At 46.9% G+C, this 144179-nt stretch overlaps 1 protein-coding gene across 1 annotated transcript; it reads left to right on the forward strand.

Annotated features, from left to right (window-relative positions):
* Nucleotides 1–39282: 39282 nt before the first annotated feature.
* Nucleotides 39283–42376, forward strand: BARX1 (BARX homeobox 1). Its single transcript, XM_061199360.1, has 4 exons — nucleotides 39283–39505; nucleotides 41240–41531; nucleotides 41614–41698; nucleotides 42095–42376. The coding sequence occupies exons 1-4, from the start codon at nucleotides 39283–39285 to the stop codon at nucleotides 42257–42259; spliced, it is 765 nt and encodes a 254-aa protein (XP_061055343.1). The 3' UTR covers nucleotides 42260–42376.
* Nucleotides 42377–144179: the final 101803 nt, after the last annotated feature.

Consider the following 144179-nt stretch of genomic DNA (forward strand, 5'->3'; position numbering starts at 1 on the left):
GTTGTTTTTCTGGGGTTTTATCTTGTTCCTTCATCTGGTACATAGCCCTCTGTCTTTTCATCTTGACTATCTTTCTGTGAATGTGGTTTTTGTTCCACAGGCCACAGGATTGTAGTTCGTCTTGTTTCTGCTGTCTGCCCTCTGGTGGATGAGGCTATCTAAGAGGCTTGTGCACGTTTCCTGATGGGAGGGACTGGTGGTGGGTAGAGCTGACTCTTGCTCTGGTTGGCAGAGCTCAGTAAAACTTTAATCTGCTTCTCTGATGATGGGTGGGGCTGGGTTCCCTCCCTGTTGGTTGTTTGGCCTGAGGAGACCCAACACTGGAGCCTACCTGGGGTCTTTGGTGGGGCTAATGGCAGACTCTGGGAGGGCTCACACCAAGGAGTACTTCCCAGAACTTCTACTACCAGTGTCCTTGTCCTCACGGTGAGACACAGCCATCCCCTGTCTCTGCAGGAGACCCTCCAACACTAGCCAGTAGGTCTGGCTCCTTCCCCTGGGTCCCGATGCACACACTACTTTGTGTGTGCCCTCCAAGTGTGTAGTCTCTGTTTCCCACAGTCCTGTTGAAGTCCTGCAATCAAATCCCCCTAGCCTTCAAAGTCTGATTCTCTAAGAATTCCTGCTCCTGTTGCCAGACCCCCAGGTTGGGAAGCCTGACATGGGGCTCAGAACCTTCATTCCAGTGGGTGGACTTCTGTGGTATAAGTGTTCTCCAGTTTGTGAGTCACCCACCCAGCAGTTATGGGATTTGATTTTACTGTGATTGCACCCCTCCTACCATCTCATTGTGGCTTCTTTTTCTTTGGATGTGAGGTCTTTTGTGATGAGTTCCAGTGTCTTCCTGTCAATGATTGTTCAGCAGTTAGTTGTGATTCCAGTGGTCTTGCAAGAAGAAGTGAGAGCACATCCTTCTACTCTGCCATCTTGAACAAATCTCTCCTAATTTCATACACTGAGCTGGACCATCAATTAAGGTATGAGCAATGAAATGGAATTTGTCCAATATCTGGAAAGATTGGGTCTTTTCACGACGTGGCTGGAACAACCACAGGCTTCCAAAGACTACTTTCCAAAGCAGTTCAGTCCTATTCTTGTTTAGCTTGAAATTCCAGTCTGAAATCTTGTCTCCTCTCAAAATATCTCTTTCTTTTTCTACAGTCCCTTTTCTGATGTCCTGGCCTTTTTCAGTAAAAGCAAATTCCAGATCCCTCTGTCAGTTGTGGATTGAAAGGAGGTTGATTAACCATTGACAGACATTGATTATTTAATTGATGCAATTGAAGGTTTATAATTTTTATAGATGTAGTTTTTTCTTCTTTTCAATCATTTTGAAAAGTTGCTTGGTCAACATGATAAGGGCCATGTAATGAGGACCAACCTAAATTGTATTTTTTAGAGTCAGTTCCTCATCTAAGGCTTCTAAAAAGGCAGAGTTAAGCAAAGGATCACCTTGGTGATTAGAGAATGATTCAGGTTTCATGTTGGAATATTGCTTAAAAGTTTTTTCAAACCTCTCATAATAATTCAGAATTGATTCATCTGCCCTTTACTTACACCATTGAATCTTTGTCCAGTCTATAGATTTTGGAAAAAGTTCTAGGTTAAGTCTGTGCAACCTGTTAGCTAAGTCCTTGCACTCAATTTGAGCCTCTGGACTATGCAAGTCAAAATTCTTTAAGTGGTGTTACCGTTCTGCTTTTTCTATCCATTCTTTTCCTTTACTTTCAGAAACTAATAGCTGTATCAATTGTTACAGATCTGAATATTTGGGCTTATGAGCTCAGATAATTAATCAAATTCCTTAGCAAATCCCAATGGGTCTTGACTAGGATCGGGAAATTCCTTAGTTGAAGCCTTTAAGTCCTGCTTAGGTCCAGGGTGTATATGTAAGCACTAAGGATAGTTTACCACTTCGTAGTGTTCTCCTTAATGGGAATTATAATTATTTCTGATTTTATGTCCTCCTTTACTGGAGGAGAAGGAGCAGGAGACAGAGAAAAACAGATGCCTGTCTGGACCAGGCAGTTCAGATAAAATAGGATGTGAGGGAGGAGCAGAAGTAGAGGCAGGCTCAGCACTAGCAGCCTTTTAAAATTCTGATATAGCTTTCAGCAATTTTTCTGTTGGTTTCTTTCAAAGAAGTTACTTTATCTTTTCCTCTTTTAGAAGCTTCTAAATAACCAATCAAAATAAGCATTCCATTCAGTTTGATCTTATAGCTGGCTTTCTCTAGCTGTGTATGAAAAAAAACCCAACAATACAATTTTTGAATGTCAAAAGAACCCCATCTTGACCATTTTAGGGTGAGATCTCCTTTAGTATGGTTTCTATAATTAAGTAAATAATTGCAAGTATAAACTCCATACATATTATACATGAACATGGCTGGGGTGTTAGTCAGACGTTGTCTATCTGGCACTTCTCTTTCTTCTGTTTGGGAGGATTTATTTGCTTTATTTCCCAATTTAAAGTTGGTTTGTTGGGATAAAATTACTATTGAAAACTGTATAGGGGGCCAGTGTGCTGTTTGTGAGCTTAACTCCTCTAGCTGTCACCCTAGAGTAGTTTCAGCTCTTTTATGTGTCTTGGTTTCTCTCTCTGGCAGTCTGCAACTGCCATGGGTGCTCAGAACACTGGATCACCAATTCTTATATGTGTGTCCCCAGATGAGTGACTTTCTTTCAATTAATGAGTGGGTTTCCTAATCGGACTGCTACATAGTATGAGGGCATGCTTCTACCACTCCTGTAAATTTCTCAGTTCCTGGAGAAAGCCTTAACTGGCCAGGAGGACCTGTTTCCCTTATCTTTGGAGATGAAAACACTCATATGGTATCTTTATTTTTATTCTGACAAACCCATTTAAAATAGCCAATTCAAGGAAAGTCACCCCGTCATCCCCTTAATCACCCAGTCCAGACCTTCTCAGTGTCTTTCAACTGAGCAAGCTCCCAGTGTTTTTCAACTGGGGAAGCCAGGTACTTCTTCTTGAACTTAAGTTCAAGGAAAACCTACTCTTAGATCAAGTTTACCAACCACTGAATAAAACTCCAGATCATTAACCAAGGCAGGAGATCCTAGACCAGGAGATACTTACCCAGTTGTTTGGACTTGCTGAGGAGATGGATGGACACAAAGGGGCTCTTGCTGGTACCAAGGCTCCAGATCCTTGTAGAGTTCAGGTGAAGGAGAGAAGTCTGCTCTTGGTCCCTTCATGGTTGCCAAAACTGTCAACTGAAAGAAAAATGCAGTGTTTGTTAGAGTTGTGAGTTAAGTCTTATTTAGCATCTTACTGAGGATTATAGCCCAGGATACAGCTTCTCATAAGCTCTGAGCAACTGCTCTGAAGAGGTGGTGGGGGATGCTAGTTTATACATGATTTTTTGGGCTAGGGAATACATGCAGTCAAGCATACATCTTGATAAAGGGTTACTGCTAGTTACAAAGAGCAAGTATCAAGTTAATGCTTATAGTGCTTTCCTATGTATGGGACGATGTAAGAAGCTGGGTTTATTAAAATTCTTCCTGAGATACATCTAACTATCTAAGGGGCTTATTGTAGAGTGCATCCTGTTATCTCCTTATTCTTTTCTGTCTGAAGCACAGGGTATACTGTCAGTCAGTGCAGTGGGTTAACCTTTGTAGACTTGGATGGTGAGCAAAATGCTCTTTGCTTCTCTTTTGTTTGCAAAATCAAGCTTAGGCAGGTCGGGAAGGTCCAGGTAAGTGGCATGAGCAGATGGCTCAGATTCCTTCAATGTCAACTGCTACTGCATTGTCTTCTGTCTCTTAGTGCCTGCCTTTTGCCTCCCATAATGTTCCTTACAACCAGTTGACTGAGGAGTAAAAATTTGAGTCTGGTTACCACCCTCATCCTTTGTGTGAGGACACAGTGAAAAGACAACTGTCTATGAGGCAGGCTGTCTATGAACCTGGAAGTAGGTCCCACCAGACACTGAATCTGCCAGTGCCTTGATCTTGGACTTTCGGCTTCCAGAACCATGAGAAATAAATGTCTGTTGTTTATAATCCACACAGTCTGTGATGTTTGGTTACAGCGGCCTAAACAGAGCGAGACAAGCTACCTCTCTGGGTTCCAGAGTGTGGTGACAGTTGTTTCCCTAACTGCCCAGTCTTGTCAAGAGTCCTGTATTGTCTCGCATCACTCACCAGCTCAGGCATGACATCTGTTTTCTGTCAGGGCCATCACAGAAAGAGCCAGGTATGTGTGCTATTTGGGTTTTAGTGTTAACTTTTAGGTGTGATAATGGGGGATCTGTTTAACGATGAAATGTTTTGACAGTTGTAACTTACTTTGAAACAGCTCTGCAAAGTAGATAGAGAGACAAAGCAAAGTATCAACAATTGTTGAACTGGGGTGGATAGGAATGGCCACTGTGCTAGTCTTTTCATTGTTCTATCTGTTTGAAAATTTTTGTAATGAAAAGAAAAAAAGAAATTGAGTCTGAGTCTCACCACAGTCGTGGTTTCCTGAATATGCCAAGCTCCTTCCTTCTGCCTCTGAACTTTGCCCAGACTGTTCCCTGGACCAGGAAAGGATTTTCCCTGTGTCTTCTCCTACTCATCCTTTGAGGACACCCCCTCTGGCTCCTTCAACACTCCCCCACCCTACCCGGTGTCTCCCCAAAACCTGGTTTGGATCATGTCACTCCAGATGCTGTCTGCCCAGCTGTGGACCCTACCCCACCTCCCTCTCCAGTCTTCCTCATGTCCTCCACCTCCTGCAACCCTGGCGCCTTCTCTCCCTCAAATCTGCAGGCTCTTTCCTTCCTGGGGCCTCCCTCCCTGCTGGGCCTTCTTCCCTGCAAGTCCACTTAGCTGGAGCCCATCAGGGATCTGCCACAGCATCGTTCCTCAGGGCAGCTGTCCCTGCCCCCCGGGCCTGAGGAAAGGCGCTGCTCTCCCCAGTGCCCTCCTAGGTTTACTTTTTTGCAGCACACACCACATCCTGTATGTGCATGTGTCTTTAGGTTTTACTTGTCTAATGTGCATATTTGCCATCTGACCATCACATCACAGAGGCAGGGCTGCACTTGGCTGTCTGCGGGTGTCCTCCCGACCTTCCTACAGGTCTGGCACCCTGAGTAGTTTTTGAGTAACTATGTGGAGAGATGAGCAAAGTGAAGTTTAGAGAGGTGAATGCACATGATCAAGGCTGTATAGTGCTGGTTATGGGCTGAATTGTGTCCAGCAAAGATATGCTGAACGCCTAACCCCAGGTACCTGTGAATGTGACTTTATTTGCTGTTTACAGATGATCAAGTTAAGATGAAGACATTAAAGTGAACCCCATCCAATGTGACTGATGTCCTTATAAGAAGAGAAAAATGCCCTGTGGAGACAGACACACACAGAGAAGGCCATGTAACTCGGGAAACAGAGGTTGGAGTTACACATTTGCAAGCCAGGGAACACTAAGGATTGCTAGCAACCACTAGAAGCCAAGAGGAATGCCTGGAACAGATTCTCCCCTAGATTTTCAGAGGCAATGCAGCCCTGTGGATACTTTGATTTTAGGTTTCTGGCCTCCAGAACTCTAAGAGACTAAATCTCTGCTCTTCTAAACCACTCAGTTTGTGGTACTTAGTTACACCAGCCCCAGGAAACCAATGCTGTGGTCATATCATTAATAAGTGATAGAGTTAGGATTAAAAAAAGACTAGTATCCCTATGAAATTTCTGTAATGCCACTTTCCTGCTCGGGTGATTTCAAGCAAGTTATGGCCCTTCTCTATGCCTCAGTTTCCTCATCTATAAAGTGTTATTAATAATACTAACAAAGCATTACTATTAAAACCTGCTTCATGGAGGTGAGGCTTCAATGAGGTGTCAGACATCTGATATTCGCTGGTGTGGGTCACCCCACAGTTCTGGTGGGGACAAGGGTGTGTGAACCTCTGGTGACTGGAAGAGCCACGATGAACCGCTGACTCAGAGCAAAGGCCATCTGACATCAGGAGAGAAATCTGGTGCAGCTGGAGGCAATGCCAAGAGAGAATTATGTCACAGAGCATCAGATAGCTGGGATGGAGTCTCAAGGTGAGCATGCAAGCAAAATAAAACCCAGGTGGATGTTTGAGGATACAGTTCTGTGAGCCACCAGGTCATGCCAGCCTAGCTGGGAGAGAGCAAGGAATGGCAGAGCTCCCTTGAATTGCTCTGTCCTGGCTGTCCCTGGTGACCCCGTGTCTCTGCTCTGACCATTGCCCACTTCAGAGGAGGTGGTGGTGTCTTTAGGCAGTAAGGCAAGAAGCTTACACAGCATCTGGCTGCCTTGATAGAGCTCCTGGACCTGGAACTATCCAGGTGCTGCTATTTTTCCCCCTCAGGGCTGCACAAGCCTCCCAGAGTGTTCTGTCACTCTGAGAGAGGCAGCAGCAGCTGGGAGCACCCTCAGAGTGCTGGGGCCAGAGGAAGGTCATCAACAGAATAGATTTATTTATTCTGTCTCCTTGGGGCAGAATGGAGACTGTGAGCTTGGGGTCCGGGGACAGACTTTGACTCAATACAAGGAAGAGATTTGATGACCAAACCTAAGAGAAGGTAGTGAGCCTTTGACACTGGAAGTACGCAAAAAGGGCTACATATCACCTTATTGCTGCAAGGGTGTATCCAGTGAGAGTAATGCAGATCAGTGTTCAGACCTGAGTGTGCATCCAAGTCACCAGGGGCTTGGTAAGACACAGGTTGCTGGGTATTTGGGGATGCGTAGCATCTTGGTCAGCTCAGGTTGCTAAAAGTACCACAACTTAAACAACAGAAGCTTATTTCTCAGAGTTCTGAGGCTGGAAGTCTGAGATCAGGGTGCCAGCATTGTCAGGTAAGGGCCCTTTTCTGGGATGCAGAATTCTTGTATCCTCACATGGCAGAAGGGGTGAAGGAGCTCTCTGGGATCTCTTTTATAAGGTCACTAATCCCATTCATGAAAGCTCCACTCTCATGACTTAATCACTCCTTAAAGGTCCCACCTCCTCATACCACCACATTGGGGGTTAGGTTTCAACATACGAATTTGGGGGAGGAATTCATACATTCAGTCCATAACACACAGTCTAGGGTGGGGCCTGAGAATTTGCATTTCTAACAAATTCTACACTTTGAGAACCCCTGGTAGATAATCTGGAGATTTGATAAATCCGGCAATAAATACCGCCCCCCCACACCAGTGACCACATATCACTTAAGAAATTCATTCTAAGATGAATGAATTTTATAGTGACACTTGCAACTCTCTGCTTACTGAAAACCAATAGGCCAGTCTGGGCCCTTGCATTTTTCACTGGCATCCAGACAAATGTGAGAAGGTAGGAGCCACAGACAAGAACACTGCCACACACCTGACTCAGCCCTGAGGCTTCCACAAGTTGGGAGAAGATGGCACCACCTCCTCCTGCCCTCATTATGGTCATGCAAGTGTGTGCCTTGCAGGTTTTTGGTCACTTTCACATTGAGAAAAGATTGTTTTCAGGTGTGATCAATCACAGGTATGAAAGCAACCATCAAAGTTATTTCTGTGTTAAAAGGAGATATCTGACGACCATGTGGAGTGGGACAGATTTTGACCTTCTGGACATATCAGCTGTTGGCTGAATTCAGCAGGCATTGCATTGATTTTTTCAAATAGATCAAATATGGAGCTATGACTTAAGAGAAATGGGCCATTGCCCCTTCAGCAAACCACCTGGAAGATGATGTGGTGCTGAGTCCAGCTCTAGCTGTTACCCTGTGCTGGTCTCCTGTTGCTGGTAACAAATTAATACAAACTTAGTGACCTAAAAGACTCACATTTACCATCTTATAGTTCTGAAGGTCCGAAGTGTGAAATCAATTTCTCAGGGCTAACATCAAGGTGTCAGCAGGGCTGGTTCCTTCTGGGACTCTGGGGGAAAATCTATTTCCTTGCCTCTTCCAGCTTCTAGAGGAAAGAATCACTCCAACTTCTGCCTCCATTGTCACATTGTTTCTTTGACTCTCTTGCCTCCATACTGTAAGGACTTTTGGAATTACATTGAGCCCACTTGGAAAATCCAGGAAAGTCTCACCTCAAGAGCCTCAACTCCACCACATCTGCAAAGTCTCTTTTGCCATGTAAGCTAACATAGTCACAGGCTCTGGAGATTAGGACAGGGACACCTTTGGAGGCAATTATTCTGCATACCATGCCCGGGAAGAATGCTGCCCCAACTGTGCTGCAGGACCACAGAGCAAGTGACCCCTAGCTGGGCGTTGAAGGCTGAGTAAGGACCTGCACTGAGGGTAAGAACAGGGACCCTGGAGGACAAGGGGCAGATTGGTGTCTGTTGCAGGACTGCTGTGTCAGGAGCTGTGCCTGGGGCCTTATACCCCTTTTTCTTTTCATTCTCCAAACACCCCAAGGAGATTCTCTTTTTGGAAGAGAAAACTGAGCCTCAAAAATGGTAAGTCAGGGGCTTCCCTGGTGGCGCAGTGGTTGAGAATCTGCCTGCTAATGCAGGGGACATGGGTTCGAGCCCTGGTCTGGGAAGATCCCACATGCCGTGGAGCAACTAGGCCCGTGAGCCACAACTACTGAGCCTGCGCGTCTGGAGCCTGTGCTCCACAACAAGAGAGGCCGCAATAGTGAGAGGCCTGCGCACTGCGATGAAGAGTGGCCCCCGCTTGCCACAACTAGAGAAAGCCCTCACACAGAAACGAAGAGCCAACACAGCCAAAAATAAAAATAAAAAAAAAAAAAAAAAAAAAAAAAAGCCAAACACATTTCTATTAAAAAAAAAAAAGGTAAGTCAATATGGAGGGTGGGAGGGAGACGCAAGAGGGAGGGGATATGGGGATATATGTATACATATAGCTGATTCACTTTGTTATACAGCAGAAACTAACACAACATTGCAAAGCAATTATACTCCAATAAAGATGTTTTAAAAAATGGTAAGTCACCTTCCAGGACTGAATCCAGGCTCATAAGATTTGCAAACTTGTGTTGTTTTTACAATACCATAGTGATAAATGGCATTGATGTAAGAATTTGGGTGGCAAGTGGTGTTGGTCTTAAGCATGTGTTATACATATATGAGAATTAAGAGAAAAAGGGAAAAAAAGTAACAGTATTATGGGCCACCCTTAGTGCCATGTAGGACACTGTCACGAGTCCTATCTTCACTGCTCATGAAAATCTGACTGGTGAGCACTGTCAGCCCCTGATCTGGATAAGAAGCTCAGGGATGTTGAGAAATGAGCAGATATGGAAGGTGAGGGCCTGGGTTCAGGTCTATCTGGTTGGCTGAGACTGGGTCGTGAGGAGTTTCTGTTTCATGCCAAGGACTTGGGACTTCATCCTGGGCACAGCGATGAGGTGCCATTGCTACTCCATAGCTCGGCTGTGAATTTGAGACAATTTAAAGAGGAATTCAAATTGGAGTGGAGCAGACTGGAGTGTGGTGGGAAGGCTGGAAGGCCGGGGGAGTGGCTACAGAAGTCATTCTGTGTATATGTGTGATGGTGGGGTTGGAAAGAGGGTCTGGTGTCAAGTGGACAGGGAGGGGTGGAAACAGTCATCTTGGGAGGGCTCCAAGGTTCTTGACTTAATGGCCAAGAGAGAGAATGGGAGAGAAAGTTTTGTTATATTTTAAGGGTGACATTCGTAGTTAATTTTTTTTCAAGATTGTAGAGATAAAAGAAAAGAAGCAAAAGTTTCTCCTTGACTTCCATTCCTCTCCAGTTCCACAGTTAAACTCTCCAGATGTAGCCCCTATTAAAATAGTTTCATCTCTGTACTTTCAGAAATTTTTCTCTGAAAAACAAGGATTTGGGGGGAAGAGAGGAAGGTTAGCCTAGACCCTTGAGTCTGAGGTGCTGTTGGACATCCAGGGGGAAGATACTAGAGGCAATGGAGAAAAGGGGTCTAGAGTTTAATAGAAGGATATGGACAGAAAATTTTTATGATATAATCTCAGAAAATTCATTTTCTGGAGACTGGATATGCTAGAAACTACCATTATAATGTTTTTTCCTGGATATTAATATTATAAGTTTTGTTCCTAAGCATATGGTACCATAGGTGACCACTTCCTTTTTTCAATAAGGTATTTGCACATGTCATGGTAGTAAATCTCTTCTGCTTGAAATTGCTTTAGTTTAAGGATGCTCCTGTCTGGCTTCGTTAAGGTGTATATCTACCCTAGCTATTTGGGTAGAGTTCCGTTCATGTTTATGATCTCAGTGTTCAGGGAATTAGAGTTAGATTTGACTAGAGGGAAGATTTTAGTTGAGTCGATTTCATCATTGGGCATAACCTCTTAGCCTCAAAAATGCTACTAAAAAGAAATCAGGGCTGAGTTTCATTTTCTGCCATGGTGAACCAGTTTGTTTCAAACTAACCCTCACAACTAAGAACAACTAGAAAATCTGGACAAAATCCAAAGACACATCTTTTGACAGAATTGCAGAGAGATAGGAAGCCCAGTTAGGGGAGCCTGACATCTGGTACATTTTCTCCTCAAGATATTTGACAGAAACAAATGCTGCTGCTGCAGAGGCTGAGAAGCTCAGTGAGACTATTGGTGGTTCCATGGGTCTGGGGGCAACAATTGTCAATCAAAGTTGGCCAAGGAAGGGAGGCCTATCCAACACCCAGGCTCCCAGCTTGGTCCCTGAAGGGTTACAGCCTAGGAGAAAGGGCAAATAGGAAGCAGATCAGCTCTCAAAAGTACAAAAGCCAGCTTTCAGTCAGCTCAGTCCTTTGTTCAAATAAGGTGGTCTGTCCCTTACTAACTGCCTGCCAGAAGTAAAAGTAAATCCTCTCTGCATGAGAAGGAATCCAAAGTCTCAAATTATCTCCATAATTTTTAAACCACAAATATCTGGCACACAACCAAATATAGGCAGGCATTAAAAAAGACAATAATTAACCAGAAAAATTAAGAGAAGCAAAATAAGACCAAAGACAGTCCTGCAGATGGCTCAGATACTGGGATTATCAGACATGGACTTTAAAATAATTGTTTCATATTTCATGTCTTTAGTACATCCAATAAGTAAATAGAGAATTTTTTTCAGAGAACTGGAAACTATTAAAAACAATCAAATGGAAATTCTGGAATTGAAAACTATGGTAACTGAAATTAAGAACTTAAAGGATGACTTGTACTTCTGTCCATGAAGGATTAAATGCTATGGGAATTGCCCTCTGGCCATAAAAATTAGAAAACTGGACAGGATATCTGAAACAACAGTTTTCAGACATTGGAAATCAGGTAGCACAGGACTGAGAAGCTGAAAGGAAACAAATGAGGTGAGCCCTACAATTACCCCAACTTACTGCCTGGAGCCAACTTCCAAGGAGTAATGCGGGACAGGACAGGAAAACCCAACAATACTCAGAAGTATTCTGAGTTCAAGAGATAGATATTGGGTTCTGAGGAAGTCAAAAGGTTGGAAGTTTCAGGACAGAATACAGAGAAGGATTGTGTCATAGGGAGAGTCCCAGGCATCTGCAGAAGGATCCTGTTGAATCTGTATTAGAGTACTTGTGCATGTTTGGGAGAAAACTCTCTCACACCAAGGAAAGAAATCCCAGAAAGTGGTAGACAGAACAATTCCTGGAGTTTAGATAAATCTGGGAATATTTTGTGTTCCCATAGGCCTCCTAATGCCTGGGGCATTGAGTAGCATGTTCACAAGGACCAGGCCTAGTAGCAGGACTGAATTTTCCCCAGAATAAGAGCTGCTCTGAAACACCCATAATAAGTCTTAAAATTAAACCTTAAAATGATCAAATTGATCTGAAAGTAACTTAACTGCTGCCAGAACAAAATACAACCCTCTTTAAAATAATGTAACAGTATCCAGCACTGAAAAGCACTGTAAAACTCACAATATGTAATATTCAAATACAAGTTACCAGGCAGGCAGAAAAGCAAGAAAACATGACCCATAACGAGGAGAAAAATCAGTCAGTAGAGATAGACTGAGAAATGACAGAGATAATGGAGTTAATAGATAAAAATATTAAAACAACTATAAATCTTATAACTATGTTTGAGGTAATGAAGAAAACTGTGAACATAATGAGGAAAGAAATAGAAGATATAAAACAGACCCAGGTGCATTTCAAGATGTACGTAAGTCAAATCATTATGCTGTACACCTTAAACGTGTACAGTGATGTACATCAATAAAACTGGAAGAGAAAAAAAAAGACCTAAGTGGAAGTTGTAAAGATGAAAAATATGATACTGAAATGAAAAATACACTAGATGGAATTAAAAGCAAATTAGATTCTGCAGAATAACAGATCAGTGAACTTGTAGCTGTAGCAATAGAAACTATCCAAAATAAAGCACACAGAGAAAAAAACAAGACTGAAAAAAAGAACAGAACTTTACTGAGTTGTGTTACAATACTGAGTGGTCTAATAGACTTGTAATTGGAGTCCTAAAAGGAGAGAAAAGGAAGAAAAATATCTAAAGAAGTGATACTTGAAAATTTCCAAATTTGAGGAGAAGTGTAAACCCAAATATCCATGAAGCTCAACAAAGCCCAAATAGAAGAATCATTTAAAAAAACATACCAAGGTACATGATTACCAAATTGTTGAAAACCAAAGATAAAGAGAAAATCTTATATAGCAGCTAGAGAAAAAAAGGCATATTACAAGAGCAAAGTAAGAATGACAATAAACTTCTGTTCAGAAACCGTGCAGGTCAGAAGACAATAAAGCAACATCTTTAAGTATTGAAAGAAAAAATGTACTACGTCACCTATGTGACGTTGCAACAGCCTGAGGTGCACCGTGCGTCTCTCCCAAAAGGCAAGAAAACCCCCACGTACCTGGGTAGGACAAAAGAAAAAAGAAAAAACAGAGACAAAAGAATAGGGATGCGACCTGCACCTCTGGGAGGGAGCTGTGAAGGAGGAAAAGTTTCCATACACTAGGAAAACCCTTCACTGGTGGAGATAGGGTGAGCGGGGGGAGCCATGGAGGAGAGTGCAGCAACAGGGGTGCAGAGGGCAAAGCGGAGAGCTTCCTGCACAGAGGATCAGTGCCGACCAGGACTCACCAGCCTGAGAGGTTTGTCTGCTCACCCACTGGGGCAGGTGGGGGCTGGGAGCTGAGGCTCAGGCTTCGGAGGTCAGATCGCAGGGAGAGGACTGGGGTTGGCTGCATGAACACAGCCTGAAGGGGGCTTGTGCACCACAGCTAGCCAGGAGGGAGTCCGAGAAAATGTCTGGACTTGTCTAAGAGGCAAGAGACCATTGTTTTGGGGTGCATGAGGAGAGGGGATTCCTTCCTTGACTGCCCACAGAAGGCAGAGCACCACCTAAACGAGCTCCAGAGATGGGTGTGAGCTGTGGCTATCAGCTTGGACCCCAGAAATGGGCATGAAAAGCTAACGCTGCTGCTGCAGCCACCAAGAATCCTGTGTGCAAGCACAGGTCACTATCCACAACCTCTGGGAGCCTGTGCAGCCCACCACTGCCAGGGTCCCGTGATCCAGGGACAACTTCCTCAGGAGGACACATGGCACACCTCAGGCTGTTGCAACGTCACGTACGTAGGTCTCTGCCACTGCAGGCTTTCTCTGCATTCCAATTATGACCACCATACTCCTCCCTCCCCACGGCCTGAATGAGCCAGAGCCTCCCAATCAGCTGCTGCTTTAACCCCATCCTGTCTGGGCAAAGAACAGATGCCTGAGGGCGACCTACATGCAGAGGTGGGGCCAAAACCAAAGCTGAACCCTGGAAATTGTGTGAACAAAGAAGAGAAAGAGAAATTTCTCCATGCAGCCTCAGGAACAGTGGATTAAATCCCCACAATCAACTTGATGTACCCTGTATCTGTGGAATACCTGAATAGACAATGAATCATCCCAAAATTGAGGTGGTGGACTTTGGGAGCAACTGTAGACTTGGGGTTTGCTTTCTGCAACTGATTTGTTTCTGATTTTTACGTTTATCTTAGTATGGTTTTTAGCACTTGTTATCATTTGGATTTGTTTATTGGTTTGGTTGCTCTCTTCTTTTTTATTATTAGTATTTAAAATTTTTTTCTTTCTTTTTTTCTCCCTTTTCTTCTGAGCTGTGTGGCTGACAGGGTCTTGGTGCTCCAGCATGGTGTCAGACCTGAGCCTCTGAAGTGGGAGAGGCGAGTTCAGGACATTGGACAACCAGAGACCATCCGGCGCCATGTAATATCAATCTGCGAGAGCTCTCCCAGAGATCTCCATCTCAACACTAAAACCCAGGTCCACCCGACGGCCAGCAGACCCCAGCACTGGACGCCCCATGCCAAACAACTAGCAAGACAGGAACACAACCCCACCCATTAGCAGAGAGGCTGCCTAAAACCATACTAAGTTCACAGACACCCCAAAACACACCACCAGATGCAGCCCTGCCCACCATAAAGACAAGATCCAGCCTCATCCACCAGAACACAGGCACCACTCCCCTCCACCAGGAAGCCTACACAAGCCAATGAACCAACCTCACGCACTGGAGGCAGACACCAAAAACAACGGGAACTACGAACCTGTGGCCTGTGAAAAGGAAACCCCAAACACAGTAAGTTAAACAAAATGAGAAGACAGAGAAATATGCAGCAGATGAAGGAGCAAGGTAAAAACCCACCAGACCAAACAAATGAAGAGGAAATAGGCAGTCTACCTGAAAAAGAATTCAGAGTAATGATAGCAAAGATGATCCAAAATCTTGGAAACAGAATGGAGAAAATACAAGAAATGTATAACCAGGACCTAGAAGAAGTAAAGAACAAACAAACAACGATGAACAACACAATAAATGAAATTAAAAATTCTCTAGAAGGAATCAATAGCAGAATAATTGAGGCAGAAAAACGGATAAGTGATTTGGAAGATAAAATAGGGGAAATAACTATTGCAGAGCAGAATAAAGAAAGAAGAATGAAAAGAATTGAGGACAGTCTAAGATCTCTGGGACAACATTAAACACACGAACATTTGAATTATAGGAGTTCCGGAAGAAGAAGAGAAAAAGGAAGGGTCTGAGAAAATATTTGAGGAGATTATAGTTGAAAACTTCCCTAACATGGGAAAGTAAACAGTCAATCAAGTCCAGGAAGCGCAGAGAGTCCCATACAGGATAAATCCAAGGAGAAACCCACCAAGACATATATTAATAAAACTATTGAAAATTAAATACAAAGAAAAAATGTTAAGAGCAGCAAGGGAAAAGCAACAAATAACATACACGGGAAACCCCATAAGGTTAACAGCTGATCTTTCAGCAGAAACTCTGCACACCAGAAGGGAGTGGCAGGACATATTTAAAGTGATGAAAGGGAAAAACCTACAACCAAGATTACTCTACCCAGCAAGGATCTCATTCCAATTCGACAGGGAAATTAAAAACTTTACAGACAAGCAAAAGTTAAGAGAATTCAGCACCACCAAACCAGCTTTACAACAAATGCTAAAGGAACTTCTCTAGGCAGGAAACACAAGAGAAGGAAAAGACCTACAATAACAAATCCAAAACAATATAAGAAAATGGTAATAGGAACATACATATTGATAATTACCTTAAATGTAAATGGATTAAATGCTCCAACCAAAAGACATAGACTGGATGAATGGATACAAAAACAAGACCCATACATATGCTGTCTACAAGAGACCGACTTCAGACCTAGGGACACATACAGACTGAAAGTGAGGGGATGGAAAAAGATATTCCATGCAAATGAAAATCAAAGGAAAGCTGGAGTAGCAATTTGCATATCAGACAAAATAGACTTTAAAATAAAGACTATTACAAGAGACAAAGAAGGACACTGCATATGATCAAGGGATCAAACCAAGAAGAAGATATAACAATTGTAAACATTTATACACCCAACATAGGAGCATCTCAATACATAAGGCAATTGCTAACAACCATAAAAGAGGAAATCGACAGTAACACAATATTAGTAACGGACTTTAACACCCCACTTTTACCAATGGACAGATCATCCAAAATGAAAATAAATAAGGAAACACAAACTTTAAATAACACATTAAACAAGATGGACTTAATTGATATTTATAGGACATTCCATCCAAAAACAACAGAATACATTTTATTCTCAAGTGCTCATGGAACATTCTCCAGGATAGACCATACCTTGGGTCACAAATCAAGCCTTGGTAAATTTAAGAAAATTGAAATCATATCAAGTATCTTTTCTACCACATGCTATAAGACTAGATACCAATTACAGGAAAAAAACTGTAAAATATTCAAACACATGGAGGCTAAACAATACACTACTAAATAACCAAGAGATCACTGAGCAAATCAAAGAAGAAATCAAAAAAACCTAGAAACAAATGACAATGAAAACACGAGGATCCAAAACCTGTGGGATGCAGCAAAAGCAGTTCTAAGAGGGAAGTTTATAGCAATACAATCCTACCTCAAGAAACAAGAAAAATCTCAAATAAACAGCCTAACTTACACCTAAACCAATTAGAGAAAGAAGAAGAACAATAAAAAAAAAACCCCCAAATTTAGCAGAAGGAAAGAAATCATGAAGATCAGATCAGAAACAAATGAAAAAGAAATGAAGGCAACAGTTGCAAAGATCAATAAAACTAAAATCTTGTTCTTTGAGAAGATAAACAAAACTGATAAACCATTAGCCAGACTCATCAAGCAAAAAAGGGAGAAGACTCAAATCTACAGAATTAGAAATGAAAAAGGAGAAGGAACAACTGACACTGCAGAAATACAAAGGATCATGAGAGACTACTAAAAGCAACTAAATGGCAATAAAATGGACAACCTGGAAGAAATGGACAAATTCTTATAAAAGCACAACCTTCCGAGACTGGACCAGGAAGAAATAGAAAATATAAACAGACCAATCACAAGCACTGAAATTGAAACTGTGATTAAAAATCTTCCAACAAACAAAAGCCCAGGACCACACGGCTTCACAGGTGAATTCTATCAAACATTTAGGGAAGAGCTAACACCCATCCTTCTCCAACTCTTGCAAAATATAGCAGAGGGAGGAACACTCCTAAACTAATTCTAGGAGGCCACCGTCACACTGATACCAAAATCAGACAAACATGTCACAAAAAAGAAAACTACAGGCCAATATCACTGATGAACATAGTTGCAAAAATCCTCAACAAAATACTAGCATACAGAATCCAACAGCACATTAAAATGATCATACACCAAGATCAAGTGGGGTTTATCCCAGGAATGCAAGGACTCTTCAGTATATACAAATCAATCAATGTGATACACCATATTAACAAAGTGAAGGATAAAAACCATATGATTATCTCAATAGATGCAGAAAAAGTTTTCAACAAAATTCAACACCCATTTATGATAAAAAATCTCCAGGAAGTAGGCATAGAGGGAACTTACCTCAACTTCATAAAGGCCATATATGACAAACCCACAGCCAACATCATTCTCAATGGTGAAAAACAAACCATTTCCTCTAAGATTAGGAACAAGACAAGGTTGCCCACTTTCACCACTATTATTCAACATAGTTTTGGAAGTTTTAGCCACAGCAGAGAAGAAAAAGAAATAAAAGGAATCCAAATCAGAAAAGAAGAAGTAAAACTGTCCCTGTTTGCAGATGACGTGAGAATACATATACATAGAGAATCCTAAATATGCTACCAGAAAACTACTAGAGCTAATCAATGAATTTAGTAAAGTAGCAGGATACAAAATTAATGCACAGAAATCTCTTGCATTCCTATACACTAATGATGAAAAATCTGAAAGAGAAATTAAGGAAACACTCCCATTTACCATTGCAACAAAAGGGATAAAATACCTAGTAATAAACCTACCTAAGGAGACAAAAGACCTGTATGCAGAAAACTATAAGACACTTAAGAAAGAAATCAAAGAGACACAAACAGATGGAGAGATATATCATGTTATTGGATTGGAAGAATCAACATTGTGAAAATGACTATAGTACCCAAAGCAATCTACAGATTCAATGCAATCCCTATCAAACTACCAATGGCATTTTTCACAGAACTAGAACAAAAATTTTCACAATTTGTTTAGAAACACAAAAGACCCCCCAAATAGCCAAAGCAATCTTGAGAAAGAAAAACAGAGCTTGAGGAATCAGGCTCCCTGACTTCAGACTATACTACAAAGCTACAGTAATCAGGACAGTATGGTACTGGCACAAAAATAGAAATATAGATCAATGGAACAGCATAGAAATCCCAGATGGTTTAACCCACACACAGATGGTTACCTTATCTTTGATAAAGGAGGCAAGCATATACAGTGGAGAAAAGACAGCCTCTTCAATAAGTGGTGCTGGGAAAACTGGACAGCTACATGTAAAAGAATGAAATTAGAACACTCCCTAACACCATACACAAAAATAAACTCAAAATGGATTGAAGATCTAAATGTAAGGCCAGACACTATAAAACTCTTAGAGAAAAACATAGGCAGAATACTCTATGACATAAATCACAGCAAGATTCTTTTTGACCCACCTCCTAGAGAAATGGAAATAAAAACAAAAATAAACAAATGGGACCTAATGAAACTTAAAAGCTTTTGCACAGCAAAGGAAACCATAAACAAGATGAAAAGACAACCCTCAGCATGGGAGAAAATATTTGCAAATGAAGCAATTAACAAAGGATTAATATCCAAAATATACAAGCAGCTCATGTAGCTCAATGTGAAAAAAACAAACAACTCAATCCAAAAATGGGCAGAAGACCCAAATAGACATTTCTCCAAAGAAGATGTACAGATTGCCAACAAACACATGAAAGGATGCTCAACATCACTAATCATTAGAGAAATGCAAATCAAAAGTACAATGAGGTATCACCTCACGCTAGTCAGAATGGCCATCATCAAAAAACTACAAACTATAAATGCTGGAGAGGGTGTGGAGAAAAGGGAACCCTCTTGCAGTGTGGGTGGGAATGTAAATTGATACAGCCACTATGGAGAACAGTATGGAGGTTCCTTAAAAACTAAAAATAGAACTACCATACGACCCAGCAATCCCACTACTGGGCATATACCCTGAGAAAACCATAATTCAAAAAGAGTCATGTACTACAATGTTCACTGCAGCACTATTTACAATAGCCAGGACATGGAAGCAACCTAAGTGTCCATCGACAGATGAATGGATGAGAAGATGTGGCCCATATATAGAATGGAATATTACTCAGCCATAAAAAGAAAGAAAATTGAGTTATTTGTAGTGAGGTGGATGGACCTAGAGTCTGTCATACAGAGTGAAGTAAGTCAGAAAGAGAAAAACAAATACCGAATGCTAACACATATATATGGAATCTAAAAAAAAAAAAAAAAGTTAGATGAACCTAGGGCCAGGACATGAGTAAAGGCGCAGACATAGAGAATGGACTTGAGGACATGGGGAGGGGGAAGGGTAAGTTGGGATGAAGTGAGAGGCTAGCATTGACATATATACACTACCAAATGTAAAATAGATAGCTAGTGGGAAGCAGCTGCATCACACAGGGAGATCAGCTCGGTGCTGTGTCACCACCTAGAATGGTAGGATAGGGAGGATGGGAGGGAGATACAAGAGGGAGGGGATATGGGAATATATGTATACATATAGCTGATTCACTTTGTTATATAGCAGAAACTAACACAACATTGTAAAGCAATTATACTCCAATAAAGATGTTAAAAAAAAAACAAGACCCAATTATGTGTTGTCTGTAAGAAATTCATTTAAATATAAAAACACAGATAGGCTCCTAGCCAGAGTAACTCTGCAGGAAAACTAAATAAAAAGCATCCAAATTGGAAATGAAGAAATAAATCTGTCACTATTTGCAGATAACATGACATTATATACAGTAAACCCTAAAGACTCCATCCAAAAATGATTAGAAGTAATAAATACATCTAGTAAGGTTGCAGGATACAAAATCTACATGCAGAAATCTGTTGCTTTTTATACACTAATAATGAACTAACAGAAAGAGAAATTAAGAAAAAAAATCCCATTTATAGTTTGCATGAAAAAGAATAAAATACATAGGAATAAATTTAACCAAGGAGGTGAAAGACTTGTATACTGAAAACTAAAAGACATTAAGGAAAGAAATTGAAGAAGACAAAAATAAATGGAAACATATTACATGCTCATGGATTGGAAGAATTAATAGTTTTTAAACGTCCACGCTACCCAAATAATCTACAGATTCAATGCAATCCCTATGAAAATTCCAATGGTGTCTTACAGAGAAATAGAACTAACAATCCTAAAACTTGTAAGGAACTACAAAAGACCAAGAAGATAAAGCTGATGTTAAAATGCTTCCTCATTTCAAACTGTATTACAAAGTTATAGTGATCAAAATAGTATGGTATTGGCATAAAAAACAGACACATACATATATAGAACAGAATAGAGAACCCAGGAATAAACTTATGCAAATATGGTCAATTGACTTATGAAAAAAGAACAAAGAACGTACTATGGGGAAAGGACAGTCTCTTCAATGGTGTTGGGAAAACTGCACAACCACATGCAAAACAATGAAACTGGACTACTATCTTACACTATACACAAAGTTAACTCAATGGATTAAATAACTGAATGTAAGACCTGAAACCATAAAACTCGTAGAAGAAAACACAGGCAGTAAGCTCCTTGACATTGGTCTTGGTGATGATTTTTTGGATTTGACACCAAAAGCAAAGGCAACAAAAGCATAAAATAAACTAGTGGGACTACATCAAACTAAAAAGCTTCTGCACAGCAAAGGAAACCATCAACAAAATGAATGGGAGAAAATATTTGCAAATCATGTGTCTGCTAAGCGGTTAATATCCAAAATATACAAAGAACACATACAACTCAATAACAACAAGAACAACAACAATACTCTAAAAAATATGATTAAAAAATGAGCAGAGAATCTGAATAGACATTCTTCCAAAGGAGACATACAGATGACCAACAGGTACATGAAAAGATTCTTAACATCACTGATCATTGGGGAAATGTAAATGTAAAACCATAATGAGATATCACCTCACACCTGTTAGAATGGATATCACCAAAAAGATGAGAGATAACAAATGCTGATGAAGAGGTGTTTTTCTCTTTCTGACTTACTTCACTCTGTATGACAGACTCTAGGTCCATCCATGTCTCTGCAAATGGCACAATTTCGTTCCTTCCTATGGCTGAGTAATATTCCATTGTATATATGTACCACGTCTTCTTTATCCATTCCTCTGTTGATGGACATTTAGGTTGCTTCCATGTTCTGGCTATTGTAAATAGTGCTGCAATGAACACTGGGGTGCATGTATCTTTTGGAATTATGGTTTTCTTTGGATATATGTCCAGGAGTGGGATTGCTGGGTCATATGGTAGTTCTATTTTTAGTTTTTTAAGGAACCTCCATACTGTTCTCCATAGTGTCGGTACCAATTTACATTCCCACCAACAGTGAGGAGGGTTCCCTTTTTCCACACCCTCTCCAGCATTTATTGTTTGTAGATTTTTTTTGATGATGGCCGTTTTGACCAGTGTGAGGTGATACCTCATCGTAGTTTTGATTTGCATTTCTCCAATAATTAGTGATGTTGAGCATCTTTTCATGTGTCTCTTGGCATCCATCCATTTTTTGATTGGGTTGTTTGATGTTTGATATTTTGGGATATTTGATTTTTTTTTTTGATATTGAGCTGTTTGTATATTTTGGAGATTAATCCCTGTCAGTTTCTTCATTTACAAATATTTTCTCCCATTCTGAGGGTTGTCTTTTTGTCTTCTTTATGGTTTCCTTTGCTGTACAAAACTTTTAAATTTAATCATGTCCCATTTGCTTATTTTTGTTTTTATTTTCATTACTCTAGGAGGTGGATCCAAAAAGATAATGCTGCAATTTATGTCAAAGTGTGTTCTGCCTATGTTTTCCTCTAAGAGTTTTATAGTGTCTGGCCTTACATTTAGGTCTTTAATCCATTTTGAGTTTATATTAAGGATTGTTCTAATTTCATTCTTTTACATGTAGCTGTCCAGTTTTCCCAGCACCACTTACTGAAGAGGCTGTCTTTCTTCCATCGTATATTTTTGCCTCCTTTGTCATAGATTAGTTGACCATATGTGCGTGGGTTTATCTCCGGACTTTCTATCCTGTTCCATTGATCTATATTTCTGGGGTTTTTTTTCCAGTACCATACTGTTTTGACGACTGTAGCTTTGTAGTATAGTCTGAAGTCAGGAAGCCTGATTCCTCCAGCTCCGTTTTTCTTTCTCAATATTGCTTTGACTATTTGGGCTCTTTTGTGTTTCCATACAAATTGCAAATTTTTTTGTTCTAATTCTATGAAAAATGTCATTGGTAATTTGATAGGGATTGCATTGAATCTGTAGATTGCTTTGGGGAGTATAGTCATTTTCACAATATTGATTCTTCCAGTCCAAGAACATGGTATATCTCTCTGTCTGTTTGTCATCCTTGATTTCTTTCATCAGTATCTTATAGTTTTCTGAGTACAAGTCTTTTGCCTCCTTAGGTAGTTTTATTCCTAGGTATTTTATTCTATTTGTTACAGTGGTAAATGGAAGGAATTGTTTCCTTAATTTCTCTTTCTGATTTTTCAAAGTAGCATAATTTTAAAAGAATAATATATTTCAGTTAAAATATATTCAAATTAAGGACGTTCCCTGGTGCACAGTGGTTAAGACTCCGCACTCCCAATTCAGGGGGCCCAGGTTTGATCCCTGGTCAGGGAACTAGATCCCACATGCATGTCGCAACTAAGAGTTCACATGCTACAACTAAGGAGCCCACGTGCCGCAACTAAGACCCAGCACAACCAAATAAATAAATATATATATATGAAAATATAAAAGATATTCAAGTTAAGTAAAATATTTCATGTACAAAATAAATTTGCATTCACAAATAAAACTATTATACCTTGCAATTTGCACTGTTTCATTGTTTTGTTTGGCTTTTGAGATTATTCTTTTCCACAGTTATTGTTTTAACTTTCTATTTTGCATTCTATTATAGACTCATAGTAAGTTGCACAGGTAATAGAGAAAGGTCCTGGTGTACCCCCCACCCTGCTCACCCCCAGTGACATCTTAGGTTAACTAACTATAGTTAATCAAAATCAAAAGCAGGAAATTGATGTCAGTACACATGTGTTGTTCTTCGCCATTTTACCACCTGTGTAGTAACCACCACCACATTCAGGATACAGAACTGTCACACCTTACACTTGGCTCTCTGTTTCATTGTTGTAAGGATTAAACACTAAAAAAAAAACCCAAACTCCCAGTGCTCTGGCAGAACAGCAGATTTGAAGGAGCCTGAGATCTGTATTTGTCTTCGCAGTCACCCTGCTTTCAGGATGGACATTGTCTTTACCACTGGTCTCAGGAATGTGTAATCCTACTGGGGCTGCAATCACCAATGGTCCCCAAAGCTCACAAACTCAAGATGTATGTCAGTCCCTACTGCCTAACTTCCAGTGCTCTGAATAACTTCCACGCAGACCACGGTGTTGGTGAAAAGGTAATAAGTGTGTGCTAGCCTGAAGCTCCCATATGTTCTGAAGACTCAATGATATCAGCAGCAGTTATTTAGAAACTGCTGAAAATGTGGGCAGGGAAGGAGAGTTTCATGACTGACATTGTTTAAAATAGTGGATGCATGGTGATAATAAAAAGCAGACCAACTTCTAGTCAGCTTTGTTATTGCTCTTAAATTCTCTGCAGAGAATGCATCACTTATGGCCTTGCCCGCTGCAGACCCTGCCTTGGCCCCAACCTTGGGATGCAGCCACTCAGGCCCCTCCCTTGGGCTTGGTAGCACCTTTGGCCCAGATTGAAGTTGATATTTCAGTCTGGACCTTTTACTTGGAGAGATGTTAAGCTTTTAAATTAAAGGTTCCAGAACAGGGCTGTTGCTTACAGTTGTGCAAGTTGTTTGCTGCACAAGGGTGCCCAGCTCAATGGTGAGTGAGGGGTTCAAACCCAGCTTGTTAGCATGACTGCTACAGCCATACCTACCTTCAGGAAGGGGTGTCTTTATGTAATTTGTATAAAGATGCTATATGGGCAGTGTTGTGGGGAGAACTGTGCCCACCAAAGAGATAGGTTGTAGTCCTAACTCCTGGGACCTGTGAATGTCACTTTATTTTGAAATAGGGTCTTCATAGGTGTGATTAGTTATGATAAGGTCAGGCTGGATTAAGGTGCAACATGAACCAAAGACTGGAAGCCTTATAAGGGAGATTTGGAGACACAGACACAGGAGGAAAAGACCTACAGACACACGGGAGGAAAAGACCATTTGACCACAGAGGCCAAGACTGGAGTGATGCAGCCAGAAGTCAAGGATTGTCAGCAGCCACAAGAAGTTGAAAAGAAGAGGAAGGATCCCCCCTGGAACCTTCAGAGGGAGTGTGGCCCTGCCAACACCTTGATTCTGGACTTCCAACCTCCAGAACTGAAAAAACAGATTTCTGTTGTTTTAAGCCAGCCAGTCTGTGGTGCCTTCTTATGGCAGCCACAGGAAACTCCTAAGGGCAGTGATGGCCCTGTTCTAGAATCCTCCTTTAAGTGTTTTTAAATATCAGAACTTTCCCCCATCTCCTTAGAAAACATAAAGTTCTTCGCACTGTGTTGGAGGTGAGGTTGGTGAACGTTGTTCTCAAGGATCTTAAAGGCCTGTGGCAAGAATTAAAAAAAAAAACATAATACATAAATAAATACCTGTTTCCTTGGGGGTTCTGTCCCACCCCAAGGGCCGGCTGAAGAAAGCTGGGAGCTGAGTTGTTGCTCTCGGAGATGCCAGCAGAGGGCGCGCGGGCTGCACGCAGGCAGGTCTTGCACACCTGTGCTCAGCTTGGGCCTGGAGCCTCTCGGGCTTTCTGGAAGCACAACGGGAGGCTGTGCTCGGAGCCCTGGGGCACTTTCCACAGCCCTCTCTTCCTTTCCTCGGAATTTCCACATGCCAACGTGGCTATCCTGGGGCAACCCCTGGTCTGTCACGCCCTCTGAGAAGCCACTCACCCCCCAAGGGCTCCCTCATTGTCCCAGGAATGGGGAACTGCCCAAAGTCATCAGGGGAGAAAGCTGAGGCTGGAGAGAAGGAAGGATTCACTTTAAGTCATCAATCCAGTCGGGGCGTCTGCATCTCCTCTCTCCTCACTCATCTTGGGAAGGTGACTGGCTTCACACCAAGTTCTGAAACCCAAGGCTGGGCCTGTGCAAGAGAGCTGGGGGCTGGGGGGCACTTGATAGAAGGCAGCCAGGGACTCCAGGCAGCGAAGGAGGCATCCTACAGACTGGGCCCCAGTTCCTGCTCTCAGCTCTGGACCTTGACTTGAGCTTCTTCAGGAAGATGTGTACATGCAAGGGGGCCTCGGGGGTGGGTGAAAACCACGCCAGCATCTTTACCTAGGACCACCTAGATGCATCTTTGCATTCAGGCCTCCAAGGCTGCTCTGAAATGCACACACGCAGCTCCAGCATCTCCTACCGTGACCTCCTCACTGGTCCTCTCAGAGCTTCACTCTGCATCTCTTATTCTGGGTATTGTTACATACGGGTTTCATCCCTGCCAACTGACCACTAAGTTCCCGCACCCAGGACCAGGCAGCCGCAGACTTTCTAGTGTAGGATTCAAACTTGATTGTGCCCTTACTAGCTTCCTTGCACAATTTCTATAATACCTCAAGCCTCAGTTTTCTGGTCAGAAAGATGGGGACAACACTGCTTAATGGCAAGGGGCTTAGGTGTATGGTAGTAGACACTCAAACGGGAACCACTAGTAAGGATTTTCTGAGCACTTAGAAGCATCTTATCATTCCAATTTTGTGAGCACTAACTCTGTTCTTGGTCTTCTGCTAAACACCTTGAAAGTATTATCTCATTTTATCCTCATGGTAATCCCAGAACGTGGGATTGCTACTGTCCCTGCTGGACAGATGGAAAAGCTAAAGCTCAGAGAGGTTTCAATGCTTGTCTCTCAAACTGGTGAAGGATGGAGCCAGAACTGGCAGGGAGATATAACTGGTCATGAAAATACACATGAATTGGTTTGTCACAGACTGTTGGACTAAGAGGGTGCTTGGAGATTGCTTTCACCCCTGTGACCATACCTCACAAAAGGAGAGACAGCCTGGGGATGCCATAGAGCAGGGGGCAGCCTAGAGGTAGGACCCAGGCTCTGAGCTTTGGCTGCCTGCAGTGCTCACCTCAGCCCTACTGGGCGTGTGGTAGGATTGTCCCAGCTCTGGCCGAGTTGTCAGGGAAAGTAACCAACAACACCTCCAAGCTGGACCACTTAATCACCAATTTGAAACTCTCCGGAATCCCCTCTTCCCCTCTGCCCCGTGGCCAGCAGTCCCCACACAGAGCTGCTCTATGGCCCAATAAGTGATGAACTCACAGCAGGAGCGGGCATAAGACTCCCAGGAGAGAGAGGCTTTTATTAGAGCCTGTCATGACTGATACATGTCCTTCCAATTCTGCCACCAACTGTGTGGCTTGGAGTGAGCCCCTCCACTCCTCAGCCTTGCATGGAGCGAGTGGGAGCTCCCCTTCATTCAGCACCTGCTATGGGCCAGGTGCTGAGAAAACCTGTGATGAGGAAGCTGGTCTGATTTTTATGTTATGATGGGAAACTGAGTCCCTGAGGGGTGAAGTGACAGTATTGATATAACTAAGCCTCCTCACCAGTGACATGGGGCACAGTTTGCTGGACTGCACAGCATTTACAAGGGATTCTGGCCCTTGAGATTGAAGGGGCCCCTGAGGAAACAGGGTGGCCAGACTGGGGGTGTGCAGCAGCGTGGAGAGGTCCTGGCCCTGTTGCCTTATCCTTCAGCAGGCGGGATGAGTGAATGGACTCCCTGTGACAAATGCAGGGTTGGGTGAAGCCTATAAGGAGGGGATCTGGCTGGACACTGGGAAGGGGGTGAGCAGTCCCTGGGCGTTGGGACAGAGGTGGCATCCCAGGCCCTCCCAACCCCTCCATCCTACCAGATGTTGGAGTTCTACAGGAACCAACATCACCCCAGTGACAAAGGCCTTAGGAAGGATATTTGGGCGTGACTCTGCTTTTCTGGAATGTTTAACTGGAACAAAGTCTTGGCCCAACTCGAGTGTGTCCTGGCGTCAGGAGCTCCAGCCCCACGCTGGGAGGTCAGCAGGGCCTGGAAAGTGGATTAGGCTTGTCGTCTCAAAGCCCTGGAGATGGCTGGCCTCGCTTTCCGGTGCTGTAAACTTTCAAGAACAACCACTCCTCACCCCAACCCAGCCGCACACCTCACACCCCCACCCCCACCCCACCCCACCGTCAGCAGCATCCACCTCAGGTGCTCCGGGTGGCCGTTGCTCCTCTGGCTGCTGCCCAGCAGGCCCAGTTCACTTTGGTGCCCGTCGGGGAACCATGCAGATGTTGAGTTGGGCCCTGACTGTCGGACACGTCTCTTTGACACATGGTTCAGGAGCCACTGTCTCCACCTTGTTGCAGTGCACCTGCCAAGGGGTCATGTTCATCTATGATAGATTTGGGTGAAACTCTGCTGGAGGCTGGTGCTTCCTGCCTGAAGGCTCAGGGCTCTTTCTGCGGCAAGCACACACAGCATCCAGATAGCTGCATGGCCGCAGAGCAGTCAGAACCTTCCTGATACTTCATTCATTCACTTCATTCATTCACATTCACTGACTGGGCCAGGCCCCGTGCCAGATCCCGCAGCTGACAGTCACTTCCTCCTGCCAGGGGCTATAATGGTCATGTCCGGGAGACAAGAGAAGCAAGTGGTAGAGGAAATCCGAGGCTGCAAGTGTCAGCGCTGGGGCAGCCCCACTCAGACTGGGGTCAGAAAGTCCCTGCAGGAATGGCCATCGGCAGCATCTGAAAGGGTGCAGAGTGCCCTCCTGGGAGGACTCACTGTGCAGGCTTCCTAAACTCCAATTCCTAAACTCTGTCAATTCTATTTAACAAACACTCACCTAGCACGTGCACATGCCAGGGCCAGCTGTGGGCTTTGTGAATATGCACATAGCTGGTCTTCACAATGTTATCCTCCTTTCTCAGTGAAAGAAACTGAAGCACAAAGAAGGCTCGTGCCCTAGGTCACTGAGCGAAATTCGAACCCAGATCTATACTGCCCCCGCTCACACCACCTCCATGATCATGTCATTTCCTCATGAATCACTTGTGCTACTATTTATCTGATTCTTTTCCCTTTAAGTGACGTTCCTCTCACTTACTCAATGTATTTAACATTTACTTAGATTCTAAAAACAAAAACAAAACAACCACCCAGCAGCACTTAGGAAAAGTGAAAAGTAGTTAACTGTAAAGATGAATCCAATTACAACACAACACTGTCCCTGCATATCCTGACACTGCTGCCTGCCTGTTGCTGCAGAGCTGAGGCTGGACTCATCCACTGAAAGGAGAGTGGCCAGAGTCTGTGAGCCCAGTGAAGCCATACCAGCAGCAAGGTGAGACTTGGGACTTAACAAAATCAGAAAGATGAAGAGAAAAGGAAAGGGAGGAACTTTCCCACTATGTGATACAGTGTTATTAGTGCTGTGTTCATTGCAGTTGTTCACAGAGTCTGTGCAATTCACCTGCTAGAAGTTAGCCAGCTCTGCCACTTGCCCACATACAGCCCTGCTTTCCTCTAACTTAGGGGGAGTGAGAAGAGGACACAAAGGACTAGAACAGGATTCAGCGGTGTATCAAGACTACACTGACAAGGGCTTGGCCAGTAGGAAGGTCTGGTCTCACAGGCCACAGGCAGAGGCTAGAACCCGTGACTGAAGTCACCGGGCGGGAGGGGAGGCCTCCTGAGGGCAATGCATTTACTGTGAGAGTGGGGCTGGGTGGGGCAGGGACTGAGACCTGGCCGCAGAGCAAACTCCAAACTGGGGGGTGGTGCCCCAGTGCACCAGATCAGGGGTTTGAGAATGGGGTCAAATTCCATGTGCTACCTCTTCTTGCCTCCCAGAGCCCAGGGGATGGGAGAAAGAGGAACTAGACACACACCTTCCCCCACCTTGCTCTCCCCTTCCCCCGGGTCTATGTGCACCGCTGGCCAGCTCTGCAGCATCAGAGAGGCTTAGGGGCAACTTTCCCTCTCTGGGTGGAGTCTTCCTTGGATTCACTCTTAATCACAGTGAGTGGGTAGTTGCAGGACACCAGGACACTGGCGAGGAGAATGATCTCCCTTTTTCTTCACCCCAGGTGAGGAAGTATCATGTAGGTCCTGCCCACACTGTGGCCAGTTGCCTGCCAAAGGGGCTTCCTTGGGGGTCAGCAGGCATGTGAGAACAGAGTCACATCGTGGTCCCTTGGCAGGTGTGGGACTCCCAACTTTGCTCCTGCATCACAGTAAAGGCCAAAGGTCCCAAAAGTGGTGTCCTGTCCTCATGTATTCTCTCTCCTGAGGCAGAAGTCAGGTTTGGCCCATGCACAACTCGCTTACTGGATTGGTTTCTACTGCTGCATAACAAGTTACTGCAAATGCAGTTGCTTAAAACAATGCACACGTTATCTCAGGGTATCTGTGGGTCACGAGTCCAGGCTGGGCTTAGCTGGGTCTTCTGCTCGGGGCCTCACAAAGTGGCAATCAGGGATGTGGTCTCATCTGGAGGCCCAGCTGAGGATGGGTCCACTTTGAAGCTCACTCTGGCTGTTGGCAGAATCTGCTTCCTTGCTCTCAGATCCTTGAGGCCACTCTGGGGTCCTGGCCGCATGGCTCCTCTGTAGGCCCCCTCACAATGTGGCAGCTGTCTTCAAGGCCTGCAGGAGAACTGCTCAGACCTCAGGGAGGTCTAAAAAGAGCCATCTAGTTAGGTCAGGTCCAGGATAATCTTCCTTTTGATCAGTTCAACACCAACCAGTTAGGGACCTTAATCACATTAGCAAAAACTCTTTTGCCATATAAGGTAACACAATCAGGGCAATGACAGTCTATCACACATTCAAAGGGAGGGCTTATATAGGGTGTGTACATACACCAGGGGGCAATCTTAGAATTTGGCCTGCCATATGTCCCTTACTCAAAACTTGGAGAAATTTTGCTCTAATCTGTAACAGAAACATAAAACAGCTAGACAGTAGATTTCCAAATTAAGGTATATTTTTAACATGAAGTATGCAGATAGGATATGTTTTCCTCTGTGGCCTCAACACGTTGCTTATCATCTGGGAAAGGGGCATATAGAACGTGATAGAACTTACCGACAACAGTCTCTTCAACCCCATTCAGTTCTATGAAAACAGAAGGAAACAAATAATTGGCAGGACTGCTGAACACAGTTGGCGGGGTTGGGGGGTTGTGCAGTGCACAACCAGGAAGTGCCATTCCCAGCTCAGTCGATGATACCCCCAGGAGTTATGTAGCCTGTAAATGGCAGTCTGGTTATGGGGTCACAATAGAGGTCCCCAGACCTGCTCCAGGTCTGCAGGCTGTCCCTAGGCACCAGGATGGTCTATAAGTGTAACTCCCTGGTGAGAACAAGCTGCTGCAGCACCATCAAATGCAAAACCATTTGGGAACAAACTTGTTTCTGGAACAAGCCTTTCAACCTCAAAGTGGGTGACTGCCCAGACATCCCAGAAGGGCTCAACCCCCACTCCAAGCTCAGCACTTGGGAGGGCTTTCCAGCCCTGGCAAATGTGCTCCTCTGCCTCCTTATACCTGCCTGCCACACCCAGATACCTACTCAGCTGCCCCTGCCGCAGCCTTCCCTGACTCCTCAGGTTCCCAGCAGCCTGTATTTCCCAAAGCCACCACAGTTGGTCACCCTCTGTCCTCTCTGCCCATATGCCCTCGTAGACAGCTGGGGTGGCCTGGGTTGGGGCTAGCACAGGGCTGGCCTGTGGAAGGGGCCCAGTACCTGGCTACCATGCCCACTGAATGGGGATGCCCTGCCTGCTGTGTGCACTCTGGTAGGAATGGGGTCTGCCTCTCAGGGCATCCCTGGTCAGCAGTCAGTGAGGTGTGTCTACACTGATGGCTGCTCCAGTTGATGATCTCCACCCAGCCCGGGTTCAGGGAGCAGGAGCAGCAACCTGGGGAGAGGCGAGAGATGTTGGGTCCAGATCTGGACGCTGTGAGCACGGTGTGTCTGTGGACACCTGACTGGAAGTGACCTTTGGCAGATGGTGTTAGTGGTTTAAACCTTAGTAGCAATCAGGGCTGGAGAGAAAATGGGGGTTAAGTCAGAAGGTAGAGGACCCCCCCTGACTCCCCCCACCAAAAGGTCACTGTGGTGCTATGGGTAGAGTGCTGGTTCAAATCCCAGCTCACCACTTGGGCAAATGAAGTTGCTCCACTGCATCTATTGTCTTACCTGTAAATTAAGGCTAAAAATACCCTCTTCCTAGAGTGAGATTAAATGAGATAATGTGGGGGGGCGGGTGTGACAATGCCCCCACAGAAGACATGCTCCTCAGGTGGTTCCTAGGGCTATTTCATGTCAGGGAGTACACAATGGAACCCGTAACTGGACTGAGAGACACCCCTTCTCAGCAGCAGGGGTCAGAAAATGTCCCCATGGACCTTAGGAGAAAGCGTGGAGTGTGGAGCTCCAGCCTGTCATGTCTTTGAAGGCCAGCTGTGGCTGGTGCTAAAGTAGCCAAACATTTAAAAACTGACACATGCTGCCAGTCACTGATTGGAACACTAACACCCTCCAGAAGCATGAGCTTACTGTGTCTGAGTCTGGAAGCTCCTCACCCCTCAAGGGGGTTTATGTCATGTCACCTGCCCTGGGAAGCCATCCACCTCCCCCCCACCTTGTTGTCACTTGTGAGCACATCTGTCTATCTCTCTCTATGGCTAAACTGCACTCCCTGAGGACATCTCTTCACTCCTCCTCAGCATCCAGCAAGAGTCTGGTACATAAAAGGGAGATAAAGCTCTGGGTTGCTTTTCCTTTTAAAGAGGAAAGGTGGGTCCAATTGAGCCTGGTTAGGACTCAATCTGACCAGCAGAGGGCGCAAGAGCCATTGAAGATGCAGAAGAAGGGGGTGAAGCCTCCACATGAACAAGATTTCCTGGAAATTCTTTTAGCAAGTAACACATTTATAATAGCTATTTTTCTGTCATATTCTTTCCCTTTGCCTATTCCTTGCAGGATTTGTCACTTGGCAGCTGCAAAGGCCTGCAAAGGCTCAGGGCTTGGGAAACTCCCAGAAAGTCAAGGCTGCAGCCCCCTTGTCCAATCCACATTTCAACAGCTGGAGAGGATTTAGCTGGAATTGAGAGGGGATGGGAAAGGACGGCCCTGGAGGGAGCACTCACACCCTTGATGGCCTTTGACCTTCCAGGGCTGCCAGCCAGGTCACTGGCCTCTCAGCAGCTGGGGTTCTCCAGAGGAATCAGCCTTTAGAGTCTGTTAGGGCTGCCACTGAAGAGAGTGAGTGTACTGCCACCAGGATTATGCAAGGAGCTGGAAAGTAGGGGTGAACAATTCCTACTCTAAAGACTATTGTGGTATTAAATGAGATGATGGTTGTAAAGCATCCAACTCAGTGTCCAAACATATTAGTATCAGGAAGATTTTAAATTGTTGAGAATTCTGACATGGGAGTAGGAAATGAACTTGATGATTTGTGTTTCTAAGGTCCCAATACTGCAAAACTAATGGGTGCTTTCATGGAAAAAAATTTAAAAATTTTTAAAAATAAGGTAACACTTCTGATATGGAAGTGCACATATTTGTGCAATCAGAAGAATTGAATCTAGACTAGGAATTGGTAACTATGGCCCACTGCCTGTTTTTGCATGGCCTATGAACTGAGAATGGTTTTCACATTTTTAAATGGTTGAACAAATAGAGATAAGAATAATATTTGTGACATAATGTTTTGTGAAAATTAGATGAAATTCAAGTTTTAGTGTCCATATAGAGCATGACGGACACAGAGCCACATTCATTCCTTTACATATTACCTATGGTGGCATTCATGCTGCAGGACAGAGTGGAGGTGCTGAACCAGAGCTATATGGACCACAAAGCCTAAAATATTTACTTACCTGGCCCCTTACAGAAAAAAATTTTCAACCCCTGATCTAGGCTGTTAAAACTGGCAAGAAGAAGTTCATCCAATTCACCCCCTCTTGTTTTTTCATTTTGTGAAACTGATGCTTAGACAGGGAATGGGTTTGCATCATGGGTTCCTTGTGTGCCCTGCATGGCATTTGGGCATTTGCAAGCAAGGCCTCTGTGCCCATTCCTGGCACTGAGGGGCATGTGCAAAATGATGCAGGAAGCACAGGTGTGTGTGGATGTGCACCAAGCTCCCGGACCCTTTATCTCACTCAGACCAGCAGGAGAAGAAGGACTGGACTGGAGCCCAGGGACCAGAGGCTGGGCCTGGCCTGGCATCTAAGGAATGAGGTGACTGTGGCTTCTCTGTGTCCCCTTTAGCCCCCCCTTGCCCCCTCTCCCCAGTACTCAGGGGGAGAAGGGACTTCTGTGTTAGGGAGAACAGATGCAAGTGTGAATTCCCTCTTGAAAGGGGCAATATGATCTGGCCTCACACCTGCTGTTGGAAGACACCCTGGAGAAGATGTGCCCCCCTCGCCTCGCTCGGGGGACAGGTCCAGGGCCTTTTGCCTCACCCAGCTTTGCCACCCAGTCTGCCCACCTGGCTGGGAGGAGACCGTGGCCCAGGTACATAGCCCACATAAGCCTCAGAGGGCTCTGCAACCAGCGCCTGGAGGTCCCTTGGTGAGTACAAGGTCCCTCCCCTTATTAGGAGGAAGATAGACTGGGACGTGGGCGTCCTTCTGACTAAAGGAAACAGGGAAAGGCAGAGCAAAGCAGCAGGGAAGAAGAGAACCAGAGCCCAACTGAAGACGGAGAAGCAGGCAGAGGAAGGCGAGTTAAAGAAGAAAGAGGGTAAACGGATGGAGGGAGGGAAGAGAGAAAGGAGAGCAAAGAAGGAAGGGAAAGAAAAAGAAAGAAAAGAAAAGCTCGAGCCCTTTTCATGAACCTTGCCCACCCGTCTGGCTGGAGGGACAGGTCTCCGTCATGGGGCCTCTCCTTTTCTGCAGTGTCGCCGAGGCCAGTCCCGCGGCTTCAGGAGGGCAGTGACCCGGGCTAGAGGACACCTGCCGTAATGGGGCGGCCAGCACTGACCCTCTCTCTCTCCGAAGGCCAGAAGGGCTTGGAGCCTGAACTGGGGTCCCTGACTGGCGCCCGAGTGGGAGTCGGACCCAGCCTCCTGGTCCTGGCACCCGTGTCCCCGGAGCACGGCGCCCTTGTCTCAGGGCACGTTCTGGAAGGACCCGCGCACGCCACCGGGAGAAGCCCGCGGGAGTTCCCCGGGCTGCCCACATACGGCCTCGGTATCCGCACGCAGCAGCTTCTGAGCAAGCCTTGTGGCCCCAGCGAGCCGAGGCACCCGCGGCCACTACTTCCGGGCCCTGGGTGTGGCCTCGGGTGCCGCTATTTCTCACGACTCTACTAGGAACCAAGGTAGCTGCTAGAGCCTCCCGGGCCAGGCTGAAATGCCTGGGAGTGGGGGTAGGGGTGTGGTGCAGAACGGCCCGGGGTCTGCGCTGTGACCAGCAGGATCGCTTTGGGTTTCTGGGGGCATCAAAAACCGGGTCCTAGCTACGTCAAGGCAATTACTACCTACCTATGGATCTATCTTTTAAAACTCACACTTCTAAAGAAAATCACACATTAAAAATTAGCTACAAAACAAAAATAAAGTAACTATTTCCAAAGGAACAAATTTGTAAATTACTTGAAGAGGGAGAATTTGAAAGGGAGAGGAATGTGTCTCAAGGTGCTGTCCCAAAACGCGCTTTGAGCTCCGAGCTCACAGGTGTTCGAAATGATTCAAAACGAAAAGTCCACACATGACTTCGAAATGTTCATAAAGGAAGGCGTCATTAGAGACCCATTTCGCCAACGAGAAAGTGATTGTGCGGTCACCGGGAGATGTGACTTGCGAGCGTGGAGACGGAGTAATTTTATAACCTCGAGATTTTCTGTTTTGAAGGCAAGACAGATGTCGGCAGTCTTGGATCCAGACACTGGGAGCAAGAACGGGCACGGGCCTCAGACCGAACGATGCGTTCCCGGCCGAGTGCAGGTGGCTTCCTTCTGGCATTGCCCACGGAGACCGAGCCGGTGCGCCCGCTTGAGAGCCACGGCCTCCAGCGCCAGCCTGCCCTGGGCCGGGGACAGTCAGAAGCGACAGCTTACAGACAGAAGCGAGTGGAGGATGACCTTCGTTCCGGGCGCTGACCGTGCGCGTCCTCAAAGAGGAGGTCCGGCACAGGGCGTGGGGAGCGGGGGCAGGGACAGCGAAGCTCTTCGGGGCTCGGTTTCCCGGTCTGTCAGCTGGGGGTAGGGGGAGGTGTAGGACTCCCCGTTGGCAGCTTCTGGGCGGTTGCACCCGGAGGTGAGCTGACCGGTCCAGAAGAAACCGCCCCTTGGTTCCCATCCCCAACTCTGCTTTGCCAAGTAGGATACAAACCCGCGACAACTGGGAGAGGGGACGAACGAAAAAGGGCCGGGGTTGGGTGGGTGCTGGAGAGGGAGCTGGGCCCAGAACACTCCAGGTAATGCAGAAGCACCCAGACCTTGGCCACCAACCTTGCCTAGGCCTGCCCACATCCGGACTCAGCTTCCCCATCTGTACAATGGTTCGGGGACCCCTTCGCCCAATCGGCTCCAGAAACCTACCCGGGAGGCGCCAGGGGAGGAGGAGGGCTTAGGTGGAGGAGGAGAAGTTCTGGAACCTGCATGCCTGGCCTGAGAGGGTTCGATCAAGGAGGGAGGTAACTCTCTCCCTCGCGTTGCCCCTCCAACGCGGCCGTGGGGTCTGAGGAGCAGAGCAGCGGTGGGGAGGGGCCTCACCCGGCGTCCGGGCGGCGCCGAGACCCCCCTGCCGCCCGAAGCCCCTCGCCGCCTGGCCGCCGGTGAGGGCGGCTGGCCGCGGGCGCTGAGGTCACCTTTTCCACTGCGCCCGCCGAGAGCGGACGGTTTCCGGGATTTTCGCGGCGGCAACGGCGGCTGGAGGCCCGGGCTGGGTCCCAGGAGTTGGGCACGGCGGCTGCGCCCCTGGGGTGGGGATTGCAAGGCTGGGACCGCGGGACAGGCCCCGAGGCCCCATCGCCCGGGGTGCGGGGGGGCTTTCCTTCTCTGGGCCTCTGTTCCCGCAGGGAGGAGGACCCCTCTCTCTGGGAATCCTTTCCCAGCCAACAATGCTGCAATTCCCGAGCAGAGGAGGCCCTGCTGCTGTTTTGAGCATTTTTTTGCCTAAAAGGGGTTTATCTGTAGGTCTGCTTTGGGATCACGCGGTGTACAGACAGCCCGGGATGGGGGGAGATCAGAGGCCTACCCACCAAGGGGAGGGCCTTGAGGGGTGATAGGGTGGACCCGGCTCTCTTAGCCCTTCGGACCTCCAATGCTCCAGGGCATTCCCCAAAAGGGCCCTGGGACCTCATTCCCAGTGGATGCCACTGCTCAGCCCTCAGCCTCAGCCACCCGGAACTATCCCAAGGAGCTGAGGGGAAGCACTCTGACCACTCAGCACCTGTGAAATAGGGTGGGGGCTGGACTGCACTGGTCTTCCAAAAATCTAGAGGTGAGGCCTCAATCCTGAAAATAACCTCCTACCCCTAAACCTGACCCAGGACTGGGGGCAAAATGGATTTGGTGAGAGCTGATCAATGTGATTCCCAAGTCCTCTGATCTGGGTCCTGAGCTCCCATCTGGAGGACCTGAGACCTTCAGGGAGGCAATTGTGTGGAGCAGAGATGGTTCAAAACCATGTGGCTTCAGTCAGGGGCCCAAATAGGAGGTGAAGGGATGGAGTGGGGTGGCTGGGCCTAACCCTCACAGCAGACTAAGCTATGCCCTCGGGAAGATGTGGAAGGGAGGAGGAGAAGGAGAAAGAGATGGCCAGTGGGCCCTACTGGGTGGAGGGAGGTGAGAGAAAAACGGGCCCCATACCAGATACACAGGGAGCAGTAGAAAACAAACCCTGCTCACTGTGGTCCCTGGGCCAGTACTTTCTTTTTCCCGGGCCTTAGTTTCACCATCTGAAAAAGTAGGTGGTTGGACTGGGTGACACCCAAGCACCTATCTAGGGAGGGGTCCCAGCTGGACTGCCCAGGGCTCCAGGAGACACTGGCTTTTCTCTGTTTGCCGGGTGGCTGCTGGGCCAACAGAGGTGGCACAGACCCACCCCTGTCTGTCTACCTCCCACTGGGATAGAGGCCTGCCTAGTATGGGATACCATCACTCTTAGTAGGTCCCACACTGTCCCCTTCTGAGGAGCTATGTGACTCACAAGATCACCCACACATGGAGGACCTGGAGGCCACCTTTCAGTTCTGATGATGGCCGGGAGGTTCAGAAAGGTGCAGCCCTGGCTGAAGTCACTCAACATCTAGGGGGAGAGGCAGCTGGGCTCTTAGAGACTCTGGTAAGACATTCTCTTTGTCCCTATGGACAATAAGTCTTGGGCATCTCCCAGTCCACACAGGGTCTGGGGCAGGTGCCAGGGTCTCACCACTAGCAGCTGGAGCTACAGAAGATGCACCATCTTGGGGTAGGGCAGGGCCATGGGTGTGGTAGATCCTATTTTTCAGAGGTGACCACTGAGGCCCCAGGCAGAGCTCACAAGAGAAGGAGAAGTGGCCCAGGACCCCAGCTGAGGGACTCCCGATGGGCAGGAGGAGAGGGGCAGGCACCCTCCCCAGTCTCCTGGGGACACCCATCCATCTCCACTGACACCCCACCCTCCTTGCCTGGACAAACTATATACTCCTCCCTAACAGACCCTGTGGAGCCCATGGGGACAGGGCCCCCCTCCCCAACACTAAGTCCTCACAGCTTCCCTGGAGCCAAGTGTCAGCATCTTCTCAGGGACAGGTAAGGAGATTGAGGTCCAGAATGGGGCAGTGGCTTGCCTCGAGTGGCATCGCCAAAGAGATAAACTCAGCGGAGAGTTGAGCTTTGGGATTGTTCACCCCACGACTTGGACTTATATTCCCCCAATGATGAAGAGAGGGAGCTAGCAAAGCCTCTGGCCTTCCTCAGTAACACTGGGGACTTTACAGTTCAGAGAAGGGGCAGGTCACACCAGAGTTTATCCCCAGACTCCCAGGGCACCCTGTGGCTTCTCACCCAGCTCCACCCAGTACTGGTTTTCTCTGATGCTCCAAAACTGCGAAAAGGCAAAGCTGCAGGCTTTCCTTGTCCTGGCATCCATCTCTTGCTAGAACTAGGGGAACACAACCCACTCCACAGCGTCTAGGGTTGTGTAGATGTGTCCAGATACCACTTGGTAATACAAGCAAATTTTGGCTGGAGAAATTTGCCTCTCAGGGCAGTTCAGGAGAAATGAGGCGGTACCTGGTAAACTGAGGCACAGGTGAGGCTACTACCCTGCGAGTTGCACCCGGCCCACTGCTGCACTCCTGCCCGGGCGCGGCCCTGCGTCCTGGCACGGAGGCTGAGCACCGCCACCCCCTTTCCAGCCGAGCTTCGGGGTCTCTGCCTCTCCTCCTCCCGATCTTTCCGGGGCTCCCTAAACCCTGCCCAGGCCGCTCGCCTTGATAGCTGTCCCATCTCTTTCTTAACTGCCCCCTCTTTCTGTCCTGCTTGCCTCTGTGCTCTCCGGCACGTCAGGGCCCGCTGACTCCCGCGCCTCTGTCGGTTGCTCTCTGCGCACTTCTCGGTGTCCCTGGCATCCTCACGTCACTGTCTCGCATCTTGTGTGGCCCTCGCTGTCTCGCTGTAGACCCTCTCTCACCTCTCTCTCGATCCCTCAGCTCCCATCCCCGGGGGTCTTGTCTCCCGAGCTCTCCGGCTCGATCCTTCTTGGGCGTGCGCTCCGCTGGGTCTCCCTCTGTCTGGGACGGTCGGCCCCTCTCCCGGCCCCCTCCCTCCTGCCATCCTCCCATCTCTGGCCCTCCCTCGGGCTCGGCCTGGGGGGTGGGGGGCGGCGACGCGGGGCGGGGCGGCCGGGCGGGGCGGGGCGGTGACGCGGGGCCGGCGGGGCTAGAGGCGCGGCAGAGTGGGGCGGGGGCGCAGTCCCGGGTCCGACCGGCCGAGCCCCGCGCGCCCCGCCCGCGCCCTGTGCCTCCGCCCGGCCGGCCGGCGGGGGAGGGGGCATGAACCGGCGCCCGCGCGCCGCCCGGATCTGCGGGCCGGCCTAGACCCCCGCGCGGGCCCCGCGCCCCAGCTGCTGCCGCCGCCAAGCCCCGGGGCGCCGCGATGCAGCGGCCGGGGGAGCCGGGCGCAGCGCGCTTCGGCCCGCCCGAGGGTTGCGCCGACCACCGGCCGCACCGCTACCGCAGCTTCATGATCGAGGAAATCCTCACTGAGCCTCCGGGGCCCAAGGGCGCCGCTCCAGCCGCCGCCGCCGCCGCCGCGGGCGAGCTGCTCAAGTTCGGCGTGCAGGCTCTGCTGGCGGCGCGGCCCTTCCACAGCCACCTGGGTACGTGAGGGGCCTGGGGCCACGGGGCGCTGGCCGGGCTCGGCGGGAGGAAGCGAGCCGCGGCGTCTCCCGGACGCAGCTCCGGGAACGCAGGCCCCCGACCGTTCCCTCCGCGCGCTCCCGGCGGGGAAGCAAAGGGGGCAGGCGCTGGGCCGCGCAGAAGCCAGGCCTCGTGCCCGTGGGCCAGGCCTGCCGGGAGGGCATTCGCTCTCTTCTTCACTGCGACCCTGCGGTTTCCAGCCCCGAGGAGTCCAGGCCCGGGGACCCGAGCCCTCATCCCCATCGTGGGCGCTGGACCAGACTGCTAATGTCAGACTTCGGGTCAAAGCGACCTCAGGCCGCGGGCGCCTGGGCCTTCCCACAGAGAGCTGGCTGGGAGTGGCCGCGGCTGCCCAAGCCGGGAAAGCCGGACCTTTGGGACAGAGGCCCGTGTCTCCGAGTGCTATGCTGGGGGCTGACGCTGGCCCGAGCCAGCCCGGAGCCTCCCAGAGCCCAGGGTCTCAGGCTGACGATGAACCGACCTGTGCTGTAGCACAGAGCCCCTTGGGCCTTGCCTGGGGACAAGAGGCTTATTTGTGAGCTGCTGCCCGAATGGCCCTTCTGCTCCAGGTCGGCTGCGCCTTGGCAGAGCTTGAACCAGCAACTCAGGCTTTTTCTGTCCCTTTCGGTTCTCTTCTTTCCTTGTCGGGGCCCTGCTTTGACCTGCCGTGCCCTCTCCACTGCACCCCTTCTTCTGGCCTTTCCGTGTCTCTCTCCAACCGGCCTCTCTCAGTGGGGTGGGTCTGCCCTTCCTTTCTCACCTTCCCCCAAGGATCCTTTCTCCCCTCTGGGCTCTCTCCTCATATTCACCCGCACATCTTGCCTGGGCCTTTCCCGACTCCATCGGGGCTAGCACTCACTGGTAGTGAGATACCTATCTGGGCAGGGAGCCCTCCTACATTCTAGCGTGACCTCAGCCCAGGGAGCCGACTTCCTCCACATCCAGTGACCCTCCAGCCAGTGCTCCGCCTGCCTGGGGGGCAGCAGGGCCAGTTTGTTCGTTTTGAGTCCAATCTCTGCTGCCCTTTGCCTCCAGCTGCACTGTTAATAATTCGTTTGAAGCGGGCAAAAAAAAAAATCGTTTAGGACTAATGAAAACTGAAACGTCTTCGTGGGGAAGAGTCTAAACGGAGAAAACAGGAAGAACAAATTTCCCATTTCTTGGGGTGCTTTGGAATTTCCGGGAAGCGCCCAACTTCACCCCTGCTGACAACCCGCTGTCTGCCCCTCAGAATTGGCTGTTTTGCCCTGCACAGAAGAGCAGATGTGCTTACTCCACTGAAACTTCCCCCCCACCCCCCGAATGCAGCAAAGCCTATTTAGTTGGGGCAAATGCTTATCTTCTTAACTGTGCCGTTTTTTCTTGGTTTCCCTTTTCCGTGACACAAACTCTATGTGTTTGGGAGCTTCGACCTTGTTCATTCAGAATCCTGAAATCTCAGAGCAGCTGGGGCCTGGGGAATGCCAGGCAGAACCCGGGTGGGGGAGGTCCCCTTCCCAGACTCTGGGGACCCTGGCGTCGAGGAGGCTCAGCCTAGGTGCCTGGCACAAATCTCTCACTTCCCAGCCAGCACGAAGGTTTTGTGTTGGGGTCACCGGCTGAGAGAGAGCTCTCGGCTAGGGCGCATGGTGCGAGGATCTCCAGGAGGAGGAGCAAGGCCCGAGCTCACCCGGCTCCCCACTCTCTCCCCGCAGCCGTGCTGAAGGCCGAGCAGGCGGCAGTGTTTAAGTTCCCGCTGGCGCCGCTTGGCTGCTCCGGGTTGGGCTCGGCGCTGCTTGCCGCGGGGCCTGGGTTGCCCGGCGCTGCCGGCGCGCCGCACCTGCCGCTCGAGCTACAGCTCCGCGGGAAGCTGGAGGCGCCTGGCGCCGGGGAGCCGGGCACCAAGGCCAAGAAGGGGCGTCGGAGCCGCACCGTGTTCACCGAGCTGCAGCTGATGGGCCTAGAGAAACGCTTCGAGAAGCAGAAGTACCTCTCCACGCCCGACAGGTAGCGCGGGGCCAGGCTAAGCCCAGCGGGTAGGGGGAGGGGGGCTGCTTGCCCTGCTGAGGGTGCACCCCGCTCTTTCCAGAATAGATCTCGCCGAGTCCCTGGGTCTGAGCCAGTTGCAGGTGAAGACGTGGTACCAGAATCGAAGGATGAAGTGGAAGAAAATAGTGAGTGTTTTTGTGGCATTCTGCGCCCTCTATTTGCGGCCGTGCCCCTGTAGCCTTCAAGAGCTGGTCCCCATGGAGACTTATGCCCAACCCTCCCGATTCCCTCGGTCCCTGGTGCCCAGAGGGACCCTCTCTGCTCTCTGTCCCACTGGGTGCCCTAGCCCAGCTCCTTTCGTGCTCCCTGAACCCTCAGGATTCCTGGAAGCCTTGAACCCCTCTGCCGGACCCTCTGGTCGCTTTTCCCTAGCAGCACTCAGACAAATGGCCGCCATTTCCCGGGGGCTAGGCGCGGCCTCGAATGGCCTCGTTGGGCTCTTCAGGCCCTGCCTGGGCACAGGGCGCGGGGGTCCCCGGCCCAGTCCCAGCTCACCGCGGTGCCGCCCGTCTCCCGCGCAGGTGCTGCAGGGCGGCGGCCTGGAGTCTCCCACCAAGCCCAAGGGGAGGCCCAAGAAGAACTCCATCCCCACGAGCGAACAGCTCACGGAGCAGGAGCGCGCCAAGGAGGCGGAGAAGCCGGCGGAGGCGCCGGGCGAGGCCGGCGACCGGAGCCACGAGGACTGAGCGCGGCAGAGGGTTCGGGCCCAGGGAACCCCAGCGCAGTACGCGGCCCCCATAACCCGCCGGAAGCCGCGAATCGGCCCTTCTGCGTCCACGCCGTTTGCTTTCTAAACTTTTTATTATTACCTTGAATGCGGACATTTAGGGGCCAAACAAGGAAGGACAGACCCTGAAGCCAAACCCGTGCGCTCGCGGGCCCTAGCCTGGAAACACGTCCAGCGCGGCGGAAGGTCGCCTCCTCTCGGAGCTCCCCGTCGCCAGGCGCTCAACGAGCATTCACGCCCCGATCCTATCCTGCACCCCCCACTCGCCTCGGGCCGGCCCCCCGGGCCCGGACGCCTCCAGGCACACACCCGCTTCCGCGCGTCGGGGGACCCCGCGGCCCGGCGCAGGCCACCACGGCCCGAGATGGCGCCCGGACAACCCGACGTCGCTGGGGCTCCTACCCCTCTCTTACGAAGACGGTGATTTTTTTCCAATAAAATATTTTATGACACAGCGGGACTTGATGGGGGGGGGTTTCTGAATCCACGACGTTGGCAGGGGGGCGCGGCGAGGTAAGAGGGACACGCGCAGTGTTTTCTGAAACATCCTTTCCCCGGGCTACGTGGACGCGAGCCGTGACCTGCTCCACCTGGCCCGGGCCGGGCACGCAGGCAGCTCGGTCGCTGCAGGATCCTAGGAATCGCTTCCACTCTGGGCATGAGGGCCACTCTGAACCTCCTCCCCTTCCTTCTCAGCCCAGGGCACTTCAGACGGTAGCAACCGGGCTACACAGGGGTCACCAGCCCGAGGCCACCTCGGCGGCGCTCACTCCGGAAGTTGTCCGGGGCTGAGAGCCGCCTCCTGTTGTTGGTTCAGTCTCCTGGGGCTTTAAGGACTAACTGCGAGGTCCTTGAGATTGTACCCGCCTGAGGCTTCCTGAGGCCTACGGGAAACCAAGGACTCGGGGTTTGCACAGAGGCCGGCCACCATCAGCAGCTCCAGCCTGCAGAGGCGCCTGCCTCCCTGAGTTTTCAAGTTTTCCACGGTATACACAGGAGGGAGGCATCTGGCAGCCGAGTACGGGCACCTGTGGGGGTACCTGACCGAGGCAGAGGGCCGAGGACTCCAAACTGCTCAAGGTCACGCAGGGTGCCCTTTCCAGGGTCGCGGCTTGGTGACACGTGTTTGCCCTCCCCCCCGCCCCCCCCACCCCCCCCCCCACACACACACACGGAAAGCCTCGGTTGCCTTCTGGTTGCCTCCTCTCTGGTCTAGTCTGGGCTGGGAGCTTCCATGTTGGTTCCTGTTTTTGTGCTTCCTAGGACTACCACCAGGGTATGGAAATGGAAAAATGGCCACTTTGCTGGTTAAAGCTTGGGGAGAGATGGAAACTTTGTCCTGCAGAGTTCCAAACAGGACGGAGATTTGAAACCAGGTCCTTGCAGGTGCAAATAAGAGGGAAAGAGAGTCAGGAACATTATGCTGAGATGCAGACTTTGCATTTCAGAATGTGAAAACCGTTATGGCCTCCACCTGCAGCGGCTGATGACTTCCTTTTTAAATCGCTGCTTGATCGCCCTTTCCTGAAACCTGCACTTGGATTACTGGTACCCGAGAATCTCAGGCCTTGGTTTAAGGCTGGGAGGAGTGAGAAAGAGGGTGTTTTCTGAGGGCAGCAGGCAATTCTCTGCAAGCCCCAGCCCTGCCAAGTCTTTGGAAAATAAGCTCCCTTTCTAGGCTCTTAACCTCGAAACAGCTCCCAGAATATTCACTTGCCACTGTCCCCTGAAGGGCCTGAGAAAACCTGCAGTCCGGAGGGAAGGAATGGACCATCAGTGTATGAGTGTACCTCCTAATCCCTTCCAGCCCTTAGGGTTACCCCCAGTTCTGCTCAATGTAGTGGTCCTGCTGTAACCTTCCTGACCAGGATCAGGCTAGCCAAGTCAGGTACACTACTGAGTTTAATCCTCTCCACCTCAAAGTGCGGCAGGGGTGGGAGTGAAAATTCGAGTTCTGTCCCTCCTGGGCCTGGGGGACAGAGATTCCAGCACAGCCTTTGTTAACTATGCAGAGTTGTGGAAGGAGGGTGGAAGAGGAGAGAGGAGGTGTAGTGACCCACACTCCTTCAGTCCATTCTGGGACCTCGTTCGGGGTCCTCAGGTTTTATTAAATCTGAGGAATGCAACCTCGGGCAGATTGCCTTGTGGTTCTATGGTGTTTCCCCAAGGCAGCCCCCTCACTGGACTGGAGGAAAGGGCCGTACAGCACTAGGGCTCTAAGAGGGAGGGAGAGAGGAAGGGCATACAGCGAATCCGGTGCCACAGCGTAAGGGCCCCAGTATTCCAGTGAGTACAACCCCTCCAGGCACAGCTGGGGAACCTGATGGGGGCACTGCTGTCACGAGGTCACCAGCCGGTCAGTGGGGGAGCTGGGCCCCAAACGAGGGGGTCCAGATTCCAGTGCGAGAAGGGGTGGGAGGGGTTTCTGTCACTGCCTGCGTTGCTGTGCTCCTCGGCGGACAGGGCGTGGGGTGACTGCAGCAGATCGAGACCCGGAGGCCCGGGAGAGGACCTGGCCGCGCGCTGGCCGCGTCCTGGCACCTCGGGGTTCCTTGCTTGGGTAATTCCTATGAGACCCGATGGAAGCTCAGGCCCGCTCCAGAAAAAACCGAAGGCTCGGAGGCAGAAGTTTTACTGCCCATCCCAAGACTTCCACCGCGGACCGTAGCCCGCAGAACCAGGACTCTAGGTGAAGAGCGGCAACCTATCCACGGACGATGATGCAGTCGCGCGGCCTGAGTGACACCCCACCCCGGCCACCCGGGCCACCCAGTGCGGAAGCCCCCTCCCTGCCTCATGGCAACCGCTCCCCTCACTCCAGGCCCGGGCCTTCGGGGAGGGACGGTCTTCTCGCTCCCTCCCCCTCTGCCGCACAAATCTCTTCTCCGCCCCAGCGTCCTGGGAAACAAAACCCGGAGACCACACCAGAGAGCAAAGGAGGTCGCGGCTGTGTCTCCGGAGCCCGGAGCCCGGGGCCCGAAGCCGGGGCTGGGAGAGGGCTCGGGTGTCTCGCGAGAGAAGTGGACCTGGAATGGAGGTGGACGGGGAACGCCCGTGGCGGCCAGGACCCCGTGAGCAGCACCCGGGATTAGCCAGACAGCAGCGCTCAGAGGCGAGAGCGAAGTTTGCGCTTCTGGGCTTTATGGGGTGGGGGTAGGGGCCTGGGCAAGAAGGGGGACTTTGGGGGAGGTTTGGCTGGAGAGCAGGCCGGAGATGGGGGATTGTGACCCCGATCCTGAGCAAGTCGTTCTCCTTGTCGGAAGCGGGAGCCTAGCTCTGTGCGGCGCTCAGCTCAGGCCAGGATCGCAGGAAGCGTTCAGGGGGAAGTGGGCCTCTCGCGGCTGGCCTGGGGTCCGCAGCCCGTTTCAGAGCCTCCGACTAGCCGCTGGTTTTGCGCGGAGCCGGCACCACCAGGATATGACAGGCGCAACCGGGCGAGGGCTCCCCATTCCCCCCTCTGCCGCCCCTCTTTTTAAAAACTAAAGTTTACTCGGGTTTACACCCTTTCCCTGTTCTGGATTCTCCTGGAGGGTCAGTGGTGAGAACCCATAGCATGGAAGAAAAGAAACAGAGACCCCAGGGCTACATTAACCTGGCCAGGTGCGAGGTTTGCGTCTCCTGGAGCCGGAGGGTGCTCTCTTACTGTACCTAAGGGGAAACCAGGGCCTGGAGCAGCGCCCAGCCGCCGCTCAACCTGGAGTAAGCAACACTCCCTAGGAACCTTCCTGGAGCTCCAGGGTCCGAGGAGAAACCAGGCATCCCCTCCGTCTTTGGTTGCCCCACTGCCTGATTTCGTTTCTACACTCAAGGGACCACCTGATCCCCCGAGCCTCTGCCCCCAAGACCTCTCCAGGCCCAGGTTTCTCAAGGGCTGCAACCAGGCTAAGAATGACCACAGAGGCCCCATAGGCCCCTCCAGTTCAGTCTGGCCCCAGACTTTCTGAGCTGAAAGAAACATCTCCAAAACCATCCTCCCAGCCCCACTTTAGGGAAGTAAGGAAGCCAGGACTTCTCACTCCTCATAGGTGGGCAGTGTGGAAAGGTGACAACAGCAACAGGGTCATGCATCTGAGTCAGCCTGGCTCTAGGCCAAGTTCTTCATTGGCCTTGGTCCCTAGGCCACTCCACATCCATGGTGCAGCAGAAGGTGGTCCTCCTGCCTTTGCAGGGGCCCCTCCCTTTTGTGACTTCAAAAGTTCCCTTTGTCCTAGTTCTCACATTGTATTACACTGCATCTCATTGACTTTAAGATGGCATCTTCCCATTTCTGAAATCTGGGTTCATATGACAGTTGGGGGGTGTATGTTCCAGGCACTGTGGGCCCTGTGTCTGCAGGATGTGACTGTCCCTAAGGAGGTGTCCTTGGCTGGACAGTGGAGGCCCCTCACCTCTCAGGCACCAACTCTCGATGGAGAAAGCCACAAAGTCTGGGGGGAGGAAGGGATCTTCCTCAAGGTGCAGGGAGACACAGGGCAACAGCATGGAGGGAACTCGGATCCACTCACCCACCAGGCAGAGGCTAAGGGGGACAGTGCTGTGGGTTGCAGGGTGGGGGATCAATTCATAGGTGGCTCTGACCTCGGAGAAGTTTTAGGAACACTCAGTCCATTGATTTACCTGATTGTTTCCTTTTAATGTAAACTCAGTAGTGATCTGTGATAGAAATTTATGCCTTATTAAGCCCAAAAGAGATCCTTGAGTAAGTATAGGATAAAAATTTTAGGTGCTAAAAAAACACTGGGTTATGTCTTCATTGGCAATGTTTTAAAATTTTCCCTTCTTAGTGTTTCAGGAAATAACGGTGTCTGACATCAGCGCTATCATGGACTGTCTGATATTAATCAAGCTCTTTCTTGGGCCATTCATTCATTTAACAAGCAGTAACTGAATGTGGTGGGGTTCTCAGGACTGGGACACAGGCCCTTCCCTCCTCATTGGTCCCGTTACAGCCTGGTAAGATAGGTGCCCTACTCCCATTCTGAAGATAAAGATAATGCTCAGAGATGTTAGGCAACTTGCCCAGGGACACACAGCTGTCAGCAGCAGTATTTGGATCTGATTTCAGCTCTGTGGGTCTCCACTGCCCCTTACCCATCAGCTTGCTATATTCTAGATGGTTTAGGGTCACCAATGGCCCCTGCCTGCCCAGAATGAGTCTCATCCATTTGTCTACCAAGTATCTATTAAACGCCTGCTGTGTGTCAGGCACTGTGCTAGTCATGGGGCACTCAGTCTCTGACGCAAGGAGCTCATGTTGGAAGCATAGACGCCACAATTAAATCTACAAGATGATTTCAGGAAGTAACAAATGCCTTGTAGAAAATAAAGCAGGTGATAGACAATTAGTGTGATGGCAGCTTTAGTCAGGGTGGTCAGGGAGAGTCTCTCTCAGGAGCTGACTCTTCAGTTGAGACCAGAATGACAAGAAGGAATGCCTACCTGGCAGTGGACATAGCAAGTGCAAAGGTTCTGAGGCAATTTGGAGCTTGACCTTAAAGACACAGAACAAGGTCAGAGTGGTGGGAACAAACGTGGAGAGGTGGGCAAAAGTAGTGCGTAAGGAGGTGAGAAGGTAGGTGTCGGTGCTGCCTGGAAGGCGGTGGGGAGGAGGTGGCATTCTGGTTCCTGCCAACGGCAGACCTCTGCCAGTTCAGCCCCTCTGAACTCCGGGCCACCAGAGCCCCGCGGCCGCTCCGCCTCCATCGGGCAATTTGCTTTTTTGTTCTTTTTCATAAGGATGCAATTTTCTGCGTGCTTTAAGGACATTAGAAGGGCGTTTGACTGACGCGCCATGCGAAACACATTAGCAAGGCTTGAGGCGCTGCGCACAGGAGGCGGCACCCGCGTGGGGAAGGGGCAGGTGGAGGCGGGAGCAAGCCCTGGGGACTGGCCTGGGGCAGGAGGTAGAAAGACAGAAACCAGGAGAGAGGAGAGACAAAAAAGAGAGAGTTGGAGAGATAGGAGATGCAATATTGGAGTACCAATGTAGAAGCGTTTGGGGGAGGGTGCAGAGAGAGAGAGAGAGAGAGGAGGTGGAGGGGGTAAAGAAACAGCTAAAGGGGAGTGAGGAGACTCAGTGGAGATGGAGAGAAACAGAGGAGAAAGGTGGGGAAAGGGGGCAGAAATGAGAGTTACAGACAGGAGATAATAAAAGGGAAGGAGGGCAAGGAAGGTGGTAGCAGGAATGGGGTTCTTCCTAGGGCACGCTGTCTCCCAGACCACCATGTGATCTTGAGCACAGGAGTGTTTTGCCTGGTAGACGGTGGGGAAAATGGAAAGCAGTCTAAAGTGCCTTTGCCTGCAGTTGACTTGCTGTATTTCAGCCTCTCAAACATGCCAAGCTCCTTCTTTCCTCAGGACCCTTGCTCATGCTATTCCTGGGCCTTGATGTTCTTCCCTGCACTCCCCTGCTGTGTGTCCTTTCTCTTCCTCCAGGTTGGGGCTCCCTTGTTATTTCCAGGGTGGCTTACTCTGACTGCCTTGCCTTGCTGGCTGGCACTCACCTCTGCTGTGATGCCCTGTGCATTTGCCTGGAGTCTGTCTTGGGGCATGGCTGTCTCAATCCTGGCATAGACTGACAGCCCCCAGCAGCAGCTCCTTTCCACCTGACATTCTCCTGAGCAACAGGAACACTGGATTTGCAGCCAGACAGACCTGGATTCAGACCTCCCGGTTCTTGCTGGGTTGGGTGTGCACTGCAGATGCTCAGAAAACTCCCAGAGCTAGGAGGATGCCAGGCTGGGCTCTTTGCCTTCCAGGGTCCCTACAGGGTACTTCTTTCCTGTGTGAACAGGGGCAGGTGGGCTGGGCATAAGCAGGGTGGGCTCTGGAGGGGTTTGACCTGGTCCTGGAGCTGGGCACCCTCCAGGTGTCTCCTGGGGGGATGTGGTGTGGGAGCTCATAGCAGCATCGTCCCCCAGCCTTGGAGCCCAGCTGGAACCCAGTGCCCTCCCTGAGCTTGTAAGTGTGCCACCACTGCCCCCACCATTTATGGAGCACCAACACTGGGCACTGCTTTGGTTAATTGTCATCAAGGTTAATCTTGAAGCCCTTCAAGTTGGAGACTACCAAGTCCATTTCACAGATGAGGAAACTGAAGCTCAGAAAAGAGATGACTTGCCTATACTTACATAGACAGAGCTGGGGTATAAATTCAGGCCAGAGCAACTTACTGTTTCAGCTCTGCATCCTCAACCCCAAGTAGATTCCTAAGAAGGTTTAGCTGAGAGCAATGGAGGCAGACTGGCTTGGTGGTTGAGGGCCATGCTAGCTTAGGTTCAAATCCCGACACACCACTCACTAGCTGTGTGACCTTGGGTGAGTTACCTGTCTTTTTTGTGCCTCAGTTTCCCTCTCTTTAAAATAGGGACCAATAATAAAACCTCATATCCTCCTTGAGGTGCCCGATCACTTAGCAAGCAGGATTTTCTCGCAAAGGATTTTAAAAATTATTTTGAGGGTATGACATGATGTTTGCGTGGTGTCTCAGGGGCTGATGGGAGTGACTCGGGTGTTGTCAAGGAAGCAGCCGCCACATGTGTCTTCGTGGCACTTATCATTGTGTGCAATTTTTGGAGCGGTTATCAGTTGATGGATTTCTGGCCAGCTGTCCCACTGGGAAGGCAGAGACTCTGCCTGTTCTGCTTATCCCTGCGCCCTCATTCCTGGGACAATGCCTGGGATGTGGTAGATGCACAAGAAACATCTATGGGCCAGAAGAGTGAATGCCACTTACAGGCTGGGAGATCCTGGGCCAAGTACTCCCGCCTCAACATGTGCTGAGGATGTGTGTGAAGATCTCATATGACAATGGTTAGCCTGGCCTTCGCTCCAGCAGGCTCTAGAATGCAAGGACTCTCCTCCCAGGGCCTTGTGGTGGTACACTGAGGCAGGGGCAGGGTGATTGTCAAGACCCTGGGTCTGGCCTTGGGGAGCTCTACTCGTTCAGGTGGCTGCTCGGAGCCTCAGGGCCTTGTCATTGTCAGGTTTACTGTTTAACAGCTCCCATCTGCCCGGGGCCAGGCCCAGAGCCCCCCAGCCAACCCATCCGTCCACCCTCTCCCCTCACCACCCTCTGCCTGACCTGTGGGTTCCACCATGTCTAGAACCTCTCACCTTCCGGAGCTCCCTCCCCTGCCTGTGGCACCATTTCTGCTCTTCCTCGGTTGGCCAACAGCAGATACTTCTCAGGCACAGCTTCTCCAGGGACCTCCCTGTTTAGGCTAGGCACCGGGCTATGCTCCCACATCCTCTGGGCTTGCCCTGAACCTGGACACTCACACACATCCCCTCCAGACTGTGGTCAGACTGTCAGGCCTGCAGTGAATGAATAAGTGAGTGAATGGATGAATGATGGCCCGGGCCTCACTTCCACCTGCAAGTGCTGGTTTCAGGCTGCTTGAGGGCTTTTGCTGCCACCAGAGCCCATCCTCACAGTAATTCACACACTATACCCCAACAAGTGGCTGCCAGGAGTTGGTGGGTAAGCATAGAATCTTACCCCCCAGTTGCCCCCAGTGGGAATTTGCTGGAAAACACCCTTTGTCAGCCATGTGGCATTTTGCCCTTTGTAATAGGAGTGCATGGGGTGAGCTCCATGGAGGACTGTCAGAGAAGGTTACCATCAAAGCAGCCCCACTGACAGCTCTGAGTTAATAAGGCTCTAGTAACATGTTATTTGAACAAGGGAATAATTGCTAAATAAGTTTAAGACAGTCAGATGTAATAGATGCTTTCTGAGGACTCATTCCAGCTCAGAGCTTCTGGATCTCTGATGCTGTTCATCCACTTTCAAGAACTTCTGGAATTCTCTGATGCTGTCTGCCCACCTTCAAGCAGCCACTGGCTTTGCTTCAACCCTGGTGTGTGAAGAGGAGGAGATGTGGAGGAGGGGGAGGAGGAGAAAGGGCAGGAGCAAGACGAGGGAGGAAGCAGGAGACAGAGAAGGGAGAGGAGAAAGCAGAGAAGTACATCAGTGTTGCCCTGATGTCCAGTCTGTGTGATGCCAGCAGCTGCTGTTCAGAAGCTTCTGGATTCCTGCCTGCACTTCCCGCTTGTCAAGGAGACCTTAGGCATTGTGTGAAACAAACTGGTAGAAGCCCTTCTAAAAAACGGGCATTGTGTTTCTTTGTAGTCATGGCCCTGTCCGATGGCCCAGCTGATGGAGGATGTGCAGGTCAAGAGGAGGGAGGGAGGGAGGACACAGAAACCACACCTTGGGGGTCTGTGGGAGAAAGCCCAGGCCTGGATGCTCTGAGCATGCACTGTTCATTCATTCATGCATTCTTGTCTTCATTCCCTCCTTTGATCCTGCAACAAAAAGTTATTTATGCCATTCGTACACCTATGTTCATAGCAGCATTGGTCACATTAGCCAAAGGTGGAAACAACCCACATATCCATTGATGGAGGAATGGATAAGCAAAATGTGGTCTATCCATACAATGGAATAGTATTCAGCCTTAAAACAAGGAAATTCTGACACGTTACAACATGGATGAACCTCGAGGACATTATGCTTACTGAAATAAGGTAGTTACAAAAAGACAAATTCTGTGTGATTCCACTCATGTGAGGTGCTTAGAGTAGTCAAAATCATACAGACAGAAAGTAGAATGGTGGGTGCCGGGGCGGGGAAGAGGGGAGAATGGAAAGTTATTGTTTGATATGTATAGAGTTTCAGTCTTACAAGATCAAAAGAGTAGTGGGGATGGACAGTGGTGATGGCTCAACAATAATGTGAATGTGTTTAATATCACTGAACTGTATGCTTAAAAATGGTGAATGGTACAAAAAGACACATGCACCCGAATGTCCATTGCAGCACTATTTACAATAGCCAGGTCATGGAAGCAACCTAAATGCCCATCAACAGACGAATGGATAAAGAAGATGTGGTACATATATACAATGGAATATTACTCAGCCATAAAAAGGAACGAAATTGAGTCATTTGTTGAGACGTGGATGGATCTAGAGACTGTCATACAGAGTGAAGTAAGTCAGAAAGAGAAAAACAAATATCGTATATTAACGCATGTATGTGGAACCTAGAAAAATGGTACAGATGAACCGGGTTGCAGGGCAGAAGTTGAGACACAGATGTAGAGAACAAACATATGGACACCAAGGGGGGAAAACTGCAGTGGGGTGGGGATGGTGGTGTGCCGAATTGGGCGATTGGGATTGACATGTATAAAGTGATGTGTATAAAATTGATGACTGATTGAAAAAAAAAAAAGGTGAATGGTAAATTTTACATTATGCGTATTTTAACACAATAAAAGAAAATCTTAAAAAGTCATGTGTTCTAGCTCTATCCACTGAACATTCCTTGAAACAATAAATCCAGTAGCAATGAACACATCTGGTGCCTTCACTGTGGACTCTCTTTTCCCACTAAAAGGAACCAGGGCTCTGTAAGAGAAATAGCTGGTCTATGTCTGGGGCAGGAAACAGGCAAGATGAGCTTGGAGTTTCTTGTTATAACAGATGGCAAGGAGGTGACTAAGGCTACTGGGTACATGTGAAAAGGACCTGGGGCCAAGGAGAAGAGCCCCCCGCTGGCCAATATGGGATAATTTGAGCAACAATAATAACTGCAATGATTTGAAACATATCAAATATTTGAAAAAAACTCAAGACCCAGGAAAACTCATTAGTTGCTTTTGGAGGGGACTAGGTGTTATGGACTCAATGTTTGTGTTCCTCTCAAATTTATATGTTGAAATCCTAACCCCCAAAGTGATGGGTTGGCCCCAGGGCAAGGAGCAGGGAGAGGCTGGGGCTCCGTTTTGCATGAGGCCCTGAGAAGCAGTCCTCGGAGCCCCCATGTGGTCGCCTTTCTCCTCAGGGGGCCTGGTGCCTGCAGAGAAGAGTTTTCTTCCAACATCAGCTGCCCGGGATGCCCATGACGGGCTGAGCGTCCTCTCACGAGAGGCGTGTGATGGGAAAGAGGCTGTAAGAGGACAGTGCGGCAAGTGGCGCTGCCTCTGAAGGCACCTCCAGCTCTTAGAGGCAGGGTTCTTCTCTCCAGTCTGTAAATGAGGAAACTGAAGCCAAGAACGAGCCAGTGAAATGGGAAGTGTCATTTCTGGGCCCCCAAACCACAGGGTCATCAGCTCTGACTGTGGTGTCTGTGCTGGTGCGTGAAGCGTGGAAAGTGAGGAGGACGCAGGCTCCGATGTTGATGGTGCTGTTTACTGTCTGGGTGCAAGCCTGGACTCAGTGTTCCCGTAGAGGGAGCGCTGACCTGCAAGGGGCACGGGGGAGTGTCCCATGCGTGTCTGTGCTCCTTCCCTGCCGGGGTCCCATGTCTGCAGGACAAGTCCCTGTTCACTGCTGTCTTCACCACAAAGTACTGTTTGTGATTTTTTAAAAAACACCCTCTCTGTGAGTGACTCATGCATTTAAAATTATTTTAATATATTTTACACACTTGTGTATAAATGGGGCCGTGTGTTTCTTCTTATTAAAGGAGTCTTATTTAGGCTGGTCATAATATGATCAGGAGGCTCTCTGCTGAGCCCGGGGTATTTATAGGGACTCAGAGTGGTAAATGTGTGGAGGGCAGCTCTGCCATGTGGGATTCTAGGGGTGCCTATGCCCAGTGGTCCTCTCTGGGGTGCTGCAGACCCCAGGGCCAGGGCGTGCAGGCTGCAACCTCCTGCACACAGCAGCTTGAGATGCCCACCTGGGGACCCCCAGGACCTGCTCCAAGACTCCAGGAAAGGCGTTGGTCAGGTAAGAAATGTTGTCAGGTCCTAGTCCACACAATAGGTGGGCATGGAGGGGCAGTGGACCCCAGGTCCTATCCTTGTGAAGCCAACTTCTGCACTTTTGAGAACCTGCAAAATGTCAGGTTATCGCTCTGGGGATGCAAATGTGGGTGAGAGCCAGCCTGCCTCCATCAGTGGGGACGTGGACGTGTGAGTGGAACCCACTTTCCTTCCTGCTCTCCTCAAGTTCCCTGGCCCCCTGAGACTCCCCCCACCTTCTCTCTGCTTCAGCCATGCTGGCCTCCCAGTTTTCTCTCCAACACCTGCCCCAGGGCCTTTGCCCGTGCTGTTCCTTCTTCTGGACTGCTCCTCCTCCAGACACTTACACAGCCAACTCTGTCCACTTCTCACAGATGCTCTCTTCTCTGCTGTCTTCTCAGTAAGCTCCCCACCACCCCGCCCATGCCAGCACCCCCAGCCTACTTCCTCCCCTTTCCCTGCTCCAGTGCTCTTAGCACATATCCCTAGAAATCGCATTATCCATTTTTTGGCTTTATCTTGTATATGTCTGTTTCCCCCTCCAGAATGAGATCTCTTTCATTCCTCCTGCTTCCTCAGCTCCAGAAGGGTGCCTGCACACGGTAGGTGTCTGATAAATATTTGCAGACCGACTGGACGGATGTGTTGATTGATTGAGTCTGGTCTCCTGGTGAATACATTGCCCACATTTTAATTTGGTATGCGTTAGGGGTGGAACCACTGGCCACAACTGCACGCAGGTTCAGCTCGGGTGGAAACTGCCAGCAGCTCTCCAAAGCGGCCGCACCGTCTCAACCTCCTTCTGTGGGGTTCAGGTTGCTCTAAGTCCTCCCTGCACTTGATGCTGTCAGTCTCTTTCATTTTACCTCATCTGTGCTGGGTGGTGGCAGCTCACTGGGATTTTAATTTGTATTATTGCCTTTCCCTATGTTTGTTGCCATGTAGATATGTTCTTTTGTGAAATGCTTATTCAATACTTCTGGTCAGTTTCCTGTGGGGGCTACATGTTTTTAATTTATTATTATTAAATTTAGGACACTGTACCTATTCTGGATAAAACTCTTGGTCATTGCATGGGTTGCAAAGAGAACCTAGTTCCCACGGTATGCCTAGTGCCCACCACACTCCCTCCCTTCCCGCCAGCTGGGAGCTGGGTATGTGTTGGGATGCTATTCCTCAGACTGCCCCCAGGGGAGGGGCCATAGGGTTACCAGGGGAACTAATAAAAATGTGCCTTACTGGACTTGCTTTCCCAAGGCCTCCTCTTTTTGTCATCCGAACTCCTGCTTCTATTCAGAGTCATTTTAGAGGGCACCTCCTCCAGGAAGACCTCCACACTCTTCCGAGGCTGAGGTGGGAGCCTCCCCAGTGCTCTTACAAGTCACTCTGTTGCATCATCGTTGTCTAATTGTCAGAGTATCCCTGGGTACGCAGGGCCTAATGCCCGCATTGCAGTAGTCGCTCAGTGTGTGATGTTTGAATGCTGAACGAAGCCATGAGTGTGAGTCTCAGAGCTGTGTCTTCCCCCACTTGCAAAGGGCTTTCTCATCACAGCCTGAGCTTTAGCTGACTGAGTCCTTGCTGTGTGCCTTTCTTACTTGCAGATCTGCTGCACGATGATTCACTTCATGCTTCTCTTTGAATCTATTTGCTTTTTTTAGGTTGGTTGGTTGGTTGGTTGCTAGATCTTTTCCTTTATTTTTTAAAAAATCATTTTCTTTTTTCCAATATCTTTTTTAAAAAGACTTTATTTTTTAGAGTAGTTTTAGGTTCACAGCAAAATTAAGCAGAAGGTCCAAAGATTTCTCATATGCTCCCGCCCTCATCTGCCATTATCAACATTCCCCACTAGAGTTGTACTAAGAAACCCGACAGGGAGTAGGTAACTAAGCTGACTCTCCATCCCTCCAATACCTTCGCTGTGTCATCAGGAGGCTCCTGCCACGCCCCAGGCACCTGCTGGACACTTTATAACTTTGTCACATCTCCAGCAACTGAAAAGGTGTTTCAGGTCCAGAGTGCCTCATAGGAAACCTTGTGCCAGATGGTTTCTGGCTTCAAGCTTTCAGGTATTGGGAGGCACATGCATGTACTATGTATGTGCATTATGTTCTCAAGCCCTCTGTCTGCTGAACAGAATGTGGGAATGATGATTCTGAGATGGTAAACTGTGCACAGATGGCCTTGTGCAAGGTCAGGACTGTCGCCAAATTGTTTTTTCACAAACTTACAGAAACAGCTCCCAGGTTTCTGGGTCTTCTAGATTTTAGAATTGGGGACTGTCTTCCTATTTCCTCCATTTCACAGATGAGGAAATAGAGATGCAGAGAAGTGAGTAGCCTGCCTGGCAAGGGGGTGGGGAAGCCAGGCCTCCAACCGGGTAGAATGGCTCTGGTGGCTTTCTGCCTGTGTGCCAGGTCATGGGCTTGTCCCAAACAAGGGACAAAAATTGTAGGACAAACCAGAGTGTCCTGCAGACACTTCTTCCTGAAGCCAGAGGAGCTGACTCAAGTGTGCAAGTGTTTTGGACTGACTCCAGAGCAAACTCAGAGTCTCCCACCTCAGCTGGATGATGGGCACTGCTTGGAAATTCTCCTGGGGGTCCTGGTCAGTCCTGTCCCTCATCTTCTATGGCAATGATATTTTGCCTTCCCCACCTGTGATAGAGTGATTTCACCCCTTCCTCTATCCCTGTACACATGCCCTTCTGGAATCTATCCCCCCCCTCCTTGGGTCCAGTACAATGTGATGGCATTAAAGGAGTGCCAGTTCTGAGCTTGGCCTGGGGTCCTTGCAAGCTCAGCTCTATGCTGGCTCCTGCCTTTGCCGTGAGGACAAGCTGAGATGGTGTGGGCCAGTGAGCCTGTGTTCAAGTGCTATGGTGCTGGTGGTCACTGCACCAGCATTCCTAAGTTACCTAGTGAAGGAGCCCGGCTCCTCCATAGACTTGTGAGCCATAAGCAGCTGCTGTGGTTCGAAGCCATTAAATTTTGGGGGGGCTTCTTATGCAGCAATAGCTAATTGATGCACCACTACTCAGGGGCCAGTCTGTCCCCACCTCATCCTCTCAGTGAAAACCCTGGCTTTCTACTGAAGTAGGAAAATCAAGCTCATCATCCTCCTTGGTGCCCCTATTTATGCCTGAACCCATCTTGCTTCTCCTTAGGGAGGGAAATGGAGTCTCCTCCTGCAAGAGCCAGGCTCCCCCTGAGGTCTGGGCCCCACTCCTGTCAGCTTCCCTGACCTCTTCCCCCAGGGTATCAGCTTCCTGGGGTTGGCAAAACAAAGCACCATGACTGGGGGTCCCGAAGAACAAAAATTTATTGCCTCTCAGTTCTGGAGGCTAGAAGTCCAAGATCAAAGTGTCAGTAGGATTGTTTTCTCCTGAGGGCTGTGAGGTAGAATCTGTTCCAGGCCTCTCTCCTAAGCTTTCAGTGGTTTGCTGGTGCTCCTTGGCTTGTAGAAGCACCATCCTGATCTCTGCCTTCATCTGCACATAGTGTCCTCCCTTTGTGTGTCTATGTCCAAATTTGCCCTTTTTATAAGGACACCAGTCATGGTGGATTAGGGCCCATCCTACTCCAATATGACCTCATCTCAACTAATGACATCTACAATGCCCCATTTCCAAATAAGTCACATTCTGATGTCAGGATGTTCATATGTCAGGACTTGAACATAGGAATTTGGGGGCACGCCTGCCATTGGGATGCAGTGAGTGCAGTGGTTGGGGACTTTGAGGTTGACAAAGCCAGAGGCCTATTGGCTCTGCTGGGCACCCAGTTCAGATGTGGAGCACTGAGGCCTCTGTGTGGTGGACATGCAAACACAAGTGCACTGCTGGGTTGTCGCCAGCCCTTAGAAAAGAGCATGCAGTAAACGCTCAATAAAGCACAACTCTCATGTCTTAAACTGTCACTCTGCTCCTACTACCTCTATCCTCTCCCTTCTTTATTGATGTGCAAGTCACTACTACCTGTAAACACCTCCTGCTGCCACCATGTAGGCCTCTCCCACTGCTTCCTGCATCTGGACCCTGTGGCACACTGATTTCAGTGCTCCCATGAGCCATGCCTCCCAGATTTCTCACCCTCCCACCCCACTCTGGGCTTGGCCATATGGATAACTGTGGGCCATAAGACATTAGCAAGCATGATACAAACAGAGGCTTTATACACACTTGCCCCATGGAGATTGGCTTCTTGGAGTGCTGGTTCTCCACACCCAGTGCCATGCTATGAGGAAGCCCAAGCAGCCACATGGAGAGGACACCTGGATGAGAACCAAGAAACCCTGGATGGCAACCCTAGGGAGCTCCTAACCAATGGCTAAAACAGACGGCCTGCTCTGTGGATGAGGCCATCTTAGAACTCCCAGCTGTCCCAGGACCCCAGTCAAACCCAAGTGAGGCAGGAGAAGTATCTAATGAACCCACAGAGTCATGAGAAAAATAAATTGTTATTTTAAGCTACTAAGTGTTGGCATGATTTGCTCCCCATCAGTAGGTAGCCAGAACACCCCCATTCACAGCTAAACTTCTCGAAAGAACTGTCCTCACCAGTTATCTCCAGTTCTCCACACCTTACACCTCCATGCCCTATGTCTACCTTCTCCCCATCACTCTGCCAACATTGTTCTCAGTAAGATCTCTTTTATGGCTTTAATCATGTCCCCCACAAAATCATATGTTGAAGCCCTGACCCGGAGCACCTCAGAATGTGACTGTATTTGGAGATGGGGCTTTTAAAGAGGTGATTAAGGTGAAATGAGTTCCCGCGTGTCCTCAGACACAGTGCCTGACACACAGTAGGTGCACAGGAAGGACCTGTGGAGCCTGGTGAGGGGATGAGGCCTTGACAATGAGGACTGAGTGGGCAGAGCAGGGTGGGGAGCCCCGGGTCCAGTGAGGACAAGTGATGGCCAAGGCGTGTGCAGGGGCCCTGGGGGACAGAGGGGTGCCCTGCTGCTTTCTCCTGGATCTCTCCTTCCTCCACCCCTGCCCCCGTCCCCGCTCCACACCTCTTCTTTCTCCACACTTTCAGAATCCTGGTAGGAAGCCCAGAGCTTTCCACCGTGGACTTGCAGCATCCAACCCTCCCCCAGCGCCAATGGTTTGGTCATTGTTCTCACAACCATGTCAGTATCGAACAAACAGATGTTTATAGTTAATCCCTAATTTTGCCATCAAAAAAATATACAATCTTGGGTAGAAACCGAAGAGGAAAGAATTTTTTAATTTACAGTGTCTCCCCACCGCCCCACTCCTGAAATTTGAAATTGCTGAACAGCCTCCAAATTCAATATTCAAAGTCAAACAAATCTATGTGTTCTCCAAAAGGAAGTATTGAATGTCTGACCAAGATGGAGGGGGACGAGAAAGTCAGGAGAGGGAGAAGCGCCCTGCTCGCCGGCAGTGCTTCCCAGAACGCCTCTTTTCCGGTGTTTGTTCGTTCTTTCTTCTTCTCGTGTTTTAATGAAAGAAATACCTCTGTGAGTTGGCCTTCCTTGGAGGAGCTGGCTGCAGGTCTCAGATGGCAGTCAGATTAACCAGATCCTGCCGTTGGGGGCTGGGCCTGGGGCCGGGTGCAGCCTGTGCTGTCCTGCAGGGGACAGAGCGGGGAGGAGATTCATGGCTGTTCTGCCATGAATCAGGTCTGTAGCGGGGAGCCCGACTTCAAGAGGTATCAGGAAGGGTTGATGCTAGAGGAGACCCTGGATCTGGGCCTGTAGGAGAAGCAGGCAGTCACCCAGCAGAGCCAGGACCAACAGTGTGACCCGCCTGGGGTGTCAGGGTGGAGCTGAGGTTGGGGGCATCTTTCAGGAGGAGCCGTGGGGTCTTGCTGCTCTTACTAACATGGCATGTCTAGATCTGACATTCTAGACCCTGCCCTGGAGCCTTCCCCACTCCTCAGCTGGAACGTGCCTTGTCCCCCCTCTACTCCCAAGGTCCAGTCTTTGGCATTTTGGGGCATGCCGCTGCATGGGGCTGCCCTCGGGTCGAAGTTTGTAGGTGGCAGCGTTCCCTTCATAGTGAGTCTTGTAGAAGATGGGGCAGCCTCCGTTTTATGGATGGGGAGGGTGAAATGAAGTGAGCTGCCACATTAACCCAGACTCTACTGGGTCGTGAGTGACAGAAAGAAACCCTCAATGGTTTGAACACAGAAGAGAATTTGCTAGCTCACATCACTGAGAAGTCCGGGGACTAAGGGGATGCAGGGAAGGGAACAGATGCCTTCAGCTGGGTGTCCCCTGCCCCACCCCTTTGCTCTGGCCCCCTGTCGTGGTGGGGCAAGCTGGTGGCAAGCTCCAGGCTGACTTTTTAGCCTGTCAGCCACCTTACAGAAATAATTGTCTTTTTCTAATAGCTCGAGTAAAGATGGGGCCACCTGTCCTGGAGTCCTGTGCTCATCTAGGTAACAATCACAGTGGTGGGTGGGGCCCAAGCTATGTCCTCATCCTGCATCCCAGGGCCTGGTTAGTCCCTCAGACCACATACATGGAGGGTGGGGTTCCCAAGGAAAATCAGAGGATATGCTTAAAGAAGGAAAGAGGAGGGAAGGGGCTGCTAACAGGTCCAATGCAGCTGCCAAACCCCGCCTCTCATAATGTGGGCACCAGGATTCAAACCTGAGTTCCAGGTGGGGTGTCACTGCCGAGAGGGCATTGCAGGATCCATTCTGTTCTACCCTTCCATGCCACCTCTACCAAATGACAAGCCAGCCTTCCCCGTGGGGGTCGCCAGGTCGGAATGGAGGAGTGGCCAGAAAGGTCCCCTGAGGAATTCATGCTGCTCAGGTAGGATCAGCGAGCACCGTCTGCCCAGCAGGGTTTTGGACAGGGAAACACTGTCGTTTTCCCATCAGAAGGTGGTTAGCAGGGCTACGTTGTGGCAGCTGAGCTTTGCTGACAAAATACTTTTTGGAGTCCTGAGGTTGCAGCTCATTTATTTGAGTTTCACTCAGCAGGTACTTGCTGAGCACCACTGCTGGAGACAGGACATGAGCTAGGGTGGGGATGTGGTGGGGAAGCGGCAACTATGGCCCATGGAAGATTGTGGAGCCATCTCTTCCTACAGTCCAAAGACATCGGGGGCTGGAGCAGAGCAAGCTAAACCACTGGCTGAATGGGTAAAGCATTTATGCTTTTCCTTCTACAAACATAAGTTCCTCCAACCAGTTTTTATTGAGCATGGTGACAAGTGTTAGGCAGTCAGCCCCCAGTCCCGTAGGGTTTGCAATCTGGGACATCCTCATGAGTGGAAGCTCCCGGGTTTCTAAGCCGAGCTCTGCTGCTGAGATCCCTTTTCCATGCTGGGGCCTCACCTTTGCCTTGCTGATGTCACCCTCCTGGCTTCAGGGCACTCCCCTGCTGGCGTTCCCACTGTGGGCATACAAGCTTCTCATCATGTGTGGCCCAGTTTAGAAAATGCCAGAATACTCAAACATAGCTTTCCTGAAGGCTGGAGCCACGCTGGCCAGGAGAACTTTCTTCAATGATGAAATGCGGCTGATGCCCCAGACCCTCCTCAAGTGACACTGACCTTGGTCCAGCACTCCCACCCACAGCGGCGGGAGGGCCAGAAGTCTCCCCGAGCAACAAGCCAGTACTGACCTCATGCCAGGCACCACTCTGGGGGCTTACCAGCCTGCAGAATTTGTGGGCCAGGGGTTAGCACAGTCATTTTGAAAAATAAACGGTATAAATGCACATTTAAGTAATTTATATTAAGTGTTAAGAACAGCAACTCTGGTACTATTACTCATACTCTTGAGGCCATGTAGCCTATATATCTGTTTGGGAAGCACCACAGGATGGCCACATTCCTTCCCAATGCGGCCACTGATGCTGTGGAAAGCTGTGAATGTTACAGAGCAAGGCTGAGTTGATTGACTTGTAGTTTGTCTAAATGGAAGGTCAGCAAACTTTTCTGTAAGGGTCATATTTTAGGCTTTGTAGGCTGCATATGGTCCCCGTTGCACCTCCCCACCTCCCCTCCTTCCCTCTCTCTGCCCTCCTCCTCCCCGTCCCTGTCCTCCTCCCTGCTTTCCCTCTCCTCCTCCCTGCTTTCCCTCTCCCTTCAGGAGCTGGTGTGCTGGCCGAGGGCTTGGACCTGTTCAGTGTGATCCAAGCCCATGGCTTGGCATCCATCCCTCATGTGCATTTTGCCAAAGGTCATGTGTCAGGTGCAGGCACTTAATTAGCAGGATTCCTGAGGCGCCAGCAATAGAGTCAGAGTTTGGGAGATGAGGTTGGCGATGGGCCTGAGGCTGGCTTGGGTGGATCTTTCTGTGGCCCTGCAGGGGGGATGTGGGCAGACTTTCTATCCAGAAAGACAGCAGCAGCGTAGAGTGTCTGAAAGTGGTGACGACAGGTGAGGGCTTGCTACCCAGGCCCAGAGGACGCCTCCACCTAGGGGTGGGCGTTAGCCCCAGTGTCCCCACGATGGAGAGACACCCCCTGTCCTGGCTCTTTACCCTGAGAGCTGCTGGGGGCTGGGTGGGGGTTAGAGGCCCCTGCGGTTCTCTTGTTTGGCACCCACCATGTGCAGTGGATGCCTCAGGACATGGGGACCTCAAGGGCACCTTGCGTGTAAGGGCACAGCAGCATCCATCCATCTCCACACAGCACGACGGCATCCATCCATCCAGCACAGACCCCAGGGCCCAGTAGGGGCCAGGGTGTTCGTCTGATTCTAGTCTCTGCCCCTCATGTACAAAGAGGGACTAGGGCAGTTCCTAAGGCCCCCCTGGCTACCCTCATCATCCCATGCCCCCCAAATATCTATCCCTCCTACGCTCCTCACCCCATTACTGGTCCCCTGTCCCTTGTCATGGCCGGGCAGTGGCCGGGCCTCGCCACCACATGCACCGGATGAGCCTAATTACCACGAAACCTAATTCTTCCAGGCTGCATGCTCCGGTCAGTGGGGACTCCTGCGTGTTTTCCTTGGCTGTCTTCTGACAAAAGGATTGGGGGAAAGAAAAGCAATGTGGGGAGGGCTGTGGACTGTGAGGGCCCTAGCCTGCCGCTCCACTCAGTAAAGCCCACCAGCACTCTGGTTTCTGGGGCTGGACCATCCTTTGCTGTGGGGTGGCCTGGGGCCCTACAGGGTTGCATCTACCCACCAGATGCCAGTAGTACCCCCTACCCTTGTTGCGATGTTGTAAAGCGTCCAGCTGACTCAGAGGTCTGAAGGGCTAGGGGAGACAGACCTGCACAGACCCGAGGGATGGTGGCATGTGCCAAAGGACCAGGTAGCTCAGAGCAGGGAGGTGATCTCCCACTTGGTGGGGGAGAAACTGGCCAGGCGGGAGGTGTGAGGGGAAGTGTGAGGTGACAAGAAGAATGAGCCCAGCCCCTCTGTGGGCTGGGGTCTCCACAGTGAGTGTGTACAGTCCAGGGCCAGCAGGGGCTGGGTGCAAACAGAACTACTAAAGATGGGAGAAAGAAAGGAAGCATGGCTCCCGAGGGAGGCTGGGGGGCCCTCTCTGCATCGCCGTCACACAGGTCCAGAGGGTGGGGATTCCACATCTTGAAGGATGAGGGGCTGCGTTCCTCTGCTTTGGGGATGTTACAACACAGCGTCACGGTGCAGGCTTCCTGAGGGGGTTTGTGGTGATGCTGCGAGGTGGGAGGGTGCTCCGGGTTGGGTTCCCGCAAGGCCAGGCAAACCTGGGGCAGCGTATCCCTCCTAGGTCATTACCCTCAGAGCAGCCCTGGGGGAAGGGGTGCTATTATCCTCCGCCATACAGGTGAGAAACTGAGGCACAGGGTGGCAATAACTTGCCCAGGGACTCGCAGCCTGAAAATGGCAGGAGCAGGATGGGCAAATCACTCCTACCTAAGTAAGCCTACATATGGGGGGTGGGGTCTCCAAATTCATTTCCTGATGGCCTGCTGAGCAAAAGTAATTTGGAGCCAAGTGCTCTAGGTGAGGGTGTCCTTTGGAATGCAGAACTGATTTGGGCTTTTGAAAGTTCAGTGGGAGTTGAGGTGAGAGAGATGTTAGCTCAGTGGGGCAGGGGTTGGGGCAGGGGCGGTGTGTGGGGAGGGGGGATGGGGTCCACACAGAGGCTGGAAGGTGGGAGTAAGGTGGTGGCCAGAAACCCAGGCCCTGGAGCCTGTGGTGTAGCTCCATTGACGCTACCTGTCACAGGGGAGGAGGGTGATGGAGATGTCATCATTGGCCCGTGGCTGTGGAATCCTCCTACTGTGTGAAGGCTGTTCCCAGAATCCAGCCCTCTGGGGTCTCCGTCTCCTGGAGGGTGAAAGCTGTTGACTCCTCTGGCAGGTCAGGAGGCAGAGGTGGGGAAGCGGGCGGTGTTCCGGCAGGGCTGTGCTGCCCTCAGTGGTCCTTTCCATGGAGCTAGGTGGATGCCCTTGGCTGCCTGCCTGACTTCTGGGGCCCAGAAGAGCAGAGGCTTCTGGTACTTTGTGGCACAGCCAAGACCACCTCCCAGAATCACCCATCCACACGAAGCATCCCCTGGTTCCTAGCACACTCAGAGGCCCAGCCGTGTAGTGCTGGGGCGGTGGCTAGAAGCCAAACCTCCCCACTGGACAGCTGCTCTGGCTGCTGCCTCTGTGCTCAGGAGTTTCTGTCAAGGATTCCTCTGCCTGGGGGTCTGGGCAATTATAGTGCAGGTGCACACACACACATGCCACTCACATACACATGCATACATTCATTCTCTCACATGCACGCGTGCTCACACACTAGCACACGTCTTACACACACTCATATACACTTGCACACATGCACACACACATATACACTCATGCTTACACACACACTCACATGCTCACACCCCCTTGCACACACAAATGCATGCCCTCCAGAGCTTACAGGAGGAGGGCTGTCAGGTGGAGGAGGACAGCATTTGGTGTCACCCGCTCTGAGGTTAAAGTCTGCTCACATTGGGCCAGCAGAGGTCCCAGGCTCCCTGGGACCAGCATCAGCATCAGAGGGTGGAATGTGTAGCTGACCAGCCCAGGAGGTCTGCTTGCAGGTACAGCTGGGTCTAGCAACTTCACCACATCTTCACCTTCTCTGCTGGCTTCTCAGGGTGTCCCCCTTGTGGAATCAGGCTGGTGTGGACACCCAGGGAAACTTCGAGTCCCACAGCTGTCAGAGGAGCAGCACTTTTCCTACTGGCTCCAGCCGAGGCTCCCAGACAGCTCCGACTGCTAGACATGAGCCAGCTCAGCATTTTGGTGGGCAGGAGTGCATTTGTACCCCTGCATCAGGATAGGGGCTGCCTTCCAGAATCAGATGGACTGAGGAAGGCGCAGGTCCCCAAGGGAAAAAGAGGACACAATACCAGGACGCCATTCTGTGGGGAAAGTGTCCTCTGTCCCTGTGCACCCTACAGAGTGGCCAGTGAAACCCATTCTACAGAGGAGATAACTGAGGCTTAGAGGGGCAGAGTGTCTTGTCCAAGGTCACTGAGCTGGGCAGTGAGAGCAATGGTGAGCCATGGGGGGCCTTGAGCAGGAGGACACCATGGGCCAGGGTGGAGGATGAAGGAGGAGGTGGGAGCAGGGGAGACAGGGTGAGCAGTTGGAGGGCCTGATGTGGAAAGCACAGGAGCAAGGCCTGTGGTGGGTGGGGCCTGGGTGGGGCAGGGCCCATGGTACACAGGGAACTTGGGACCACCCTCAGAGTCTCCATGCTAACGGAGCACAGATCTGGACTGCCGGCCAGAAACGGTGATGAGGCCCTGCAGCAGCTCATCTACAGGTGGGTGACCCCAGCCCTGCCTTCCAATCTTGTGGTGACTTAGTTTCCTCATGGATCTGGCCCAATCTCCCTGGCACGGGGGCTGGCAGTTGTTTATTGAATGACCCCAGCGCCCCAAAATGGTTTGTATAATGTAGAGCAAGAAATAGATATCACTTCTTCAGATGGGGGCAGGGGTCTCTCTAGTTGTAGTATAGGTGACACCCCCTCTCAGCTTGTGAGCTAGCGCAATTCTTTTTGTGCAGTCTGAGACTGTGTCTTTGTTTTCGTTATCAATTCCTCATTTCAGCTTGCTCTTGATACATCATGGAATGAACTCCATTGTTGCTGAGCGCTGAGTTCTGGTTCTTCACACTTGGGTAGTTCTGCCCCTAATGCTGACACTAGCCAAGGCTTGTCCCTATCTGTGCTCTCCAAGGCTGCCTTTGTCCCTAGATATTTGAGATGTTTTCTTCACCCCTCTCTACCTGTTATAGGGGCCTGAAATGCCACCATGCTTTTGGTTTCTTCTTTGGAAGTCCCTATTAAAAACATGAATGTTCTCTGAGCAGGAGATGGCCTGAATTAGGTCAGTTTTTCCCAAACTTTAGTCATGTGGGCGTCACAGCCTACATGCCTCAGGATCTTATGCATTTAATATCATTCTTGCAGTGGGCCCGCCCTTGTTGTTTGTACTGTGCAGTGCCCAAAGAAGCCGTAACTGCACAGTGATGTCTGTGTGCTGGTTACATCTCTCTAACCTGTGATCCTAGTGTGCTGCCTTCCCCGCCTCCACCCGCGGGCTGTGGAGCTCTGCACGGGCCCTGTGGAGGGAGGGCATGGGCTGACTCCTTTCGTGGTCTCAATGCTTCACCCTCCTTTACAATTCCTCCTAGAAAGAGGTGAGAGCCCACGCCTGGTACTTGGGCCAGTGGGAGTGGGTTGAGGCAATGGTGGCCCCTTTCGGGGCATAGGCCCTGAAAGTGCACATTCCCTCTTGTATGTCTGACACTGTTGCAGATGAACGTGCCCCGTTGGCCATGCACATGCCTGCTCTTCCAGGAGATGAGATGACCACGCCCAGCTGAGCAGCCCATCCTCAGCCACATTGCCTCCAGGCCACAGGCGTGTGGGGTAAGCCCATGCTTTTGTTGTATGAGCTCCTGTGGTTGTTATGCCATGTCACTGCAGCCACAGCTGACCCATACAGGGTGAGTGCCAGGCCTCAGGTCCTGAGGGGCTCTGCATAGGGATGGTCCAGGAAGGGACATACAAGGCCACTCCCACAGCAGGCAGCTCCAAGGCTGCATGTTCCCTTGTGGTTGGTAATGCTGGAGGTGGGACCCCTGGGCTCCAGCCCCACCTTGGTCATAGACTTGCTGGTGGTTTTAAGCTGGATCTCACCCTCTCTGGCCCAGCTTTCTCACCTGGAATCCTCCACATGGAGGTTGGACTCGGTCTCTGACATCAGGTCACACTGATCTGCTCTTGCTCTATCCAGCAGCCTCTGGTCCACTTGACTATGTGTGACATCTCTGGGTGGTGCCCCCAAGCCACACAGCAGAGAGTAGTAGTTCTTGCTGATGGGTTTAATTATGGCCCCATACTTGAGCTGTCTCCAAATAATAGTGTTAATCAATTTCCACTGAGGCATTCTGTGTGCCCAGGGCTACAGCACTTCACGTGGATTACATCCCCAAGGCAGGTTCATTGTGGTCCCACTGTGTGGATGGAAAGACTGAGCCCAGAGGGGCTAAATGACTCAACAAAGCTTGAACCAGGGAGGTGATGCCTGTCCAGTCCCAAAGTCTTTGCCCTTATCACCCCGGAATGTCTGGGGCATAGTAGGGGTGCTCTAAACCCTCAGTGGCCCTCTTTTAGCCTCCTAGGGCTGCCACAATAAAGCCACAACACAGATGTGGGCTTAAATGACAGAAAGTTATTCTTCCACTGTTCTGGAGGTCAGAAGTCTGAGATCAAGGTGTTGGAAGGGCTGGTTCCTTCCACAGCAGCAAGGAAGAATCTGGTCCGGGGCTCTCCCCTAAACTTCATGGTTTGCTGGCAGTCTTTGGTGATCCTTGGCTTGCAGATGCATCACCCCAATCTCTGCCTTCATCTTCACATGGTGTTCTCCCCATGTGTGTGTCCATGTTCGAACTTTCCCTTTTTATAAGGATACCAGTCATACTTCAGTATGACCTCATCTTGATTAACTACCTCTGCAATATCCCTGTTTCCAAATAAAGTCACATTCTGAGGTACTAAGGGTTAAGACTTCAGTATATGAATTTTGGGGGGACACAATTCAACCCATAACAGGCCCCCAGCATGGATATTGGTGTTGCAGCTACAGCCCTGGCTAGGTTTTGGCCACTAGGGGAATGGTGGGACCGCTTGGTGGGGTACCCACCCATCTCCCTTAGGAATCCGTGTCTGCAGAGAGCTGAGCCTTGGGTATTTCTTTCAGGGAGAAAGGAAGGGACAGGGCTGTGTGGGGTGTCACCACTTTGCCAGAGAAGGGAAAGCAGTTGTTTACATGCATGCTCTCCTGGAATGGCCCCCAGAACTGCAGGTACTGCAGGTACCTGGGGCAGGTACTGAATGGGAGGGTACAGAGGCGGGGGCCTGTCCTCGATGGCACGTCAGCATGTACATTTTGATTGAGGACCATGAAAAAGAATTGCAAAAACGATTTCAAAAAATTTTTATTAAAAATAGCTCCAAACCTTAAAAAACAGGACCTACCAGGTAGGCGGGGTGAGGAGCCAGTGAACTAATGGATGGAGACACCACTGGCCTGGCCTCCGCTCGTGGTGCTGCTATTATTAGCTACCGGCCCGTGCTGGCCTCTGAGGTGGCTCCAGGCTCGGCAGCCTTGGCTGAGCAGAGGTGGACCAGGTCTTTCCAACCTTGCCCAGGGGAGCCCTCGGAGCCAGCATGGCCTGGCTTGGCCTGACGTCGATGAACGTAGAGGATAGGCCAATTGAGGGGGCCTCCTGATGGGCCGGCCCCACTCCTGCTGGAGGCTCCTGTGGCCTCTGGACAGGTGTGAGAGCTCATAGGCCTCCAGCCTTCACACAGCCTTTTCCGGCCCTGCCAGCCCCGCTGCCAGGCCAGGCAGCCCTCGGGCCTTGGCAGCCCTGCGAAACCTCCAGCTGGGCGGATGATGGATGGGGCCGCGTCAGCACTGGCCTGAGAGTGGATTTTGTGTGTGTGTGACATTTATTTACTGTCCGTATAAACACTAACACCTATGAAGCATGATTCCCATGTGATAGCTTGGCTGAAGGCAGCTCTTAAATACATAAATTATGCACACCTCACTAATGAAGGACCTGACAGCCGGGAAGTTCTATTTACCGCGGGCCGAGTTTCCATACAAAACCCGGGCACCAGTGAGCCAGGATTTGCCCACGATCACAGTCCTGCCTGTTCAGACTCCGACTCATTTCTTTCTTCTTTTAAAAAAAAATCTCTCCTCTGTCTTCTTTTTTTATCCCCCCCTTTGCAGGGTTTGACATAAAACCGAAGTTGATGTGTAACTTCGCTGCCTGGAGCACATGTGGGGAGCCAGCCCATCTGGCGCGGGCTCCGCTGACGGGCGTGTGTGAGAACAATATGTGGTTTGACAAATTTCAAGGCAGGCTTATGAAAAAATAACAGTGGCGCAGCCGTTGCGGTGAATGCCTGTCCACCTGCGGGCGCGGGCAGGGGTGCCAGGCCCATGAGTCAGGGTGCCCGGTGGGGGATTAGGAGGCCCGTGTAAATCACCGTTGTCCTGCACATGTTGACACAGCAGCGTCATTGTTCCTGAGACCTGTCTCCACCCTCAGGGTGTGGCTGTCCTTGAGGGAACACATCCTCCCTCAGGGAGCCTTGAGACGCTCCAGGCAGGGTGGACCTCCGGCCCCACATCTCTGGAGACTCAGTCTTCTCAAGTGAGAAATGGGTGCCTGTGGTGGACCCCTGGCTTCAGCTGAGCTCCAGCAGCAGAGCCCTTCTTGTGTGCCCAGCCTTGTGAGGCTGTTGGGAGAGTCATGGGGCTCTGGCCTCCAGGCAGTCTTGTCCTGAAGAGTCCGGCTGGTCACCTTGGGCACATTCCAGGGCTGCCATATACTGTGTGGCCTCAGGGATCTCTTACCCTTTCTGTTCCTCGATCTCTCCACCTGAAAAGTGGAGGTGGTGACAACACCTGCCTCTGAGAGGTGCTGTGAGCAAGCACTTCACCCATGGAGCCAGACCCAGAGTGGCTAGGATATCTGCGAGGGGCTTCTGGGTGCTTCTTGTGGGGCTAGGGCTCTGCCAAGAGGGAGGCAGGGGGAGGCTGTAGCCTCTGTATGACTGGCCTCTGTGGTGGCTGTGCGATGGCCTCTGAGGGTGTGTGTGTGTGTGTGTGTGTGTGGCGGGGGTGCTCCGGTACCTGGCGCTGGCTGACCCTGTCTTTATGGACAGCATCAGCCATCCTCAGCATCCTAGGAGGGGGCATGGATGGTCCCCGCAGCATTGGGATCCCCAGTCACACCAGCGCGAGCTGATTGCTCTACCCTCCTTGCCTGGGCCACAGCTTGTGGACACATCTTCTTTGGCACATTCCACCAGCCATGTCTGGGCCTCCCAACCAGAGTGGGGCTCGGTCTGACTCTGTCTGGGTCTCTGGCCTTCATATACAGAAAGGGCTCAGTAAATGTCACAGGACAGGTAGGAGGCAGGAGGTGCGATGTGAGCAGATGTGTGGATGTAGGAGTTATGGGCACCTCCCTTGCCTCCAGTGGGATGGAGCTGCCTTGCCGGGGTGGGGGCTCCCCTCCCTGAAGGGCATTGTTCCCCCACACCCTGCTGCCAGGCCCACAAGGACTTTGCAGGGCTGGATAGTGGTTACCCCTACCCTAGACCCTGTTCCTGAAACGGCACACCTAGAGGGCTACAGCTCCTCCCCACTCTGCCACTTACTGCTGGGAAAGTCGCTTCATTTTCTGGAGTCCCGGTCTCATCCTCTATCCAGTGGGGGTAGTAAAGCCCACACAGAGGCCTGCTGCACCCAGGGCAGATCTGAGAGGCTATGGGCCCACAGCGTGTGGGTGTGGTCGTAGCTCTCAGGATGCTGGCCTTATCTGCAAAGTTATGGAGGGCTTCCTGGAGGAGTGGATGGCTGTGGTGGGCCAACAGCGGTATACTTGCCTGTAGGGGAGTTTGAAGACGACGCCAAGGCTCAGGCTGGGGAAGGGATGTAAATTGCCAAGATCACAGGAGTGAGACAGGAAGCGAGGTCACCCAGCCCTGTTCTGAGCAGCCCAGGCTGCTGGGACATTGGCTCAGGGGCCCACGGAGTGGGGCCACGTGCCGCCAGCTTTATTAAATTCATATTTCCACCTCTGTCCTACACAAATATCTGTATTTACCATCAACTTCGGCAGTATTTATTTTCTAAAGTAGTTCTGTTTAAACAAGGAGTTTCTCTCTTAAATTCATCGACTCCAATTTCCTGTGGACCCTGGCCCTCCACAGAGCTGACATTAATCATTTGCATGACTGCAGGTTATGTGGCCATAAGGCCTCGGGCAGGCGGCATCCATGGCGCTGGGCTTTGCCGTGGCTTTCCCTGACTCTTCAAATTAGGGTAGGGGGATTGAACACTGGGTGCCCCACCCTGTCCAACTCTTCACTGTGCCCGTCACACCTCAAGGTAACCAGAGGTGGAGTGTGGCTGGGTGGGGTGGGGCAGGGTGGAGGGGCCAGCACAGCAGTTCCTGGCTCCCACCCTGGCTAAGTGATTCCTTTGGGAATCCTGGCTTGGACCTTGGGCATCAGGATCTAGACCCCAGCTGGCTGTCTGCATCCAATGCTGGCCCCATCATGGACAGTCTTGGCGCCTCAGTTTGCTCATCTGTGAAATGAGACACTACACATCCCTCCTGCCTGGCTTGGACTGAGTTAATACACATGAAGTACTGAGGATGGCCATGGGCCATGCCTTCTGTTGTTGATGATGTTTGGTGACGTTCTGTGACCAGCAGGATCCTCAGGCACTGGGCTAGCCCACAGCAGGTGCTCCATGGGTGTCGCTCCTGTCCCCTACCCAGTGGTGTTCCCTGGACAAGTCTTCCTGCTGAGTAAGATGCTCTGGTCTCAGCCTCCCTAGGGGAAGGGCGTGTGCACGCACTGCAGAAGTCCTGCACTGCCTGCTGGGGCCTGAGCCCTGAGGTCCTCTGGAATCCTAGAGTGTGAGGGGCAGCCTCGGGCCATGTGGCCACCCTGCCCCACTCCAGCTGGGTGACCATGCTGGCCTGTTTGTTTCCATTGAGCACCTCTATGCAGTGACTCAAATTTGTGTTGTGGGCTATGACAGCCCGGGGAGCTTGGCTGCCTGTAGCAGCAGGGAGGGGATGACCTGGAAGGTTATCAGGTGAGGGGAGGCTCAAGTGTTGGGTTTGGAAAAGATAGTAACTGGGTCAGCCCCAGGAGACTGATGGTAAGGACGTCAGCAACAACTACCTGGGCTAAGGCTTTGTGAGCCCTCACGGTGTGCCAGGCACCGTGCTATCGGATCATCTTATCAGCCCTGATTAGCCTATTGTACAGATGGGGAAACCAAGGCACAGAGCCAGTGAGCAGTTTGTGAGTGGGGAAGCTGGGATTCCACAGCCTGAATTTGGACACAGGTGGCTGGCTCTGCTCCTGTCAGCTGCACAAAGTCCTCAGCTGTGGACGCCTTAGGAAGAGGATGTCAGAGCTCTGTTTCCTGGTGGGATTTCGGGGAAGATGAGCCTCTGACTGCATGCCTAACTCTCGATAGCAGGAAGGCAGGCACTGGAGAGTGATTCAAGACGATCATCTCCAAGGGATTTGGAAAGGAACCCGGGTGTTATTTTCAGAACCAGGTGCTATGGACTCTGGCTGGCCCAGTCTCCCCCATGTCCATTGAAAGGGCTAAATAATACCTGAAAGTCAGCAGTCCTATCCAAGCCGCTTACTTTGAAGACAAGGGAAACTGAGGTCCAGAGAAGGGATGGAAGTTGAACCAAACCTCCCACTCACCTGTGCCCCCTACCCCCAAAACTTCTCTTTAAGGCACCAAGTGCAGTGGCTATTTCTCAGTTTGCATTCCCCTTCCTCATCTCTATGGTCATAGCTCCAAAGATTAGTGGAGACCTATATCAGTTAGATATTGCCATGTAACAAGCCACCCCAAGACCCAGTGGTTTAAAACAACAACAATAATTTAATAGCTCCAGATTCTGCAGTTTGGGTGGGGTGGGGCAGCTCATCTCTGCTCCATGTGGCATTGGCTAGCCCACCCAATCATTCCAAGGTGGTCCTGTTCACAGCCTGGTGCCTGGGTGGGGGGATGGGGCTGTCTGCCAATCTCTCCATGCTTTCTCCTCTCCAGAGCCCCTCTCTCCACAGAGCTTCTTGTCTTGCCAGGGCTCAGGAAGGCTTCTGGTCCTAGTGATCTAGGAGGCAGGAGCACTCTGAAAGGGAACGTTTTCCAGGAAGTGGACATGGGAACAACAAGGCCCCAGGAGGCCCAACCTGCAGGGATGAGGTCCCTCCCCTCGCCTTCCATTGGTCAAAGCAAGTCATGAGGCGAGTCCAGGTGTGAGGGGAGGGGAAATGCCATCACTCTTCAGGGAGGAGTAGTTGTGGGGACAGAGAGGAAGAATCCTCAGCTTGTCTCTGCAGACAGTGTATGTGGCCCACAGGTCACTTAAGCAACTGTCCTGTTGGTGACACAATTGGGGAAAGCCTATGAAGGAAGGCAAGGACAAGGTCAAGTCTAGGTTTGACATGGGTCTTTGGGGCCAGCATGAGGGTGGGCTAGAGTGGGGAGAAGCAGAGGCACTTCTATGGACTGAATCCTGCTCCCCAAATCCACATGTTGAAGCCCACCCTCCAGTGTGACTATATTAGAGACGGAGCCTGTGAGGAGGTGATTCAGGTTCAATGAGGTCATAAGGATGGTCCCTGATTCCATAGGACTGGTGTCCTTATAGGAAGAGCTCTCTCTCTCTCTGCCATGTGAGGATGCAGCGAGAAGGTGGCTGTCCACAAGCCAGGAAGAGAGTCCTCACCAGATCCTTGATCCTGGACTTCCAGCCTCCAGAACTATGAAGAAGAAATGTCTGTAGTTTAAGCCCCTAGCCTGTGGTGTTCTGTTACAGTGGCCCAAGCTGCCTGAGACAGGGACCAAGAAGGTGTGTTCTTGTGTGGGGGCTCCTTCCTCAGCCAGCATCATCCCTGACACCATCATGTGGGACATGTTTGTTGGTTTTTGGCCCCCACAGCATCTGGGGATCCTGCCCTCCTCCTCTTTGGCCCCCGTGTTCCTGCCCCAGGGGTGGAGACAGTGACCTCAGCCCATGGTGCTCAGCAGCTTCATACTGGTCATGGTGGCTGGGTGGGTGGTCACGTGCCTGGTCTGGCCACAGGGCCGGACCCTCAGAGTCCTTGCCCAGGCAGCTGGGAAGGCATCTGAGGGCAGACGCCCAGTGGGAAAACCAGCATGCCACCCTCGGGGCAAGGGGAAGGGAAAGTGCATCCTGAAAAAATTCATTTGAGCCCTGGGTCCAGCCAGGGCTCTAGCCACTTCCTCGGGCCCTTTGTGCCTGAGCCAGTTTGTATCCTCATCACCAGCCTCTCTGTTCTGGTTGTCCTCACCAGTGTGTCTGTTTTTCAGTGAATATTATCTAAGTTCACCCTCAGAATAATCACATCTGCAACATAGACAGTGCTGTGGTCCCCATTTATAGATGGGGGCTGATGTGACAAAGTGCCACACACACTAGGGAGCTTAAACAACAGACAATTATCCTCTCCCTGTTCTAGAGGCTGGAAATCAAGAAGTCACAGGCCTGAGAGGAGGACCTTCAAGATGGCAGAGCAGTAAGATGTGGAGATCACCCTCTGCCCCACAAATACATCAAAAATATATCTATATTTGGAACAACTCCTACAGAACACCTACTGAATGCTGGTGGTAGACCTCAGACTTCCCAAAGGGAAGAAGCTTCCCACATACCTGGCCATGTGGCTGACAAGGGTCTTGGTGCTCAGGCCGGGTGTTAGGCCTGAGCATCTGAGGTGGGAGAGCCGCGTTCAGGACATTGCTCCACCAGAGACCTCCTGGCCCCATGTAATATCAATTAGCGAGAGCTCTCCCAGAGATCTCCCTCTCAATGCTAAGACCCAGCTCCACCCAACGACCAGCAAGCTCCAGTTCTGGACACCCCATGCCAAACAATTAGCAAGACAGGAAAACAACCCCACCCATTAGCAGAGAGGCTGCCTAAAATCATAATAAGTTCACAGACACCCCAAAACACACCACCAGACACCATCCTCCTCACCAGAAAGACAAGATCCAGCCTCATCCACCAGAACACAGGCACCAGTCTCCTCCATCAGGAAGCATACACAACCCACTGAACCAACCTTACTCACTGGGGGCAGGTACCCAAAACAATGGGAACTATGAACCTGCAGCCTGCAAAAAGGAGACCCCAAACACAGTAAGTTAAGCAAAATGAGAAGACAGAGAAACACGCAGCAGATGAAGGAGCAAGGGAAAAACCCACCAGACGAAACAAATGAAGAGGAAATAGGCAGTCTACCTGAAAAAGAATTCAGAGTAAGGATAGTAAAGATGATCCAAAATCTTGGAAATAGAATGGAGAAAATACAAGAAATGTTTAACAAAGACTTAGAAGAACTGAAGAGCAAACAAACAATGATGAACAACACAAAAAATGAAATTAAAAATTCTCTAGAAGGAATCAATAGCAGAATAACTGAGGCAGAAGAATGGATAAGTGACCTAGAAGATAAAATAGTGGAAATAACTACCGCAGAGCAGAATAAAGAAAAAAGAATGAAAAAAGGACAGTCTCAGATACCTCTGGAACAACATGAAATGCACCAACATTCAAATTATAGGGGTCCCAGAAGAGGAAGAGAAAAGGAAAGGGACTGAGCAAATATTTGAAGAGATTATAGTTGAAAACATCCCTAATATAGGACAGGAAACAGTCAATCAAGTCCAGGGAGTGCAGAGAGTCCCATACAAGATAAATCCAAGGAGAAACATACCAAGACACATATTAATCAAACTATCAAAAATTAAATACAAAGAAAAAATATTAAAAGTAGCAAGGGAAAAACAACAAATAACATACAAGGGAATCCCCATAAGGTTAACAACTGATCTCTCAGCAGAAACTCTGAAAGCCAGAAGGGAGTGACAGGACATATTTAAAGTGATGAAAGGGAAAAACCTACAACCAAAACTACTCTACTCAGCAAGGATTTCATTCAGATTTGACGGAGAAATTAAAACCTTTACAGACAATCAAAAGTTAACAGAATTCAGCACCACCAAACCAGCTTTACAACAAATGCTAAAGAAACTGCTCTAGGCAGGAAACACAGGAGAAGGAAAAGACCTACAAAAACAAACCCAACACAATTAAGAAAATGGTAGTAGGAACATACATATCAATAACTGCCTTAAATGTAAATGGATTAAATGCTCCAACCAAAAGACATAGACTGGCTGAATGGATACAAAAGCAAGACCTGTAAATATGCTGTCTACAAGAGACCCACTTCAGACCTAGGGACACATACAGACTGAAAGTGAAGGGATGGAAAAAGATATTCCATGCAAATGGAAATCAAAGGAAAGCTGGAGTAGCAATTTGCATATCAGACAAAATAGACTTTAAAATAAAGACTATTACAAGAGACAAAGAAGGACACCACATAATGCTCAAGGTATCAATCCAAGAAGAATATATAACAAATGTAAACATTTATACACCCAACATAGGAGCATCTCAATACATAAGGCAATTGCTAACAGCCATAAAAAGGGAAATTGACAGTAACACAAAAATAGTAGGGGACTTTAACACCCCACTTTCACCAATGGACAGATCAACCAAAATGAAAATAAATAAGGAAACACAAGCTCTAAATGACACATTAAACAAGATGGACTTAATTGATATTTATAGGACGTTCCATCCCAAAACAACAGAATACACTTTCTTCTCAAGTGCTCGTGGAACATTCTCCAGAATAGATCATATCTTGGGTCACAAAACAAGCCTTGGTAAATTTAAGAAAATTGAAATCGTATCAAGTATCTTTTCCAACCACAACCCTATGAGACTAGATATCAATTACAGGAAAAATACTGTAAAAAATACAAACACATTGAGGCTAAACAATATGGTACTAAATAACCAAGAAATCACTGAAGAAATCAAAGAGGAAATCAAAAAATACCTAGAAACAAATGACAATGAAAACACAATGACCCAAAACCTATGGGATGCAGCAAAAGCAGTTCTAAGAGGGAAGTTTATAGCAATACAGTCCTACCTCAAGAAACAAGACACATCTCAAATAAACAACATAACCTTACACCTAAAGCAATTAGAGAAAGAAGAACAAAAAAATCCCAAAGTTAGCGAAAGGAAAGAAATCATAAAGGTCAGATAAGAAATAAATGAAAAAGAAATGAAGGAAACAATAGCAAAGATCAATAAAACTAAAAGCTGGTTCTTTGAGAAGATAAACAAAATTGATAAACCATTAGCCAGACTCATCAAGAAAAAAAGGGAGAAGAATCAAATCAACAGAATTAGAAATGAAAAAGGAGAAGTAGAAACTGACACAGCAGAAATACAAAGGATCATGAGAGACTACTACAAGCAACTCTATGCCAATAAATTGGACAACCTGGAGGAAATGGACAAATTCTTAGAAAAGCACAACCTTCTGAGACTGAACCAGGAAGAAAGAGAAAATATAAACAGAGCAGTCAAAAGCACTGAAATGGAAACTGTGATTAAAAATCTTCCAACAAACAAAAGCCCAGGACCAGATGGCTTCACAGGGAAATTCTGTCAAACATTTAGAGAAGAGCTAACACCTATCCTTCTCAAACTCCTCCAAAATATAGCAGAGGGAGGAACACTTCCCAACTCATTCTACGAGACCACCATCACCCTGATACTAAAACCAGACAAAGATGTCACAAAGAAATAAAACTACAGGCCAATATCACTGATGAACATAGATGCAAAAATCCTCAACAAAATACTAGCAAACAGAATCCAGCAGCACATTAAAAAGATCATACACCATGATCAAGTGTGGTTTATCCCAGGAATGCAAGGATTCTTCATCCACGCAAATCAATCAATGTGATACACCATATTAACAAATTGAAGGAGAAAAACCATATGATCATCTCAATAGATGCAGAAAAAGCTTTTGACAAAATTCAACACCCATTTATGATAAAAACCCTCCAGAAAGGAGGCATAGAGGGAACCTACTGCAAAATAATAGAGGCCATATATGACAAACCCACAGCCAACCTCGTTCTCAATGGTAAAAATCTGAAACCATTTCCTCTAAGATCAGGAACAAGACAAGGTTGCCCACTCTCACCACTATTTTTTTTTTTTTTTTTTTTTAGACTTTTTGTGTCATGCTATGGAACTTGAACTTTATCTCATTGGTAATTTTTCAGCAGGGGAATAGCATAAGCAGAGTTGTGTTTTTATTTATTTATTTATTGTTGGCCGTGTTGGGTCTTCGTTTTCTATGCGAGGGCTTCCTCTAGTTGCAGCGAGCTGGGGCCACTCTTCATCGCGGTGTGGGGGCCTCTCACTGTCGCGGCCTCTCCCGTGGCGGAGCACAGGCTCCAGACGCGCAGGCTCAGTAGCTGTGGCTCACGGCCCAGCCGCTCTGCGGCATGTGGGATCCTCCCAGACCAGGGCTCGATTGAACCCGTGTCCCCTGCCTTGGCAGGCAGACTCTCAACCACTGCGTCACCAGGGAAGCCCCTCTCACCACTATTATTCAACATAGTTTTGGAAGGTTTAGTCACAGCAATCAGAGAAGAAATAGAAATAAAAGGACTCCAAATCAGAAAAGAAGAAGTAAAACTGTCCCTGTTTGCAGATGACAGGATACTATACATAGAGAATCCTAAAGATGCTACCAGAAAAGTACTAGAGCTAATCAATGAATTTGGTAAAGTAGCAGGATACAAAATTAATGCACAGAAATCTCTTGCATTCCTATACACTAAAGATGAAAAATCTGAAAGAGAAATTAAGGAAACACTCCCATTTACTATTGCAACTAAAAGAATAAAATACCTAGGAATAAACCTACCTTAGGAGACAAAAGACCTGTATGCAGAAAACTATAAGGCACTGATAAAAGAAATCAAAGATGACACAAACAGATGGGGAGATATATCATGTTCTTGGATTGGAAGAATCAAAATTGTGAAAATGACTATACTATCCAAAGCAATCTCCAGGTTCAATGCGATCCCTATCAAACTACCAATGGCATTTTCCCCAGAACTAAAACAAAAAATTTCACAATTTGTATGGAAACACAAAGACCCAGAATAGCCAAAGCAATCTTGAGAAAGAAAAACAGAGCTGGAGGAATCAGGCTTCCTGACTTCAGACTATACTACAAAGCTACAGTAATCAAGACAGTATGGTACTGGCACAAAAACAGGAATATATGTATCAGTGGAACAGGATAGAAAGCCCAGAGATAAACCCACTCACCTATGGTCACCTTATTTTTGATAAAGGAGGCAAGAATATACAATGGAGAAAAGACAACCTCTTCAATAAGTGGTGCTGGGAAAACTGGACAGCTACATGTAAAAGAATGAAATTAGAACACTCCCTAACACCATACACAAAAATAAACTCAAAATGGATTAAGGACTTAAATGTAAGTCCAGACACTATCAAACTCTTAGGGGAAAACATACGCAGAACACTCTATGACATAAATCACAGCAAGACCCTTTTTGACCCACCTCCTAGATAAATGGAAATAAAAACAAAAATAAACAAATGGGACCTAATGAAACTTAAAAGCTTTTGCACAGCAAAGGAAACCATAAACAAGATGAAAAGACAACCTTCAGAATGAGACAAAATATTTGCAAATGAAGTAACTGACAAAGGATTAATCTCCAAAATATACAAGCAGCTCATGCAGCTCAATATCCAAAAACAAACAACTCAATCCAAAAATGAGCAGGAGACCTAAACAGACATTTCTCCAAAGAAGATATACAGATTGCCAACAAACACATGAAAGAGTGCTCAACATCATTAATCATTAGAGAAATGCAAATCAAAACTACAATGAGATATCATCTCACACCGGTCACAATGGCCATCATCAAAAAATCTAGAAACAATAAATGCTAGAGAGGGTGTGGAGAAAAGGGAACCCTCTTGCACCATTGGTGAGAATGTAAATTGATACAGCCACTGTGGAGAACAGTATGGAGGTTCCTTAAAAAACTAAAAATAGAACTACCATACGATCCAGCAATCCTACTACTGGGCATATACTCTGAGAAAACCATAATTCAAAAAGAGTCATGTACCACAATGTTCATTGCAGCACTATTTACAATAGCCAGGACATGGAAGCAACTTAAGTGTCCATCGACAGATGAATGGATAAAGAAGATGTGGCCCATATATACAATGGAATGTTACTCAGTCATAAAAAGAAACGAAATTGAGTTATTTATAGTGAGGTGGATGGACCTAGAGTCTGTCATGTAGAGTGAAGTAAGTCAGAAAGAGAAAAACAAATACCGTATGCTAACACGTATATATGGCGTCTAAAAAAAAAAAAAGGTTCTGAAGAACCTAGGGGCAGGACAGGAATAAAGATGCAGATGTAGAGAATGGACTTGAGGACACGGGCAGGGGGAAGGGTAAGCTGGGACAAAGTGAGAGAGTGGCATGGACATATATACACTACCAAACGTAAAATAGATAGCTAGTGGGAAGCAGCTGCATAGCACAGGGAGATCAGCTCTGTGCTTTGTGACCACCTAGAGGGTGTGATAGGGAGGGTGGGAGAGAGACGGAAGAGGGAGGGGATATGGGGATATATGTATACGTATAGCTGATTCACTTCGTTGTACAGCAGCAACTAACACAACAATGTAAAGCAATTATACTCCAATAAAGATGTTAAAAAAAAAAAAAAGATGTCACAGCCCTGAGCTCCCTCTGATGGCTCCAGGGGAGGGTTCTTCCTACCTCTTCCAGCTGCTGGGGGCTACAGGTCTCCCTGGGCTTGTGGCTGCATGACTCCAATTTCTGCCTCCATAGTCTCATGACCACTTCCTTCACATGCCTCTGTGTCCTCATCTCCTCTCCTTATAAGGACACCAATTATTGGATTTGGGGCCCACCTTACTCTAGTATTACCTCATGTTAACTAATCACATATGCGAAGACCTTACTTCTTAATAAGATCGTGTTCCTAGGCTCCAGATGGACATGACTTCTGGAGGACACTATTTTACCCACTATGGAGACTGAGCCCAGAAATGGCCCTCTCCAGCCACACAGACTGGGCAGCAGATCTGGAATTCACACTGGGCCTGTGGATGCCCCACCTGCTCTGCCCTCACAGGAAACTTCCATCTTCCCCTCTTGGGGTTACTGAAAACCAAACGGCAGGTGGCTCTTGGTGGATCTGGCCCCCAGTTACCTTTTTGACTCTGAGCTGTCAACACTGTGGCGTAGAATAATGTAGGGGCATCCGAGGGGCGCTGTGGGAGTAGGAGAGTGGCTGCCCTGGCTCCACATCTGGTGAGGACACTGCTCCTCTTACCATACTTGTCCCCGGGCCACAATAGATATGGCCTTTGGGGCAGGGGGTGTGTAGGCAAGGAGTAGGCAGAGTGGACATCTCCAGTGGACATCTCCCTGGAACTTGGCGGCAGAGTGGGCTGGGCCATGGGGACACCTGGCTCTCAAGCCAGCATTGAAGCCCACAGCAGTGAGAACACTTGCAATTTAACCTCTTGGCAAATTTCAAGTATACACTGCAGTATTGTTAACTGTAGTCACTATGCCATGCATTAGATCCTCAGAACTTATTTGTCTTATAACTGAACCTTTGTACCACTCAGCCTTTTCTCTTCTCTTAGATTATTTGTTTGAGGGCAGCATTCAAGTACATGAGTAAAACGTCTAGACATTCTCTCTCTAAAAAAATGAAAACCTTACAAGTTAGATTTATGGCCCAACGAATGGCCATGCTCCTCTGATCCCCTGTCCCACCTCCACAGGTGTCCACCTTTACCTGTTTGAGGAATGTTCTTTTGGCCATTTAAACATACCTTTATTTATATTCATGTGTATATGTAGAAAACACTTAGTACTGCTTTATGGTGCTTAATCTTTTTGTTGATATTTTCAAATCGACAGAATAGTATGAAGAGCCTGTGTACCCATTGCACAGCTCCACCAATCTCTCATGGCCACTCTTGGCGCCTCCATATCCCCTCCCCCAACAAATTATTCTAAGCAAATCCCAGGCACCACCGTCTCATTTGCAATCATCTCAGTATGTTGCTGTCTCCCCGAGGTAGGTGTCCTTTTCCCTTTAACAACACCATTCCATCAGCACACTTAACAAAATTAGCGGTCATTCCTTAATATCATCTAATGCCCCATCAGTCTTCAAATTTCCCCGATTGTTCAAAAAATGTCTTCCTGCAATTAGTTTGTTTGACTCGGGATTTGCTGGGCTGTCAAAGGCCTCCACGGGATCATGTTTCCACACTTCACTGTGCAGGTTGCTTCCTCTACTCCCCATTGCGTCTCAGAGATCCATCCTGTCCAAACCTGCAGAAAACCTCAGAGGGCTTCCTAATTTATTTAGTCACACCTCTATTGATGAAGGCACATTTAGGCTGGTCTGGGGTTTTGCTACAAAAACAAGGCTGCAATTAACATTCTTGTCTTGTTCTTTCTGTGCCCTCTGAGTGTTTTTCTAGGGACAATGGCTGGCTCTTGGGCAAACCATTTCCCCTCTCTGAGCCTTGGTTTCCCTTCAGTGAAGGGTGGAAATGCCTACATTCTCTCAGCATAGATATTCAGGGTGAATCCCTGAAATAACCCACCATGAGCCCTCATTTTTCTCTGTGAAGGGAGAGGAGGTGTTTTGCCCCAACTTGGAAGCACTGTTACAGCACGTCCCAGACACACGGGCTCAGTGGCCAGGATCTGAGGGTCTGATGAGGCTCCTTTCCATTGCTGGGCTGTTTGCTATCCCAGCCTCTCCTGGCTGACTCCCTCAGGGTCTGTACTGGTTTTCCATGGCTGCCATAGGAAAGCATCACAACTGGGGAGCTGAAGCACCACAACTGAAGTGTATCTTCTCCCAGTTTTGGAGGCCAGAATTCTGAAATAAGGCTATCAGCAGGGCTACATTCCCTCTGGAGGCTCTTGTGAGGATCATTCTTGCCTCTTCCAGTTTCTGGTGGCCCCAGTCATCCCTTGGATTGTGGCCTCATCACTCCAACCTCTGCCTCTGTTGTCATGTGGCCTTTCCCTGTGTGTGTGTGTCTGTGTCCTCACCTCTTCTTATAAGGACACCAGTCATTGGATTTAGGGCCCACCAGGATAATCCAGGATGATATCATCTCAAGATCCTTAACTCATTAACCTGCCAAGACCCTATTTTCAAGTAAGGTCATGCTCAGAAGTACCAGGCAGATGTGACATTTGGAGGGACACCATTCAACCTTTACATGGTGTATACCCTGGAGTCGCAGTGAACTTTGGCCTCATCCACTAGAGAATCTGGGAGCTGCTTGGGAAGTTTGAGCAGCCTCAGGGAAGGACACATGCTCCTCCCAGGCAGGAGCCCTTCAAGCCCTGCCTGTACTGTATTCATTTTCTAAGCTGCACAAGGAGCTGCCATACACTTAGTGATCACAACAACAGACTGATGATTTCATGGTCTCCGTAGTTGGGAGCCCAGGAGTGGCCTAGCTGGCGCCTCTGTTCCGGGTCTCCAAGCTGACATCTTTCTGTTGTGCAGGGCTACAGTCTCATCTGGGGCTCAGGTTTTTTCCAAGCTCCCTGTGGTTGGCAGAATTCAGGTCCATGCAGCTGTGGGATGAAGCTGTCTGCTGGGAACTGCTCTCACTCCTGGAGGCCACCCAGTAGCCATGTGGCCCCCAGCAACAGTTCACACCATGGCCATCTGCACCTTCCCAGGCCTTCAGAAGGGCATCTTTCTGATGCTTCACCTTCTTTTAAAGCCCTCCCCACAATTAGGTCAGGCCCACCCCATGTCAGTCTGATCAGTAACCCATTCCTGTGTCCTGTCACAGTCACAGGATGGGACTCTGGGGTAGGCCCTGGGCCATCTCAGGATCCTGCTCACCATACTGCCCAAGAGGAGGGGGTGGTGGAGCTTCAGCAGTGAGGGCTGAGTGGGAGTGGGAGGATAGTCAGGGGTGCAGGAGCTGGGAGGGGGTGGCCAAAGAGGTGATATTGCCTGTTCCAAAGAAGTCGCAGAAGGGGGCCAACAAGGGTGTCTCCTCAAATGCCCACAGATGTGCCCTGAGAGTCCACTTCACCCACTGGCCAGGTTCGGGAGAGTGATGCCATCTGCAAAAGAAATCACTGCCCTCCTCGTCTGTCCCTCCGCACAGTTATGCTCTGACTGGGCAGCTGGTGAGCAGGAGGGAAACGCACTTTAGTCCCTGCAGGGAGATGGAGCTTTACAGATCAAGTTCAGAGCTTTCATTGTCCTGCAGGATGGAACACTCTAATCTCTGAACTATCTCCATCCTTAAAAGACAGACCAGGAGTTATGGGACACACTCAGGTGTGGTGAGAAAATTCCACATGTTCACCAAACCCATTTTGTTTCCCCATCACATGAGGGGAGTGCCTTTCCCTGCCCACTTCGCAATCCCAGCGCTGGGTGACGGGTTCTAGCTGCTATAAGTTGGGCAGGGGAAATGTGTGCCTTTCCTGGCTTGACTACCAAACCTCCTGCACCCTTTATCTTTTATCATCTCTTGGCCCTTGCATAGCACCCAGTCAAGGATGCTGAGGCCCTTGAGATGGTGGAGTCACCATGTGGAATGAGGCTGGCTCCCCAGTCACCATGTGGAAGGTTGGATCCCCATTCACCATGTGGAAGGAGGCTGGATCCCCAGTCATCACATGAATAAGGGAAGGAAATCTCAGCAGAGTCATGAGGAGGGTCCCAGAAGCCACTGGAGACAAGGCCCCGTGGGTCGAAGGGCTGGTAGGAGGGACATCGCCAGGCCAGTGTATACAGCCCCCAGGGCAGCCCCCGCCTCCTCTACCTCCCTGTGCTGGGGCTCAGTTGTGCCCCTGCAAGAGGTGGGGAATTGCAGGAATGAGTTGACTGAGTGTGACCACAGGAGGTTAAGAGACATGTCTGGGATTTCCTGGGCTGGTAGGAGATCAGTGGGGGACAGCAAAGTTGTTTCAGGGGTGGGGAAAGTGAGGCTCAGGGAGGCCTGTGGCAGCCCCAACTCTGAGCTCACAGGATGGCAGGCCCCCTACACTGCTGAGTCTTGCCGTGGAGCCCTGGTAATCCAATGAAGCCAGGGCTGCTCCCCCGGAGAACGTGTCCATGCCCAGTTCTGCAGCCATTTCGAGGAATCGATGGAGCCTTGGACACAGATGCCCCAGCTGTTTTGTTTTCACTCATGGGTTTGTAACTGTGAGCCCAGTAGTGCACTTCCCTTAAACAAGGCTCTGGAAACTTCCAGGACTTTCAAAATTCTTGACCTCATGGAACACAAGTCATCTGCAGGACAGGATTATACCCAAGGCCTGTAGGGGAGGGGAGTCCTGAGTTTCCACATTGTCTCCCGCAGCCCCCTGCCCACCTGGGCGGGGGAAACAGACACTCTCCAGGACGGCCCCTCGCCTGCCCCCACCTGCCACATTCTTTTCCCATGACATCATCCGGCGCAGGCAGGTGGCAACCCAAAGCCCTGATGGCAGGCGGACAAAGGGCAGGGATTAGGACTGAATGACAGGCCCGACAGCGCCTTGGGTGAATCCTTACTGGGGCTGCCTCTGCCCTGAGCGAGTGGGAAGGACCTGGCCCCAAGGTGCAGTAATAGCTGGGTGTCTGTCATCACTCCCTCCCAGGGTGGCCCCAGGCCTCTTGGAACCCTCACATCACCCTCCACCTGGCTGCCTCCAACCATCCTGCTACCTGTGCCAAAGTTGCCCAGCTGGGAACCCGCAAGGCCAGGACCTGAAGCCAGGGCTGTAACCCCAAGTGCACACTTCCCTGGCACCAACCTGCTGCCCCTGATTTCTTCTGGAGGTCCCCTGAGCAGGCAGTGCCTGTCTCCATTTTGCAGATGAGCAAACTGAGGCAGCCTGCCGCTAGGTGCTCATGATGCCTGTTGAATGGAGGCTGGAGATTGGGGCATCACTGTGAGGTCCTGGCTGGGGAGGGCTTTGGGCTGTCCCATCGGGTGGTGCCCCTGAGTGTCCATCCAGCTCTGGGGGTTATGTCCTTCCAAGGAGATGGGGGCAAAGACCAGAAGCCCAGATGGCCCTTTCAGCATCTGAGTCTTGCCTGTAATAGGGAGAGAAGCTTCCTGGCTCCAGTGGGCTGGAAGGGAGGTCAACCCCTGAGACCAGCTGCTGCATTTGGGGCCTCAAACTTGTGACAGCAGCGATGCTCCTGCCCATCCTGCCCAGACCCCAAAGCTCCTTGGATCTGTGTCCCTTTGTAAAGGGGGTGACCATTCCTATCTCGCTGGGCTGGGGTAGAGACAACCAGTGGCTGTGGACACAGGGCACTGAGGCAAAGGGGTGCTTGGCAAGGTGACACCTGCCCACCTCGCCCTGGATCCTCTTGTTCCTTTCCTTCTCTCCACTGGTCCTTCTTCCCGCACCCCTCTTGTCTCCTCGTTTTCCTTCTCTTCCCTATCACCCCATTTCCCCACAGCCATTCTCCTGAAATGACTCCAGTCTTGGACTCATAATCTCTCAAAGATGAGCAGCCTCCCAGAGCTGCTTGGTGGCTGAGCACCACTGCCGATGGTAAGCCTTTCTTGTGGGTCTCCAGGGATCCCAAGCTGGGCTCAGTCATGAGGGAGTGGCCGAGCTGGAGTCCAGGAGCAGGCATGGTGGGTACAGGCACGTCCTCCCAGGAGCCACACTACAGCCCGGGCCCCGCACGGTCATCAGGACCCTGGCTCCTTCCCCACTGAGGCTCTGCCCACCTCTGGTCCCTCCATCTCTCTTCTTAGCTGCTGATGAGACAGATGGGGTAAGTGGTGGAGCCATGGAAGGCCTGGGATAGTGTCCTTCAGGCACATGGCCAGCCTCTCTCCCACTGGGAGGGGAATGATTCTTTATGCAGCACAGAAAGTGAATACAGAGGTTATCCTAAACAAGCCTGCTCCTGGCCAAACTGCCGGGTGACCACAGATGCCTCAGCAGGTCCAGCCAAGGTCAGTTGAGACTGGGAGAACTGGCTGACCAGTAGACTCATGAGCAAAAGTAAACACTTGCTGATTTAGACCATCAAGTTCTGGGTACTTTGTTATGCAGCGAGAGCTGACTTACATGGTTGTCAACACCCACCTACAAGCCAAGAGGGAAGGCCTGAGAAATGCAGCATAGGTTGCTCTGGGGGCTTCGAATGTTGTGGGGTAGGGGGTCAGGAAGCTTCAGGGGGCATGCCTGACCTGAGCAAGTAGGGAAGGAAGGAAGGGCATTTCTGGCAGAGGAATGAGCACAGGGCAGAGAGGAGGAGAGCATGAGCCTTCAGGATCAGGAGTGGAGGGTGAGGCTACTGGGTGGACAGGGGCAGGACCCCGAGGGCCTTGGGTGACTTGTCTGGAGAGCAGCAGTTTGAGCAGCGCAGGGACAAGGCTGTGGGGTCTGGTGGATGCCGTGGAAGCTGGAGTTGAAGGGGATACAGTGGAGCAGAGGGACCAGTCAAAGGAATTAGGGTGCTCATCCTGAGAGCCTCCTCTCCAGGGACCCTGGGAAACATCAGTGGTAAACTGAGGCAGAGTGCTGAGGGCAGATGGGGGTGGAAGAGGGAGGGGAGGCCGTGACTGAAGAGGGAGGAGGGCTTGGGAAGCAAGGGACACACCCAAGGTCCCCAGTCTGGGCCAATGGGACCCCTGCCCAATCTGGGCTGAGATTTCTGGGAGGGAGGGGACTCCCTCGGGGGTCCTGGCTGAGAGGTCCCTGCATCCAGATTGAACATGCCAAGCCAGGAACCTCCCAGGAGAGCTGTAATATGGAATCACAGCTCATCACTCCCTGGGCTGTTGGGAAACTCACAGTCCCAAATAGGCTCACAGGCAAAAGCCCCTATGACCATTTCACAGTCAGGGAGATTGAGGTTCAGACAGGTGGGGTAACCTGCCTAATATCAAACAGATGGCCCAGAAGGGAAGGGCTCTGATTGGAGGTTGCCTGTCCCTGAGGGCTGGGGGTTGAGACTGTTGTGACTCTGCCTCAAGGTGGCTTCATGTGAGGAGGGGAAGCTGGAGCCCACAACCCACTCCTCCTCTTCCCATCCTGGCTCCACCCTGAGTGGCAGGAGCTGGGGAAGTGATGTTATGACTTGGAAAGCATTAGACCACACGAGAAACCAATTTTTGCCTCCACTTATGTAAAATAAAATAAAATAACCCCAAAGCATTTGAAGTTCTGCCCGCCTTGGCCGCCTTCCCTGGGGGCTGGCTTGGAACCACTTCAGACTTGGGTCCTCAGAACGCCCTTTCCCTGTGTGCCCCAGACCCCAGCCTGACTCTGGCAGGCCCCTCAGTCCTGCCAGGCTACTGACAAACCCAGCCCCAGACACAGAAACAGGGCAGGCCTGAGAACACAGACTCTTGCTCAGGATATTAGAACAACCGACCCTTACAGCCTCAGGAAGTTCATAGTCCTTTAGAATTTAAGGTCCCTCCCGTCTAAGAGGGGCTCTCCCCTGCAGTGCCCCAGTGAGCATGTTCTGTTCTATCTGGAGACTGGGGTGTCAGGGCCCCGAGTCAGGTGGGGAGTGAGATGTCCTGACTAGGTCCTGCTTCTGCTATCTCGTCTTCTGTGAGCTCTGGGCCCTGGTCCTGTGCCCAAGGAGACCCTCCTCTCCCGTCAGCCTCATTGGCTTTCTTTGGGTGCTATGTAGACCCCATCAGCCCCCTTCTGGCCTGGGGAAGGTCAGGAGCCAAGGGCTTGTCTTGCTTTGGCAGTGCAGGCAGCTCCCATGCAGGCAACCATGACCACAGTGCTTTTTGAGATGCAATTTTCAGCTCTCATCTGTGTGTCTTTGCTTTCCCGCCCCCAGACTTCTCTCTCCTACCTCTCCTTCCTCTTCCTCCCATCTGCCTTCCCCCTTGTTATGGGCTGAATTGTGTCCTCAAGAATGCATATGTTAAAATCTTAACATACCCCAGTATCCCAGAATGTGACTGTATTTGGAGGTGATTAAGGTAAAATGAGGCTGTTAGGGTGGGCTCTAATCCAATACGACTGGTGTCTTTATAAGAATAGATCAGAACACAGAAACACCCAAAGGGAAGACCATGTGAGGACACAAGGAGAAGGTGGCCGTCTTCAAGCCAAGGAGAAAGGCCTCAAGGGAAAACAACCCTGCCTACAGACCTGTTGTTTAGGCCGCCAGTCTGTGGTGCTTTGTTATACAGCCCCAGGAAACAAATTCTCTATCAGCCTTCTGCAGGGATAAAGCTGCTCTGGATCTGATCCACCCTTATTCTGATCTTGCCTGAGGCCATCTGATGGATTACAAGGTTTACTAGGCATTGCTCCTCAAAGGCATCTCAAACTCACCTTCTAGGTTTGGGTTCACAAGCAGTTAGTTTTCTATGTCATCCAGGCTCGACTTTCTGGGCACTCTCTACTCCTTTTCTGTTCTGATAGAAATCTGGCCAGTTCTGTCCTGAGCGCCTTTCTTTTCTGTAACCACTGCACAAGCACAGCAAGTTGCAACCCCACACACCACTAACATCTGCTCTTCCCACCTCTTATCCCAAAGCCACTCATTCAAAGTTCTACTTGCAGCTGTAATCATGTGGGTCACCATCCTTCCAGCATCTGATATGGATTTCACCCCGCCTCCTGCCCAACCCCGGCACTAACACCACCACACCAGTGTCACGTATTCTGTTGTTTTCTTTCAATCACCTACCCATTTCTGGTACCAATACTTGGCATGAGTCAGGATAAGCTAGGTTCTTCTGTAAAAACAAATGACTCGATTTTCAGGCTTAGCACCCCAAAGGCTTGCTTCTCATGCCTGCCCCATCTCGCACACAGGTCAGTTGGGGCCCTGCATCCCACAAGTCCCACAGGGCTCCAGGCTGATGGCAGCTTCACCATCTTGCAGTGACACCTGTGGCCCCTTGGGCACCACATACTGAAGAAGAAAGAGCTGGGAAGTGGAAGACTGACTTCTCTGCTCCAGCCTGGAAGTGACATTCGCCACTCTGCCCACAGGCCACAGGCCAAAACTAGTCCCACAGAATTGCCTAGTTGCAAAAAGACTGTGAATGTGGAGCGTTTGATGAACTCAAGCCATTTTGTGTGGAAAATCAGAGAGATACAGAGGCAGGAGACCTTTGGGACACAGATGTAGCCTGCCTCCACTCTGCACCTGCCCCCTGTGTAACACCATCCCTTTGCAGCTCACCTCAGCTTCCTGGGTATTGTTCCTGGTGGTTGGGAGTCTCAGCTCTGGATCTAGTCCAGAACAAAAGGGAAAACCAAAGACCCCCACAGGGTCTGCTTTCTGAAGCCCTGGGTTGCCCACCTACCACTGAGTTCACAAGGGTCCTGCCTTAGAACAGGAGGCAAGAGCCTCTGTGGGGGAGGGGAGGTGGGTCTGCAGGGCCTTTTGTCCTCTCCACACCACCCGCCCCCTGCCAACAGAGTTTTGACCAGCTCTGCATTTCTTGAGGGACTGCCATGGGGCTGGGGCTGGAGTTGTGGGTCTACATGTCTCTCTTGCCCCTTATGACCTCGCTCTGCAGAAGGAAAGTTTTCCTGATATGTGCTCTGATGGCCTAATTAGGTGCCCTGTGCATGTTCTCACCAGGTCCAGCCTTCGAGGCTGGCTATGAGGACTTCTTTGATAGATGAGGACTGGGGAGAGGCCAAGGGGTTGGCTCAGGTCACAGTCAGCTCCATAGGCCAGTTCCAGCCTAGAGCCCCCCTGCTAAGAGGAGCCATGCCCCCTCTCCAAACTTGGCCCACTTCCTGGCTCCTCCCTCCAGGATCTTGTATTGTTTCAGACCCTGTGCTTGTTCTGTTCTCTCAGAGCCCTCAAACCATGGAAGACAGAGCCACTGGCAGTCACAGCACCATGAGGGCAGAAGCTGGGGCTTCTGGGTGGGCCCCTGGAAGACTTCCTGGAGGAGATGATGGTGGGTCCAACCAGAAGATGAGCAGGAGGGACCCTGCATAGGGATGGGGCAGGTGAGAGAAAATTCCTCGTGGAGGAAGGAGGAGGGGCAAAGGAGCTTCCTGGGAGAGGGACCCTTGCATATTGGTAGATGGCTCTTCCCACCCATGGCCGTGACATCCCCTCCCACCAAGTCCCCTGGGACACTGAGCTGTCCCCACCCTAGGTGGCCCTCTCAGCCCCAGATTCACCTGCCATTCCTTTGCCTCCTGCCCCCTTTGGGTCTCTTGCCCCCCCGCTCAAGGAACTGCAGCTTCCTGTTCCACCCCTCTAGGCACCTGCCAGGGCTGGGACTTCAGCCCAGCCCCCCATTGCCCCTCCATCCCAGCCCCCACCTGAATAGGAGAGAATCACCCACCCCTCACCTCCACAGGCCTCCCCCAGGCTGCGGAAACAGCCTATTACACCTGGTACCGATAATGGCTCCTCAATTGAATTAAGAGAGTTCATGGGAAGCCTAGGCATGAAATCTGTTTCCGTGAAAGTCCAAATTTGGGACAGTGGTAAGAATAGGGGGTGGGGAGGGGACTGTGGATCCACCAAAGAAAACACCCCTGTGCATTTGTTTCCAATTCCCCTTCCATCACGCTTACTCCCTCCCTGCTCTCCCAAGGACCTTGGGCGTGGGGCCAGACGCTGCGTTTGTAATTCTCTTTCATTAATGGGTAATTTCCCCTCGAGTGGAGGCAAGGAGGAGGAGAGAGCCCTGTTGGGGAGGCAAGGCAGCATGTGACGCTCCAGCCTGGAGCCTCTCAGATCGGGTGGGCGTAGCCAGGTCACCTCTTGGCTTCCTGCCACCAGGATCCCCATGGACAGATGAGAAAGCCGAGGTCTGAGTGGGCTCTGGTTTGTCGACTCATGCTCAGTGGGTAGCCAGGGCCAGGCATCCTCTGAGTTCTGTGCTGTCAACAATATCACAGAACAAGAGGGCATGGGAGAGAGGGATCAAGAGCCCAGAAAATGTGGAAAATGGTCAGATTCCCAAACTACCGGCCCTGGAGACTGATAACCATTCTGTTGGTGTGAGTGGGAGAATAGAGTGGAAGCCCTGGGAAGGAATCCTGGCCCACCTCAAGAGGCTTTGGGAAGCTGGCTTGCCCATGCCGAGCCTCCGTTTCTCTACCTGAACGTGGAGGTGTTTCGCAGAGGGGATCTGTGCCTTGCCTGAGTGGATCAGACCACCATCAGGCTCCTGTCACTCTGGGATGCCAATATTTTAGGTTCTGGGACATCTTTCACTGCCCACTCTCTCACCACCCCTGAATCCCACTCACAGCTTTGTGACCATCATCTCCAAATATGCCCAGGAAATGGACAGCTCCGCACGCAGTCCCTTGGTGGGTGTTGTGCGATGTAAACAAGGCCAGTGTCTGGGACTGAAGAGACAGCTCCTGAGATGGGAGCAGGTGGAGGGAAGCCCCATGGGAAAGGCAGGAAGGAGCACAGGTTTTGGAACTCATAGCCTCTCTATCCCTGTAGTGACTATTTGGGGTGGGGGGGTGTGGGGAGGACTAGGCTGAGCCCAGTCTCCTCCATTTCCTCCCCAGTACGAGGGCCCAGTCTCTCACCCTGCGTAGGCCTATTTTAGAAAACAAGTGGGGACTGTGGACCCTCTGCCCACAGACAAGTGCCCCACCTGCCCATCACCAGTCTGGCCTGCTGTTTCTTCAGCTCCTGAGCCCCAGACAGAACCCTGGTCGGAGGCACATGGGACATATCCGGGAAGCTATTAAACCCAGGGTCTGGCCCAACATAGCTCAACTCCGTTCCCAGTGTGGCCCAGGTGTGGCTCCAGACAGAGGAACCGGGTTCAGAGCCCCAAGCTCTCCCTTGGCCGAGCTGCCCTTGCAGTGGCTGGAAGAACCAGGGCTTGCTGGGGGACACTTCGGGACCTGCAGGGGCTGCCCTGAAGTGAGCCAGAGTGTTCGGGAGCAGGCTTCTCCCAGGCCAGCCTTGATAGACGGAGTGTGACTAAAGGGCAAAATGTGAGGCTAATGGAAAGCAAACACCAAGGGATGCATAGCCCACACGGTGTTTTCTCAGCAGCTTGCTGCATGGCCTGTGCTGTTCGGCCAAGGGCTGTGGCTGTGTCAATCACTCAGCGCTGTTTGTCTAACCTCGCCAAGTGTGTTTCTCTTTATTAGCAGAACACAGATAGGGAAGGAGATCTCCCCACAGATGCTGGGCTGCAAGAATGCACCCTCCCAGAAGAGTGGAGGGCAGCGGGAGGGGCCTACAGCCCTAAGGACCCTGCCACAGTCTAGAGCTGCTCTAGAAACCCCACTCTGCTGAGCACTCACCTGACCAGGCTCTGGGAAGGGTACTCTACAGGTGCTCTCTCTGAAGCCTGCAGACCCCCAAGGGGGCCTGTCATTCTGACCATTTTACAAACACAATGCTGAGCTCAGCTGACAAGGTGGGCCATCCAGAAACACACAGCCAAGAAGGGGTGGTGAGTGCTGAGGTTGCCACTGATTTCTGCCTTTTAACCAAAATCAGCATTCTGTTCCCATTGCCAGTGGGTTGACCCTGGCCTGGGTCAGCTGCCTCCTTGATCATTCTAGATGCATCCCAAAGGCCTCTGTGCCCTCAGATCTTTCTTTCCTTGTGCTAGAATAGGACCAGCAAACTTCTGTTAAGTGCCACTCACAGTCACAGTGCCATGAAAGTGGGGGACTTCCTGGAGGAGGTGAAGGTGGCTACAACCAGAGGATGAGCAGGAGGGGCCCTACATAGGGATGGGGTGGGTGGGAGAGAATTCCTCAAGGAGTAAGGCTTTAGATAGCTGACTTTCTTGGTCTCTCCACCTGCACATGGAGGTGTTTCACAGAGGGGATTTGAGACTTCCTTGAGTGAATACTCTCTGTCACAACTACTTGATACTACTTTTGCAGTTTGAAAGCAGCCATATGCAACTGTAAACAAAGGGGTATGGCTGTGTCCCTGTAAAACTGTTTCTAAAAATGTGCGGTGGGTCAGACTTACAGACTCTAGTGCTAGGTTGATTGCAAAACGTTCTTTAGGCCTTCCTGTATATACACCATCTACTGTGTGCCATTCAGCTCCTCCCATCAAGAGGTGGAGTCAGCGCCCCATCTGGTGAATCTGACCTGGTCTCTCCACTTGCTTGGTCAACAGAACAAGGTGGAGCCAACAGAGTGTTGGATCCAAGCCTAAGACTTAGAGCCTGGCACACTTCCCCCTCTCAGCGGTAAAGTGTCATTCTCCTCACATCATATCAAAGGTACACACTGCCTACATGACTTAATGTTGGCCTTGATCACCTGGCTGAGGTATCATTTGTCAAGTGTCTCTGCTGTAAAGTTACTCTTTTTCCCCTTTTCCGTACCATGCTCTTTTGAAGGAAGCCACTTAATACATCTCACACCTAAGGAGTGGAGAGTTCTGCTTCCATCCTTGAGGGTGGAGTATCTACATAAGTTATTTGGAATTCTTCTGCATGGGAGATTTGAATCTTCTCCCCCATTTATTAATTTGTTCAGTCATTTATTTATATTAGTATGATCCCTTGGATATTTATTTTATACTTTGGGTTATAAGCCAGTACTACTTTATTTTGTTGCTCAAATTATTCCATCTTTGGTCACTGGGAGTTCTTTCAGTTGGTTCCTGTGCACCTTTGAAACACCTCCATCAATGTGTTTCTGTGTGTGTGTTTTGAGCACTTCCTTATTTTCTGCAACTGCAAGATGCTCCAGGTACATCTTGTATATTTCCTCCCCACACTTAGAATCACCGATTACTCCAAGGAGCCCTGATTTCTCTTATTGGAGAATGGCAGTAGAAACCAAGATCTTGGTGCTGGGTGTGCTCATTGCTACTGGTGTATCATTTCTTTTAGGCCCTCTCAGTTAATAGAGCAAAAAAAAGATGTGTTTATAGTAACTTGTATATACACACATATCTATAAATATTTCTATATAGAACCATCTGTATCTATATTAGCTAAACATGAGTTCATACTGATGGCTCCCAATCAAATCCATCACAACATGGATTGTTATAGCTGCCTCTTCTTGCTTATCTATAAACTCCCACCCATAAGTGAGACAGCTGGCACCACCATTCACAAGCCATTTACTTAATTAATACATACTTGATTTTCTGTTTTTAAAATTATGGCCATCCTAGTAAGTGTGAAGTGGTATTTCCACATTGTGGTTTTGATTTATTTGTATTTCCCTAATGTCTAATAAAGTTGAACATCTTTTCATGTACTTATTGGCCATTTTAATATCTTCTTGGATAAGAGTCCTTTGCCCATTACTTAATTGAGATGTCTTTTTGTTGTTGAGTTGTAAGGGGTTCTTTATATGTTCTGGGTATTAAACCATTATCAGATATATGAGTTGCAATATTTTCTCCCATTGTGTAGGCCATCTTTTCACTTTCTTGATAATGTTCTTTGATACACAAAGTTTTTAATTTTTTTGAAGTCCAATTTATCTATTTATTCTTTTGTTATTCATGCTTTTGGTGTCACATCTAGGAAATCATTGCTAAATCAAAGATCATGAAGATTTATTCCCATGTTTTCTTCTATGAGTATTATGGTTTTAGCTCTTATATTCAAGTCATTGATCCATTTTAGTTAATTTTTACATATGATGTGAGGTAGGGCTCCAACTTCACTCTTTTGCCTGTAGAAATCCAGTTGTCTCAGCACCATCTGCTGAAGAGACTATTATTTTCTCAAGAATGGACTAAGCACTCTTATAAAAAATCAACTGGCCATAGGTGTATAGGTTTATTTCTGGACTCTAAATTCTATTCCATTTGTATGTACATCTATCCTTATGTCAGTACCACACTATTGTGATTACTGTAGATTTGTAGTAAGTTTTGAAATTGGAAACTGTGAGTCCTTCAAATTGTTCTTCATTTTCAAGATTGTTTTAGATATTCATGGCCCCTTGCTATTACATGTGAAATTGAGGTTCAGATTTTCCATTTCTGCAAAAATACTGTGGAATTTTCATAGGGATTGTGTTGAATCGGTAGATCTTTTGGGTAGTATTAAAAATATTGTCTTCCTATCCATGAACATGGGACATTTCCCCATTTATTTAGGTCTTTAATTTATTTCAGCAATGTTTTGTAGTTTTCAGTGTACAAGTCTTTTACTTCTTTGGTTAAATTTATTTCAGGTATTTTATTCTTTTATATGCTATCATAAATTGAATTGCTTTCTTAATTTCATTTTGGATTGTTCATTCCTTGTGTTGTAAACACAACTGATTTTCATGTATTGATCTTGTAACTTGTAAATTTTATGAATTTTTCAACTTGTTTTAGTAGCTTATGGATTCTTTGGGATTTTCTAGATATAGGATCATGTCATCTGAAAATAGACATAGTTTTACATCTGTTTTTCTACTTTGAATGCCTTTTAATTTCTTTTTCTTGTCTAATTGCTCTGGCTAGTCCAGTGAAGTGTTGGATAGCAGTGATGAAAGTGGGCTTCCTTGTCTTGTTCTCAATCTTAGGGGGAGCATTTTCAGATTTTCACCATTGAATATGATGTTTGCTGTGTTTTTTTCATAAATGGCATTTATTGTGTTAAAGAAGTTCCCTTCTCTTTGGAGTTCTATGAGTATTTTTATCATGAAAGGATGTTGGATTTTGTCAAATGCCTTTTCTGTGTCAGTTGAGATGATCATGTGGTTTTATTCCTTCTTTCTATTTTTTTAAATTGGATTTTTTAATTAGTTACCTATTTTATACGTATTAGTATATATATGTCAATCCCAATCTCCCAGTTCATCCCACCACCCCCACCCCCCGCCACGTTCCCCCCTTGGTGTCCATATGTTTGTTCTCCACATCTGCGTCTCTATTTCTGCCTTGCAAACCAGTTCATCTATACCATTTTTCTAGATTCCACATATATGCGTTAATATGCGATATTTGTTTTTCTCTTTCTGACTTACTGAACTCTGTATGACAGTCTCTAGGCCCATCCACATCTCTACAAATGACCCAATTTCATTTTTTTTATGGCTGAGTAATACTCCATTGCATATATGTACCACATCTTCTTTATCTATTCGTCTGTTGGTGGATATTTAGGTTGCTTCCATGACCTGGCTATTGTAAATAGTGCTGCAATGAATATTGGGGTGCATGTTTCTTTTTGAATTATGGCTTTCTCAGGGTATATGCCCAGTAGTGGGATTGCTGGGTCATATGGTAATTCTATTTTTAGTTTTTTTAAGGAACCTCCATACTGTTTTCCATGGTGGCTGTATCAATTTACATTCCCACCATCAGTGCAAGAGGGTCCCCATTTCTCCACACCCTCTCCAGCATTTGCTGTCTGTAGATTTTCTGATGATGCCCATTCTAACTGGTATGAGGTGATACCTCATTGTAGTTTTGATTTACATTTCTCTAATAATTAGTGATGTTGAGCAACTTTTCATGTGCCTCTTGGCCATCTGTATGTCTTCTTTGGAGAGATGGCTATTTAGGTTTTCTACCCATTTTTTGATTGGGTTGCTGGTTTTTTAATGTTGAGCTGCATGAGCTGTTTATATAATTTGGAGATTAATCCTTTGTCCGTTGATTCGTTTGCAAATATTTTCTCCCATTCTGAGGGTTGTCTTTTCATCTTGTTTATACTTTCCTTTGCTGTGCAAAAGCTTTTAAGTTTCATTAAGTCCCATTTGTTTATTTTTGTTTTTATTTTTATTACTCTAGGAGATGGGTCAAAAAAGATCTTGCTGTGATTTATGTCAAACTGTGTTCTGCCTATGTTTTCCTCTAAGAGTTTTATAGTGTCCAGTCTTACATTTAGGTCTCTAATCCATTTTTTTTTCTTTTTTCTTTTTTTTTTCACACACACTGTATTTTATTTTTACAAGAGATAAATAGACTGACACCAAGCCTTGTACATGGATGACCACAACAAAAGCAACAATGATTGCAATTACCAAACATGAAACACACTCATACTATGTCATAATATTGACATTCAGTCCAGTAATCCTCCACTGTAACAGCTCCTTTACTTTGCAGTGAAAATTGATTTGTATATTCTTTGCCTCTGAGTCCTTGTGGGATTTTTGCTTTTTTTAAAATTCAAACAGAAAGTCACAAAAATTATACTCATCCTCATCAGTTCACTCAGTCCCATGTAATTAATTTTTTTTTTCATTTTGATCTTTTGTTAGCACTTCTATGAGCTCATCAGTTTTTCATTAGAGTTCTGAAAATGCTTATACATTCAGTTCAGCATAGTACAGTCAGGTACCAGAAACCTGTACTTGTCAGAGTCTTTTCCATGAATTTCCTGAAGATGAAACCCTTTTATAGGAACACATTTACGAAAGAATCAGAGTACACCCAGACCTGTCTGTAAATGACAAAAGACTTAAAAATGACCACGGTTAAAGATTTGATGAAAGTTCATAATAATGCAGTTGACAAGAAAATTAGTTATTTCTGAGATATACATTTTAAAGTAATAACTAGGATTATGACTTATAACATTATACCAGAACATATAAGAGTTTTAGAAATTTCATGTAATGTCTGAAACATTTATATTAATGTATTTCCATACAAATAACCCAATGAAAGTTTACTATTAGTTGTTTTGTTTGTTTGTTTATACTGCAGGTTCTTATTAGTCATCAATTTTATACACATCAGTATATACATGTCAATCCCAATCGCCCAATTCAGCACACCACCATCCCCACCCCACCACTGTTTTTCCCCCTTGGTGTCCATATGTCTGTTCTCTACATCTGTGTCTCAACTTCTGCCCTGCAAACTGGCTCATCTGTATCATTTTTCTAGGTTCCACATACATGCATTAATATACGATATTTGTTTTTCTCTTTCTGACTTACTTCACTCTGTATGACAGTCTCTAGATCCATCCACGTCTCAACAAATGACTCAATTTCGTTCCTTTTTATGGCTGAGTAATATTCCATTGTATATATGTACCACAACTTCTTTATCCATTCGTCTGTTGATGGGCATTTAGGTTGCTTCCATGACCTGGCTATTGTAAATAGTGCTGCAATGAACATTTGGGTGCATGTGTCTTTTTGAATTATGGTTTTCTCTGGGTATATGCCCAATAGTGGGATTGCTGGGTCATATGGTAATTCTATTTTTAGTTTTTTAAGGAACCTCCATATTGTTCTCCATAGTGGCTGTATCAATTTACATTCCCACCAACAGTGCAAGAGGGTTCCCTTTTCTCCACACCCTCTCCAGCATTTGTTGTTTGTAGATTTTCTGATGATGCCCATTCTAACTGGTGTGAGGTGATACCTCATTGTAGTTTTGATTTGCATTTCTCTAATAATTAGTGATGTTGAGCATCTTTTCATGTGCTTCGTGGCCGTCTGTATGTCTTCTTTGGAGAAATGTCTATTTAGGTGTTCTGCCCATTTTTGGATTGGGGTGTTTGCTTCTTTAATATTGAGCTGAATGAGCTGTTTATATATTTTGGAGATCAATCCTTTGTCCGTTGATTCGTTTGCAAATATTTTCTCCCATTCTGAGGGTTGTCTTTTCGTCTTTTTTATGGTTTCCTTTGCTGTGCAAAAGCTTTGAAGTTTCATTAGGTTCCATTGTTTATTTTTGTTTTTATTTCCATTACTCTAGGAGGTGGATCAAAAAAGATCTTGCTGTGATTTATGTCAAAGAGTGTTCTTCCTATGTTTTCCTCTAAGAGTTTTATAGTGTCCGGTCTTACATTTAGGTCTCTAATCCATTTTGAGTTTATTTTTGTGTATGGTGTTAGGGAGTATTCTAATTTCATTCTTTTACATGTAGCTGTCCAGTTTTCCCAGCACCACTTATTGAAGAGACTGTCTTTTCTCCATTGTATATCTTTGCCTCCTTTGTCATAGATTAGTTGACCATAGGTGCGTGGGTTTATCTCTGGGCTTTCTATCTTGTTCCATTGATCTATGTTTCTGTTTTTGTGCCAGTACCATATTGTCTTGATGACTGTAGCTTTGTAGTATAGTCTGAAGTCAGGGAGTCTGATTCCTCCAGCTCCATTTTTTTCCCTCAAGACTGCTTTGGCTATTCGGGGTCTTTTGTGTCTCCATACAAATTTTAAGATGATTTGTTCTAGCTCCGTAAAAAATGCCATTGGTAATTTGATAGGGATTGCATTGAATCTGTAGATTGCTTTGGGTAGTATAGTCATTTTCACAATAGTGATTCTTCCAATCAGTGTCTTATAGTTTTCTGAGTACAGGTCTTTTACCTCCTTAAGTAGGTTTATTTCTAAGTATTTTATTCTTTTTGTTGCAATGGTGAATGGGATTGTTTCCTTAGTTTCTCTTTCTGATCTTTCATTGCTAGTCTATAGGAATGCAAGAGATTTCTGTGCATTAATTTTGTATCATGCAACTTTGCCAATATCATTGATGAGTTCTAATAGTTTTCTGGTAGCATCTTTAGGGTTTTCTATGTGTAGTATCATGTCATCTGCAAACAGTGACAGTTTCACTTCTTTTCCAATTTGTATTCCTTTTATTTCTTTTTCTTCTCTGATTGCTGTGGCTAGGACTTCCGAAACTATGTTGAATAATAGTGGTGAGAGAGGACATCCTTGTCTTGTTCCTGATCTTAGAAGAAATGCTTTCAGTTTTTCACCATTGAGAATGATGTTTGCTGTGGGTTTGTCGTATATGGCCTTTATTGTGTTGAGGTAGGTTCCCTCTGTGCCCACTTTCTGGAGAGTTTTTATCATAAATGGGTGTTGAATTTTGTCAAAAGCTTTTTCTGCATCTATTGAGATGATCATATGGTTTTTATTATTCAATTTGTTAATATAAGTTACCACATTGATTGATTTGCGTATATTGAAGAATCCTTGCATCCCTGGGATAAATTCCACTTGATCATGGTGTATGATCCATTTAATGTGTTGTTGGATTCTGTTTGCTAGTGTTTTCTTGAGGAGTTTTGCATCTATATTCACCAGTGATATTGGTCTGTAATTTTCTTTTTTTGTAGTATCTCTGTCTGGTTTTGGTATCAGGGTGATGGTGGCCTCATAGAGTGAGCTTGGAAGTGTTACTTCCTCTGCAATTTTTTGGAATAATTTCAGAAGAATGGGTGTTAGCTCTTCTCTAAATCTTTGATAGTATTCACCTGTGAAGCCATCTGGTCCTGTTTGTTGGAAGAATTTTAATCACAGTTTCAATTTCAGTGCCTGTGATTGGTCTGTTCATATTTTCTATTTCTTCCTGGTTCTGTCGTGGAAGGTTATACCTTTATAAGAATTTGTCCATTTCTTCCAGGTTGTCCACTTTATTGGCATAGAGTTGCTTGTAGTAGTCTCTTAGGATGTTTTGTATTTCTGTGGTGTCTGTTGTAACTTCTTCTTTTTCATTTCTAATTCTATTGATTTGAGTCTTCTCCCTTTTTTTCTTGATGTGTCTGGCTAAAGGTTTATCAGTTTTGTTTATCTTCTCAAAGAACCAGCTTTTAGTTTCATTGATCTTTGCTATTGTTTTCTTTGTTTCTATTTCATTTATTTCTGCTCTGATCTTTATGATTTCTTTCCTTCTACTAACTTTGGGTTTTGTTTGTTCTTCTTTCTGTAGTTCCTTTTGGTGTAAGGTTAGATTGTTTATTTGAGATTTTTCTTATTTCTTGAGGTAGGATTGTATTGCTATAAACTTCCCTCTTAGAACTTCTTTTGCTGCATCCCATAGGTTTTGGATCGTGGTGTTTTTGTTGTCATTTGTCTCTAAGTATTTTTTGATTTTCTCTTTGATTTGTTCAGTGATCTCTTGGTTATTTAGTAACATATTGTTTAGCTTCCATGTGTTTGTGTTTTTTACTTTTTTTCCCCCTTGTAATTGATTTCTAATCTCATAGCATTGTGGTCAGAAAATATGCTTGACATGATTTCAATTTTCTTAAATTTACTGAGCCTTGATTTGTGACCCAAGATGTGATCTATCCTGGAGAATGTTCCGTGTGCACTTGAGAAGAAAGTGTAATCAGCTGTTTTCAGATGGAATGTCCTATAAATATCAATTAAATCTATCTGGTCTATTGTGTCATTTAAAGCTTCTGTTTCCTTATTTATTTTCATTTTGGATGATCTGTCCATTGGTGTAAGTGAGGTGTTAAAGTGCCCCCACTATTTTTGTGTTACTGTCAATTTCCTCTTTTATAGCCATTAGCATCTGCCTTATGTATTGTGGTACTCCTATGTTGGGTGCATATATATTTATAATTGCTATATCTTCTTCTTGGATTGATTCCCTTGATCATTTTGTAGTGTCCTTCCTTGTCTCTTGTAACATTCTTTATTTTAAAGTCTATTTTATCTGATATGAGTATTGCTACTCCAGCTTTCTTTCTATTTCCATTTGCATGGAATATCTTTTTCCATCCCCTCACTTTCAGTCTGTATGTGTGCCTAGGTCTGAAGTGGGTCTCTTTTAGACAGCATATATATGGGTCTTGGTTTTGTATCCATTCAGTGAGCCTGTGTCTTTTCATTGGAGCATTTATTCCATTCACAGTTAAGGTAAATATCGATGTGTATGCTCCTATTACCATTTTCTTAATTGTTTTGGCTTTGTTTCTGTAGGTCCTTTTCTTCTCTTGTGTTTCCCACTTAGAGAAGTTCCTTTAGCATTTGTTGTAGAGCTGGTTTGGTGGTGCTAAATTCTCTTAGCTTTTGTTTGTCTGTAAATCTTTTGATTTCTCCATCGAATCTGAATAAGATCCTTGCCTGGTAGAGTAATCTTGGTTGTAGGTTCTTCCCTTTCATCACTTTAAGTATATCATGCCACTCCCTTCTGGCTTGCAGAGTTTCTGCTGAGAAATCAGCTGTTAACCTTATGGGAGTTCCCTTGTATGTTATTTGTCATTTTTCTCTTGTTGCTTTTTTTTTTTTTTTTTAATTTTTTTTTTAAATTTATTTATTTATTTTTGGCTGTGTTGGGTCTTCGTTTCTGTGCGAGGGCTTTCTCTAGTTGCGGCGAGCGGGGGCCACTCTTCATCGCGGTGCGCGGGCCTCTCACTATCGCGGCCTCTCTTGTTGCGGAGCACAGGCTCCAGACGCGCAGGCTCAGTAGTTGTGGCTCACGGGCCCAGCTGCTCCGCGGCATGTGGGATCCTCCCAGACCAGGGCTCGAACCCGTGTCCCCTGCATTGGCAGGCAGATTCTCAACCACTGCGCCACCAGGGAAGCCCTCTTGTTGCTTTTAATAATTTTTCTTTGTCTTTAATTTTTGTCAGTTTGATTACTATGTGCCTTGGCGTGTTTCTCCTTGGGATTATCCTGCCTGGGACTGTCTCTGCTTCCTGGACTTGAGTGGCTATTTCTTTTCCCATGTCAGGGAATTTTTTGCCTACAATCTTTTCAAATATTTTCTCAGGTCCTTTCTCTCTCTCTTCTCCTTCTGGGACCCCTATAATGCGAATGTTGTTATGTTTAATGTTGTCCTAGGGGTCTCTTAGGCTGTCTTCATTTCTTTTCATTCTTTTTTCTTTATTCTGTTCCACGGCAGTGAATTCCACCATTCTGTCTTCCTGGTCACTTATCCATTCTTCTGCCTCAGTTATTCTGCTATTGATTCCTTCTAGTGTATTTTTCATTCAGTTATTATATTGTTCATCTCTGTTTGTTTGTTCTTTAATTCTTCTAGGTCTTTGTTAATCATTTCTTGCATCTTCTCAATCTTTGCCTCCTTTTTTTTCCAAGGTCCTGGATCATCTTCACTGTCATTATTCCGAATTCTTTTTCTGGATGTTTGCCTATCTCTACTTCATTTAGTTATTTTTCTGGGGTTTTATCTTGTTCCTTCATCTGGTACATAGTCCTCTGCCTTTTCATTTTGTCTAACTTTCTGTGAATGTGGTTTTCATTCCACAGGCTGCAGAATTGTAATTCTTCTTGCTTCTGCTGTCTGCCCTCTGGTGGATGAGGCTGTCTAAGAGGCTTGTGCAAGCTTCCTGATGGGAGGGACTGGTGGTGGGTAGCACTGGGTGTTGCTCTGGGGCACAGAGCTCAGTAAAACTTTAATCTGCTTGTCTGCTGATGGGTGGGGCTGAGTTCCCTCCCTGTTGGTTGTTTGGCCTGAGGCGACACAACACAGGAGCCCACAGGCTCCTTGGTGGGGCTAATGGCGGACTCTGGGAGGGCTCTCGCCAAGGAGTACTTCCCAGAACTTCTGCTGCCAGTGTCCTTGTCTCCGTGGTTAGCCACAGCCACCCTCCACCTCTGCAGGAGACCCTCCAGCACTAGCAGGTAGGTCCAGTTCAGTCTCCCATGGGGTCACTGCTCCCTCCCCTGGGTTCTGATGCACACACTACTTTGTGTGTGCCCTCCAAGAATGGAGTCTCCACTTCCCCCAGTCCTGTCGAAGTCCTGCAGCCAAATCCCATTGGCCTTCAAAGTGTGATTCTCTAGGAATTCCTCCTCCTCTTGCCAGACTCCCAGGTTGGGAAGCCTGATGTGGGGCTCAGAACCTTTACTCCAGTGAGTGGACCTCTGGTATAAGTGTTCTCCAGTTTGTGGGTCACCCACCCAGCAGTTATGGGATTTGATTTTATTGTGATTGTGCCCCTCCTACCGTCTCATTGTGGCTTCTCCCCTGTCCTTTGATGTGGGGCACCTTTTTTGGTGAGTTCCAGTGTCCTCCTGTAAATGATTGTTCAGCAGTTAGTTGTGATTCTGGTGCTCTCACAAGAGGGAGTGAATGCAGTACTCTGCCATCTTGAACCCTATTCCTTCCTTCTATTAATGTGATGTATTACACTGATTGATTTTTTTATGTTGGACCAACTTTGCATTTATAGGATAAATTTCACTTAATCTATAATTTGGTGTATAATCTTTTAAATATTCTGTTTAAATATTCTGTTTGGATATTTAGCTTGCTTGTTGTTATGGAATGAATGTTTGCATACTCCTCTCCCCCAAATTAATATGCTGAAGTCCTAACCTCCAGTGTGATAGTATTTGGAGGTAAAGTCTTTGGGAGGTAGTCAGGTTTAGATGAGGTTGAGGGTGGAACACTCATGATGTGATCAGTGCCCTTATAAACAAAAGGAAGCACCCTCTCACTCTCTCTTTCTTCTCTCTTTTTCTCTCCATACACATGCACTGAAGAAAGCCCATGTGAACACATAGTGGGAAGTGGCTATCTGCAAGCCATGGAAAGGTTCCTTACCAGATCCTGCCATGCTGGTACCCTGCCCTTGGACTTCCAGCCGCCATAACCGTGAGGAAAAAAATGTCTGTTTTTGAAGCCACCCAGTCTATGGTATTTTGTTGTAGCAGCCTGAGAAGACTAAGACATTAGTATTTTGCTGAGGATATTTACATCCATATTCATAAGGGACATAGTCTGTAATTTTCTTTTCTCATGATGTCTTACCTAGCATTGGTGTTAGGATAATAATAGATTATAGAAGGAGTTAGGAAGTGTTCACTCCTCTTCTTTTTTTTGGGAAGAGTTTGAGAAGAATTGGTGTTAAATCTTCTTTGAATGTTTGCTAGAATTCACTAGTGAAGCTATGTGGTTCTGAACTTTTCTCTGTTGGGAAGTTTTAAATTACTGATTTAATATCCTTAATAGCTAAAGGTCTGCTCAAATTTTCTATTTCTTTTTGAGTCAGTTTTGTTAATTTCTAGAAATTTGTCCATTTTATCTAGGTTATCTAATTTCTTCATGCAAAGTAGTTCATAGTGTTCCCTTACAAAATCTTATTTTGTAGGGTTGGTAGTAATGCCCCCACTTTGATATTTTTATTTTAGTTATATGAATTGACTCTCTTTTGTTCCTTGTCAGTCTGCTTAAATTTTGCTAATTTTGATCTTTTCAAAAAATTAATATATTAGTCTACTCAGGCTGCCATAACAAATACCACAAACTACATGGCTTAAACAACAGACATTTCTGCTTCTGTTCTAGAGGTTAGAAGTCCATGATCAAGGTGCTGGCAAACTTGGTTTCTGGTAAGAGCTCTATTCCTGGCTTGTAAAGTACAGCCTTCTTAGTTATCCTTCATATCACCTTTCTTCTGTATGCTTGCTTTTGTCCTCTTTTTATAAGGACACAAGCCCTATTGAATTATGCCCCCATGCTTATGACCCCATTTAACCTTAATTACCTCCCTAAAGGCCCTATCTCTAAATATAGTCACATTGAGGGTCAGGGCTTCAACATATGAATTTTAGGGGAACAATTTGGTCCATATCAACCTACTTTTAGTTTCATTGATTTTCTTTATTATCTTTCTATTCTTTATTTCATTTATCTCGGTTTGAATCTTTATTATTTCCTTCCTTCTGCTACTTTTGTTTTGGCTCTCTTTTCCTAGTTCTTTAGGAGTAAACTTAGGTTATTGATTTTTGATCTTTCTTCTTATTTTTTTAAATAAATTTATTTATTTTTTATTTATTTATTTTTGGCTGCATTGGATCTTCGTTGCTGCACGTGGGCTTTCTATAGTTGCTGTGAGCGGGGGCTACTCTTCGCTGCGGTGCACGGGCTTCCCATTGCAGTGGCTTCTCTCGGTGCGGAGCACGGACTCTAGGCACTTGGGCCTCAGCAGTTGCGGCACGCAGGCTCAGCAGTTGTGGCCTATGGGCTCTAGAGCGCAGGCTCAGTAGTTGTGGCGCAAGGGCTTAGTTGCTTCGTGGCATGTGGGATCTTCCTGGACCAGGGATCGAACCCATGTCTCCTGCATTGGCAGGTGGATTCTCAACCACTGTGCCACCAGGGAAGCCCTGATCTTTCTTATTTTTTAATGTAAGCATTTATAGCTATAAATTTCTCTCTTAGAACTGCTTTCACTGCATCTCATAAATATTGTTATGTTGTGTTTTTCTTTTTCAATAGTCTTTAAATATTCCTTAATTTCTCTTATTATTTCCTCTTGACCCATTGGGTGTTTAAGAGTGTGTTGCTTAATTTTCATATATTTGTAATTTTCCCAGATTTCCTTCTGTTATTGATTTTTAGCCTCATTTCACTGTGGTCAGAGAAAATATTGTATGTATGATATTTATCTTGTAAATCTACTAAGACTTATTTTGTGGTCTAACATATGGTGTATCCTGGAGAATGTTGTGTCTAGCTAGTTTAGAACGTTGCTCAACTCCTCCATTTCCTTATTGATCTTCTGTCTATATGTTCTATCTGTTATTGAAAGTGGAGTTTTCAAATCCCCAACTATTGATGTAGAACTTTCTATTTCTTCCCTCAAATCTGACAAACTTTTCTTCATATACTTTAGGGCTTTTTTTTTCTCCAGGTTTATTAGGACATAATTGACATATAACAAACACTGTGTAAGTCTAAGGTATACAAAGTGATGATTTGATACATGTATATTGTGATATGATTACCACAATAAGGTTAGTTAACACCTCCATTACTTCACATAGTTACTTTTGTGTGTGTGTGGGGGGGGGGTGAGAACTTTTAAGACCTACTCTCTTAGTAAATTTCAAGTATACATTACAGTATTGTTACCTGTAGTCACCATGCTGTACATTAGATCCCCAGAACTTACTCATCGTATAACTGGAAGTTTTACTCATTGACCACCTTCATCTGTCCCCACCCCCCACCTTTGCCTCTGGCAATCATCAAGCTAGTCTCTGTTTCTATGAGCTTAGTTTTTTATAAATTTCATATAACAGAGATTATATGATATTTGTCTTTCTCTGTCTGACTTATTTCACTTAGCATAATGCCCTCAAAGTTCATCCATGTTGCTGCAAAAGGTAGAATTTCCATTTTTTTTCATGGCTGAATAACATTGCATTATATCAATTGCTTTTTCTTTATTCATTCATTCATCGATGGACACTTAGCTTTGTTATCTTAGCTATTATAAATAATGCTGCAATGAACATGGGGAGGCAGATATCTCTTCAAGATGGTGATTTCATTTCTTTATATATCCAGAAGCAGAATCACTGGATAACATGGTAGTACCATTTTTAATTTTTTGAGGAACCTCCATGCTGTTTCCATAGTGGCTGTACCAATTTACATTCCTATCCTCACCAGCATTTCTTATGTCTTGTCTTTTTGATAACAGCCATTCTAACAGGGGTGAGATGATAGCTCATTGTGGTTTGATTTACATTTCCCTAATGATTAGTGACATTGAGCACCTTTTCATGTACCTTTTGGCTGTTTGTAGATCTTCTTTGGAAGGAAATGTCTATTCAGGTCCTCTGCCTATTTTCGATTGGATTATTTGTTTTTTTGTTTTGTTTTGCTGTTGAATTGTATTAGTTCCTTATATATTTTGGCTATTAGTGCCTTATCAGATATATGGTTTACAAATATTTTCTCCCTTTCCATAGGTTGTTTTTTCATTTTGTGATTACTTATTTTGCTGTGCAGAAGCATTTCAGCTTGATGTAGTCCCACTTGTTTATTTTTGCTTTTGTTGTTTGTGTTCTTGATATTAAATCCAAAAAATAATTGTGAAAACTATATCAAGGAACATTTCCCATGTATTTTCTTCTAGGATTTTTACAGTTTCAAGTTTTAAAAGTCTTTAGTCCACTTGTAATTAACTCAAATTATTGTTAGTGGTGTAAGGTAGGGGTCCAATTTCATTCTTTTGCATGGGGATAGCCAGTATTCCCAACACCATTTATTGGCTTCCTTGTCAAATATTATTTGACCACATATGCATAGATTTATTTCTGGGATGTTGATTCTATTCCATTGGTCTAAGTGTCTATTTTTATGCTAGCCCTATACTATTTTGATTACTGTAGATTTGTAATATAGTTTGAAATCAAGAAGTGTGATACCTCCAGCTTTATTCTTCTTTCTTAAGATTGCTTTTGCTATTCAAGGTCATGGGGTTTCATATAGATTTTAGGATTTGCTTTTTCTAATTCTGTAAGAAATACCATTGGAATCTTATAGGGATTACATTGAACCTATAGATGGCTTTGGGTAGTATGGACATTTTAACAATATTATTTCTTCTGATCCATGAACACAGGATACCTTTTCATTAATTTGTGTCTTCCTCAATTTCTTTCCTCAATGTCTTATAATTCAGTATAGATTTTTCACCTCCTCATTTTATTCCATAGTATTTTGTTATTTTTTATGCTATTGTGAATGTTTTCTTTATTTCTTTTTCAGATATTTCATTGTTAGTGGAAAGAAATGCAACTAATTTTTGTATGTTGATTTTGTATCATGAAATTTTACCCTGATGTCTTTAGGATTTTCTATATATAAGATTATGTCATCAGCAAATGGACAATTTTACTTCTTCCTTTCTGATTTGGATGGCTTTTTTCTCTTTTTCTTGCTTGACTGCTCTGGTCAGGACTTTCAGTACTATTGAGTAAGAGTGGTGAGAGTGGGCACCCTCGTCTTGTTTCTGATCTTAAAGGGAAAGTTTTCAGTCTTTTACCATTGAGTATGATGTTAGCTGTGGGCTTGTCATATACGGCCTTTAGTATGTTGAGGTACATTCCTTCTTTACAAGATTTGTTGAGAGTTTTTTTTTTAATCATGAAAAGATGTTAGATTTTGTCAAATGTTTTTTCTAGATCTATTGAGATAATGTGACTTTTATTATTCATTATTTTAATGTGATGTCACATTTTTTTTTCAATTTTATACACATCACTTTATACATGTCAATCCCAATCGCCCAATTCAGCACACCACCATCCCCACCCCACCGCAGTTTTCCCCCCTTGGTGTCCATACGTTTGTTCTCTACATCTGTCTCTCAACTTCTGCCTTGCAACCCGGTTCATCTGTACCATTTTTCTAGGTTCCACATACATGCGTTGATATACGATATTTGTTTTTCTCTTTCTGACTTACTTCACTCTGTATGACAGTCTCTAGATCCATCCACGTCTCAACAAATGACTCAATTTCGTTCCTTTTTATGGCTGAGTAATATTCCATTGTATATATGTACCACAACTTCTTTATCCATTCGTCTGTTGATGGGCATTTAGGTTGCTTCCATGACCTGGCTATTGTAAATAGTGCTGCAATGAACATTCGGGTGTATGTGTCTTTTTGAATTATGGTTTTCTCAGGGTATATGCCCAGCAGTGGGATTGCTGGGTCATATGGTAATTCTATTTTTAGTTTTTTAAGGAACCTCCATATTGTTCTCCATAGTGGCTGTATCAATTTACATTCCCACCAACAGTGCAAGAGGGTTCCCTTTTCTCCACACCCTCTCCAGCATTTGTTGTTTGTAGATTTTCTGATGATGCCCATTCTAACTGGTGTGAGGTGATACCTCATTGTAGTTTTGATTTGCATTTCTCTAATAATTAGTGATGTTGAGCATCTTTTCATGTGCTTCGTGGCCGTCTGTATGTCTTCTTTGGAGAAATGTCTATTTAGGTCTTCTGCCCATTTTTGGATTGGGGTGTTTGCTTCTTTAATATTGAGCTGAATGAGCTGTTTATATGTTTTGGAGATTAATCCTTTTTCCTTTGATTCGTTTGCAAATATTTTCTCCCATTCTGAGGGTTGTCTTTTCGTCTTGTTTATGGTTTCCTTTGCTGTGCAAAAGCTTTGAAGTTTCATTAGGTTCCATTGTTTATTTTTGTTTTTATTTCCATTACTCTAGGAGGTGGATCAAAAAAGATCTTGCTGTGATTTATGTCAAAGAGTGTTCTTCCTATGTTTTCCTCTAAGAGTTTTATAGTGTCCGGTCTTACATTTAGGTCTCTAATCCATTTTGAGTTTATTTTTGTGTATGGTGTTAGGGAGTATTCTAATTTCATTCTTTTACATGTAGCTGTCCAGTTTTCCCAGCACCACTTATTGAAGAGACTGTCTTTTCTCCATTGTATATCTTTGCCTCCTTTGTCATAGATTAGTTGACCATAGGTGCGTGGGTTTATCTCTGGGCTTTCTATCTTGTTCCATTGATCTATGTTTCTGTTTTTGTGCCAGTACCATATTGTCTTGATTACTGTAGCTTTGTAGCATAGTCTGAAGTCAGGGAGTCTGATTCCTCCAGCTCCGTTTTTTTCCCTCAAAACTGCTTTGGCTATTCGGAGTCTTTTGTGTCTCCATACAAATTTTAAGATGATTTGTTCTAGTTCTGTAAAAAATGCCATTGGTAATTTGATAGGGATTGCATTGAATCTGTAGATTGCTTTGGGTAGTATAGTCATTTTCACAATGTTGATTCTTCCAATCCAAGAACATGGTATATCTCTCCATCTGTTGGTATCATCTTTAATTTCTTTCATCAGTGTCTTATAGTTTTCTGCATACAGGTCTTTTGTCTCCTTAGCTAGGTTTATTCCTAGGTATTTTATTCTTTTTGCAATGGTAAATGGGAGTGTTTCCATAATTTCTCTTTCAGATTTTTCATCATTAGTATATAGGAATGCAAGAGATTTCTGTGCACTAATTTTGTATCCTGCAACTTTACCAAATTCATTAATTAGCTCTAGCAGTTTTCTGGTGGCAGTTTTAGGATTCTCTATGTATAGCTTCATGTCATCTGCAAACAGTGACAGTTTTACTTCTTCTTTTCCAATTTGTATTCCTTTTATTTCTTTTTCTTCTCTGATTGCCGTGGCTAGGACTTCCAGAACTATGTTGAATAATAGTGGTGAGAGTGGACATCCTTGTCTTGTTCTGATCTTAGAGGAAATGCTTTCAGTTTTTCACCATTGAGAATGATGTTTGCTGTGGGTTTGTCATACATAGCCTTTATTAAGTTGAGGTAGGTTCTCTCTGTGCCCACTTTCTGGAGAGTTTTTATCATAAATGGGTATTGAATTTTGTCAAAAGCTTTTTCTGCATCTATTGAGATGAGCATATGGTTTTTGTTCTTCAGTTTGTTAATATGGTGTATCACATTGACTGATTTGTGTATATTGAAGAATCCTTGCATCCCTGGGATAAATCCCACTTGATCAATGAGTATGATCCTTTTAATCTGTTGTTGGATTCTGTTTGCTAGTATTTTGTTGAGGATTTTTGCATCTATATTCATCAGTGATATTGGTCAGTAATTTTCTTTTTTTGTAGTATCTTTGTCTGGTTTTGGTATCAGGGTGATGGTGGCCTCATAGAATGAGATTGGGAGTGTTCCTTCTTCTGCAAATTTTTGGAAGAGTTTGAGAAGGTTGGGTGTTAGCTCTTCTCTACATGTTTGATAGCATTCACCTGTGAAGCCATCTGGTCCTGGACGTTTGTTTGTTGGAAGATTTTTAATCACAGTTTCAATTTCATTACTTGTGATTTGTCTGTTCATATTTTCTATTTCTTCCTGGTTCAGTCTTGGAAGGTTATACCTTTCTAAGAATTTGTCCATTTCTTCCAGGTTGTCCATTTTATTGGCATACAGTTGCTTGTAGTAGTCTCTTAGGATGCTTTGTATTTCTGTGGTGTCTCTTGTAACTTCTCCTTTTTCATTTCTAATTTTATTGATTTGAGTTCTCGCCCTCTTTTCATTGATGAGTCTGGCTAATGGTTTATCACTTTTGTTTATCTTCTCAGAGAACCAGCTTTTAGTTGTATTGATCTTTGCTATTGTTTTCTTTGTTTCTCTTTCATTTATTTCTGCTCTGATCTTTATGATTTCTTTCCTTCTTCTAACTTTGGGTTTTGTTTGTTCTTCTTTCTCTAGTTCCTTTAGGTGTAAGTTTAGATTGTTTATTTGAGATTTTTCTTATTTCTTGAGGTAGGCTTGTATAGCTATAAACTTCCCTTTTGGAACTACTTTTGCTGCATCCCATAGGTTTTGGATCGTCGTGTTTTCATTGTCATTTGTCCCTAGGTATTTTTTGATTTCCTCTTTGATTTCTTCAGTGATCTCTTGGTTATTTGGTAATGTATTGTTTAGCCTCCATGTGTTTGTTTTTTTTCCCTGTAGTTCATTTCTAATCTCATAGTGCTGTGGTCAGAGAAGATGCTTGATATGATTTCAATTTTCTTAAATTTACTGAGGCTTGATTTGTGACCCAAGATGTGATCTATCCTGGAGAATGTTCCGTGCGTCCTTGAGAAGAAAGTGTATTCTGTTGTTTTTGGATGGAATGTCCTATAAGTATCAATTAAATCTATCTGGTCTATTGTGTCATTTAAAGCTTCTGTTTCCTTATTTATTTTCATTTTGAATGATCTGTCCGTTGGTGTAAGTGAGGTGTTAAAGTCCCCCACTATTATTGTGTTACTGTCGACTTCCTCTTTTAGAGCTGTTAGCCGTTGACTTATGTATTGAAGTCCTCCTATGTTGGGTGCATATATATGTATAACTGTTATATCTTCTTCTTGGATTGATCCCTTGATCATTATGTAGTGTCCTTCCTTGTCTCTTATAACATTCTTTTTTTAAAGTCTCTTTTATCTGATACGAGTATTGCTACTCTAGCGTTCTTTTGATTTCCATTTGCATGGAATATCTTTTTCCATCCCCTCACTTTCAGTCTGTATGTGTCCCTAGGTCTGAAGTGGGTCTCTTGTAGACAGCATATATATGGGTCTTGTTTTTGTATCCATTCAGCAAGCCTGTGTCTTTGGTTGGAGCATTTAATCCATTCACGTTTAAGGTAATTATCGATATGTATGTTCCTATGACCATTTTCTTAATTGTTTTGGGTTTGTTTTTGTAGGTCCTTTTCTTCTCTTGTGTTTCCCACTTAGAGAAGTTCCTTTAGCATTTGTTGTAGAGCTCGTTTGGTGGTGCTGAATTCTCTTAGCTTTTGCTTGTCTGTAAAGCTTTTGATTTCTCCATCAAATCTAAATGAGATGCTTGCCGGGTAGAGTAATCTTGGTTGTAAGTTCTTCCCTTTCATCACTTTAAGTATATCATGCCACTCCCTTCTGGCTTGTAGAGTTTCTGCTGAGAAATCAGCTGTTAACCTTATGGGAGTTCCCTTGTATGTTATTTGTCATTTTTCCCTTGCTGCTTTCAATAACTTTTCTTTGTCTTTAATTTTTGCCACTTTGATTACCATGTGTCTCGGCGTTTTTCTCCCTGGGTTTATCCTGTATGGGACTCTCTGCGCTTCCTGGACTTGGGTGGCTATTTCCTTTCCCATGTTAGGGAAGTTTTTGACTATAATCTCTTCAAATATTTTCTCTGGTCTTTTCTCTCTCTCTTCTCCTTCTGGGACCCCTATAATGCGAATGTTGTTGCATTTAATGTTGTCCCAGAGGTCTCTTAGGCTGTCTTCATTTCTTTTCATTCTTTTTTCTGTTCCACAGCAGTGAATTCCACCATTCTGTCTTCCAGGTCACTTATCCGTTCTTCTGCCTCAGTTATTCTGCTATTGATTCCTTCTAGTGTAGTTTTCATTTCAGTTATTGTATTGGTCATCTCTGTTTGTTTGTTCTTTAATTCTTCTAGGTCTTTGTTAATCATTTCTTGCATCTTCTCAATCTTTGCCTCCATTCTTATTCTGAGGTCCTGGATCATCTTCCCTATCATTATTCTGAATTCTTTTTCTGGAAGGTTGCCTATCTCCACTTTATTTAGTTGTTTTTCTGGGATTTTTTCTTGTTCCTTCATCTGGTATATAGCCCTCTGCCTTTTCATCTTGTCTATCTTTCTGTAAATGTGGTTTTTGTTCCACAGGCTGCAGGATTGTAGTTTTTCTTGCTTCTGCTGTCTGCCCTCTGGTGGTTGAGACTATCAAAGAGGCTTGATGGGAGGCTCTGGTGGTGGGTAGAGCTCGATGTCACATTTATTGATTTGCATATGTTGAACCATCCTTGCATCCCACGTATAATCCCATTTGATCTTTGTGTTTGATCTTCTTTATTTGCTTTTGAATTCAGTTTGCTAGTATTTTGTTGAGAATTTTTTCATCTATGTTCACCAGGGATATTAGCCTATAGTTTTCTTTTCTGGCATTGAACTTATCTGGCTTTGGTATCATGGTAATGCTGGCCTCATAAAACTAGTTTGAAAGTGTTTCCTCCTCTTCAGTTTTTTGAAAAATAGGCATTAATTCTTCTTTATAAATGTTTGATAGAATTCACCAGTGAATCCATCCAGTCATGGGCTTGTCTTTGTTGTGAGAATTTTGATTACTGATTCAATCTCCTTATTCATTATTGGACAGTTCAGATTATTTATGTCTTCATGATTTGGTCTTGGTAGGTTGTATGTTTCTAGAAATTTATCTATTTTTTTCCAGGTTATCCAATTTGTTGGTGTATAATCGTTCATAGTCTCTTATGATCCTTTGTATTTCTGAGGTATCAGTGTAATGTCTCCTCTTTCATTTATATTTTTATTTATTTGGGTCCTCTTTTTTTTCTTGGTTAGTCTACCTAAATATTTGTAAATTTTGTTTACCTTTTCAAAGAACTAACTCTTACTTTTTTTGACCTTTCAAAAATTGTTTTTTTATTTTATTTGTTTTTGTTCTAATCTTTATTATTTTCTTCCTTCTGCTAACTTTGAGTTTAGTTTGTTCTTTTTCTAGTTTATTTGAGATTTTTTGATGTATGTATTTATAGTTATAAACTTTACTCTTAGAACTGATTTAGCAGCATCTATAAGTTTTGGTATGTTATGCTTCCATTTTTGTTTATCTCAAGTTATTTTTTGATTGCCCTTTTTATTTCTTCTTTGATTCATTTCTTTTCCAGGAGTGTGTTGTTTTATTTCCAAGTTTTATGAAATTTCTACCTTTTTGTTATTAATTTCTAGTTTCATAGCATTCTGGTTAGAAAAGTTAGTTGGTTTGGAGAATTTAATCCATTGACATTTAAAGTAATTATTGATAGATTGAACTTACTCTTGACATTTTGTTGCTTGTTTTCTGTTTCTTTTGTAGATACTTTGTTCCTTGCTTCTTCTCTTGCTGTCTTCCGTTGTGATTTGATGACTTTCTGTGATAGTATGCTTTGACTTCTTTATCATAATCTTTTGTATATTTACTACAGGCTTTTCTTTTGTGGTTACTATGAGGCTTACATATAATATATAAATTTTTTAACATCTTTATTGGAGTATAATTGCTTTAATTGTTGTGTTAGTTTCTGCTGTATAACAAAGTGAATCAGCTATATGTATACATGTATCCCCCTATCCTATTCCTCTTGCGTCTCCCTCCTACCCTCCCTATCCCACCCCTCTAGGTGGTCACAAAACACAGAGCTGATCTCCCCATGCAATGCAGCTGCTTCCCACTAGCTATCTATTTTACATTTGGTAGTGTATATATGTCCATGTCACTCTCTCACTTCGTCCCAGCTTACCCTTCCCCCTCCCCGTGTCCTCAAGTCCATTCTCTAGGTCTGCATCTTTATTCCTGTCCTTCCCCTAGGTTCATCAGAACTTTTTTTTTTTTTAGATTCCATATATATGTGTTAGCATATAGTATTTGTTTTTCTCTTTCTGACTCACTTCACTCTGTATGACAGACTCTAGGTCCATCCACCTCACTACAAATAACTCAATTTCATTTCTTCTTATGGCTGAGTAATATTCCATTGTATATATGTGCCACATCTTCTTTATCCATTCATTGTCAACATATAATATTTTATAGTTAAAACATCTTTTTTTAAGCTGATAACAACTTAATTTCAATAGCATACAGAAACTTTTTATTTTTACTTATTCCCCCCTCACATTTTAGGTTATTGATGTTACAACTTACATTTTTAATATTATGTATCCAAAAAGAAGTTATTGTAGTTATAATTATTTTTAACACCTTTGTCTTTTAACTTTTAATCTAGAGTTGTATATGACTTATGCACCACATTACAGTATTAGAGAATCTGACTTTAACTATACATTTAACTTTACCAGTGAGTTTTACACATTCATATGTTTTTACAATGTTAATTAGCGTCCTTTCATTTTGGCTTGAAGAATGTCCCTTAGCATTTCTTTTAAGGCAGGTCTGGTGGTGATAAACTCTCTCAGCTTTTGTTTGGGGAAGGTCTTTATCTCTCCTTCATTTCTGAAGGACAGCTTTGCTGGCTATAGTATTCTTGGTTGACAGATTTTTTTTTTTTCTCAATATCATGACTATACCATCCCATTCTCTCCTAGCCTGCAAAATTTCTTCTGAGTAATCCTCTGGAAGTCTTTAGGGGGCTCCCTTGTTTGTGATGAGTCACTTTTCTCTTGCTGCTTTTAAAATTCTCTCTTTGTCTTTACTTTTGAAACTTTAACTTTAATCTGTCTTGTTGTAGCCCTTTTAGGGTTCCACCTATTTGGGGTATTTTGGACCACATGAATCTATATGTCCATTTATCTCCCCAAATTTAGGAAGTTTTTAGCTTTTATTGCTTTAAATGACATTTTTGGCGATTTTCTCTCTGTCTTCTCCTTCAGGGATTCCTATAATGTGCATATTTTTCTTTTGATCATATCCTATACGTCCCTAGTCTTTCATTCTTTTTTGCTCTTTTTCTTTTTGCTCCTCTGACTGGATAATTTGAAATGACTTATCTTTAAATTCACTGATTCTTTCTTCTGCTTAGTTGAGTCTGTGTTGAAGTTCTCTGTTGAATTCCTCAGCTCAGTCGCTGTTTTCTTCAGCTCTAGTATTTCTGCATTTTTCTTTTTTTAATGTTTTTTTTTCTTTGTTGGACTTCTCATTTTGTTCATGCATTTCCCCCCTAATTGTCTGTCACTGTGTTCTTGTAGTTCACTGAACTTCTTCAAGAGGATTACTCTGAATTCTTTGTCAGATGGTTCACAGATCTCCATTTCTTTGGGGGAATTTATTGGAGCTTTATTTATGGTCTTCTTTGCAGGTGTCATGTTTCCCTGATTTTTCATGGTCTTTGTATACTTGTGTTCATATCTGCTCATTTGAGTAAGTAGTCTCCTCTTCCAGACTTTACAGGTTCACTTCAGTCAGTCAGCTCAGCTCAAGTTTTTGGACAGATCAGCTGGTAACATCTGTGGGCAAATGGAGCTTCCTATCGGGGTCTTTAGTTGAGCAAAGCCACTGCCTGAGCTCTAAGGTTGGTGGTGGGAGTGCTGCTGGCTGGGATCCATGCTCCAGTGGTGCCTCTGAATGGCCTCCCTGGTCAGAAGAGGCTCCTGGCTGTGTTCCATTGTGCGCCAGTAGCTGGGCTCAGCAATCACCTATGGTGAGGGGGGTTTCAGTCTGTGTTCCCTGGCAGAGCAATGCCACTGGTTGGGTTCCATGATTTGGCAGAGTATCAGCTGGGCTCCATCATTGCTCTTGGTTGGGTGGAGCCTTGGGCTGGGTTCCCTGCCTGGGTGAGGCAGCAAGCTCTGTTCAGCAATTGGTCAGGGCTGTATGCTGGATTCTGCTGCTAGATGCAGCTGTAGGTTGGACTCCATGGGTGGATGGTACCACAGCCTGAGCTCAGAGGCAGCCCAGGGTCACTGATCAGGCTCCCTGATTACTCAAGGCAAGAGGCTATACTCAACAGTTGGATAGGGCTGCTAGCTTTGCTCCCTCCCTGAGCTGGACTGAAGGTTGAGGGTATGTTCAGCAGTTGGGTGGGCCTTCAAACTTGATTCTCTGCTCAGGTGGGGCCATAGAAAAGGCTCCATGGCCAGTGTGGCCCATTGGCTCGGGATTCAAAACAGCCAGAACTGCCAGCTGAACTCCCTTGTCAGACAGGACCACCAGCTTGGCTCTGTAGATGGGCAGAGCAGCTGGCTGGGACCTCTGCTTGGACATTCTTGCAAGCGGGGTTGTGATACACAAAGATCTGATAGCTAGTTGCTGTCAGTTCGGCCCCCTTCTCTGTCTCTCTCTGATCCCCAGTGACTGAGCTCTGCAGTGATCTCCATGAGGTGAGATCCCAGTGAGCCTCCCAGGAAGTGTCATGCAACACTGAAGAAGTTGGATATCCACTTTGGACTCTTTTTTCCCACTGGAGAAACTGCAGGCTCAGGGGGCCTCTCTTCTTGTTGCACTGTGCCAGGCTGGGGGAAGGGTAATGCTGTCAAAGTGTAGCCACTCCTCTTATCATTATAATGCAGTTTGTCTCAGTCTCTGTGATATAGGGGGGTTCTTCAGCCCCATCCTTGGCGTCTGGGACTTTCACAGTAGTGTGTTGTCTGTGGATAGTTGGTAGTTGGTTTTCTTGTGAGGGAGACTGAAGTCAGGAATGACCTATGCCACCATCCTGATGATGTCATCTCTCTAGGCTCTGTTGTTTTGCATATAAGTGTTTATAGGTGTAATATCTTCTGATAAATTGATCCCTTTATCAATACATAGTGACCTTTTGTCTCTTTTTGCAGTTTTTAACTTAAAGACTATGTTGTCTGATAGAAGTATAGCCATTCCCATGGCTTTTGGGTTGTCATTTGTCTGGAGTATATTTTTCCATCCTTTCACTTTCAAGCTATTTGTGTCTTTAATCTAAGGTGAATCTTTTGTGGACAGCATAATCAACTGTGGACAGTTGAATGTTTTTGTTTTTAATCAATTCTTCCAATCTGCGTTTTTATCGGAGAGTTAAACCCATTTACGTTGAAAGGAAAAGGTTACTTGTAAAGAAAGATTTATTTCTGTCATTTTCTATTTGTTTTCTCTATGTCTGAGCTTTTTTGCCACTCATTTCCTCAATTACTGCCTTCTTTTGTGTTTAGTTGATTTTTTTGTAGTGGAACTATTTTGATTCCCTTCTCATTTCCTTTTAATTATATTCTTTAATATTTTCTTTATTACCATAAGTGTTACATTTACTATCTTAAATTTACCTTGGTCTAGTTTTAATTGATACCAACTTTACATCAATAATATACGAAAATTTGTTTCTATACAGCTTTGCCCCTTTATGTTATTGTTATCACGAATTGCATCTTTATACATTGTGTGCCCAATAACATAAAGTTATAATTATTTTTATGCATTTCTTTTTAATCATGTAGGAAATAAAAACCAGAATTAGAAACCAAAGATTCAATAATGCTGATGTTTATATAATCCATGTATTTACCTTTAATAGAGATCTTTATTTCTTCATACATCTTTAAGTTACTGTCTAGAGCTCTTTCATTCCAACCTGAAGGACTCCCCTTAGCATTTCTTGTAGGGAAGGTCTCGTGGTATTACATTTCCTTTGCTTTTGGTTATCTGGGAATGTCTTACTTTCTCTTGCATTTTTAAAAGACAGGTTTACCAGATATAGAATTCTTAGTTGACAGGTTTTTTATCTTTCAGCACTTTAAATGTCATCCCACTACCTTTTGGCTTCCAAGGTTTCTGATGAGAAATCAGCTATTAATGTTATCAAAGATAACTTGTGCCTGATGAGCCACTTCTCTCTTACTGATTTCAAGATTCTCTCTTTGTTTTTTTCTTTCAACAGTTTGATTATGATGCGTCTCAGCATGGGTCTCTTTGAGTTTATCCCTCTTTGAGTTGAACTTCTTGGATTTGTAGATTCATCAAATTTGTGAAATTTTTGGCCTTTATTTCTACAGATATTCTTTCTACACCTTTTTTTTTTTTTTTTTGACTGTGCCACATGGCATATGGGATCTTACTTCCCTAACCAGAGATTGAACCCATGCCCCCTTCAGTGGAAGCATGGAGTCCTGACCACTGGATCACCAGAGAATTCCCCTCTCTCTTCTCCTTCTGAGATTCCCACTATGTCTATATTGTTCTGCTTGATGTATCCCACAGGTTCTTTAGGATCTGTTCACTTTTCTGCATTATTTTGTTCTCTCTTCTCTTCAGATTCAATCATTTCAGTTGGCCTGTCTTCAAGTTTGATAATTATTTCTTTTGCCTGCTCAGATTTGCTTTAGTGAATTTTGCATTTTGGTTATTGTACTTTTTAGCTCCAAAACTTTTGTTTGGTTTCTTTCTATAGCTTCTGTGTTTATTGAAATTCTCATGTTGTTCATGCGTCATTTTTCTGATTTCCTTTAGCTCTTTGTCCATGTTTAAAGTCTTTGTCATCCAGTAAATCTGATGTCTGGGCTTTCATGGGGACAATTTTTGTCAATTTATTTTTTCCTTTAAATAGGTGACACAAATTTTTTTTTGTATTCCTTATGATTTTTTTGTTGTTGTTGAAAATTGAACATTTGAATGCTATAATGTGGTAACTTTGAAGATCAGTTCTTCCCCTTCCCCAGCACTTGCTGTTTTGTTTTGTTTTGATTGTTGAAGGGTGTAGCTTTAGCAGCATATTTATTTAGGGACTTTCCCAAAATATTTTTGCAAAGACTTTAACCCTTGTCACATGCGATTACTGAACTTTTTGTTTCTTTACCTCATGTTCAGCTAAGATTTTGACAGAGATTTCATTGCATGCCAAGAACTTAAAGAAAAAAAAACGCAAACACAAACAATAAACAACAAAACCAAACACCTCTCCTAGTCTTTGCAGATAGTCTCTGCACTGGGGCACTCTAATACTTAAGCAGGTTTACACTGAACCTCAGGATTATCCCAACATGAAAGCTTATGGTCTTTTTTATGTCCTTTCTGAGCACATGTCTTGTCCTGGGCATGTTTCTAAAATCCTCTATATTCTTGGTGGTTTTGAGTGTCCTAATTTCCCAAAGAATCAAGAATTTCCCCAGCTTTTCCTCTCAGGCCTTAGGTAATCTATTATATGTATCACCATCATCTTTTGCCAGAGCCATCTGTGGGTTGTTAGTTGGCCTTGCAGCATTTTTGAGCAATGCTCACCAGTTTTCTGGCCTGAAGTCTAAGATAGGTGAAACAGAAATGAGTGCCCTGCATCAGTCCTTTAGGTGACCTCCAGACACCTTAGAAGAGATTTTTGCTCTTACAGAACCAGGGACCAGAATCTCATACTGGGAAGTTGGGCTGCTGTTGCTTGAAGACTATCACTGCACCAGGGAGGGAGTGGGCCAAGGGCAAGTAAAAATGCCACAAAGCTTTGTTACTGTTTTCAAGTTGCCTTTTCTTGATTCATTGTTCAGTTGGTTGCTGTAAACCTTTGACTGTTTTCCAGAGTTCTGACAGTTTTTGCTTGTTTTTCGATGTTTCTGTGGAGGGTCAGAAGTTTGGAGCTCATCTGTACATTTTGCTGACATCACTCTGCTCATGCATTTTCTTAATATTTTTTAATATGTATATCAAGTCCTAGCCTTGTTGGCTTCCCATCTTTCTTGCCCCTAGGAGCACAATGATCCTATTGTCCTCCTTGGCGCTAGGGAACCCGGGGTCATATCAGTATCTAGATTCATAACAGTTCCTCATCCTCACTGCTTCAGTGAGGAAACATCCACTGCATCTTCCCTGAAGAACATAGTAAGCTGGAGGGTTTTTTGGACTTCGTAGAGATCTGTTCTAGCACACCAATTTATCAGAGTATTTGATCTCACCCACACACTCCGCCAAAGCTGTTTTAATACCTCCATTTCATTTAATGTAGGCCATCATTTTTTCCCCCAAACTTTCAGGAGGCATCCCAGCAGTGTATTAAGACCAGTTCCTGGTGTCCTGCCTGGTTGTGTCTTAGTCAACTTAGGCTGCTATGATGAAGTACCACAGACCAGGGGACTTAAACAACAGAAATTTATTTCTCACTGTTCTGGAGGCTGTGAAATCCAAGATCAAGGAGCTGGCAGATTTGATGTCTGATAAGAACCTGCTTCCTGGCTTACAGATGGCTGCCTTCTCTCTGCATGCTCACATGGCCTCTCCTTGGTGCGTGTGTGAGGTTATGTCTCTTCCTCTTCTTATAAGGCTACTAATCCCATCATGAGGATCCCACCTTCATGACCTCATCTAAGCCTAAGCACCTTCCAAAGGACCCACCTCCAAACACTATCATTTTGGGTGGTATAACTTTAACATATAGATTTTGGGGGGATGCAAACATGCAGTCCATAATGGGGGGTAATCCTGAGTCATAGAAGAATGCCCTTGAATGAACAAACTCTCTCCCCTACAGCCTTCTATTCTGAACCCCAGCCCCTTGGTGCAGCATCCTCAAGATCATCCCCAGGTATATTCTCTCAGTTTGTGGTGGAGCACATTAGCCAGGTTCTGCACCTTCTTTAGTGAATAATTTCTCTCCTCAGTTAGCAGGTCCTTCTCTACTGGGTCATACTGGGATTCGACTATCACTTTTTATCTAAAAACCAAGAGGAAAAGGGAGAGAGGATTTTGTGAAGGCCATTCCCCTGAGCGGAGATATCTGCATGATATTCAGGGGAGGCTGCTATTCTCCAGCAAGGAGAGTGACGACTCTTTCATGCATGAAGATCAGGGGAATCTGGGGTTTGCTACTGTGGAGCACATCCACCAAGATTGCCTTATCCCAGGTGTGGTCAGCAGAATTATGACCCCTCAAAGGAGTCCACACCCCAATCCCTGAACCCTGTGAATATGGTATCTTACATGGCAAAAGAGACTTTGTAGATGCGATTAAAGCTACAGACTTTAAATAGGGAGGTCAATAGTTGGGTCAATCTATTCACTGGAGTCCTTAAAAACAGGGAATCTCTCCTAGCTAATGTCTGATATGTGGCTGGAGAGGAAGTGAGAGATTGAAGTCAAAAGGGACTTGACCCCCCCCCCCATTGTTAGAGGTGCCACATGGAAAGAAAGCATGAGAAGGAACATGGGCAGCCTCTAGGAACAAAGGCCAGCCCCTCGCCAATAGCCAGCAAAGAAAAGGAACCTCAGTCCAATGGGACAAAGAAAGGTAATCATGGGAGCAGACTCATCCTCAGAGGCTCCAGAAAGGGGTACAGCCTGGCTGGCACCATGGCTTCAGCCTTGGAGAACCTGGTTAGGGGACCCAGCTGAGCCCCACTGACCCCAGACTTCTCAACTTCTGGACTATACAAAGATAAGAGAATGAATTTGTGTTGTTTGAGCTGCTCAGTTGTGGTAATCTGTTACAGGAGCGATGGGAAAAAAATACACCAGGCCTTAGGGTCCCACTGCTTCCCACTGAGGCCATGCTGAAGCTGTGAATTCAGGCTTCCTTGTAGTTCAGCCACTCTCAGCTCCTCATAGTCCACTGTCCAGCTGCAGGGGGCAGCGGGCTCTTAACACCACCGTGAGGCCTGGGTTCCACACCGCCCCAAGTTGGTGATTTCTTGACCTGAGCTCATCATTTCTAGCTGACAGCTCATGGCTGGCCGCTCCCAGTCTCTCTCATTACAACCACCCGCCACACCATCTCTTGAATGCTCAATGTGCTGCCCAGTCCAGCCTCCCCTTCCAATCACATCCCTTCCCAACGCAGCCAGAGAGGACACCGCAGTCGTACTTCTGCAGCAGCCACTGTTCTCCCACTCCACTAGCACATTGCCCTCTGCCCATGAGGGATCCAACTTCAGAGCCTTGCCCCAGAGCTTGCCTGTGGGGACAATATTCAGTAACAAGCCCCAGAAGAGAGCCTGAGTTGGGGATTCCTGTGAAAATGATATATTAGGAAAGAACAGGGAAGGTGGAGGAACAAAGCAGGGATATGAGGTCATGAAGAGCCCTTGATGCCATCCTACAGGGAGGAGAGGAGACAGAGGGACCATCCTCCAGAACCATCCCAGAAGGGGCGAGGGGCTGGGTGGCTGTACTCCTCCCCACCTTGGTCACTGGCAAAGGTCTGATAAGTCCTGAAAGATGCAAATTCCCGGATGCTCCCCATCCTCCATATATGCAGGCCAAGTGGATTCCAGCAGCTTTGGGGCAGTGCCCCCTGCCCAGGCCCTGCAGATGCTGACGTGGGGTGTGAACTGATGGTGCAGGGTTCCAGGGTGGGAGGGACCGACAGGCCCACTACAATTTGGAGCATGGGAGGTCAGGTGCATTTGCCTGCTTGTTGAATAAATAAAAGGACATTGAGACATTCCCCCGTTTGGTCACTTACTCATGTGAGCACACCTTCCCCGTCTGCTCTTGATACCAGCTGCACGCTGGACACAGACATGATCTCTGGGACAGACTCTGTCCCAGAGATCCTCAGGGAGGAAGGGAAGACAGCTGTGTGTGTCCTCTGTGAGTTCCAGGGGCACCAGCTTAGCCTGGGGTAAGCTGTGGGGAAAGCCCAAGGAAAGCTTCTTGGAGGAGGAGACGGCTAAGGGACGCTTTTAAGTAAAAAGAGCAAATAAATCATTGTGTGGCAGGCAAATGGGCAATCCTTTTGCACCAGAGGCCAAGAGAGGCCTGTGAGTCTGGCAGGGTTGGGACCCCCGTACTATCACGTGCTAGCTGGGTTGTCCCACGTAAGTCTCCTCCTCTCCCTGGAGCTCAGTTTCTGAACCTGTAGAAGGAGGGAGTTGGCTGAGTTGGAGCAGAGGGTCAGAGGCCATTGTCCACAGTCACCAAGGAGCCAGGACATGACCGCGGCCAGGCCTCCCTGTCCAACAGGCTGAGTTCTGGCCATAAAGCCCCAGGGCCATTGTGAGGGCTGATAACAGCTTGCCAGGGCCTGGGGCAGTGTGGAGGCTCAGTACTTTGTGTATGAGTGTGTGTGTGCATGCATGTGTGTGACTGTGTGTGTGTGCATGCGTGCACATGTGTGTGGTATGTATGGTGTGTGCATATGTGTGTGTATGTGTGTGGTATATGCATATATATGGTGTGTGTTGTGTATGTGTATATACATGTGTGTGGTGTGTATATATGTGTAGTGTATATGTGTGTGGTGTATGTATGTGTGTGTAGTGTGTATGTGTGTGTGAGTATATGGTATGTGTATACATATGTGTCTGTGTGTATATATGCACTTGTGTACATGTGTGTATATGTGGGGGAAGTATGGTGTGTGTGCCTGTGTATATACACGTGTGTGGTGTGTGTGTATGTGTGTGTACATGTGTGGTGTGTGTGTATATATGTGTGGTGTGGTGTTTGTACATGTGTATGGTGTGGGTTGGTGTTAGTCATCCCTTACCCTCCTGCCCTCCCCTGGGTTAACCCTACAAGCCCCAGGCCCTTGTCCAGGGCAGACAGTGGCCGTGCCACTGGGCCTGCCATCTTGGGCTATTTCTGCTCCAGCCTTGGCCTCCTGGGCAGCAAGCAGGCAGGTGGAGCCAATTGTCCAGGCCCTGGTCTGGGGCTGTCAGAGGAGGGAAGGTGGGCCGCAGGGGGGCAGGTGGGACCAGGAGGCGGCATTTCCTTCCCCGCCCACCAGGCAGATGACTCCTAATGCGCGACAGACGCTGGAGCTCTGGACTCTCCACCCTCCCCACTGCCGGGCCAGGGATGGGGTGGAGGCTCACAGAGCAGGCCCCAGAGGCCTTAACTGATCCCACAGTGTTGTTCCCAGAGCCGGGATTCCTGGTGGGGATGAGCGGACAGGAACTCAGTCTGGAAGCCTTCTTCACTGCACAGATCAAATCCTCCCTCATACAGCCAAGTGGGAAACTTCCAGAAGCCCCAGGAAACTCAAGCCCTGAGTGATACTCTCAAGACCCACTTTGACAGTGTTTTGCAGGTTTGTGTCTTTTGTGCATAAATTGTGGTGAGTTAACCAGAGCCCTCAGTTCATGAGGACTTGCCAGCATGGGCTGGTTTTTACTGCTTCTTGTTTCTGCCCCAGAGGCCCACTCTGATGTGTTTGGTGTTGCTTTTTGTCCAGGATTTATTCTTTGAGCACACATTGTTTTGCGCATGGAAGTTTTTAATTTGGGTTTTTACTTTTTCTTCTCAGCCCTGCATTTTTAAGTTTCATCTGTGTCTTTTATTGCCTCCTGGTCCTCTGAGCAGTGTGTCCACTGAACGTCATCTTCCATTCCCCTGGCCTCCTTCAGCTCCTTCTGTCTCAACAAGGCTGTCCTCACACCCTCTCCTTGTCCCCTCTGAGACCTGTGTGAAATGAGAGCACTCTGAAAAATGATAGAGGCCCTCGGTGTCCTGGCCAGCTCAGAACAGAGGCCCAGGCAGAGACTCCAATGTCCTTTGCCTTTGGGCTAATGGCAGCCAAGCCCTGGGTAAACGTCTGAGACAAATGTGGGTCTAGGAATGAAAATCCATAGGGTTAGTGTGATAAAGCCAGTGATGAGAACACATGAATACACGCACACAGGTATGTACACGTGCATACACACTTGCATACATGTATACACATATATTCATAGACACACAGATATAGACAAATATACACACATACATAATATAAGCACACATATACAAAACACATATATACATGTACACTCATACACATGCACACGTCACCACTGTCTTCCCCACTCACACCCATTGTACACACTTGTGCCAGGCATTCTGTCAGCTGCATTTCACTGAGGCCCCCCAACACACATAAATTCCTGGGGGAATTTATGACCACCTTACAGATGAAAAGCTGAGGCCCCAAGAGGACTGATGCTAAGGGCACATGGCCTGGCCCCGGAGGGTTCTGTCTAGTGGTCATGGGCGGCAGGCGCTGAGTTACAGATTTCTTGAAGGAAACAGAGGTGGTCTCTGCCTCGGTTGGGGGTATAGGGGAAACACCCCCACTGTCTGAAGAGGAGGGTGATGCTGGATCCAAGTGGGAGGTCAAAGGTTGGAGGTCAGTGTGGAGAAAGTGACCTCTGAAAGGGACGGGTGTCTGCAGGAACTTCCCCACGGACAAAAGCACTTTGGATGCCAGGTGGGAGGCCAGGGGTCCTCAGGGAGCCCCCTGGCGAGGCGGCGCCCAAAGTCTGCTTATGTTCCAGTGATAAGGGATGAGGGACGATGGATAAGGGATGGCAGTTCCTGGGTCTTGGACCCTTCAGGAAATCACTTTCAGGTCTGCCTCCACTGAGTACTACAGGAAAATGGCCTTTTACTTTAACTTGCCTCGATTTTCTATTTGCTTGATACTTGAGCAGCATGAGGCCTGCTGAGGCCTTCTTGTTCCCTGCCTGGAGCAGCCTGGAGCTGGACAATTCCAGAGCCCAGCAAGAAGGGTGTGGCTTCCCTAAGGGGCATGGGACATCTGGGGGCCAGAGGTATCCATGGGAAGGGCCCTCAGGTGAAAGCGCAGATCTCCAGCTACCCCTCTGCCCTGTAGCCGGGGCTCTGGCTCCTGGAACCTGGGTCTGCAGCCCATCTACCCACACACAGACCAACCTTTTCCATCCTTCCCTGATGCCGCCTTCCAGGGTCCTCCCCCAGCTCCGGGTCCCCTGCAGCACCCCGAGCCTGCTCCCACCTTCCTATCTGGGCTCCTCCTCTGGAACAGGCCCGGGTCCACAGTAGGGAGTCAGCATGGGAATGAGGCTGACAGGCTCACTTTCTCCACAGACACTGGCCGAGCCCCGCAGGTAAGATTCCCATCCTCAGGACCCACGTCCAACTCTGGGGACAGAAAGTGACTCTAGAAATGAGGAGGAGGGGTACTATGAAAAAACAAAGCAGGGTCCCCTGAGAAGGTAACATTTAGGGATAGACCTGGGAGAGGTGAAGCCAGACGACATCTCAGAGGTCAGAGCAGGCAGGGGCTTCGGGACATTGTGGGGTTGGCTTCTCTCTGAGAGACAGGGCCCAGGAGAGTCTGAGCCATGGAGGGATGGTCAAACTTGAACTAAGGCCCTGTGGGGAGTGGGTCGTGGGGGTGGCCGGGGGGAGCGGTGCCTGAGGACAGATGGGGGATGATAGGTGAAGAAAAGGTGGAGGATGACTCCAAGGTTTATGGATTAGGCAGGCAGGTTTGGGGGAAGATGATGGACTTTTAATACAGTCCTGTGGCATTTCATGGCATCCCCAGTCCCTCTCCCTGACACGTGCTCCTGTAGTCTGGATTCCAGCCCAGACTGCAGGGCCCTGGCAGGCGTGATGAACATTTACTCCTTGCTGGTGTGAAGAGCTGCCTGAGGCGTGGGTGATGAAAAGCGTGGCTTGCAGACAAGCAGGCAGGCATGCTGCCATCCGAGGAGACGGATTCCATAGGACAAGGAAAGTCCAGGGGACATCCCACGGGAAGCAGCGTCGTGTGTTTTTCTGAAAATTTTCACTGGGGAGCCGAAGCCTTTAACTCTGAATCACTCATGTTTTTTTTTTTAAACAACAATCAATTTTTAAATGTTAAATATCTTTCAGTGAACGAAGGACAGGAGGCACTGAATGATTCATCCCTGTGATTTGGTCTTGGCTGCTGGTCCCTGCTGGGGCTCTGAACATCCACTCTGTGGGTCAGTGAGATCTGGGCTTGACTGGCCCAGGGCAGTTCCTGTTTTCACATAGACTGCTCTTCTCCGCTCTGCTCTATCCCCTGCTTGCCCCTTCTGCCTCTTGACCAGCCCAGCTCCCTGGATGTGTCTCCTCCATCCACACGTGCTCTCTCTCAGGGAGTAGGCAGGGGGCCCATTTGCCCACCTGTGGGTGGGCTGCTTCAGGAATCATTTGGGATGGGAAGTGGGGCACTGGGGGCCAGGTGATAGGTTGGGGTCCAGTTCTGCCCCCACTCACCCTGTTTTGGATGAGGGCACTGGAGACAACAGGGCTAGGAAAAGAAGAGTGTACCACTGGGTCTGGGCTCTGTGCCCCCCAGGACCACACTCATGGGGCGACAGTGCAGGGGTGTGGGCTCCAGGGTGAGGCTCTTGTCCTGGCCCTGTGTCTTCTGGCTTCATCATACTGGACCAGTTGTTGAACCTCTGTGTGCCTCAGTTTCCAAGTCTTGAAATTATGGGGATACCAGCAGCCAGCCTCTGGTTGTCATGACTGCAGGGAGCAAGTGTATGTCTGGGGGTGTGTGGCAGTCACTGGGGTGATGTGTGTCTAGACCAATGCCAGGGCACGTTCCTGTCCACAATGCCATGAGCCCTCCCAATTATTCCACATGAGCACCCCAACAGACAGGAGGGAAACAAGGTCGGGTGATGGAAGTCCTCATGGGAGGGCTCACAGTGGGGTGGCCGGGCTGGGCCCTGGTGTCCAGGCCTGTGGTGGTCCCTGCCCCAGCCGCCTCTCTCGTCAAGGTCCCTGGAACCCTGGCCAGCCATCCCGCCTTTCTTGCCCAGCAATGGGGCTGCCCCAAATTCTATAGCCTGAACTGACCCTCCCTCCCATGCCCTGCCCCTTACCCAGGGCCCTTGGAATGCCCTCTTTGCCCACGAGGCAGGGCCTGTTCCCCACCCTCCACATCCTACAGCTGCCCACCCTCCCTGTCCTGCCCCCACCAGCCATCCCAATCCAAGGGCTGCTCCTGATTTCAGCCCCTGTGCCCCTTGCTCCATGGTCCCTCTGCTTCTACTGTCTCCTTGTGGCCACTGTCTATTATCCTTCCAGACTGCTCAGATGTCACCACCTCCATGTAGCCAACCCTGATTTCTTCACCCCCACCAAAAGACAGCAGTCCTTCTTGTGCCCCCCCCAATATACCTTGTTCATCCTCCACTGCTGAAATCTCTCCCTACCCCAGGCCAGGGGTCCATGTCAAGCCCCCTCTGAGCCACCAGGGCCGAGAAGTGAAGAAGTGGGACCACGTTCTTCACAGGACATGTGCCCGGGGAGGGAGGGGTCGTGTGCAAGGGAGGAGGCAGAGTTGGAGGGTGAGAGACTGGAGATGGACAAAGGGGGACAGAGATCAGAAGTCAGCCCTGGACAGATAAGGAAAGAGAGGGACAAGGCGAGAGAGACAGGCAGTGAGGAGACAATGAGAGTGATAGACAGAAAGAGAATCAGAGAAGAAAAGAAACAAGAGAGAATGAGGGGGGTGGAGAGAGAGAGATTGAGGCTAGGGGAGAAGGGAGGGAGGTGAGACAGGGAAACAGAATAAGGGAAAGGCAGAGAGAGAAACCAACCAACTAGAGACACTCCCTGCCTGCCCACCTGCCCAGGAGAAGGAAGGGAAGCAGGGGGAGGGTAGAGGGGGGCAGCAGGGGGAGGAGGCCGGCCAGGCTTGGCTGTCTCCTGGGAACCCTGACCCCACCTCCGGCGGCCCAGCCGCTCACCTCACAGCCACGCTCAGATTTCAGGGCTTGGAGCTCACGCAGATTCAGTAACAAATGCATGTGCAACACATTATGAAGAAAGCCTTAAAAAGCCCTCGTTTATCGCTGTTTACGTTACGTGATTGAGGGGAGAATTTGCCAAGACCAAAGGTTACTGCTGGTGTTTCTGTGATGAATATTACCTCAAACTAAAGCAATTAGCTTCAAGGAAACGTGCGCTGTCTTTGGGAGGGCTTTCAAGAGTGACCCATAATGTGCCTGCGCTGGATTTCCACGCTACACAGCACGACCAGCCGCACGTGCACATCTGTTTTGCACGGACTTTCCGTGTGCACTTGACCTGATCGCCTGCCTCGCTGGGCCTCGGTTTCCCTTTCTACGGAGTTGGGGGCGGCAGGGGGAGGGGGTGTAGACTGGACCCAGGCTCCAGGACTCCTCGCGGCCCAGCCGGGGTGATTTACTTCCACTGGTTTGTGCTTCCTGAGCATATCCTTTAGCCTTTCTCCCTGAGGCTGTTTCTGTTCACGTTTGGCTGATAAAACCCTTTCTTGAGGCAATTATGGAAATTGCTTGAGTGGTAATTAGTGAACGGTAATTAGTGAACTCTCCTTTCTTCCAAGGAGAACACGTGACAAATCTGCCCTGCCCTGCATCCCTCTCCTCAGCTCCCCAGGCAGGGCTTTGGGGGCAATCGGAAGATGGCTGGAGCAGGGCCTTGTGCCTTCAGATGTGACTGGGTGTGCCTCAGTTTCCCTATCTGTAAGCAGGGTGATGATAGCACCTACGTGGTGCTGTGAGGAGGGAATGGAATGGTTCCCGGCATGTTGGCAGCATAAATGAAGGTCATTGTCACTGTTGTGCCCAGGAATCTGGAGGACTGGCCAGTGCAGCTGCAGGGAAGGAGGGAGCGAACTCTCCATTGAGGCTAGAAGGGCAACTCCCTGAAAGAGAGGGGAAAGAGACCAGAACCTGTTGGGGTGTGGGAGAGGTCCTGCCATCTGCTTCCCACTGCCTGTCCCCAGTCACCTTGCAAACCAACCAGCTGAAGTCACATAGGTGCTGCTGCTGCGCCCCCATTATTCGCATCTACCGCTCGCAGAAGGTGGAGATACCAGCTCCCAGGGGCACTGAGAGGTGGACTGACCTTAAACACACAGGTGGCAGCCAGGATCTGCCCCTTATTCTCTGTTGGCACTTAGCGGGGGTTCCTCATCGGAAGATGGGACTAATCACATCTCTCCCTCCTACGGCTGTAAAAAGACGGAGTAGATTATACAGGGAGAGCACTCAGAAGAGGGCATGGAGCAGACCCTGTGTGCAACAAGGCCTGTGATCATTGACTGTGGGGAGGGGGTCAGACCAGGCCCAGGGAGGCCCCAGGTGGGTACAGAACCACCTGGGTTTGTGTGCTGATGGGGAAAACCCCAAACAAATGACCTATCACTGCAAGATCTGGAAACAAAGCAGCGTCCAAATTGAATTTGAGGGAGGGTCCGGCCTGACAGCCCAGCGGTCATACTCTTATACTTTATACAGTCTCTGGCCTGAGCACAGAACAAGCACAACTGTCCTCAGGTGGATCAGGAGCCTGAGTCAGCAACTTGGCGGCAGAGGGACAGAGGTCACTGGGAGAGAGGAGTCCCAGAAGCTCTGTCCCAGCCTGTGCAACTTCCACAATGTGGAAAGTATCTGCCCAGAGACAGTCGTAGTGGAGGGAGGATAAAACCGTGAGTTGGAAAGCCAAGGCTCAACTGCCAGTGCAGCCACAGGCCACATGTCCTAAGCAACAAGGGAGACATCAGGGCTCCCCGAGTTGACCACTTGTTTCTTCCTCCCATTATTTCCCCCATTTTATAGATGAGAAAACTGAGGCTCAGAGGGGCTGTAACTGTACATTCAAGGCTTGAATGTATGTTTGTCAAGTTGCTGGATGGAACTGAGCTTTGTTGTAGTCACCCTGCACCCCCCAGCACCTAGCATGGAGCATGGCATGTCCTGGAAGCCCAATCAGTACCTCCCTCTCCCTGCCACCTGCAGGCCTCAGTGGCACCTCAGCTCCATCAACCCAGAACTGGATGTGGGGTCACTCCCATCCATACCATCACCAACAAGTCCTCTCTGACATTTTCTGAGCCAGTGGACAGAGGTGCAAGAAGCAGGCATGCAGCCCCCCAACTGCCCAGGCCAGCAGGAGCACTTTCCACTGCTGGACCCACCAACTGCTCTTGGGTAGGGCCCCATCCTCAGCTGCTCCTCCATGCACCCAGCCCCAGGTGGCCTTGGCGTTCCTGGTCCCTCCTTGGTCAGTGACCACAAGCCCTGTAACCCAAGGATGCCCAGAGGGACCCGACAACCCATCATGCCACTCTGCTTCCACCTCCAGAGAGACCAGCTAATTCCTCAAGGTCGCCGCTCACCCTCAGCATAAAGCACCCATTCTTCCCCAGCGTGGGGCTGAGGTGGGAAAATATTTTCCAAAGGTCAGTTTTCCAATTATACTTAAAATTTGAAAGTTCATTTCTCTTTTTTTTTGCCTCCCCTCGGTGCAGTCGCGTTCTGCTAATTTCATAAAGATACCATTTAGCTGAGGTAGGTGGGATTCTGGGCATCAGAACAGCTTCCCAACGTCAACAGCCAGCCGTAACCGTAACCACCGACTTCCCATCATTTGTGGGGAAAAAAACATTTCTCTCCCCAAAAATTATGGCCTGTATGAACCAGACAACATCCCCATTGCTTGGCGGGAAATTACAGAGATTTTCTTATGTACTTAACTTTAAGCCACATTTATAAAGTTCTGCTAGGTCTTAATGACTTGCTCATGGGCCGCTGGGGATGCAGGATGTTGGAGGCCTTTGCTTTGGCGTGGGGCGATGCAGTTGAGCGCCTGCCTCATGGGACAGCGGCTCCTGGGGGTCTGGCATGCAGCCCAAGAGCTGAGAACGCCCGGGGCCTGGAGGGAGGCAGGCAGGGCTCGCTGAGGGCTTGGGTATGAGTCTGAGAGGGGTCGGAGCAGGCCAGACAGGACTGTCTTGGCTACACCCTTTGAGTGGGAACGAAGTGAGGGACACACAGGCAATAAACATGGGACTCTCCCTCATCTGCCTCAGCTGACCCCAAAGGGAATTGGAATCTGACCCTCTCCCTACCTCCACTCCATCTGTCCCCCACACTCCATTCTCCCCCAGCCAGATTGTGTCTTTCCCTCGTCCAAACCATCCAGGCCCCCATGTGGTTCAGAGGGAGGTGGCTCCTCCCTGAGGTCTACCAAGCCATCCACCCTCTCCAGTCACTCTGTTCCAGGCACATGGGGCTCCTTGCTGGTTCTAAGCCTGGGCACAGCACAGCTCCACACAAGGCCTCAGCCCCTCCTCTCTAAGACAGGGGAGACAAAGTCGTTATGAGGATGAAATGAGGGGATGTAGTGAAGATGGCATCAGAAGCCTCTGGGGGGCAGGTGAGGGGCTCAGAGGGCTACATCACACCAAGGATGGGAGGCCAGGCTTTTCCTGGACTGGGGAGGGGGCAAACTGCAGGGCAGGATGGAGCTCTCCCCTTCTGAGGTTCTCCCCCTCTGTGCCAGTCTGTCTGGGGCACCTCCAGGGGTGAGGAGCCCACAGACCAGGCACAGCTGGGTTGACATGAGAAGGAGGAGTGACAGCCAGCAAGAAGGCAGAAGCAGAGGGCCCAGAGGACAGGCTGGAGCCGGAGCTGGGGTCAGGGGTGCAGGAGCAGTGAGAGGTCTCTGTCCTGTGGGGACTGGGAAGGGCAAGGTGCAGGTGCAGTGAGGGGCTTAGGTGTGCAGATCCCACCCCTTACTAAAGGGCTGAGGGGCTTACTGGGCCCAGGAAGGGGTGGGAGGGAGATTCTTGCCCAGTCTGCAGTAAGGCTGTGCCTCTCAGTTCCGGATTATGAGCCTGGTGGTACCAGCAATGCCAAACTTTAGAAGAACAAAAAATCCAGCTTTTGATGTGAAATATCCCAATTTTCCAAGTTTGGCACCTATTTCATATTTTTAAACACTGGGCATGTCATACCACACCAGGCTTTGGGTCTCAATCAGTTCTATCACCTCCCATCTTTCCCCTCACCCCCATGCTGCAGTCACTTCTTGTGGTTCCTTGCTCCTATCTCAGGGCCTTTGCTCATGTTTTCTCTGTCCCTCTGCCTGGGAAACCCCTCACCAATAATTGCATGTCCAGCTCCTTCTTCGTTCAGAAGGCTCTGGCCATCTGTCACTCTGGTCCACTGTTCCATTTTGTTTTCTTCCCAGCCCTGCCCTGACTTCACTTTAAATTATCCATCCATCCATCCATCCACCAGCCCATGTATTCATTCACACACCCATCCACCTATCCACCCACTTATCCATCCTATAAGTGCACAGGGACAGGGCAGACAGAGAATGGCTACTGTGTGGTTGAGAGCTGAATGGAGATTCTAGAGGTTGTATAATGTTCAGGAAAATTGGAGTTCTGCCTATCCAGTGGGAAGGGTTACTCTAAACCCACCCTAAAAAACTTAAAAACAAACTTCACCAAGATCAAGTTTATTAGCCAGTAAATTGACTGCCTGTCAGAAAATCAGTCAACAACACTCTAAAGAAAAACAACATCCAGGATCTCAACAGCATAGCATTCACAATGTTTGAAACACAATAAAAATTCCTAGACATGCAAAGAAGAAGGAAGAGGGACTCACAACCAGGAGCAAAAAAACAAAACAAAACAAAAAGAACTCCCAATGAAACAGACACAGGAAAACATATGTTGAATTAGGAGACAAGAATTTTAAATGATTGTTATAGTACACCATATTATTTATTATATTCTGGCCGTGAATTTAAAGTAGAAGATAGAGTGAAAAAAAAAGTAAGAATTTCATCAGAAAAAATAAAACTATAAAGAAGAATCATGTGGATTTTCTAGAGCTGATAAAGAAAATATTTGCAAAGTGAAATTCTCTAGATAGGTTTAATAGCAATTTGGACACTGCAGGAGAAAAGATCAGTAAACTCGAAGACAAGGCAATAGAAACTATCCAACTGAAGCATACAGAGAAAAAAAACAGAAAATAAATAAACAGAGCCTCAGAATTGTATGGAAAAATGTCAGGCAGTCTAACATACATGCAGTTGAAGTTCCAAGAGAAGAGAGAAAGACTGGGGAAGAAAAATATTTGAAAAAATAGTGGCAGAAAAATTTTGAAACTGGGCAAAAACTATAGACCTACAGATGAAAGAAGCACAAAAGAACTCAAGCAGAAAAAGCAGGAAAAAAAAAATCCACACAAGGGCTTATCATATTCCATTTGTGAAAAAGCAAAGTTAAAGAGAAAAATCTTACACGTGGTCAGACAAAAAGACACAATTAAATATAGAATAACAAAGATAAAAATACCACTGAGTTATCAGCAGAAACAAGGCAAGTCAAAAGACAACAGAATGATGTCAATGGAATGCTGAAAGAAAAAAAAAACAACCCTGCCAATCTAGAATTCTATAGCAGCAAAAACACTGCTTAATAATAAAGAAAAAATAAATGTATTTTTATAGAAACAAAAGCTGAGAGAATTTATCACCAGAGATTTGAACTACTAGGAATGTTAAAGAAAGTTCTGTGGATTGAAAAGAAATATCTGATGGAACCATATTTACTTGAAAAAATGAAATGCCAGAAATTGTAAATATGTGGGAAAATATAAAAGTTATAAAGTCTTATTAGAGAAAGAAAATTGATTTATATTGATAAGAGTGGATTCTTCAGAAAGATATAGTAATTCTAAGCATTAATGCACCTAATAGCAGAGACTCAAAATGCAGAGAAGTGAAAACAGAGAATTAAAGAGAAATAGACACATCAACAGATATAGTTGTAGATTTAACCTTCCTTTCTGAGTAACTGATTAAAAATAGACAATTTAGGGGCTTCCCTGGTGGCGCAGTGGTTGAGAATCTGCCTGCTAATGCAGGGGACACGGGTTCGAGCCCTGGTCTGGGAAGATCCCACATGCCGCGGAGCAACAAGGCCCGTGAGCCACAACTACTGAGCCTGCGCGTCTGGAGCCTGTGCTCCGCAACAAGAGAGGCCGCGATAGTGAGAGGCCCGCGCACCACGATGAAGAGTGGCCCCCGCTTGCCACAACTAGAGGAAGCCCTCGCACAGAAACGAAGACCCAACACAGCCAAAAATAAATTTTTAAAAAAAATAGACAATTTAATAAGGATATAAAAGATTTGAACAACATCATAAACCAAGTTAATCTAATTGACATTTATAGAACACAGTCTGGAGTATATGCATTTTTAAGTGTACAATGGAAATTTAGCGAAACAAGTCTTAATCAATTTAAAAAGATTGAAATAATACAGAGTCTGTTCTCGACATACTCTGTAGAGAGTATACCACTACAGAGTTAAATTAGAAATTCATAACAATAAGGTAATAAGAAAATCCTCTAATCTTTAAAAGCAATACACTTCTAAATAGCCTATAGGTCAAAGAGGAAATCACAGGGTAAATAAGAAAATGTTTTAAACTAATGAAAATTAAAACAGAACATATAAAACTTTGTGGAATGAAGCAAAAGTTGTCCTTAAAGGGAAATTTATAGCTTTAAATGTTTATATTATCAAAGAAGAAGTGCCTCAAATCAATTATATAAGTATCCATATTTAGCATTTAGAAAAAAAACAAATTAAACTCAAAATAGAAAAAAAAGGGAAATAATAAAGATAAAAATAGAATTCAATGAAACAGACAATGAATAGAACAAACAGTAGAGACAATTAATGAAATAAAAGTTGGTTATTTGAAAAGATCAATAAAATTAATAAAACCCCTAGCTAGGTCAATAAAAGTAAAAAGAGAGAAAACACAAATTATTATTATGGATCAAAGAGGAGATGTAATTACAGGTCCTGAAGACAACAAAAGAATAATCAATGAATATTATGGACAACATTATGCCAATAGGTTTGACAACTTAGATGAAATGAACAAATTTCTTAAGTCATAAAATGCCAAAATCCTCTCTCTCTTTCTCTCTCTCTCTCAAACACACACACATACACATACACACACACACACACATACACACACAGAGTAAACATAAATAGCCCTACACTTACTAAAAATTTGAAATTTCCCCACAAAGAAAACTTTAGGCTCAGATGGTTTCACTAATGCATTATATCAAACATTTAAGAAAAACATAGTACCAATCTTACACTAACTCTTTCAGGAGAAACTTTCCAATTATTCTATGGGGCTAGCATAACCTTAGTAACAAAACTAGGAAAGGACATTACAAGAAAATAAAATTATAGACCAACATCATTTAAAAATATGGCTACAAAATTCTTAACAAATATTAGCAAATCAATTCCAGGAAAAAAAGTTTGTGTGTGTATGTGCACATGCACGCATGCATTTGTTAATACCAGGAATGCAAGATTGGTTTAATATTCAAAAATCAATATAATTTACCACAATAACAGAAGGAAGGCAAAAAATATCATATGATCGTCTCAATAGATGCACACAAAAAAAACCACTTTAAAAATTCAACACCTATCCAAATCCCATGATTTGGAGGAAAATAACCCAACTCTTAACAAATTCTACAAACAGAGGGAAACTTCCTTAACCTGTCAAAGAGTATCTACAGAACTGGAACGGAAAAGAACTAGAACTTGAAGAAAACATAAAAGAATATTTTTGCAACCTTGAGGCAGGCAAAGTTTTCTTAGAGAAGACACAGAAAGCACTAGCTAAAAAAAAAAAAAAAAAAAAAAATATATATATATATATATATATATATATATATATATATATATATAAATGAGACTTCATCAAAATTAAAAACTGATTTTTCCTCATCAAATGACACCACTAAGAAAATGTACAGACAAGTCATCTAATGAGAGAAAAAGTTTTTTTCTTTCTGATTTCTATCATCTATCATCTCTCTCTCTTTCACTCTCAGGACTTGTATCCAGAATATATAAAGAACTCCCACAACTCAACAGTGAAAAGACAAATAACCCAACAAAAGTGGCCATGAAAAGATATGTCACAAAAGAAGATATACGGGTGGTCAATGGAAACATGAAAAGTGCTTACCACTGTAAAATCAACATGAGACACCATCATTGCATACACACCAGAGGGGCTAAAAGTAAAAAGAATGACAATTCATAATATAAGTGAGGGTGTGGAGCAATTGCATACCTCATACATTGCTTGTAGAAATGTAAAATAACACAACCACTTTGGGGAAAATTTTGGCAGTTTCTCACAAGGTTGAAAGTATATTCACCATATGACTCAGCACTAGCTTCCTAGATATTGATCAAGGAGAAATGAAATCATGTATCCATCCAAAGATTTGTATTGAAATGTTCATAGAAACTTTGTTAATAATTTAGTTAAATTGGAAACAATCTAGATGTCCAGAAAGAGAATGGATAAACAGACTGTGATACACCCATACAGTGGAATACTACCCAGAGATAGAAATGAAGGTACTGCTGATACATACAGCAACATGGATGAATCTCAGAACCATTGTGTTGAGTTAAAGAACACAAACACAGGTGACTCTGATGCATGACTCAATTTATATAAGAGTGTAAAATGGGATTTGTGGGTACAGGACAGTGTCCTTTCTAGCAGCATGTTTTGAAATCTCTATTCACCTTGTCTTTATGCTTTACAATGTATTAGGTCACTAGTCCCTATCAGTGTATTTGGATCTGCCTCTCTCTCTTCATCAGTAACGTGGCATTCCATTGGGTAGACAGAACATAAATTATTTACCCAGCCTGCTATTGGAAAACAGAAATTGTTTCCAGTCTTTTGTCCTCATAGCACCAGCACAGTGAAACTCCTTGTATATACGTCTGGTGCATGTCAACAAGTCTATCCAGCTGGAGCACAGATTCCTAGAATGGACTTTTAGGGTCAAAAGAATGCATTGGCTGTTTTCTTGAGAAGCCAGAACACAGCTCCAAGCCCTCCAGGGTATAAGGGCTTACCTGAGCCATCTCAAGGCACCAAGGGCCATGGGTCCAGAACTCCCAGTATGGACAGGTATTAAGAGTCACTACTAGCCACCAACATAGTGCTGATGACCTCAGACGACAGCTAAGGTGTGCTGGTAACACCTGGCTATGGCCATACTATCTGCTAGACCTCAAGGTGTTCCTGCCTACCTACAGGTCAGCATGTTGAAAGACACCTGGGAGAAGATCTGCCCAGGATAGAGCTTTGTCTGAACACAAACAGACTAGGTCTTCTATCCCAGGGAAGAGGCGGCCAGAGCCCACATGCAGAGCCCTTCTTGCCAAGCCTCCAACTACCTTAGGTTATAAGACAGGGGCAGTGGCTGCAAAAGCAGACAACTTCCTGGACCAGGACTCATAGGTCAAAACCCCAATGTGCCTGCTTGGTACCTCCTGGTCTTTCTCTTCTTGCCAGCTTCCACACTCATCTCTGAGTATGATCCCACCCCCTCAAACCCTAGCCTTCCAGTCCACCCTTCATATCCCTCCAAGGCAATCATTCTTTTTAAAAAAAAATTTTTATCAGAGTATAGTTGATTCACAGTGTTGTGTTAGTTTCAGGGGCAATCATTCTTTATGAAAATAAACTTATAAAATTATGAAAAGATTTCTGCTTCTGGTCAATAAAGAGTAACATAGTCCAGATTTACCCTCTCATCTGAAACAAACAAACAAAAAATAAACAGGATATTTGAAACAATGGTTTTTCAAGATATTGGACATCAGGCAGTGGACTGTAATCTATAAAGGCCAGGAAACAATGGAGGTCAGCCCTACAATTACTCCTTAGAGTTTCCAGGCCACAGTGCAAGAAGAAGGAAGCCAGATGGAGTCTGGTGGTCTTACTGAGTTGAGAAACAAAGCTGAGAGTCTGGGGAGAATAGATAGCTAGAACTGTAGGACACAGTATTAGTGAGTGAAGACCTGCAGAGAGATAACTCCAAAGAACTGCAGAGGACCACACCCCCACACCCCACCCCCCCGCCCCAAGCATGTAGCAGAGTATGAATTAGCACTTGCATGGGAGAAACTAGTCAAGGGTGAAGAAAGAACTACCAGAAAGGATTATAGGTAACAAAGCCCAGTACTCACACAGGACCAGGAGCAGTGCCTGTTCCCACCAACCAGATTAGAAAACCTCATGATTAACAAGGCATTGGACAGAAGACACAGACAAATCTTGCCTTCTCAGCAGGGAATCATTTGCCCTAGACTGAGCACTGCTCCAGCACCACCTAATAAATCTTAAAAGCATGACCTCAAATCATCAAACTATTTCCAAGTAATTTAACTGTGTTCCAGAATGAAGCTCAATAATATTTGCAGGAATATGAATTATTCAGCACCCAACTAGGTAAATTCCACAATGCCTGGCAACCAATAAAATTACCAGGCATGAAAAGAAGTAAGAACATACAACCTACAATGAGGAGAAAAATGAATCAAAACTGACCCAGAAGTGACACAGATATTAGAATTAGCAGACAAGAATATCAAACAGTTATTATATTCTATATGTTTAAAAAGTTAAGTAGACACATGGAAGACATAAAAAAGACCTAAAACCAAACTTCTCGTAAAAAGAAAAACAAAGTTGGAAGACTAACACTAGCTGATTACATGACATCGTAAAACTACAGTAATCAGAACAGTGTTGTATTGGCACAAAGATAGTCAAATACATTGAAGGAACAGAATAGAGTCCAGAAATCAATTTCTCCCAAATATAGAAATACAGTTAGCTGACTTTAACAATGGTCAAAGGCAATTCAGTGAAGAAAGAATAGCCTTTTTAACAAATGGTGCTGAAACAATTGGATATCAAAAGGGAAAAAAAAAAATTGAACTTCAGTCCAAAACTCATATCTGAAATTAAACTAAAATGGATCATATACTTAAATGTAGAACTCAAAACTATAAAACTTCTAGAACAAAACACAGGAGAAAACCTTGTGACTTGGGCTAGGCAAAGATTTACTAGCTACAACACCAAAAGCACCATCCATAAAAGAACAATTGATAACTTGGGCATCATAAAAAGTAAAAACATCTGCTTTGCAACAGACACTCTTAAGAGATGAAAAGACAAGCTACGGACTGGGAGGAAACCTTTGCAAAACATATATCCAGTAAAGAACTTATATCTATAATTATTAAGGAATTATCAAAATTCAATAAAAAGTAAATCCAGTTTTAAAACGGGCAAAATCTTTGAATAGGCACTTTACCAATGAATATACATGAATGGCAAATAAGCTCATGAAAAGATGCCCAACATCATTAGTCATCAGAAAATGCAAGTTAAAAACACAAGGAGATACCGCTACACACCTAATAGAATGGCTCAAATTAAAAAGACTGACCAGAGACTGATTGAGAATGCAGAGAAACCAGGGCCGGTGGGAAGGTAACATGGTATAAGGACTTTGGAAAACAATTTGACTGTTCATTAAAAAGTCATAGTGGGATGTCAGCATGAGGCACTCCATGGATTCACTCACTAGAGAAAAAAACAAAGCTGGCAATAGTTATTTTAAAAAACCCTAATCATTTAAAGTCTCTGGAAATTGTCCTAAGGGCATATAACAAGGGGGAAAAATTCATTCAGGAAAACATACTAAAACTTGGTAAGAATATCAAGAATGGCTCATTTGAGTCATTTCTTCTCTCCCTCTCCACTCTCAGCTTGAGGGACACTCCACTGTAGGTGAGTATGGGCAAGAAGATGGTGCTCCCTCTCCCTTCAGCTCTCAACCAAGCCTTACTATACCTCACTAAGAAGGGCAGGCCACAAGGATTTCTAATCCCCTGAAATTCCAAGTTGAAGAATTCCTGGTGAGTGTGGCTGAGAGGTCAGGAGCTCCCTTTTCCCACCAGCCTTGCACCTATAGGACAGAGGCTCTACCCTAGGCACAGCAGGCCAAGAATACTAGAGTTCTAATCATCCCCAGTTTAAGGCAGAGTTTCCAGATCAAGAAAGACAAGTAATGAAGACCAGTGGCTACTGCCCCATTCAGAGCCCAGAAGAGTGGATTAGATACTATGTCCATGAGGAGAGGTAGTCCGTAAGAAAAGAGAGCTCCAAACCTCTCCACAAAGGAACTGACATTATTTGAAACAGAGTATGGAGAAGTTTAAGTCTAAAGTTGCTCTCAAAAATAATAGCTCCTCTTAATTAAGAACAGCAAGCTAAACCATAGGCCATCTATGTCACCAGAGAGAACCAGGGAAAGATACAGTAAGAAGACACCCCCTGGGTTCAAAACAAACATTAAAGACTGGTCTCAAAATCTACTTCTGTCCAAATTTATCTGGATCAAACTGCTGAGAAATACATGCCCAAGGGCATTGCCAAAACTATAAAGCAATCAGTTGGGAATTAGTGGTGCCTAAAGGTTAGAGAGTAATATCAAATGAAGAAGGTAGACTAATAGAGAACTCAGGGAAAGAGATAGTCAAAAAGAGCCCTGCTAAAACCACTGTCATCCCAGGGTGACTCTGTACATGCTCAAGGTTCTGCCCCCAGAGGAGCAACAGCAATGGCTTCATGCTGTGGGGGAAGTAAAATTCACTAAAATAGTCTAGTCAAGTCACAAAACAAACAAAAAACAACAAAAAGAGCAATCCAAACTTGCTACAATATATTACCTAAAATATCCAGTTTTCCACAAAAAAATTATAAGACATGCAAAGAAACAGGGACATTTTTATACAGAAAAAAAAAGAAGAAGAAAGTGCTTCTAAAAGGGTCCATATGTCATATTTAATAGACAAAGACTTCAAGGTCACCATTATAAATATATTCAAAGCCTAAAGGAAACCATGCTTCAAGAAGTTAAGGAAGATATGAAGACAATGTTTCATCAAATAGAGAATATCAACACACATAGAAACTATTAAAAAAGAACCAAATGAAATTCTGGAGTTGAAAAGTATAGTAAATGAAATGAAAAATTTATTAGAGGGGCTTAACCAGATTTGAACTGGCAAAAGAAAGAATCAGTGAATTTAAAGATAGATCAGTAGAGATAATGAATCCAAAAAAAAAAAAAGAGAAAATAGAAGGAAGAAAATTGAACAGAGCCTCAGAAAAATGTGGGACACCTTTAAATACTATGAGGCAAAGAGAAAGAAGCAGAAATAATATTAGAAGAAATAATGGTTGACAAACTTCCCAACTGATGAAAAACATTAATCTACACATCCATGA

This window comes from Eubalaena glacialis, chromosome 9, assembly GCF_028564815.1.
Source record: "Eubalaena glacialis isolate mEubGla1 chromosome 9, mEubGla1.1.hap2.+ XY, whole genome shotgun sequence".
Lineage (NCBI taxonomy): Eukaryota > Metazoa > Chordata > Mammalia > Artiodactyla > Balaenidae > Eubalaena > Eubalaena glacialis.

Bases quoted from the DNA above. Each gene is read 5' to 3' on its own strand.
- BARX1 (XM_061199360.1), top strand. From the start codon at position 39,283: ATGCAGCGGCCGGGGGAGCCGGGCGCAGCGCGCTTCGGCCCGCCCGAG. The intron at 39,506-41,239 runs GTACGTGAGGGG...CTCTCCCCGCAG, and splicing joins GCCCTTCCACAGCCACCTGG to CCGTGCTGAAGGCCGAGCAG. The intron at 41,532-41,613 runs GTAGCGCGGGGC...CGCTCTTTCCAG, and splicing joins TACCTCTCCACGCCCGACAG to AATAGATCTCGCCGAGTCCC.